The sequence below is a fragment of the Aotus nancymaae genome, unplaced genomic scaffold (genome assembly GCF_030222135.1).
Source record: "Aotus nancymaae isolate 86718 unplaced genomic scaffold, 86718_ANA_hifiasm-v0.15.2.pri h1tg000051l, whole genome shotgun sequence".
Classification (NCBI taxonomy): Eukaryota; Metazoa; Chordata; class Mammalia; order Primates; family Aotidae; genus Aotus; species Aotus nancymaae.
The window spans coordinates 3,949,945-4,094,123 of NW_026988465.1; the positions used below are offsets into that span (position 1 = coordinate 3,949,945).

Here is a 144,179-nt window from a genome sequence, read left to right on the forward strand (position 1 = left end):
GAGTGTCTGGAATGTCAGTGACTGCGATCAGTCACACAGGCACTATGGCCTACATGCCCAATCCTTATGAAAACCCTCAACTCCAGGTCTCAGGTGAGCTTCCCTGACAGGCAACACTTCACACATGCTGTTGCAGCTCGTTGCTGGAGGAACTCAGAACAAGCTGTTTGATTCCACTGAGAGGTGACTCAAACACCTGCACTTTGTGTCTCCCAGACTTCGTCCAGCGTGCCTTTCCCATTGCTGACCCCCCCCGTATCCTTGCACTGTAATAAATCTCAGTCATGCATAAGACAACATGCTGGACCCTGGGAGTCCTCCTAGTGAATCACTGGACCTGGTGGTCGTCTTGGGGACCCCCAGCACATGCAGTGAAACCATCTGGGTCTAGACATTGCTTTCTCAGAGTGATCTGAATTACAAATTCAATTAGAAGTTGTTAATGGTTATAGGGATATTCAGATTATTTAGAGTATTTCCTTTTTATATCTGTGGGGGAGATGTTCCAAGCCCCCCAGTGGATGCCTGAAACCTAGGATAGTACTGAACCCTGTCTACACTATGCACGAATTGCTTTTTCATTCTTCACCATTTCAAGGATAGAAGATTCATTTTTACTGTAGCAGCCTCAGTATATTATTTTTTCCTTTCTTTATTAAGTTAAGAACTTTCCTTTTCTTCACTTAAAGGAAGCACTTTATGGCTTCTCGTTGGTGGATTCAAATCACCAGCATCACCACTGTTGCACTTTGGGGCCATTATTAAGTAAAATCAGGTAACTTGAACACAAGCACTATAATAACATGCCAGTCCATCTGAGAAAACAGCTACTAAATGACCAACAGGTGGTGGTGTACAACTCGTCGAGACACTGGACAAAGGGAGGATTCACATCCTGGGCAGGGAGCAAGAGGGTGAGAGATTTCATCACGCTGCTCAGAATGAGACGCATTCTAAATCTTATAAATTGTGTACTCCTGCAGTTTTCCATTTAATTTTTTTTTCTTTTTTTCTTTTTTATTTTTATTGCATTTTAGGTTTTGGGGTACATGTGAAGAACATGCAAGATTGTTGCATAGGTGCATACATGGCAGTGTGATTTGCTGCCTTCCTCCCCTTCACCTGTATCTGGCATTTCTCCCCATGCTATCTCTCCCCAACTCCCCACCCCCTGCTGTCCCTCCCCTGTTTCCCCCCAACAGACCCCAGTGATTTTTGAGCCACAGTTGACTGAAACAGCAAAAAGCAAAACCACAGATAAGGAGTGATGACTATATTTTAGCTTGGTTGAGTTTTGGTAGTTGTCATTTTCAAGGAAATGATCATTTCTTCCAAGTTTTCAAACTGATGGGTATATAATTATCAATAGTATTCCCTTGTTATCTTTTCAGTGTCTGCAAGATCTGTTGTGATATCCTCGATTTCATTCCAAATTTGGTAATTGGTGCCTTCATTTTTTTTATTTTTTTCAACCTTCATAGAGATTTTTCTTCAAAGAACCAGATCTTTATTTCATAAATTTCCCATTATTATCCTATTTTCCATTTCATTGATTTCTGCTCTTATCTTTATTTCCTTTGTTATGCTTGTGTTGGGTGTATTTTGCTAGTCTTTTTCTAATTTCTTAAAGTAGGAATGCAGGTTATTAATTTGAGAACTTGTCTCATTTATAATATAAACATTTAGGGCTATAATTTCTCACTTAGCCCTGCTTTTAGCTGTATATCAGGTTTTCTTGATATCTGTGTTTTCATTTTCCTTCAGTTCTATAGGTTTTTGTTAATTTCTTTTGAGACACTGTCTTTGACCTTAGGATTATTTAGAAGTATGTTGTTTAGACCAGGCATGATGGTTCACACCTGTAATCCCAGCACTTTGGGAGGCCAAGGTGAGAGGATCACCTGAGGTTGGGAGTTCGAGACCAGCCTGACCAACATGGAGAAACCCATCTCTACTAAGAATACAAAATTAGCCAGGTGTGGTGGCACATGCCTGTAATCCCAGCTACTCAGGAGGCTGAGGCTGGAGAATCATGTGAACCTGGAAGGCAGAGGTTGCAGTGAGCTGAGATCACACCATTGTGCTCCAGCCTGGGCAACCAGAGCAAAACTCCATCTCAAAAAGGAAGTATGTTGTTTAATTTTCATGTATTTAGAGATCTTCCTATTATCACTCTGTTACTGATCTCTACCTTGATTCCATTATGGTCAGAGAATACGCGCTGTATAATTTCAAGTCTTTTAAATTTTATGTTTATTTAGGTTTACTTTATGACCCAGGATAAGCTCTGGATTAGTCCATTTTCACACTGCTATAAAAAACTACCTGAGCCTGGGTAATTTATGAAGAAGAGAGGTTTAATTGACTCACAGTTCCACAGGCTTAACAGAAAGCATGGCTGGGAGGCCTCAGGAAACTTACAATTATAGCAAAAGGTGAAGAGGAAGCAAGGACCTTCTTCACATGGTGGCAGGATGGAGACAGAGCAAAAGCGGACATGCCACATACTTTCGAACAACCAGATCTTGCAATAACTCACTCACTATCAAGAGAACAACAAGGAGGAAATCCACCCTTATGGTTCAGTCACATCCCACCAGGCTCCTCCCCTGTTATGTGGGGATTACAATTTGAGATGCGATTTGGGTGGGAACATAGAGCCAGACCATGTCATTCCACCCCTGGCCCCTCCCAAATCTCATGTCCTTCCCACATTTCAAAACCAGTCATGCCTTCCCAACAGTCCCCCAAAGTCTGAACACATCCTAGCATTAACTCAGAAGTCCACAGTCCAAAGTCTTATCTGAGACAAGGTAAGTCTCTTCCACATATGAGCCTGTAAAATAAAATACAGGTTATTACTTCCAAGATACAATAAAAGTTCAGGCATTGGGTAAATGCTCACATTGCAAAGGGAGAAATGAGCCAGAACAAACTGGCCACAGGCCCCATGCAAGACCCAAACCCAGCAGGGCAGTCATTAAATATTAAAGCTCCAAAATAATCACCTTTGACTCCATGTCTCACATCCAGAACATGCTGATGCAAGGGTGGGCTACCAAGGCCTTGGGCAGCTCCACCTCTGTGGCTCTGCAAGGTACAGCCACTGTGGATGCTTTCATGGGCTAGCATTGAGTGCCTGAATCTTTTCCAGGTGCACAGTGCAAGCTGTCAGTGGATCTACTATGCTGGCATCTGGAGGACAGTGGCCCCTTCTCATGGCTCCACTAGGCAGTACCCCGGTAGGGTTTGTGTGTGCGGGCTGCAAACCCACATTTCCCCTCTGCACTGCCCTAGTAGAGGGTCCCCATGAGGGCTCTGCCCCTGCAGCAAACTGGTGTCTGGACATCCAGGTGTTTCCATACATCCTCTGAGGCAGGTCTGGGCTTTGAAGCCATGTCTTCCAGTCTCTAAAATCCACACCTCTTCTACTGCAGTTTCCACTGCCTATGAATAGGTCCAGATTCCTGTCTTTAAAATCAGAGGGCAGAGGTTCCCAAAGCTCAACTCTTGCCTTCTGAGCACTCACAAGCCCAACACTACATGGAAGCCACCAAGGCTTGGGGCTTGTACCTTCTGAAGCAACAGCTTAAACTGCACCTTGGTCCCTTTTAGCCGTGGCTGGAGCTGGAGTGGCTGGGTCACAGGGCTGGGTCACAAAGTCACAGGGCTTTGGCCATGTCCCAAAGCTGCACAGAGCAGAGGGGCCCTGAGCTTGGCCCAGGAAACCATTTTTCCCACCGAGGTCTCCAGTCCTGCAATGGGAGGGGCTGCTGCTAAGGTCCCAGACATGGCCTGGAGACATTTTCCCCATTGTCTTGGCTACTAACATTTGGCTCCTCTTTACTTACGCAAATTTCTGCAGCTGGCTTGAATTCTCCCCAGATATATTGTTTTCTCTTTTCTACCACATGGTCAGGCTACAAAGTTTCCAAACTTTTATATTCTGCTTTCCTTCTAAATGTAAGTTCCAATTTCAGACCATCTCTTTGTGAACACACATGACTGTGTTCTGTTAGAAGCAGCCGGATGACTTCTTGAACACTTTGCTGCCTAGAAATTTCTTTCTGCAGATCCCTAGAGCAGGGCACAATGCTACCAGTCTCTTTGCTAAAGCATAGCAAGAGTGACCTTTGCTACAGTTCGCAATAAGTTTGACATCTCCATCTGAGACCACCTCAGCCTGGACTTCACTGTTCATCACTATCAACATTTTGGTGACATCCATTCAACAAGTCTCTAGGAAGTTCCAAATTTTCTCTCATCTTCCTGTCTTCTTCTGAGCCCTCCAAATTGTTCTAACCTCTGCCCATTACCCAATTCCAAAGTTGCTCCTACATTTTCAGGTATTTTTATAGGAATGCCCCACTTTTCTGGTACCAATTTCCTGTATTAGTCCATTTTAACACTGCTATAAAGAACTACCTGACACTGGGTGATATATGAAGAAAAGAGGTTTGATTGACTCACAGTTTCACAGGCTTAACAGGAAGCATGGCTGCGGGGGCCTCAGGAAACTTACAATCATGGTAGAAGGTGAAGAGGAAGCAAACAGCTTCTTCACACAGTGACAGGAGAGACAGAGAGCCAAGGGGGACATGCCACACACTTGCAAACACCCAGATTTCATGAGCACTCACTATCATAAGAAGAGCAAGGGGGAAATCCACCCCCATGATTCAATCACATCCCACCAGGCCCCTCCCCCAATATGTGGGGATTACAATTTGAATTGAGATTTGGGTGGGGACACAGAGCCAAGTCATATCAGGCTCCATCTTGGTAAACATTCTATGGGAGTTTTCAAAGGCGTGTGCTCTGCGGTTGTTGGGTGGGTGTTCTATATATGTCAATCAGATGCGGTTGGTTGATAGTGCCATTCAGATGCTCTATATCCTCACTGATCTTCTGCCTAGTAGTCCTGTCAGTTGCTGAGAAGGGGATGTTCAGAGTTACGAACTTCAATAACTATTATTATACCAGCATTTACAAATGGGGAGACTGAGGGTTAGGTAGGTCAGTTAAAGCCTATAAGAGGCAAGGCTGGGCTTTGAAGTCAGGTCTTCCTGTCCCTAAAATCTACACCTCTTCTACTGCAGTTCCCACTGCCTATGAATGGGTCCGGATTCCTGTCTTTGAAATCAGGGGCGCACTTTATAGAAATGCAGCTAAATTGGCTCCTTGCTCAGATTTGAGCATCAGGGAAACCCCTGGGCTAAAACCCAGGTGGGCACTGACCGAGGTCCCCAAGCATGAGCAAACCCTAAACTTTCCTGCCAAGACCAGAGGCGAGGAGACCTACCTGAAGAGTATGATCAGGGGTCCCCTTCTGGTCCTGCCTGTCACAGCCTCATCTCTTTGGAGTCTCATACTGGGCACAGCCTGGGCATAGCCTGGGATTCTCCTTCCTGCCCCCAGCCAGCTTTCTCCACCTGTAGTCCTTACCTGTATTCCTACACTTTCGGTGCAAGCAAATTACAGGTTAATAAATGTAGCTGGAATTGGAAGACAGCCGAGTGGGATGAGATTGTCATGAAGATATGGCTTGATTAGTGTAAATACAGCCTAGTGGGGGGCGAGGAAGGAGGAGCCTCACACTGTTCCTTATCGTTAGATGCTGAGAAAGGCTGGAATACACGAGAAATATTCCCCTATGGTCTCATCATCACTAAGCACAACCTGAGACATTTGTTAAAACCGAATTTTAAAATTTATATCTCTGTCTTCCTGGAGGGAAAAAATTGTGCACAGCCAGTACACCCTATAATCATGGCTATGATGAGTAAGCGAAACACCTCTTGTACACTGGAGCCGTGGCTGCTAGTTGGTCTTTTCACCTTGGGCTTCAGGCCAAAGACTGCAGGCATGAGAAGTGCTGACACAGCATAAAACCCAAGGCCACCTGTCATCAGCTCCTCTGCTGTATGCTTATCTACCCTGTCCTGTGGGTGTCAATTTTGGGGGGAACTGCTACATTTTTAAAATCAACTCTACCAAGGCTGGCTACAAATCTCATGGAAATTTAAAGATGAAAAACATATTTCTTCTTCATTGGTCTCATTTGTCTAATAAACGCCTTAGGGACTCACCACTTAATCAATGTTTCCAATCTCCTGAAATTAAATTATCTTCCTATTGTGAGTTAGATAAAAATGATATAAGTAGGTGGAATAATTTGGCTCTTATCTTGATGTTATTGAGTGAATGGCACAATCATCAGTGTTTTTCCCTGCCTGTGTTATTTATTTCAAGAACAACCTGGGGTTTCTGAAAGACAGAGAGATTATTTTGCCAAAGAGTATGTTTCCCAAATAGTCATAGTGGATAATATTTTCTACCCTTTGGAGCAAAAGGTATAAACTCGAGTCAGTGGTCTTCATCAAGTGCAAGTGGACTTAGTCTCCCCCAAACCAGAACATCGATAATAAGGGCATTACATAACACAAGATAAATATAAGAATTAAAATTACTGAAGAAAGGAAAACTTATGCATCCTTTGATAATATATCTTGATATATTTCATTTGCTGTTTGTGACACAAACATACACATAATGTATCTTGATATATTTCATTTAAGTGTTTGTGGCACAAACATATTTAACAAACGTTACGTATTAGATCCAAGGCTGGGCTTTGCAGGTCTTAAGATGAACATCCCAGGGTCCTGTAACTCCCACAGTTTATATTTGGCGAGGTCCACATATAAATAGATAATGTTGATTAAGTGGGATCATGCCACAGTTGATGATATAGCTGATTATATGCTATATAATGCTAGCCATATAACTAGCCATAGAGGGAAGGAGCTTGGGATAGAAGCACACCTGGATGGTACGTATTCTAAACAGTCCTGTCCAACAGAGCTTCTGTGATAACAGAAATGCTCAATGTCTAAGTGTGCACTATGATAGTCACTAGCCACATGTGGTTACTGAGCACTAGAAATTATTTATTTCATTTTAATCAACTTTGATAGCCATATATGGTGAGTGGCTGTCATATTGGATAATATAATTCTAAAGTATTGATCCTCTCATCTTTAGTATTCATCAGAATCACCTAAAGACCTCAGTTCTGATCCAGTAGATCTAGGATAGGGCCAAGAATCTGCATTCTTATAAGCTCAGGTGACTCTGACACGGCTGGTCCATGGCTCTCACTCCGAGAAGCACCATTCTGAAGGACTCCAGTCCCTCCAGTCCACGGCAATAAGCCCAGGGCTGACTTCTGTCCTTTGCCACAGGCAGACTTACTGTGAAGTGGATGAAGTCAACTGCCCAGCCCTCACTCCCATGGCCCCTTCCAGGACTTATCTGGTGGTGTGAAGTGACTGAGGGCATTTTGGGGATGATGCTAAAGGGAGATTGGTATTGGGCATCCATTTGATTGCTCAAGAGGGGTATATTTTGTGATTCCCAGTCACTTTTATGTAGAGTCACGCTGCTGGGGGTTCTGGTGCAGGAGTTGCTTTTGGAATGGTCCTACCACCCACTCTGCTGACGCACCAACACTGACCAGACAGCTCATGCCTTTACAGTCTCTCCACAGCTCCAACCCTTGGAGTGGGTGGGGTGAGGAGAAACAAGGTTTGAAATGGAATCCGGGGGAAATGTTTCCAATCAACAGACTTTTATTATTGCAAGAGGAGGTTTCGGTCCTTACAGGCACCTAGGCAAAATGGAAGTTCTCTGCTATTAGAACTATAGGTTGTGATTCAGCTATTATAAACAAAACGTCTTCTTTTTTCCCTTTTTGTAAAGAGAATGAATTATTTTAAAAAATAATTTCAACTTTTATTGTAGATTCAGAGGCTGTACATGCAGGTTTGTTACATGGGTATATCGTATGATGCTGAGGTTTGGGGTACAAATGACCCCACCGCCCAGGTAGTGAGCATAGCACCCACGAGGGAGTTTTACAGCCCTGTCTCTCTCCCCCTCTCCCTACTCTGGGAGTCTCCAGTGTCTATTGTTTTCATCTTTATGTCCACAGTACCCTGTGTTTAGCTCCCACTTATAAGTAAGAACATGTGGTATTCGGTTTTTGGCTCCAACTTGAAGATTTTTTGTTTGTTTGTTTGAGATGGAGTCTCACTCTGTCACCAGGCTGGAGTGCAGTGGCACAATCTCAGCCCACTGCCAGGTTCCACCTCCCAGATTCAAGCCATTCTTCTGCATCAGCTCCCCGCCACAAGTAGCTGGGACTACAGGCACACGCCACCATGCCCAGCTAATTTTTGTATTTTTAATAGAGACAAGGTTTCATCATGTTGCCCAGGATGGTCTCTATCTCTTGGCTTCATGATCTGCCCACCTTGGCCTCCCAAAGTGCTGGTATTACAGGCATGAGCCATCGCACCCAGCCAACCTGAAGATTTTTAGAGATTAGTATATAAGAAAACACAGAAAGCTCTTGAATCTTACAATTACTGTATAAAGGAAACTCAGTACACATTTGCCCAAATTTGATGTTAATCCTGAAAATTTACCTATAACTAATTGAGACACTAAATATTATTTTTTGTAAACTATCAGTAATAAATTCAATCAACCACACTAGAGGGAAGACTTAATCATCTTTCTAGTCTCGTTCTAGGAAAATATTACAAAACTTTTCATCTGAAGAGAGGGAAGCCAAAAATATCTAAAAGAAACAAGTACTTAGAGAGGAAAACTATGTAGATAACCAGCTAAAATGCTATTTTATGTATTTTTCAATGTTTATGGTATGGGTCAGTGTTTTAAATTTAATGAATTTAGTAATATTTAGTAATATTTTATGTCTTTTATCATTTTAAATATTGAATCTAAATATTCATTTGTATTTGAACTTTCACATTTTTTTTAAGGGGGCCATCAATTATAAATGTGCTCGGCTCCACAAAACCTGGATTCATCCCTACCCTTCTCCAAGTAATTTTGAAATGAAGGTTCTATAAGCAGAAAGGAATTAGGAAATGCTTTCTTCACTATTGCGCTGCCAGTGCCTAACACACAGCAGGTGCTTAATAAAAACGTGTTAAAGAATAAATGAACAGTAAAGCCCATATTCAAATAGCAGCGAACAGTTATCCAAGACAGGGCTCCAAGCATCAGGAAAGGTCATGGGCAGATCAGGGGAATACCTAGCCCATTCTGTTCCTCTTCATTAACCTGGATGTGTGGCCCCTCTGAGGCAATGCTAGGTTCTGAAGTTCTAAAGCTGTATATGCCAATCCCTCGAGGAGCTCTACGCCAGACAGGGCACAGAACTTATACAAAACAGAATGTGATGGCTAACAAATTCCAAGCCATTCTGCAGGTACGATAGAGGTAAGAGAAGAGAGACTCTGCAGGGTGTAGCTGGGAAGAGCCCATGGAAAATAGCTGTGAAGCAGAAGAAAGGCGAGGAAGTCAAGGAACAGCTGCACAGACTAAGGAGGAAGTGGGAGCCCTGCGACTTGCTTATAAAGGGAAGAGAAGACAACCCTTTATCCTCCCTGTGAACAGGGAGGCCCAAGGAGCAAGGCATAAAGACCACCTTTGGGAAAATTAACTCTGAAAGCCAATTCCAGACTGAGGACTTTGGTCGCCAACCTAAAAGTAGAAAGAACATGCACAGGGTTCTGTGCATACAAAGACCAGTATCGGGTACGGGTCAGAGCACCTTGTTCCCGTGACCCAGAGGAGGGCCCGGAAGGAGAGACTCCAGGCAGGACCAGACCAAGGCTATTCCATAGCTTAGGCTCCAGGTTGCACAAGCCAGGGCTGGGGAGGCGGTGAGAATGCAAAGGAGGGATGGAGCTGAGAAACGACGCAATAAGGGAAGCATTGGTTTCTGTGTGCATTTGTTTTTTACATGTACTGAATGCCTACTTTGCAACAGCTGCTTTTTCATAGACTGCTTCGCTGAATCCTCGAACAGCCATGGGAAAACAGAAGTTGCCATCCTTGTGCACTTGCACTTCCTAGGATCGGGGACTGTGTGCACAGACTCCCCTCCAGGCACGGGATTCAAGCTTGAACTTCACAAACATAGTCTTTTCTGGTTTCTCCTCTTCCCGCACACCACACTGATGATGTGAGGAATGAGAGGTGGAGTCAAGAACAGCTTCTAAGTTTGCAGCACGGAAGGTGATGTTGAGTGGAAATCGAAGAGGTCTGCCAGAGAGCTGGCTGGGGATGAAGAAGAGGAATGGCCTGTTTTAAAGGGAATCTTTTGGAGGCAACAATTTCTGTTTGAACAGCTGGAGTACTGCCTCTTTCTCCTTGTTCTCCCAGCCTGACAAGTATTTTGAGCCCTGGGACTTTGAAAGAATCACTCCCCAGCTGTCCCTGACATTTTAAAATCTGTTCCCAGTTTGAATTAAGTGGAGTCTTTAGTCTTGGATATGAAGGCAATTGCAGAAAGTTTGTAGAAAGCAGTTTATTTCCTCTCTTTTTCCGTGCTGCAACTGACCTTCTAGACAAAAATATTCAATACAAACAGGCTTTCCTTTTCTCTAGGGAGAGAAAGTCTAGGAGATATGATTCAAAGCCATCAGACATTTGATGACCTCATATCTGAACTCCCAGGAAGGGTTCAGCTCTGCCATTCACCCCAAAGGCCTAAGCCGCTGGCACACCTGAGGTTAAGCTAATGAAACACAGCGATTGCTTCGTGTATGTGTCCTCCATTTTTGCCATCTGTCTCCAGCTTTGTCCTTGGAGAAAATTCAAACATTTGGGTATGCTCAGAAATGTGCTTGTCCTGTTTAATAAAGGAGGAAATATTTACGTATGTCCACAATTCACATTTTAACAGACATGTTGATTTGTTTTAATATTTCTTGATGTATCAGTTTTAACATCTTATATTAGTCTGTCAAAGACAACTCACCACAGCAGAAAAACAGCTCCCTTTTACAAAAGTCAAAAAAGCTGATCACTTTCAAATGTCCTCTTGTCATGGCAGTGTAAAAATTAAGGAAAAATAATAATGATGATAGTATACCAGGAAGGTGACTTTGAAGATCCTGCAGATTTTTTTGTAAAGTTTGAGAAAATGACATTAAAAATGAAAGAAACAACCCCTACCTGGCTCCAACTAATTCAACACTATTTTTAAATTTTCTTCATAAATTGCACAAGTGCTATATGGTTATTATTTTTAAAGATGCAAATGTTATAGAAGTAAGCTACTAGAGCACCCTTTCTTCCCTGCATATCTCAGAATATTGAGCTGTTAAGAATATTACATGTAAAATTTTCAGCATAAAATGTGTAGTATATATCCCAGGAATCATATAAAGAGTTTAGACTGTGTTGTATAGGATCTCTCAGGGCTCTCTGCCACTATAAAATGTCCCTGTTATCCTGGGCTCAGCTCCAAGTAGTTCTGAAATGCTTGCCCACAGATACAAGAAACGTTTTTACTAGGCCCAGGCAAAATAAATGAAATAAAATAATAGAAATGTCAGTGTGGGGCTACCAACTGTCTTGATCGTGAAGAACACTCCTTTAGTTTGAGATTATATCTTTCTTCCCCCTTTTTTTGGTGTTAAATTATTCTTTCTTTTAAAATAATTATAGCAATAGTAGATGGAATTTCTTTTCTAATGGCATTTCTTGCAAACTAAAAAGTTAGCAATCCTAATTTAGCCCAATTTTTAGAAACCATTTTAACCATTTTTAACTGTACGATTTAGTGGCTTTAAGTATATTCAGTGTTGGGCAACCATGTCCACCCTTTCCAAAATTTTGTTATCACTTCAAACAGAAACTCTATAACCATCAAACAGTAATTTCCCATTTTCCCTCCCTCAAGTTCCTCATAACCACCATCCTACTTTCTGTCTCTATGAATTTGTCTATTCTAAGTGCCTCATATAAGTAGAATCACATGACATTTGTCCTTCTGTGTCTAGCTTGTTTCACTGAACATATTGTTTTCAAGGTTCATCTATGTTGTAGTATATCATAATTTCACTCATGATTAAGGCTAAATAATTTCCAATCATATGTGTAGACTGCATTTTGTTGATCCATTTATCTGTTGATGGGCATTCACAGTTCCTGTGAATAACGTTATAAGCATTGGTGCACAGTACCAGTTTAAGTCCTTGCTTTCAATTCATTTGGGTATATACCTAGCAGTGAAATGCTGAATCATATGGTAATTCTATGTTTAACTTTTTAGAGGACCACCAAACTGTTCTCTGCATGGCTGCACCTTTTACATCTCAACAGCATTTGAGAGAGTTCAAATCCACATCCTTTCCAACACTTGTTATTTTCCAGTTTTTTAAAATTAGCCATCCTAATGGATGTAAAGTAGTACCTCATAGTTTTAATCTACATCTCCCTAATGACTTAATAATGCAGAGCATTTTTTCATGTGTTGTAGATCTTCTTTGAAGAAATACCTATTCACATCTTTTGCCTGTTTTTGAGTTGGATTGTTTGTTTTGTTTTTTAGTTGTAAGAGTTCTTTATATATTAAGGATATAAATCCCTTAAGGTTAAATCCTAAGGTTTAAGAAAATGACAATAAAAATGAAAGAAGAGACATACGATTTGTAAATGTTTTATCCCACTCTGTGAGTTGTCTCTTCACTTTGTTGATAGGGTCCTTTGAAAAGAAATTAAAAACTTTTATGAAAGGTTATGAAAAAATTAAATACTTTTTTCATAAAAACGTTTTTAATTTTTATGAAGTCCAGTTTGTCCAATTTGTCTATTTTTTCGTTTCTTGCCTATATGTGCTTTTGGTATCATTTCCAAGAAATAATTGCCAAATGCAATGTCCTGAAGATTTCTCCCTATGTTTTCTTCTAAGAGTTTTTATAGTTGTACCTTAAATTTGGATCTTCAATACACTTTGAGTTAATTTTTGTATATGTATAATGTAAATGTCCAGCTTCTTCTTTTGCATATGAATATCCAGTTTTCACAGCACTATTTTCAAAGGAAAAAAAAAACCCTAAAACAACTGTCTTTCCCCATTGAATGGCCTTAGCAGCACTCCCGTTGAAATTTACCATGTATTTGGAGGGTTATTTCTGGGTTCTTTATTCTGTTTAATTGGTCTATATGTCTTTATGCCAATAACTTATTTTGATTACTGTAGCTTTGTTGTAATTTTGAAATCAGGCAGGATGGGTCATTCAACTTTGTTCTTTTTCTTCAAGATTGTTTTGATTTTTTGGGGGTCTCTTGAGATTTCATATAAGTTTTACATTGAGTTCTCTATTTTTGCAATATACGTCATCAGGATTTTGATAGAGATTACAGTGAATCTGTAGATTGCTTTGGGTATTATTAACATCTTAACTATATTAACTCTTTCAATCCAAAAACACAGATGTCTTTCCATTTATTTATATGTTCTTTAATTTTCTTCAGAAACTATTATGTGCTTTTCAGTGTATAAGGCTTTTGTCTCCTTATAATTACTCCCAAAGTATTATATTCTTTTAGATGCTGTTGTAAATGAAATTGATTTCTTCATTTTCTTTTTAGATTGTATGTTGCTAATGAATAGAAATACAGCTGATTTTTGTGTGCTTATTTGTATTCTGTAACTTTACCAAATTCATTAATTAACAGTTTGTGTGTGTGTATTTGTGTATGTGTGTGTAATACTTAGGGTTTTCAACATGTAAGAATGTCATCTACTAAGAGGGATAATTTTATTTCTTCCTTTCCAATTTGAATGCCTTTTACTATTTGTATTGCCTAATTTCTCTGGCTAGAACTTCCAGTACTATGTTGAATAGAAATGATAAAAGTGGAAATCCATATCTTGTTCCTGATATTAGGCAGAAAGCTTTCAGTCTTTCACAGTTGAGTGTGATGTTACCTGTGAGTTTCTCATATATTGACCAAAATTTGTTAATTTTATTTAGTTGTGAAATCTGCCAGTTACTGGTATAGGGGCAAGTATATCAACTTGGGAACTGGGCAGACAAGTTAAAATGAAATAACCTTCTAAGATTTCTAGGGGCTTTTTGTCATAAGTAAGTAATGAGCATCAAACTTACCTACCACCCTAAGCAACTGTGAAACTGGATAAAATATATAAAGCAATGATTTTTAAGAATTAGACTACAGGCAGCATAGGGCTATAATACTTGAAATAAGAGAAACACAAAGTGATATCCTCATGATTCTGACTTTCTGCCTGGCACAGGGAAGTAGCACCCAAAACATAGCAGCAGTATAACTGGAGTGAGAAAACAGAGATTGGAGTTTGGGGATACATAGATAGCTGGATTTTCATGAGCCCTCTGGACTCTTTGGCTAAATACTAAGTTATACACTATCCAGGGCAAAATTCTGCAAAGCCTCACAAAGAACTAAAGAAAGGCTGGGAACTGACAGAGATCCTGGAGGTCACTCATTGTCGAGAGACATTTGAGTCTGATCAGCCAGAGTAAAGAGGCGCTGGGAATTCAACTGAACCCCAAGAAAAGACACATCTCAGAGACAGAGCCCCTCTTGCCCTACAGGGAGGATTATGCTAGGCCTATACTAACAAAGCCTAAACCAAACTTCAACATAAGCAAAATGAGCTTCAGTGAGTTAACTGCTCAAGAATTTTTGCTTACAAGACTATCTTAACAGCATTCAATATTCTTTGAGGCCAGTCAACATAATTCCAACTCTTGACATAATTCAAACTCTCACAATGCTCAGCATAGAATGAAAGAAATCACTAGACAATGTAAAGAAGCAGGAAAATGGAACCCATAATATATTAGTTAACAGAAACATCAAGAGATGTCTCATATATTGAGTTTAGCTAACAAAGACTTTAAGGCACCTACTATAAATATAATTAAGGACTTTAAGAAAAAGATAAACATAATGAGTAGACAGATTAGCGGTCTCAGCAGAGAAATTGACATTAGCAAATTAAGCCACATGGAAATTTTGGAACTGAAAACATATTATTTAAAATAAAAATATTATATTTTGAATTTAAAATAGAAATTATTCAAACTGAAACACAGAGATAAATAATATGAAAAAAAACCCTGAACCTAAGTATTTGTGTGATAGCAAACAGTCTAACATACAAGTAATTAAGAGTCCCAGAAAAAGAGGAGATAAATAATATAGCAAAAAATACTTAAAGAAATAATAGCCTTAAATATTCCAAACTATAAGTAATTAAACTCATAGCTCCAGGAGATTCGAAGAACTCTAAGTAGTATAAACACAGATAAAATCACAGCAAGGCACATCAGAGACAAATTTTTGAAAACCAAAAATAAACAGGCAATTTTAAGAGCACTCAAAGAAAAAAGAAACATTAGATAAAGAGAAACAAAAGTAAAAAGAATTCTTAACTTCTCATGAGATTTAATGTAAACCTGAAAGTAAAACAAAATCTTTAAAGTTCTGGAAGAAAAACTGTTACCAAAATTCTATATACAGTTAAAGGATTCTTCAAAAATGAAAGTGAAAGAAAGACATTTTCAGGTAAATAAAAGCTGAGAGAATTCATTACCAGCAGATCTACACTTCAGAAAACATTAAAAGAAGTTCTTCAGTTTGAAGGGAAATAACAATATATGGAAATTAGGATTCTCACAACAGAATAATGAGCACCAAAAATGGTAAACTTGTGGGTAAATATGAAATCATTTTTTTCTCATTTGTTGACTTTTTTAAAAAGGCAATTGATTTTGTTGAGAGAGGTAGTCTGCCATGGACCATGAGCATCTGTGCAAGTTCTTGCAGCATGTGCTAGACTAGAAAATTCATCTGTCTCCTAATAAGGAGTGATTTCTGCAGCTAATCACAAAGGTGACTAAGTAGCAAGGTGATAACAGTGTAAATACTCCTTTTCTAGTGGTAGGAATACTGGCCTGCTAGCTGCTTTCTGCAATGTTTACTGCTTGCTCAAAACATGCTAGGCACCTGACCCTGAGTGCCTTAGCTTCATCACAAACCCTCTGCTTGTATAGTATCTATCTGGGCCCATCACATCGCCCATGTGGAAGTTAGAGGAAAGAAGAACCAATGCAAATATACTGATGCTCATGCTGCTCGATGTTATTTGAGTAATAAAGTCCTTTATCTCTGACCCAGGAGTCTCATGTCTTCTGTCAACATCCATCAAACACCAACAGAATGCCTATGAGCTTGCAAGTGGAATGAAGTCTCTGAAACTTCACAGTTCTTAATAACTAGTTAAGCAAAAAATAGTTACAATGTATTGTGAGATTTACAACACATGTAGAATTTAAAAACATGTAATAGAATAAGAAATGGGTGTGGTTAAGCAGAAATGTATTATTGCAAGCTTCTTGTATTATTCTATTCTAATTATTCTAATATAACATATTTTATTATTAATCTATTATAATATAATTATTACACTAATTAATTAATTATATAATTATTGATAATTATGTAATTAATAATTAATATAATAGTTGTACAATAATTATTATATGGTTTTAATACAATATATCCTATATTCTATTATTAATATAATCCTTGGAGAGCACTACTGTCCAGAATTATAATATAAACCACAAATACAAGCCACGTATATACCTTTAAATTTTCTAGAAGCCACATTAAGAGCATAAAAGAAATACAGGAAATTAATTTTAGTATTATATTTAACCTAGGATCTTCAAAATATTATAACTTCAATATGTAATCAACATAAAAAATTGCTAGTGAGCTATTTATTTTACACTTTTTACATTAATCCTTCAGTATGTATGTTAAACCATCCACACATCTCAAATCATTTCAGCCATATTTCCCATGCTAATGTAGGCAATGGCTAGCCTACTGGACAATGCACTAGAGCAACCACTAAAAATATAAAACAAGGAGGTATAGCTAAAAAGCTGCTAGAAGAGATAAAATGGAATACCAAAGGGATACTATATTAATCCAGAAGGAGGTGGGAATGAAAAAAAGCAAAGCATAGGTAGGACAAATAACGTTTCTGGGCATGACAGATTAATCTCTTATCTTCTCCAGATAAGGAATAGGGAATAGGGAACAGCAAAGGAAGGCGAGGTAAATGGAGTAATGCAAACAGAGGTTTAGTTACAACCCACCAATGGTAAGTTTTGCGAATATGGACAAGAAACCTAATCTTTCTTATACTGCATTTATTCCTTTACCGCATAGCTTGTTTACCTGCTGATTTATTCACGTGGAGCAGTAGAGTGTTACAGTTAAGAAAACGGATTTGGATGTTAGCTTTGGATTTAAATCTTGGCTCTGCCATTTTGAGACCTTAGACAAACTGTTTAATTGTCCTAAACTTCAGTTTCTTCATTTGTATAATGGGGTATTATACAATACCTGTCTCAAATCCCTGTAAAACACAGTGCCTAGCATCTTGGAAGCTCTGAAAAAGGTAAGTTAGTTGTTTCTTATTATTGTTGCTGAGTAAAATAACTCTTCAGTCTATGAACTGTAGTCCAGACATCATTCAAGGCAGAAAGGATTCAAGGGGGAATGACAAAGTCCTTTTCCTTAACAGAGAAGCCAAACATATAATATCTGACTGCCTATTTAAATGGCTGTTATGAGGCAGAAATAAGAAGGCAGACAGAAGCACTATGGTAAAATACAAATGTTGCGATATAAGTGTCTGTGTTATGATGTGTGATCTTTTTCCTTGGCAAAACACAGCAACCAAGCAGACTGGAAAAATTATGGATATAGTTCTGATCCAGCCATTCTCTCCAAAAATTAGTAGGTTTTAGTCTACCAATGAGTGGGAAGTAAATTATTCTCATTTAACTTTCAAGAGTAGTTTTCTACTTGTTCACCAAGAAGCTCCAATCTGCTGAATCATATTCAACACTGCTAGAAACTACTATTTTGTTGATATTTTCTTCACTAGCATTTTTTTCAAGTATTGTGTTTATTCACATATATGACCCAGCCCCTAATTCTAATTTAGACTGAGAATTATTTCCTAATGAGGGCTACCAGGTGTGGGTGTGTGTGTGTAAGTTGTGTGTGTGTGTGTACTCAGGTCAGGAATTAGTTTTATTCTTATTTACATGTTGCAAGCACTGCATACTTTATTAATAGTTGGCATCATCCTCAGAATAAACTTAAGTCTCTCCCTCTGTGTGTGTGTGTGTGTGTGTGTGTGTGTGTATAAAACACTCTGATACATGTTCCATCTTTATCTTGTTTTGTTTTCAAATCTGAAACATGAATTTAATAAGCTTCATTTTACCAGTGAGAGGCTGTGATTGCCAAAGTCATAGAGTGGTCATTGGTGAGACCAGAATGTAGACACAGGTCTCTCCATCTGACTCCACCCACCTCACACAACCCCTCCCTTATAAACTGTCCTCTGCTGATGAGTGCTTGGGAGAGAGCAATTGTTGAGCAATACTATTTCATATTTGTTCAAAATATAAGAAATTGATTTTTTTATATGGTGTCTCATGCCTGTGATCACAACACTTTTTGGGGCTGAAATGGGAGGGTCACTTGGGCTCAGGAGTTTAAGGCTACAGTGAGCCATAATCACACCACTACACTCCAGCCTGGGTGACAGAGTGACACTATGTCTTTAAAAATAAAAATTTGAAAAACATATAAAGAATTGGTCACACAACTTCAATTGCCTTTACCAAACATTCAGAAGCTTCCCCAAAAGACCATGTACTCTAATTTGCAGCTGAAATTGCAGCAGCAGTCTACAATCGTGTGCTCGCCTTTAAGAGTCACAGCTAAAACAACGTACCTGAAGTCACCTTTTCCCATGTGACTTCCAAGTTAGTCATCTACAAATATAGACAGATTACCCAAGAAAATGCAATACCTTAGGTCAAGAATTATTTTTCTTTTTATTTACATATTATAAGCACTGTATATTTTATTAATAGCTGGTATCATCCATAGAGTAAATTTAAGTCTCAAACAAATCTCATTGTAGGCTTTTCTTCACCTACACCAGGTCATAACAATGTTTATCCAAGAATAAAAGTGCTGTACGAAAAGGAGGTAACAATAAATGTGGGCTAAATTGAATTCTTATGAAGGTCTAAATTCAGCATTCTCCTACCTTTTGTTTCTTTCTTTAAATTTGATTTAATAATAGAAAGTAGGCAATAGCCCTGGACAGAAATTTACTAAGGAAGAAACACAAATGTCCAGTAATAATAATGTCAAAAAAATGTTCAGCTCTATTAGTGCTGAAAAAAAACCCGGTGAACATAAGGAGGACTAATGTTTATGTAACATTTATCTGACAATATTTGACTAACAAAAAATACTGTAAAATGATAATGCCTAGCTGCTGATGGGATGGTTAACTTTTTTGATGTAACTGGAAAACAACCTAAGAGCATGTATCAAACTCCTGAAAAATCTAATTCTTTCACCAAGCATTTCACTTTCAGGTGTTTACCACAGAGAAAATAATCACGGTTGCACAAAAATATAGCAATAAAGTAACTCTGTAGCATTATCTCCTATTAATTATCTTGTTATTAAGTATCCGTGTGTGAAGTGTTTAAATAAATTGTGGTCAACCCATACAGTAGAATACTATATAGTTATTAAAAGTCAAGTAATGGAAGAATTCTAAATGACCAATGGAAGTACTATAGTATCTTATAGCATATACAGTTGGTACACTATGATTGTGTGTGTGTGTGTGTGTGTGTGTGTGTGTGTGTGTACTGGAAGGATATTTCACAATATACAAATAACAGTGATTTCTAGGCATTGAGATTATGGGTGATTATTTTTCCTATCTCTCCAGTTTCCCTGCGCCACAGAGGAGGGTTAACCTGTATATCCCCAAATCCTTCAATTAGAATATACTACTTTGAGAATGAGAAGCAAAAAGAGAAAAAAAAAGGAACTGTGATCTACTTTCAGGGGAAGATGACACCCACACTCTGTTAACTTCCTGGGGCCAGACACCCTGGGAGGGAAGCCCCTCGCCCCTCCTTACTTTGCCCTGCCAGCTAAATCCAAAGGTCCAGTGGCCCAACCAGAAAAGTAAGTTTGTGGGGCTGTCCTCATCCTCTGAGTTTTGGCCATTCAGCCTAAAATACCTTGCTGAGTACCTATTGTGTGCTAGGCATGGGGCACGCAATAGTGAAGGGGGAAAGAGAGAAAGGAAGAGAAGGAAGGAAGGTGGGAAGAAGTTGGAGAGGAAGAAAACTTCCCTGGTATATTTGCAGGAGTCTGATGTTAATCAAATGACTGATTCTGAGACATACTGGGCAGAGGCAGGGTCATAGGGCTGTAGGAGCTGAGTTTAGGGGGAGCTGCCCAGCCCGGGCAGAGCATCTTTCTTCAGGAAGCAAGCACTGAGTTGAACTCTGAAGGATGTACAGGCATTATGGCAAGGAAGGGGTAAGGAAGAGCATTCCAGGACAGACACTAGAGATGCCAGGGCAGGGAAGCGCGGGCAGCGAGGCTGGAGCACCCACAGCCAGGGAGGCTGGACGGGGAAAGACCAAAGCATGAGAGGCCTCACAGACACATGCAGGGGCACCAAGAGGCATTGGCAGGGCATCCCTTAGCAGATGCACCTTCAGACAGGATAGCTCTGGGTGTAGACTGGAGAATGGATTTGAAAGTGGGCCATGGTGGATCCCAGGAGACCATGAAGAGTCACATTCAGGGTGGTGACACATGGGGTGAAATGAAGTAGTGTATTAGTCTGTTTCACCTGCAAATAAAGACATACCTGAGACTAGGTAATTTATACAGGAAAAAGCTTTAATGGACTCACAGTTACACATGGCTGGGGAAGCCTCACAGTCATGGCAGAAGGCAAGGAGGAGCAAGTCACGTCTTACATGGATGGGAGCAGACAAAGAGAAAGCTTGTGCAAGAAAAACTTCCCCTTATAAAACCACTTCTAGTGAGACTTATTTACTACCATGAGATTCGTATTATGAAATTTTCACTGTCACGAGAACAACACGGGAAAGACCTGCCCCATAATTCAATTACCTCCCACAACACGTGAAAATTTAAGATGAGACTTGGGTGGGGACACGGTCAAGACTTATCAAGTGGAAATACTATTTTTCAGTGACTTCACCTTTGACTCTTCGATGGGGAGTTTCCAATCTTACACTTCCAAATGGTAACAAAGATCAGGTGCAGTGACTGTGACTCACCCCTATAGTCCCAGCTACTTGAGAGGTTGAGCCAGGGTGTGGGGGGATTGCTTGAAGCCAGGAATTCAAGACCAACCTGGGCAAGACAGCAAGACCTTGTCTCTTGAAAATAAACAATTAGCCATGCATGGTGGTTTGTGCCTTTAGTGCCATACTTGGGAGGCTGAGGCAGGAGGATCACTTGAGCCCAGGAGTCCCAAGTTACAATGAGCTATGATCGCACCACTGCACTCCAGCCTGGACTACAGAGTCAGACTCCATCTCTAAAATGAACAAACAAACAATAACAAAAAAACAAAACAAAACAAAACAAAAAAACAGTAACAAAAGAGAGACCAGCTTTTTGGGTAAGAAGTGACAGCTCAGGACCAGGGACTTCATGATATAAATTCCAGGTGAGCAGAGGTCACAGCCAATGAAGCACCGTTTTGTCTGGAAAGTACAAAGTGCTTCCCCTCCCACCCTCTGAACCCCTGCTTTGTTCATTAATAACCTTACAATTGAAGCCCACATATCCAAGTTTCAAAGGAAAAGCAGAGAGTTCAATTTGTGACTATGAAGCAGCGTGCTGTGAAATCATCTGACCCTTTGTTTCATCTGTGTGCAGTGGAGACGAGAAAGGCACCACTCATCAGGTTCCTCCAGGAGCCATCTGCCAAGCCCCTCTCTTCTGAACGGAGTCGTGTTTTCCATGGCTATTTTACATTTCTAAAGAGAAGCTATTATGTATCACACAGGTTCATCCACTGTGGAGGATCTGGCCCCGGCTGAGTCTGCACACTAGATCACAAAGAAGTTTTGAGCTTTAAGGCACCTCCAGATATCTAGTTTCCTCTAAAAATAAAAACATTAATAAAAAAGTTTCCATTTATTGATTATTACTGACTTTTCTGTAAGTAAAATAACCTACATTAAGGGAATATAACTTATGTGACCTACCAGTACCACAGAGTAGAAACGAGATTCAGCCCAGGCCTATCTGACCACAAAGCCCGTTCCCTTTGAGCTCCCTCCCCTCGGCCTTTCCCCTCTCTCTCCATCTGACAGAGACAGAAACTTGGATCAGACCTGCTTCTTGAAGCTACGTGGTCCAAGTCCCATCAGTTTCCAAGTGCTTGGGGGTCATTTGTGGGATACCACTACAGTGGAAGATAAGAAAACCATCAGACGTAGTAGGAAAGAGGCCATTTTCTCAGAGGCCAAGAATTTAAGACAGGAGCTTCACTGTCTGAACTTCAGTGGCCCTACTGTGTGTGTGATCCTGGATGCATCACTAACTATGCCTTAGTTTCCTCATCAGGAGAATGAGAGTCATCACACAACAGGCCCAGAATTCCTGCCCTGAAATCCTTGGGTACAGGTGTGTTTTATAAATCAGAATTTCTTTATTTCAGAAAGGTAATAGAGTTTGCATTTTATAACACCCCTAACGGAGTCTGGTACAATGCCCATTAACCACAAGTCAATCACATTAATAGTATGCAGTGAAACGAAGTAAAATACGCCCAGGTGAGATACATTAAAACTATAAATAGTCTCAGCCAGGCGCGGTGGCTCAAGCCTGTAATCCCAGCACTTTGGGAGGCCGAGGCGGGTGGATCACGAGGTCAAGAGATCGAGACCATCCTGGTCAATATGGTGAAACCCCGTCTCTACCAAAAATACAAAAAATTAGCTGGGCACGGTGGCGCGTGCCCGTAATCCCAGCTACTCAGGAGGCTGAGGCAGGAGAATTGCCTGAACCCAGGAGGCGGAGGTTGCGGTGAGCCGAGATCGCGCCACTGCACTCCAGCCTGGGTAACAAGAGCGAAACTCTGTCTCAAAAAAAAAAAAAAAAAAAAAAAAAAAAACTATAAATAGTCTCATCAGTTTAGATAAAATTTTTCCACCAGAATAACTACTTTAATAAAAAAAACTTCCCCATCTGTTGACTTCGAAGACTTTCGGATTTACTTCAGAGTTGCAGAGCCAGGGGATGGGTAGGGAGGTTGGACAAGGAGTGGAGACAGAGCTGTGTTTGCCTTGTAAGGCTGCTGTGAGGATGAAATGAATCAGGGAATACACGGAAAGCACTTTGAAGAATGCCTGAGACATAACAGAACATCAGTGCATTTCAGATATTCTTATTCATTCCAAAAAAGGAAAGAAAACACAGGCTACTTCAAAGGCTATTATTTGTATGTCAAAATTACTGCTGGGGATGTTTACTACTTAAGGGAATTAGAAGACCAATTCAGAAGAATTCTGAAATAGACCTCATCAGACCTCTTCAGAAGAATTCTGGGTGGATCTGTGAGCCACTGCCAAGAGAGAGAACTCAAGAAAATCCCTGAGGGTCTGATCCAGAGAATAAGTAAGTTATTTTATTCCAAATACTACCTGCCAGTCCAGAAAAACAGGCTCTCCAATAATTTGGTTTAAATGTGACAAGTGCAAATCCCATAATGGCAGCTGGAAGTTCTGGAATTCGACAGAACTGGAGTGACACACTGAAGCCAGAGCCTGGGGTCTTTTCTAAAACAGCAAATGAGGACCCCTTCTTGATAGCATGTAAAAAAAACTCTTTGCATTCTTCATCCCATTTTTGGCTCCCTCCCCAGTGTCTTTCCTTCAGCTTACTGAAATAACTTCAATCTTATCAAGATGAGATCTTGAGAGCATTCTCAATTTGAAGAGCAGAGTCGTAGCTACCGGTTGCTAATTCGTCCCATGCTGCAGAGGATTTTCATACAATGGACATCAGTCCTTTCATGCTAGAGCTCCCCTCTCTGCAGCTCAGAGCAATTTCTTCTACCTTAATCAGATGCTGCAATGCGTTGCTCTTTTCATCACTGGAAAATTGATCAAACTGATCTATAAGTGCTCACCTCTTTCCTGGCCCGGCGTACGTGTTCCTCACACCAACAAAAATCATTTCTGTTTGTAGTTTGCCACAGTCTATGCAGACTTATTTGAAAACCAACTACTTTGCATAGTATGTCCTCAGAATAATGAAATATTAATAATATTAATAATGGGACAACAAGGAAATGAGGAACGGATAGTGTCCCAGAGAGGCCTGCCACACTTTGCCCATTGGAGCAAACAGTTATTGGTAACCCTGATGAGTTACCAGTCTGGAGCAAATTAAAGAAAAACAGTTTATTGTTGTATACACAATGAGCAGCCAGCTGAAAATATTTCAGAGAGCTTACTCCAATTTTCCATGTGAAACCCAAGAAGCTTTTCAAAAAGCAAAGTCTCTCCTCTTTTGTTAAACAATTGTACTAAAAATGTTATTGTCTGTCTTTTCCCACTAGAAGGTAATCTCCATGAGAACAGGAACTTTGTTTTGCTGTATTCTTGGTGCTGGGAACTGTAGCTGGCATTTTGGAGGTGCTTAATAAATATTTGTTGGATAAATGAGTGGGAGAATCTGAAGCAAGTAGACAGATGAATTTTTCCTAGTTGTGTAGAAAGCATACAGTTGGTTTCTATATGTTTCTATCAAATATATACACAGAATATATGACATCAGGAGCCCAAGGGACTTTGAAAGCACCTCACACTTTCTGTGGGGTGAGTCTTCCAGAAATCTGAGAGGTCATGAGAAAGACTCTACTGAAAAGCTTAGTACCAATTCTACAAAATATTTGTGTAGACTGTATAACAAAGGGTTTGAAACTCGCTAAAGAGTAAAACCTCAGCAGTCAGCCAAGGGGTCTGTGAAACAGTGTTACACAGGAAGTACCATGGTTTCCTGACTTCTACACAGGAGGGGAGCAGTTTTCAGGTTGCACTCAGTCTAGAACAGCAGTCCCCAACCTTTTTGGCACCAGAGATTAGTTTCGTAGAAGACAACTTTTCCACGGATAGGAGGGTGGATGGTGGGTGGTTTCAGGATGATTCAAGTGCATTACATTTATTGTACAATTTATTTCTATTATTATTACATTATAATATATAATGAAATAATTATACAACTCACCATAATACAGAATGAATGGGAGGCCTGAGCTTGTTTTCCTGCAACTAGACGGTCCCATCTAGGGGTGATGGGAGACAGTGACAGATCATCAGGCGTTAGATTCTCATAAGGAGTGTGCAACCTAGATCTCTCGCATGTGCAGTTCACAATAGGGTTTGCTTTCTCATGAGAATCTAATGCTGCTGCTGATCTGACAGGAGGAGTGACAGGAGGCAGAGCTCAGGTGGTAATGTGAGCAATGGGGAGAGGCTATAAATACAGATGAATCTTCACTCACCCGCCACTCACTCCCTGCTGTGCCACCCAGTTCCTAAGAGGCCATGGACTGGTATTGGTCTGTGGCCCAGGGGTTGGGGACCCCTAATCTAGAAGAAAAAAGCAGGATGTGATCAAGCCTGCCTCTTCCCACTGCAGTGTGGCAGAAGCTGAGACAGGACACAGAGGAGAAAGCAAAGAGACAGTGCTATGCAAAGTGAAATTTTTGCCGAATATAATAAATATCTGAGGGAAGTTAGAAGAGAGAAGCCGTAGTCGAATACAAATGATGAGGAAGGCACATTTGCCACTGGAGACAGAGTGCTACATCATCACTGTGTAGCATCAAAGAATAGTTAGGACTATCTGCCATCTACTGGCACGTGTAATGTAGATTATATTGGTCCTAATCCCCTTCCGTGTCCAAGGGAAGTGGGATGCCCACCCAGATATTGAATCACTTTCCCAAGGGGGACGTATTCCCACAGCCCTCACCTCCATTACACACCACACTGATGCAAGCATGAAGCTCTGGCCTTTTCTCCTGTGTGTGTGCACACACACACATATAGAGCATTTCTGGCCATGTAAGTCTCCTCAAAACTTTTGTGGGTCACAGAGTGGAGAGGGTCATCACATTGCACACTGCACAGTAAGCAAGGCAGAATCTGTTCCTAAGGGACCTTTGCTTGTCCCACCTGCTGGAAGGCTGCTTCCCTCCATTCCACACCAGCCATTGACCTGCTTACCCCTCCTCTCCCCTCCTCTCCTCCTCTTCTTCCTCTTTTCCCTCCACTCCTTTCTTTTTTCTCCCCTCACTCCCTGGAGTGTTGTATTTTCTCTTGTGGTCCAGCCTCACCCTTACTTACTTACATACATAGCTGGTTTCCTGCCCCCAGAGTCTCATTTTTGATTCTTTAAGTCTCTCCTCAAGCATACATTTTCTCCTTAAGAACAGCTTTAGAGATGGTCATCTTGATAAAAGTATTTTTACTCTGCAAGAAAAGAAAGGCATCATGCCCAAGAAGACTTCTATAAAAGGAAAGCGAGGCAGAGTACAATGGCTCACGTCTGTAATCCCAGCACTTTTGGAGGCCAAGGATCAGTAGATCACCTGAGGTCAGGAGTTTAAGACTAGCCTGGCCAACATGACAAAACCCTGTCTCTACTAAAAATACAAAAATTACTCGGACATGGTGGTACATGCCTGTAATCCCAGCTACTTGGGAGACTGAGTCAGGAGAATCACTTGAACCCAGGAGGCGGAGGTTGCAGTGAGCCCAAATCATGCTACTGCACTGTAGCCTGGGCAGCAGAGCAAGACTTCATCTCATAAAATAAAATAAAAATAAAAATGTAGATATGCAGGAGAGCAGCATGAGGCATGGAAGAAGAGCAGGATTGTCCAGAAACTAGAAATCTGAATGTGACCAGAGCACAGCTTCTTCAGCTACAGCTTGCTAAGAGATTAGAAGTCAGCATCAAAGCCTGGCAGTATATTTGGTTACCATTACATAGACATAACCATATTTTAAATAACTATCATAAACCGATTCTAACTTTATTCTATAGTTAGGGAACAGGACATTCTCAAAGAACACTTTGATGTCTTTATAAAGGTTCTAATTAAAGAACTCTTCAAGACATCTTTATAGGTTGATTTCTGAACTAGATAGGCCATAACTAACGATTTCAGTCGAATCCCATTTTCAGTAGGCAGAACGAGTAAGTAGAATTCCTTCGAGAAAGTGGCTTACTCTTTTATCTTATATGGGTGTGTTATATATGTGTTATACAAAATGCCATCTGCCATAAAAACAAAACATTTCATTAGGAAGATTTTTTTAATTGTACATTCTGCAAAAGGCCAAATTCTGTAAGCTAAACCAGAGGTCCTCAGAGTGTGGCCCCAGATCAGCAGCTCCGGTATCACCTGGGAACATGTTAGAAACACAGGTTCTCAGGCCTCACCAGATACACAGAAGCAGAAACTCTGGGGTGGGGCTCAGCAATCTGTGTATTAACAAGCCCCTCAGCCCTGAAGACCACTCTAGCCTGAAGACCACTGTCCTAGGGTCACCATGCCCACGAGGTTCCTGATTTGTCCGTATTGAATATTTCTTACCTTTTTTTTTTTTTTAACATAGTCTGGAGTGCAGCGGTGCAATCTCTGCTTACTGCAACCTCCCCCTCCCAGGTTCAAGTGACTCTCCTGCCTCAGCCTCCCGAATAGCTGGGACTACAGGCACACGCCACCACACCCAGATAATTTTTGTATTTTTAGTAGGGATGATGTTTCACCATGTTGGTCAGGATGGTCTCAATCTCCTGACCTCTTGATCCACCCACCTTGGCCTCTTAAAGTGCTGAGATTACAGGCGTGAGCCACTGCACCCAGTCCATACTGAATATTTCTAAATGCTAGTGCAATCCCTGAATTATGATTCCTTTCATTTCTAGGTCTTTTGATTCTCAAAAATCTGTAGCCCTGTTTTCAGATAACACGGTTTCTGCGATAAAGCCAACGTTTGTGTCCACACCCAAATTCATATATTGAAATCCTAAGCCTCAAGGTGATGGTATTAGGAGGACCTCATTTTGGGAGCTGCAGATATGGTCTCTGGAGATACAGGGAAGAAGGAGAACAGAAGTCTTAGCTTTGAAGAGAAAGTGCGATGACCCCACTAACAACCAAAACCATTAAACCAACCTCATTAAGGGTGGCTCCACCTCCCCAACCTTCCTGCTTTTTCTACCAAGCCAAACCCAGAAATAGAACACAGCTCACTCCTCAGGGCTATTGCCTCTGCCTCATCTCCAGAGACCACATCTGCAGCTCCCAAAACGAGATCTGTTCTGCAGGGAGACAGTTCACTGCTGGAATCCCAACCCTAACAAACAGCAGAGCCAAAGCCAGAGGAGAGGAAAGTGAGAATAAGGCCAAAGCGTCACTCCAGATTCCAAATGTCATTCTGCAGCCCTCATGCTATCAACCGCTGCCTGCTGGCTCCCGCCCGGTCCCTGGTCCATACACAGCCTGCATCAGGAGCCTACAGAGACACGGGGGCTGGAGATGGGAAACAGATGGTGGCCTGTGCTTCGTCTTTCCCAAGTTTACAACTTCACCTGGGGGTGGAGGCTGTTCTGAGGGTCCCCGAGAGGTAAGTTCATGCATCGTTACTGACCCTTTCCCTGTGAAAGCGGGAAGTCAACACGCACGCTACCCCAGACCAGAACAGCCTCATCTGTAGATTCAAGGTCCTGGGGGAACAGTATTCAAATGCCTCTGCTCACTGCCTTTTACGTCTGATTGTGGTTCCCAGGGAGCTTAAAATTTGAGAAGTGAAACTGAACATGCCACTGCCTTCGTGAGGGTAAAGGAAGAACCTTTACGGCCTTTTTATTGGCCGGTTATTTTCCTGTGTGGTTCATACCAGCCCTTACCATGAAGGGTTTCACAGCCGCTCTCCTCCTCTGGACTCTGATTTCTCCCAGCTGCCGTGGAGGCGGCGGAGGGGGAGCCTGGCCCACACACACGGCCTGCAGTGACAGCGGCTTGGAAGTGCTCTACCAGAGTTGCGGTAAGACCTCGCAGTACAGCCACGTGTGTGAGGGGAAAGTAAGGTCCACAGATGCCAGCCGCTAGTGCTCGGTTGGGGTGGGTGAGGGGAGAGGGGACGAGCAGCTGAACACTTTCTCCACCTGCAGCAGGTCTGGGAGGGCCACGGGGAGCCTTTGGGAGAAGAGGGGTGGGGCCAGGAGCAGAAGAGAGAATGGCAGAGCGACAAAGACTACAAGAAAGAGAAACTGAATCTAAATATAGCAATTTACTAACACCAGAGAACCCAAAAAAGAACAAAATGATCAGTGAGTCTACCAAATCATCTAATCTCACCAGCTGAAAATTAGGAAAAGAAGCTTCCAGTAGGCCCTTCACCAACACTGTGCACCTGGGCTGTCTTTCCACGTGATGTCCTTTGCAAGTGGAGTGAAAAGGTGACTTCTGCCCAAAGAGAAGTTCCCGTCCCTCTCCGGATACTCTCGGAGCTTCTGGGACAGCAGCAGCTCTCATGAATTCAGCAAACACTTCACGTGCACCTACCGGTGCCAGGGTTTCTCAGTGCTAGAGACAATAAAAGTGCATAAGCCAGGCCTGTCACCTCAGCGGACCAACCCAAATGCCAACAGATAAACTGCAATTCAGTAAAGAGAATGCAGTGAACTGCGGTAAGAAGTGTCAGAACCAACCAATCAGGCTGTGTCTAAGTCAGCTAGGGCTGCCATAGCAAAGTACCACAGACTGGGGACTTAAATAACACAGATTTATTTCCTCACAGCTCTGGAAGCTGGACTGGTTTCTCCCGAGGCATCTCTCCTTTGCTTGTAGGTGGCATCTTCTCTATGTCTCCTCACGTGGTCTTCCCTCTGTGCACATCTGTGTCCTCATCTCTTCTTTTTATACAGACACAGTGATATGAGATTAGGGCCTAGCTTCATGGCCTCAGTTTAGCTTAATCAGCTCTTTAAAGATCCTATCTCCAGCAAGGCACGGTGGCTCACACCTGTAATCCCAGCACTTTGGGAGGCTGAGGCAGGTGGATCACTTGAGGTCAGGAGTTCGAGACCAGCCTGACCAGCATGGTGAAACCCCATCTCTACTAAAAATACAAAATTAGACGGATGTGTTGGCGCACACCTATAATCCCAACAACTTGAGAGGCTGAGGCAGGAGAATCGCTTGAACCCGGGAGGCGGAGGTTGCAGTGAGCCAGGAACGTGACATTTCACTCCAGCCTGGGTAACAAGAGTGAAACTCCGTCTCAAAAAAAAAAAAAAAAAAAAGACTCTACTTTCACATACAGTCTCATTCTAAGGTACTGCAGTCCCCCTAGTCTGCTAGGAATATGTTCCAAGACTCCCAGTGGGTACCTGAAATCATAGATCATTCTGGATCCTACATAGCCTATGTTTTTTTGAATCCAATAAATGAGACAGCTACTAAGTGATGGACAGGCAGGCGGTAGAGACAACGTGGATTCTCTAGAAAATTCACGTTCCTGGCGGGTTGGAGCTGGACAGCACAAGACTTCATCATGCTATTCAGAAGGATGCTCAATGTAAACTTATGAATTATTTCTGGAATTTTCTATTTAATATTTTTGGCCTGAAGTTGGCTGAGAGTAACTGAAACCTTGGAAAGTGAAATCTAGGATAAGGGGGCACTACTGTACTGGGGGTTGGGACATCAACACATAAATTTGAGGGGATGCAATTCATCCCAGACAGGGCTCCCAAGTGGGGAGCAACTCAGGAGCCCAGCCTCAGGATCACATCTGCTGTTAGAGGGACTGGCTTGTGCAAACACATGGCATTGTGATATCTGTCACTTTGGAGGGAGGTGGGGGCAAAATGATATTTGAACTGCAGGAAGTGGGAAAGAGAAGTTGATTAAGCATCTGAATTGGCCCCACTCTAAGCTGGGGAGTGACAAGGATGCAGTGCTTGAGCAAGTAGCTGATCCTACAACTGCCACCCAAAGAGCTGCCCAGAGAGGTCCAGATGGTCACTCTGGTCAGCAGGACCATTTGCTCAATTTGGCCTTACTCTTTTAAAAAGAAGGGACATTGAAGTGCACAAAAAAAAATTAAAAATAAGTAAAAGAGAATGAATGGCTGGATGCTGGAAGTGCTGATCTTGTCACTGTCAGTTTTCCCATGAGGTCAGGACCACTAGTATCCCATTCATTTTAGTGTAGGATGAGAAGCAGGATGTGATATGAGGACTGGTCAAGATTGGTTTTTCCAGTTCATCCTTGCATAAAAGGTTGCCATGGCTGATCTGTCTCCCAGACTCACCCTCTGCCTGCAGCCAGGCTGGCGCATCCTTTCAAGTTACTGGCAAGAGGACTGGGCACGTCAGGGAAAGAGCAAGGACACATCACCTGCCCGTCTGAGGATGATTCTTTCCTCTGTAGGTAAAGTTGCTCCATGGAGTCAGTGAACGTCCTAGCCAAGCCCTGCTCCAGGCACTCAGAATAAGGGATAGAAGAGAGGTAGTTTCACCCAAGTGTAGTGGGAGGCTCAGACAATTAAGAAACAAGGTAAATGCTTTGTGTGAAGGGCTGTAGTGAAGGCGGGTATTGTGTACCAGGGGATATGGTAGTCAGAAGATGGTGAGGTTGGCATCTGAATCTGCTGGGGAAGGAGTCACCAAGCCTAAGTTGAAGCTTAAAGACTGATGAAAATAGTAATGATAACACCTCATGTTGGTGGAGGCCACCATGCTAAGTGGTTTGCACACATCATTCTTATCTTGCTGATGTGCAAACTGAGGGATAGAGATGTTATTAATAGGTAACTTTTCCAAGACCACACAGCTAATAATGGCAGAATTACATCCCCAGGGTCGCAGAGAAGGTAAGGCATCGAGGAACTATTTTTAGAATTAAAACAAATTGATCCTCAGCCTGCCTGACTCCAGATCCCATGGTCGGGAACTCCCTGAAGTCTAGAGTTTCATCAGCAGGCAAAGCGGAGTAAAGGAGGGGTGAGGGGAGAAGAAGTTTGGCAGAGAGAACGACATGCGTGAAGGCCGGGAGATGGGACCAGGCTTAGGGTTCAGGGAACTGCAGAAGAGCTGAAGACACAAAGGGCTGAAAGAGGAAGCGGGAGATACGAGCAGGACCCCAGATAAGGGTGGGCCGTGTCCCTTTGGCCAGGAGGAAACTGCATTTTGTAAAGATCCTTGGGCAGTAAACAGGAGTGTAGATTTTGAATTGGAAGCTATTTGAGGCTAAAAATATGGTTTTCTACAGGCAGAGCAATAATTCAGAAAGAAACACTAAGGCCTGAGTTGGCACCATTTCCGCAGTCTTGATAACCTTGAGGAGAAAGGAAACTTCACCAGCAGTTACTGGGCTTTGAATACAAACTAGGAAGTAAGCATAATTTTCTGAAAAAGCGGAAGTCCTGGCCTGGCCAACCACCAGTGACACAGGAAAGAAAAGAGCCACTGTCTTTACTAGAGCAAAAGGAGAATGAACACCGTCAGGGGCCTTGGGTTTGCTAAATCACAAGTCTCAAGGTTACAGAAGCCCAGGGACCCCACCCCATGCACACGCCACAAACACCCACCAATGTATTTATTTATGTGCTACCTCTAGCATATTCACAAAGATGTGAGGAGATGACAGAAATACTTGTGATTGGAAGGAGAAACAGGCAGCAGTGGGAGAAGCAGGGTGAGGGGAAGCATGAGGGAAAGTGCTATGGACTGAATGTGTGTGTCCCCTGAAGATTCATGTTAAACTCTAATCCCAATATGACGGTATTAGGAGGTGGGGGCTTTAGGAGGTGATTAGGTCATGAGGGTGGAGTCTTCATAAATGCCATTAGTGCCCTTAAAAGAAGAAGCCAGAGATCACCCTCTCTTTTCACCACATGACACAATGAGAAGGTGGCTGTCTGTAAACCAGGAAGCAAGCCCTCACCTAGAACTTGCCCCTGGTGGCTCTCTGATCTCAAACTTCCAGCCTCCAGGACTCCAAGAAATCAACGTTGGCTGTTTAAGTCCCTCAGTCTATATAATTTGTTAAACCTACCTGAGCTGGCTAAGGGGAAATCATAAAAGACGGGACAGGTTAGGACACATGTAACAGATGAGGCAGCAAGACATGTAAGCGCTTAGGATCTGGAGTCAGCAAAGCTCATTCGAATCTTGGGGCAACGTTCTAGATCTCACGTTGTTGTTGGTAAGGAGGGTGTATTAGTTTCCTGTTGCTGCTGTAACAAGTTTCTACTTGGTAGCTGAAAACAACACATGTATTCACTCATAGTTCTGTGGTCAGAGTCCAAAATCAATTTCACTGGGTGAAAGTTTTGGCAGGGCCTGGGCCTTGCTCCCTTAGAAGCTTTGGGGGAGAATCCATTTCTTTTCTTTTCCAGCTTGTATAGCTGCATTTCTCGGCCTGGGGCTTCTTCCTCCATCTTCAAAGCTGGCAGTGTAGCATCTTGCTTCCTTCTGTCATCACATGGCCTTCCTGTTCTGTTTCAAAGCTTCCTCTGCCTCCTTCCTCTAAGAACCCTCGTGATTAGGATCATCTCCCGAAGTTAAGATCCTTAATCACATCTGCAAAGTCTCTTTTGCCACGTAAGATAACATTCACAGGTTCCAGGGGTTAAGATGAAGACATCTTTGGGGACCATTATTTAGCCTAATATCATGGTGAGAATATATTACCTGCCCCACAGGGCTGTGCGAGGATTATGTGAGAAGGACTACATGAAAAGTGCTTACCACATACTATGACCTCAATACATCTGTGCTGCTGATGACTTTGTAAGGTGTTTTACAACTGATGGAGGTATAATAGACTCTGATCTTCCTTGAAGCCAAATCAAACAAGGAAATGACATTGTTTCTGAAATAAAATTAGTTTTTAAGATGCTCAGCTTTTCCTGATATAGGGATGAGTGATGAGGGGAATTTCTCCCCAGAGTAGATGACATCCTGGACAGTATCTCTACTGAGATGCCATGGTGACTCACACCTGCTGTTTCTTATGATGCCCCTTGGTCCAGATCAAGAGTCCAGAATACATTCTGCAAAGGGCCAAGGCAGAATCCTCCATGAATACAGCAATCACAAGTCAGGCTTCTTTGAGGGAGAAGGTTAGATTGTGTATAGGAATGGATAAGCTGCATGTCCTGTGGCCAATCCTCCATAAATATCATTGTTGCTGTTGTTTTTGTTACTGGATTTTTGTAAGAGTCAGATAGCAGAGTTCTGGGTTGTATGTTTTTGGCAAGAGCCCAGTGTTGTAATTTCACATGCTTTGACATCAACCAGGTAGAGGAGAACCTGTGACACATGCTTAAAGGACTTATGTGCCCCTTTGGTTTCCCTGATACTCACAGGCTACCTGAACATAGGAGTGGTTCCTAGAAGTCGTGTAAGGCAGACGCTTGAGAACGGGAGCCAGACCCCACTCAGCGCCTGTTTGTGTATGGCTTGTGAGTTAGGGATGGTCTTTACATTTTTAATGTTAAAGAATTCAAAAGAAGAATAATATTCATGACACATGGAAATCTGAATTCAGATTTCTGTGTCCATAATAAAGTTTTATTTGACACAACTGCACCCATTTTTTTAGGTGTTGTTTATGCTACTCTTGTGTTACAGTGGCAAGGTAGTGCAACAGTGACCACATGGCAAGAGTCCACAGAGCCTGACATATTAATCATCTGGAACTTTATAGAAAGGCTTGCCAATCCCTGGTCAAAAGTAGGAAGGAATCTCTTAAGTGAGTCACCAGACCAGAACCTCAAGTTCCAGGCCTTCCAGATGATTCTGGCCATAGAGAGCCTGCATGGACAAGTGAACTCAATGGCAAACCCACCACGATTGCAAGGAATTTATAAGATCTCTTTCAGAGACTCGCCATTGTCATAATAACCTCTCCTTTCTGTATGCCATTTTAAAATTTATGAAGTCTTTCCATTGACAGAGCTTCATTAAATCCTTACAGAGGCAGATAGCATGTTTATCTCCATTTTCTCAATATAGAAACTGAAGCGTACACACATTAAGCATTTTAATAAAATCGTATACCTGAGCAATGATGCAAAGCTGTATGTCCTTACTGCATGCTCAGTGACATAGAGCTATGTTATAAAATTCTAGTAGGGAGTAAGCCATGCCATCATATCCCAGAAATACAGGGTGAGCCCAGGGAGAAGGTACAGCTCAAAAGATAAGTCTTCAGGTCAAAAAGTGAAAAACCCAAGCAGTCTGTGGACTGGTGAAAAAAAAAAAAAAAAAGGAGGATGGGGAGGAAGAGGAGATCAGGAAGAAAGGGAGGAGGTGAGGGAGAAGGAAAGAGAAGGAGGAGAGAAAGAGGGGAAGGAGGAGAAAGAAGAGGAAGGGAAAAGGCAGTGGGAGGAGGGAGGAGAAGGAGAAGGAGGGAAGGGGAGGAGGAGGAGTAAGAAGAGGTGGGGAAGGAAAGAGGAGAAAAAGAGGGAGGTGGAAGAGAAAGAGGAGGAGAGGAAGGAGAAGGATGAGAGGAGAAGGAAGACGAGAGGGGAGAAGAGAAGGAGGAAAAGAAGATAAAGGGGAGAAGGAAGAGGAGGGGAGAAGGGGGACGTGGAAAAAGAAGAGAGGGAGAGGAGAGGAGGGAGAGATGCCTCTGCTGATGGAAGAATTGTTTCCCTCCTGCCCCACCCCACCCCAGCCCCCTCCTCTCTACACACATCCAGAGCTGGGCCAATTTGGCTCTTCCCAAGTATCCCTCAGGAACATATGCCGCCTCATAGGAGAAGGAGCCCCACTACATCTCCATTTTTCAGCCATGGGTACCAAGTTCTTGTCTGTTTCAAGGTGGTGTCTAGAAATGACATCTTCCAAACTAAAAGAAGTAAATGCAGGGCCATTCTCTTATCGTTAAGAACAGCATATTTTATAGTCAGAGCCCTACCACTCAGTAGGAATGGTAATTTCCTGGGGAAGTCCTAATTCCCCCCACCCAACCGTTCCTCTGTAGGGTAGATGGTGAGCGGGGAGGGGAGGGAGTCCTATTCAGTAGTGTGTGGAGGGCTGTGGGTGGTCCCTGTGGGACCTGGCAGCCCCCTGGAAGTTTCCGGGGTCAGGTTACCATGGCATCTGGTCCCCAGGCTTCACACTTGCAATCAGCACCTGCTCTCCTTCCCTTAAAGGCCATCAGCCTTTAAGTCCATCTCTGCCTAAATAGGCCTCCCATGTTGCTGATGTTTGCTACAGGGCAGGTGCTTTAGCTGACCTCCAAAAAGCCTCTTCATAACAAAGTCTAAATCAAGTCACATGTGCCTGAATCATCCATCAAATTGGCCAAACAGGACAATTATCAGAATTCAAGAATGTAAAACATCTCCATACAGAATAGAGGGTAAGATGCAAACAGCCTCGGCATGTAGCAGAAACAACAGGGTGTATTGATAAAATGTTCACAGAAAACATTTTAAAAGCTTCCCTGGGAGAAAATGGATGGAGGTAATTCTACTTTCCTCAGAAGCTAATAATTCTGAAGGAAATGGAGCATAAAACAAGCAAGCACGAATCAACAGCATCAAAAAAAGAAACGAAAAAGTCACAGTCCATTTAGCCACTTAGCAGTACTTTCAAATACCGTACACAGACAGCAGTTTCTCTCTTTATTTATTTTCCCAGATTAACAGGAATATAAAATCATAATTAAGGAAAAATAGACAAATAGAGAGACAAAGATGCAATTTCAAAGGGATGACTCTGGGTGCGCAGGATCGAACAGCTAGCTGCCTTGAGCAGGGCAAGGCCTTTTGGCCCAAATTTAAAGACAGGAAGTTGATAAAGAAACACAAGAATATCCACATTGCGGTGCAGATTTTTTAAATGCTAGATGAAAGTGAACAGTGCCAGAAGGGAAGCAAACCACGTAGGTGTGTTCCTGCGACCACGCCACTGGGATCCTCCGGGTTTCCATTGGTGGGAACTTTTCACAACCCAACCTCCAAGCCGGAGTTAATTCTCCCAAGGACTTTCTAAACAAGATGCTAAGTAACTTAGTGAATAGGGACCTAGAGAGGGAAAAAAGCCAAGAGTCTGTGGTTCTAAAGAGACCTCTTCTGCAGTCAGGAAACGTTTTCCCAAACACTGTTCACCGCTATTTTCATCCTCAGGCAAAATCTCAATGGGCAGCCCTGCTCATGCTTTGGGAGGAGGATCTTTGGAGAGGTAGAGATGGGAAGCGCTGTCCTCCAGCCCAGCAGCTATTTTTGTAGAAACTACAGCGTAGCCAACACATTCCTAAAGCAGCAGCGATTGTGCGGGAGGGGGAGTGTGAAGACCAGAGCAGTTTCTTTTTTCTCCAGAGCAAGAGGAAAGCGAAGGTGGAAGAGACCATTCCCAGCTCAAGTAGTGCAGTCAGAGCTCCTGGCAGATCCGACGGCACCAGGTGCCCCACGAGGCAGGAGCTCCAGGTGGACAAAAGTCGTCGATCCTAATTAGAGCAGTCAGAAGGCACAGAATGGGAGCTGGGCTGAGGATGGCGTATATAGAGAGAGGCAGGTGCTCCCTCCAAAACCGAAACAAGAAGGCCGGGCTTTCACTGAAATAAAAGGGTGACCCATCTGCCACCTGTGTACCATTTAGGCTGGTGTTCCTTCCTTTTCTGGGATGCCATGTTAGGTAATATCCTATGCCCCTGATCCACTAGCTTTGACTGGGGTTCTAGAGTCACCAAATGGGCAGCAGCAGAAGTCTGCTGGATTCTGTCGGGAAACCAGCATTTGATCTCCAGCTGTGAGATAAGTGCACAGTGGGTAGTGTGCAGGTCAGCATCCACTAGCCCCCGCATGGGACCCAGGAAGGCATCACTGTGTGTCCCTTCTTAAAATTCCAAGACAGCTCCTCCTCCAGTGCTCCCTGCCCTCAGAGTGGAAGTGAGTGGTAACCAACCCAGTGGCCAAGAAGAAGGAGAAAATCCCCTGCCCAGAAATCTCCACTGACCTTTCCAAGCACAATTTACAGCCTAACGTTCACACAGGCTGCCTGATCAGCCAGAATGTCCTTCCAAGGGCTCTCGTATTTGAAACCTGACATCTTCCCTTCTGGCCAGTGGAGGCTACACCAGCCTCAGTAGGAAATCAAAATAGAATTATCAGGATTTTTTTTTTTTTTTTTGCCTCCTAACCATTAGAATCCTTCCCCATAGCAGGGATCTTTCTAATTCAGAGGGCTTCTCTGTATGTTTTAGTGCTCAATTTAGTCTTCTTATATTGTAATTTTAAAATATCCTTCAAACAATTCAACACTACTTACACAACTAATAAGTCAAAAATTTGTAAATTTAACAAATTAATTTTTGCAGACATATGTACACCGGCCACAAATTTGTCTTAAACATCTAATCGAATATAGCAGATTTTTTTTAAATTTGCTTTATAAATTTCAAAAGCAGAAAAAGCACACACAAATTATCACAAGCTTATTCAACTCATTATTCTTTTTCTTAATCTCATTTCAAAATATTGATACTCTGAGTTTACATTGATCTCTTTGTTATCTTTGGACTGACGTTTATTTTTACCTATCCTGTTATACTTTCCCAAGATTACAGTAATATTTATCTCAGTATTTTTCTGGATGTCTAATATAATCCGGACCGGAAATAAAGACTATCACTTCAGACGATCTAAGGATGCAGGTTTTGACTTACCAACCAATTGATTCTGGTGGCCAGTCTACAAGTTGAGCTCTCTTTCCGTAAACTTTACCTATTGCATGCTTAAGACCATTTATGCCTCTTCTGCCCTGCTGTTTTTCTCGTGACATGCTCTTTAGGTTGTGCGGGGTCAGTGTCTTGTAACTCATTGTACACTTATTGTATATTGATCTCGTCTGCAGATGTCATTGGAAACTTACGCCTGCCCTGGAGGCCTCCACATATCATTAGAGAGGTGATTTATAGTAGATTATGGTCTTTGTCTGCATGGCCGAGGTTAATCCTTACAATACTCAGCTAGTTCATCGTCTTAGAACATGACACTGAACTGTCTTTCCATTTGTATATTCTGTGTGATCACTGGTGCTGATTTGACTGTTGCCTGATATTCTGCCTAATTTTTATATGGGACCACTTGAGCTGATCAGTCCTGTTCCATTTTTCCCAAGACTATCTGGCTCATTCACAACTCTTTGTCCTTACTCCTACTTGCTTACAAAGATAGAAGAAACTGCATAGTTGTCTCTGATCTATCCATATGGATGGAAATGCTTGGAATCTCCAAATAACTAAGAATGAGGCTCCTTGCTCATCTAGTGCTTGGGACGTGACCCAATTTCCTTCTCATCTTTGTTATCACCCAGACCTGCCTGCTACGTAATTCTTAAAGACAGAATCACGAGAGATGAGGTCTTCAGAAGCTCAAAACAGCAGGCGCTGTTTTCCTATTTCTAGCAACTGCCTGGTATTGTTAATGGTGTTGGCCCCAACCAGGATAGAATAGGACACTTGATCACCTTCCCTTAACCTACCCTCTACCATGCCATCAGTATAGTCACAGAGGACTTTGGTCTTTTTGGTCAGTTCTTAGTGGTTACAGATAAGAGGGAAGCATACCCCAGTGTGAGGTGAGACACTGGAGTGTTCATCAATCTGAATGTCAGCTTGATGTTTCCTGTGAGGCTGAGTGATTGGTTTGTAACAGTCTGCCTTGGGACGGCTCATAAAACATTGGGTTGCAGGAAGCTGTCACACGACGACCTATTTCTCCACAAGCCTGGTGTTCTGCAGGCACAGAGAGAGGTCAGCATTCTGCCAGTCCCTGCCCACAGGCAGACGGGGTTCCCTTATAGGACTGGAAAATGTTCAGGCAAGATAGAGCTTCAGTGCTTCAAGCCAAGTGCCTCCTTGTTTAGAAAAGGAACATCTGAGCCAGAAAAGCAACATGTCCTAACCATGGTCACAAAGCCAGCCAGCCAGCAGCAGAGCCCAAGAACACAGCACCGTCCCAGGCAAGCTCTGCTTCTTATTCAAGCATAAAAACCATCACGTGAAGCAAACTTACCCAATGTCAGGTGAAAGATGCCACATAAACCAAGACCAGACCCCTCCTGCACACCCATATCCCCAAAGCACAAAGGACCCTCTCTCTAGGCAGCCTTCCTCTTAGGGCAATCTCCCCACATCCTGTTTTGCCTAAGACCCTACAAAATAAGGACTTTTGAATATGCAAGAGACCACCGGGGGCTCCTTTATAATATTGAGAGGATAAGCAATTCCATAAATGTGCTATTATTGTAAACTTTACATAGAAATGACATTTTTATAGGGCAGCGAAAGTGAGAGCTTGTTTAGAGTGTGCTAGGAGCCTCATTAAGGACTCCAGCAACCTTTAGTAAACACATAACCATGACAGGGGATGCCTGATGAAAATACAGCAGGTCGACTGGGCACGGTGGCTCAGGCCCGTAATCCCAGCACTTTGGGAAGCCAAGGCAGGCAGTTCACTTGAGGTCAGGAGTTCGAGATCAGCCTGGCCAATATGGTGAAACCCTGTCTTTACTAAAAATACAAAAAATTATCCAGGCATGATGGTGGATGCCTGTAATCCCAGCTACTCAGGAGGCTGAGGCAGGGGAATCACTTGAACCTGGGAGGTAGAGGTTGCAGTGAGTGAGATTACACCATTGCACTACAGCTTGGGAGACAGAGCAAGACTCCATCTAAAAAAAAAAAGGAAAAAGAAAAGAAAATATAGCCAGTCACTTGGGGCCCTAACACCCAGAGCTTGATGCCAGAGCCTGCTTCTTCTGGTCTTTTCTCCATATGTAGAAAAGCTTGCTGCATACAACCAACTTTGTCCATCAGATAAACAAAATCCTTCCACTTCTCTCCACTGGGATCATCTGCCATGGGTCTGGATCAGCGGATGGAGGATATTCCTAGAGGGAAGTATTAGAAGCCTCAAGTCTCCAGAGAATAAATTCTAGAGGGCATGACAGATAGCTGTCACTGTTTAATGACATTACAGCCTAATCTTAGAAGCAACATCCCAATGTTTTTGCATCGTTCTACTGCTTAGAAGCAAGTCACTGGGCTACTCCAGGAGAGGGGATTGCACAGGGCACTAGGAGGGGATCTCTGGCGCCGTATTGGAGGCTGCCTAATGCAGAATGGCAGATAACAATAACACACGGAGGAGGGGCTGGTGACTGTACGTATAGCATCTCACGTCCTTGACCTGGTCTTTTTCAGGGAAGAGAGTAAAGACAATGTTTATTTATGCAAGATGGAAAAGTTCTAGAAATATGGGGCCCAACAATGTGAATATACTAGAGACTTCCAAACTGTACACTTGAAAATGGTTATGATGGTAAATTCAATGTCACATGTGTTTTGCCACAATAAAAACAAACAAACAAATAAATACATAACATACTTTAAATGCCACGGTTTTTAAAATAGGTAGAAAAAAACCAAAGTTTATTTTTAAGATTTATTAAGATATTAAAATTCATGTTAAAATTTCAAAGGTAAATACTACAAGACTAGAAATATAGTATATAATTTCCAAACTATAAATAAAACAAAACAAAAGAAAAAATAAAACATTCCAATTAATCCAAACTAATGCTGGAAAGAAGGGAGGAAAGGCATAAAGAAAGAAAACCCAAAACAGGATAAAATAATTATTAAAATATCAGATGCTTGGCTGGGCACAGTGGCTCACACCTGTAGTTCCAGCACTTTGAGAGACCGAGGCAGGTGGATCACCTGAGGTCAGGAGTTCAAGACCAGCCTGGCCAACATGGCAAAACCTCATCTCTACCAAAAATGCAAAAATTAGCCTGGCATGGTGGTGCATGCCTGCAATCGCAGCTACTTAAGAGACTGAGGCAGGAGAATCACTTGAACCTGCCAGGCAGAGGTTGCAGTAAGCCAAGATAGTGCCACTGCACTCCAGCTACCAAAGCGAGACTCCAACTCAAAAAAAAAAAAAAAAATCAGAAGCCTTAATAAATATGAATGGACTATATTAACCTGATTTTAAAAAACAAAGAATGACAGATTGCATTTTAAAAGTTGACTATCTACTCTTTAAAGAGATACACCTAAAACATAGACCTACAGTGAACAATTCATTTAATGGTGAAACGTTGGAAACATTTCCTTTAAAATCAAGAGTAAGACAATATGCCCATCACCACCACTTGTATTCAACATTGTACTGAAGGACCTCACCAGTGTAGTAAGACAAGAAAAAGAAAATGTTTAAGGATTTGAAAGAAGGAAACAAAAGTGTTACTATGTGTATACAATATGACTGTCTACACAGAAAAACCTAATCTACAAATTACCGGAACTAATGAAAATTGAATTAGCAATTCATTTGGGGATTAATTTACTACACTATTCCAAGAAATAGCTAGCATGCATCGCTTTAATTAATTCATTTTCACGAAGGTAGAGTATATCATTATATGTATCGACTACTATTGTGTCCCTTCTCCTTTTGATAAAAATGCACGTTGTTTCCACTTTTTTGCAATTACAAACTATTGTGAACATCTGTTATTTATGTCTTCTGTGTCAGAAAATGTTTATCAGCCCAGAGCTTTTTTTCTTTCTCCATTTCTCAGCAGCTTAAGCCTGGGCAAAGGTATTTAGACTAATTGCTCTAGTTTTATCAGTTTTGTCTAGTAATGTTTCCATGCACACTAACAGTTTTTAAATGTTATGTTCTGAAGGCACACGAACAGATGGCAAAAAAAATGACTGAACAATATCCAAATGGTTACAGCAATGGCGTTACAGAGAAGGGCATAGTGTTCAGCCAGGCCTTCTTTAAACTTTGCTGTGAAGCGGAAGAAACTCACATGTTGTGTTTAACTTGTGTGCAGGTCTGCGGGGGCAGGATGGCTGTGATTGTTCAAGAGGTGCACTCTTCTCCTTTATGAAGAGTGCAATTTCCTGTCTTATTTTTCGTGGCAGCTTGCTATCGTTCAATGTAATTCTTTTTATATCTTTAGCAAAAGCATTTTTTATTCCTCTAATCAGAAAGGGAATGCTAGAGTGCGTTGATTCTGGAGGCAGAGAAATGAGTCCTTTCCTTGCGTAGGAATTTATTTTGCTAGCAGAGGGACCAAGCCAATAGCAGCTCTGCTTTTCCCCTCCAGCATCCACCTGTAAGAGCTTGTAATCTTATATTATTCATGGCCCTGGGATCCTATTCTCAGAAGGTCTATGTTTCATGAAGATAAAATACAAGCAAGTTCAGAGTTTCCCGTAGAAACACGTCCCTCCTTCCTGACCAGGAGAGCTCTATTGCAGAGTTGGGGCATCCAGTGGATCCATTCTGGCTTCATCTCACTGACCTTAGAGATGCAGAAATAAATGGTAAATTGGCTTTGGGAATGAAGAATATGACTTCCCTGATTCCAGTTCAAGACATCCGGGTGGGAACTCCCACTGGGTATCCACTCTGCCTTCCTGGGGAAGCTCCATAGTATCGTCAGGAAGGAAGCCTGGGATTCCACACCCTGGAGATACTGGGTCTCTTATTCTCTGTGGAAGCCGGAGTTTATGCACTTCCTTATACACTTCTTCTTCCTTCAAGGGCTTCCCAATTGAGGCACTCCTCCACCTTAAATTCAGATGGCCACATTCAGAAGCAGTGTCACGCTGGCCCCTCAGCAACATGTTAACATAGAAAAGGAAGGTCTCTACGAGTCAACTCTGCCAGCAGGATTGCTTCCTAGGAAAAGTGCAAATTGATGTTTTCCTCCTGGGGGATTGGAGGTAGCCATGGACAATTCATTACCACATCCAGGGAGAGAAGGGAGAAAAATAAGCTAAGTTGTTCTCATACTAGAAAGCATTTAGGAAGCAAACCCATAAATATGGACAATTATTGTGTGTCCATTAAAAGTTAATTAAAAAAAAAGAATTCGTGCTTGTTCTGTAGGGCTCTGTGTATGGCCAAGATTCGCTCCAGGGCCCTGAACATTGCAAGAAACATTTGCACTGGCAAGGAAAGGTGTTGGCCTCTATTTTTGTAGAAACAGGGTCTCCCTATGTTGCTCAGGCTGATCTTGGCCTCCTGGGCTCCAGTGATCCTCCTGCCTAGGCCTCTCCAAGTGTTGGGATTATATGCATGAGCCACTGCACCCAGCCAGGATGTGTATCTTGATTGTGGTGGTGCTTACATGTGGTAAAACTGCATAGAACTACATAAGCAAACGTGTGCATGCACGTGAAAACTGCTGAAACCTGAATACAGTCTGTCCAGTGTACTAGTGTCAATGACGAGGTTTTGCTATTCAGTCATGAAAGATGGTACCATGAAGGGAAGTGGGTGAAGGTACACAGGATGCTTCTGTACTCTTTGGGTAGCTTCCTGTGTCTACCATTATTTCAAGACAAAAAGGTTTTTTTAAAAAATGGCCTGACGCTCTTGAGCCTGAGGCTGTGCATCTCCCTCTGCCTGTACGACCCACAGTGCAGCTGTGAGTCCCCAGAATCTGGGCTCCACTTCCCTGGCCTCTTGGGCATCTGAGAAGCCTGGCATAGGAAGGAAGCATGAATCCTAATACAGTGCTCAGTTCCTCCTTTTACAAGTGAGGAAACAGAAGCTCAGTGGGGCGAGGAGAGTGCTAGCTGACACCCCGATTTACTGTCTGAGTTACATGAGAGCATCTATTCTTAGGAACACACTAAGACAGAGTGCCCTAAAATTGTCAGGCTAGAAGGCCAAAGCAAGGCAGGGCTGGGTTTTGTTTTGTAGAGTGTGTGTGTCTGTGTGTGTGTCTGTGTGTGTGCATGCTCATGTGTATATTTAAGGGCTGCAAAGCACATACTGGTTCGATGTCGCACTATGGGCATGGATGGTGTAGAAATTCAGTTGCACATCATGGGCAGATGTTCAATAAAGTCAGCAAGATGGTGAGCATGTCTGAGCTTACCCGCAAGATGAAGGCTTGTGATGATGGTGGAAATTCTTTCTGACCCCAGCAGTCGCAGAAACTTGTATTTTGCCAAGGAAGCCTCCTTCTTTGGAAATACGTAGGAAGAAGGCAGAAATCTACCTTTCAGGTACCACTTTAAGCAACAGAGGAAAGAAAATTATCTTGCTTTTCCACTATCCTTCCAGGGGTAATTCTAGGACCTTTAAGGTTCGTCCATGTCTGAGCAAACACCACCTACCTCCGACCTCCAGCTTTAAAGAAAGAAGCTGGACTGACTGCATTTACATGAATCAAGATGAAGGTCACAAAACCACAGCTGGCTTGATTTCACAAGGAGCTTTTGTTGGCGAATGTGAAGTTCCCAGAATACACAGTCTTTAGGACTTGAGTTTTTTTGTATATATTGTTCTCTGTGCCTGAGTTGGTAGACGAGAGTCTACGTACCAAGGGTCCTACTCTAGCCCTATACAAGATTTGCAACCTGCACACTTTCCATAAATCCTCTCTGCCTCAGTTTCCTCCACTCTAAAACACAGATAATAACAGCATCTTTCTTAAGGCTTTTGTGAGGATTTGAGCTGATACACACGTAGGGCTTAGAGCAGCACCTGCGGTGGGTCGGGGCAGGGGAAGAGCTATAGAAGTGACCACCGTTATTACACCCATCTGTAATTACTGGAAATATTTGGAAATATATAGGAATATACTTAAGATGAATGTCACAAAAGTGCCTCCACAGCTTCCAAGGCAAAGCACTGGCACCTGTCCAGCAGGTGGCCGTCCCTGTCACCCACACGGGGTTAGACGTGCCTCCTGTTCTCTCACGGTGCCTTGTGGCTAGGCTGCGTGACGGTTGTCTGTTTACCCCCTCTTCCTCCTGAATGTCAGGGGCTGTGTCTAAGACTAAATCATCTTTATATCCCGCATCTGGCACGGTGCCTAGCAAACATCAAAAACCTTTACAATTGGACCAAGAAACAAATATCAGGCCTTCTGTCTCTTCTGTTGAATTAGCATCCCTCCTTCCATTTTCTCTGCACCTACCAAAAATAAGAAAAATCAAATTGCTGCTGTGTTCTGCCAGCTGCTCTGACTTCAGGCACGTGTCCTGAACAATCTAACTGGAGGAATATTTACCCCCCAGCTCTGAGTGCTGAGCACTACGAGGATGAAAGTCATCTTTATGGCCTCTTGTATTAGAAGAGGGCACACTGAAGTTAAGATTTATTACAAGGGCAATGTGTTAGCAAAACATTTGAGGAGATCAAGGAGCAAGCTGATTGTTTCCAAAATCAGTTGAACAACTGCTAAGGTGATGCGGCCCCTTACTTTCCGGGCCTGATGGTTTATCCGCCTTCCTCCATTCACTCCTCCGACACTTAAGCAGCTCCCATGGTGCAGTGCAATGAGCCAAGCAAGGTGTTGCTAGAGTGGGGAATTCAGAAATACTGAAGGGACTTTTTTTGCTCATTCTCAAATTCTTACGGAGATATTTTTCATAGAGTTTATTTCTTAGAACCTTCTACTTCTCTCCCCTAAAACCGGGTTCAAGCGATTCTCCTGCCTTGGCCTCCCGAGTAGGTGGGATTATGGGTACCCACCACCACGCCTGGCTAATTTTTGGATTTTTTAGGAGAGACAGGGTTTCACTATGTTGGCCTGGCTGGTCTCGAACTCGACCTCATGATCCGCCCACCTCCGCCTCCCAAAGTGTTGGGATTACAGGCATGAGCCACTACGCCCAGCCGAATAAGTTGTTCTTTATAGCCTGTATTTGTGCCTGTATTCAGGACACAGGCAGCCTTTCCAGAAGAAAATCAGTGTATAGGAAACAAAGAAAATGGACGAGTTGACTTTCCATCTCCAGAAGTCATGACGGCTTATGGAGAGACAAGGAACACACACACAACACAACACAATCTGCCCAAGTCACAGCCACGGAAGAACCACACCCAAAACTCCTGAGACTGTGAAACTTGACTGTCTTACAGACCGAGAAGGGAGGCAAAGCTTATTAGGCTACAAAAGATGCTGCCGGTCTCTTAAGTGGTTCCTTCATTGACGCCAAATGTCTTTTATTTATAATCATGTCTTTTTTACTTTTTTAAATTTGATGCATGTTTGCATTCCCACCTTCAAATCATTGCTCTCCGCCCAAGCGCAGACCTCCCGCGAGCCTGCAGGCAGCCCAGGAGTCCTGCGCACACCGGGCTCTGTGGTCTTGGCTCCCCCAGCCCCACGCCGCCCACTCACATCTGCCAAGCTCTGCTGTTCTTCCATGTTCTTCTCCACATTGGGAGTTGTTTGCAGGCGTGTCCTGTCTCATGCTCCCCATCCTCCGCTAGCTCTCCTTGCTCATCTTTTCAGCTTTGATCTCTTCATCCCTGAACTCCCACCTCAGATCTTTTCATACCTAAGATCGTGTTTGGCAGAGAGTCGATGCTCAGGAAATGAAAGAGAAAAAAAATGCTTTTAGGGGCTGTTGCAGGAATCCCACCTAAGCAGAGCCGTGCCTTTCTTGAAAGAATTCTTGAGAGTTGCTTGGGTAACTGCCAAGGTTCCAACTCCTCAGGACTGAGCGAGGGGGAAACACCGTGTCTCTTTTGTAGAAACAGGAGCCAGAGACATGAAAAGAGAGAAAGGGGCCAGGAGCATCTCACCAGGTCATAAAGGGCTGGGCAGAGGGGGCTGCCTCCTAACTCTTCATAAATTCTGTACACCTTGTGAAATGGTTTATGAGGAGTTTTCTTAGGACATCTATGAAGGGGTTAAACTTTGAGCCTGAGTAATACCCGGTAGATGTGGGATCTCACATTTAAGATCATATATCAGGAAATTAGCAAAAAAAAAAAAAAAAACTTCATGTGGCTTTTAACAGTGGGTTTCAAACTAGGCAGGGCAATAGAATCATCTGGGGAGTGTTTACAAACCAGGCAGCAGCCAGACTTGTTAAATCAGACTGTCTGGGTGGAGCTCAGGCATGGGTATATTCAGGGCACTCTCCTAGTGACTCCAACAGGTGGCCACATTAAGAACCAGCAGCAAAGAGCATCCCAACCATTAGATGGTGTTCCACCAATCCTGTTTATATCTCAAGGGCTGGGAGGCCCCAGCTGACATCTAGGTTTCATCTCAGAACTATCTCTTTAACTTAAAGCTGGGCTGAAGGCCGGGTGGGGTGGCTCAGGCCTATAATCACAGCACTTTGGGAGACTGAAACGGGTGTATCATTTGAGGTCAGGAGTTCAAGGCCAGCCTGACCAACATGGTGAAACCCCATCTCTAATAAAAATACAAAAATTAACCCAGTGTGGTGGCACACATCTGTAATCCCAGCTACTGAGGAGGCTAAGGCACGAGAATCCCTTGAGCCTAGGAGGCAGAGGTTGCAGTAATCCAAGGTCATGCCATTGCTCTCCAGCCTGGATGACAAAGCGAGATTCTGTCTCAAAAAGAAAAAAAACCTGGGCACAGTGGGTCACATCTGTAGTCCCAGAACTTTGGGAGGCCGAGGTAGGAGGATCGCTTAAACCCAGGAGTTTAATACCAGCCTGCAGCAGGACCAGACCCCATCTCAAAAAAATACAAAAAGATGTATGAACTTAATGAAATCATTTTAAACCTGGGGTGTTCTTACATTAAAAAGAAAAATGATTTTTAAAAGTTGATTTCATTTCCTGCAACTGTGATGAGAATAGTCAATATTACAATATCTTCTTTTTACTGACTCCATTCTCCTTTTGCCCAATTATTAACTGTCTATTATGTACCTAGCACTGGTCAACATGCTTTATATACATTATTTCCCTTAATTCCTAACAAAAAAACTTCTAATGCTTTTTCCTCTATTCCAGTTTCCTTTGGGTTGAGAAAATCAGCACCTGTGCAGAGACAGTGACATGTGCCATCACAGTGAAGAATTTTAGCAAAATTGGGAAGCTTGTTGGATCTTGTCGCTCTCTGTAAGCAACTTGACTCCTAGGAGGACCAGGTCCCAGCACACATGTCTGGACTCGTTTCCCCTCCATCTAAAGTTCTGCTTCTGTCTTTTGTCTGCCTCGCTCACCTGCTCCAGGGTGAGAGCCGCACAGCAACCAGGGTGCAGTGCTCAGGGCTCTGGAGGCTGAGTCTGGAGATGTGAGGAATTCTCTTCCCCGCCTGAGATCTCAGCCTCTTCCTTAGCAAACAGGGATGTTAGAACTAACACCTCATGCCCTGGCCACTCTCAAGACTAATGAGAGAATCAATCATTCAAATAACATTTGAGGACCTCCTGGTACATTTGGTTCAAATCCAGCACCATCAATGAGCAAAGACTAAGGCGGCCTCAGCTGTTACCTCCCAGCCGGTTTGCCAGTTCCTGCTCACTCATCCATCATACTCCACGGCATCAGATGCCAAGGACAACAAACACCTTAGCTTTTTCTTTTAAACTATATCTAGTTCATGACTTCTGGAAGCAGGAGGAAATTCTCTTTCAGAATTTGCAGCATGTCAAGAAAAGTCCCAGAGCCATCTTTGCATCTTTACAGTCAAGTAAACCACCCTGTGCATCCTGGCCCTGTTTCTGTTCCCTGTCAAGAGACAGACAAATTTGTAAGAAATGCAGACATGAAATACAACAGGTGTATCCTGGTTGTGTGGGAGTTACCAATACCATGGTTCCCACTGTCCCTAAGCCAGACTCTCCCTTAGAAGGAGTCTGCCTGCTGGTGAAATCCACATTGGCAGTGGAGAAGCATGTGCTAAAGTCTAATCTTCCATTATAAACAGGGAACAGACTGGCATTTATCCTTTTCTATCCCACATGGACTGACTCCAGATTAGTAACAGAAAGTTAAACAATTACCAACACCAAGCCAAAGAGGCAAGTTCCCGTAATGCTTCTAGACTTGGGGGAGCTCTGGTTGCTACTTAACCAACAGTAGGAGTCTGGGTGAACTGGCCTGGTCAAAATACTCCTTTTTTACCTCAATTCCACCACAGCTAGCACAGTGTCCAGCGCATATTAGACAGTTAATAAACATATTGTAAGAAAGAATAGTGACACCATTATTAAGACGGTGTTTAAAATGAAGAGGGGCCAGGCAAGGTAGTATAAAGTGAATTCATGAGAAACCTACCTTGCCCACAGAAGACTATACAATGTTGATTTGTGTTGACTATAAATGACAGACTTAGAGTATGCATAGAGTGTACATGCATCTTTTGTTGAGTGTATCATTCAGTGGTGTGCTATCATAATCAGATGGTGGAAGTACTATAATTCTGATGACAGTAGAAGCATTTCTGATTTGTCTTTCTATCCCCAAGACCTAATCCCCTTCCTACCACAGGTTAGTGAATGATGAGCCAAGTTGCTCTTCTTCTTGCATCTTCCAGCCACCAAGACACACTGTCTGTCACCCATAAGACAGGTTCCAGTTCCCTCTCACCTTCAGGTTAGGATCCTACGCTATGGGGTGCCATGGCATCCTCTTGGTAACACACAATAAAATTGCGCACTTAGTGCATTGGTCTTATTTTGCTTTGTTTTGTTTTTTGATGGAATCTCACTCTGTTGCCCAGGCTGAAGTGCAGTGGCACAATCTTGGCTCACTGTACCCTCTGCCTCCCAGGTTCAAGAGATTCTCATGCCTCAGCTTCCCGAGTAGCTGGGACTACAGTTATGTGCCACCACACCTGACTAATTTTTGTATTTTTAGTAGAGATGGGGTTTCACCATGTTGGTCAGGCTGGTCTTGAACTCCTGACCTCAGGTGATCCACCTGCCTTGGCCTCCCAAAGTGCTGGGATTACAGGTGTGAGTCACCGTGCCCGGCCAGTGCACTGTTGATCTATTCCTAAGACGCAAAGATCAGACATCACCGCCTCAAATAGGTCACTATTTTCCTCAAGACATTTGGCAAGATATTTTGGGCAGAAGCCTGTCTTCAATTCCACACATCTCTTACGGTTTCTAATGTTTATATCATGACTTAAAAAAAAAAAAGCCATCTCCTCCTATGTTGATGGAAGCCAAACAGGTTATTCTGGGAAAGTGGAACTTAGAGGCCAGAGAGGCATGCAAGATACCTACTCCTTTTCTGTCAATAAAAAGGCCTATTACGAATTCAATTTTTTGTGTGTGCAATTAAAAGCAGACAAGATAGGAATCCAGAATTTTGAGTTTAGCAGCCCAAACGTACCTTCTCACTCAAAAACACACTCACCAAGTTTGCCAGGCAGCCAACAGGACGTTGCAGCTTTTACCATCTCATATCACAAATAGAAGATACTCCATTGTGACAGTGTTAATTTTACGTTTGTTGCATTTGATAGCAATAAACATGTGTAAGTAGTTTGAACACACTATCTACATATCTGAGATGAAGAAACAAGAAGCCAGTTCATACGTATGACTTGAATGTGTGAGTCAATTACTGAGGAAATGCCGGCCAAAGAGAACTACTATTATGAGATAATGACCTCTTGGGGAGCCTTGCTGTGCTACTCCATGGTAATAAGATTTGACAGGTAGAAAAAAGAAGAGATCAGGACATAATAGAAAAACACAGCTAGAATACATTTATTACATTGTAGGTTATTTCTTTTCCACAAAGGCAGCGAGGGAGTATGAGGGGACAAGGCAGAGGGAACACAGTGGCATTAAGGACAGAAAAGAAGAAAGTTAATTTTGCATCGTGCTCGTGATGAATTTCCAGCAATGGGATTTTACTGAAGCCTTATGCATCATCTTCTTGTAAGGGTCTACAGTGACCCTTGAATGTCATCCTATGAATTTGCCAAGAAAATTAAGACACTCTAGTAAAAGTGCAGCCGTGAAGGAAGACAGACTTCTAGCTCCATGCCCAGCTAGGCCTGTATGATAGACAGAATACAAGCTGGCAGAATTGGTCACCAGCCAACCTAAAAGAAGAGATCAAAAGCAAGGTCTGTTTGTTATTTTGTTACATTTGGGAAAGAATTCTGGAAGATGCCGAGGAATATCCACTACCATTTGGCCCAGGACCAGCAGTTCAAGCACACTCAGACACTCTGTCCCCAATGCCAAGTGGTTCTGTTTCTCTAGAGAACCCTAACACACACCCCTTTATTAAATGGCCATCCAGTACTATTTTGTTGAGCAGCCAGAAGCAGACTAGCTTTACTCACATTCTGTTAACTCAATTTTTCCTTCCCTCCATAAGCTGTTTGCTAGTGGCAGTCTTGCCAGTGCAGCTAAGCTGCGTGTGAATGGTAAGGTCTCCTGGGCCCTCTACGCCCTCTCCCCCTCCCCAGGTCATGCCTCTATCGGAAGCATGCTTGTAATAGCTAATATCCTCCTGGGGCCAGGGTGTGTTCTACCAACAGCACATGCAGGAAGCAGTACCAGCTTTTAGAGAAATGCAGGTCGCAGGGAATGAACCGTGAAAGTTAAGGTGTGTTTGAAGAAAAGTCAGTGTTCTGGATCTCAGAATGGTAGTTAGATCTAAGTATTGGTATGAGGAGAAAAAGAGAGAGGGAGAGAAAGGCAGGGCGAGAAGGAGAGAGAGAGAGAATGAGAGGCAGGAAGAGAGAAGGGGAGAGGAAAGGGTAGGAGAAAGGAAGGGGAAGAGAGACTACCTTTACAAAGCAGGAAGGACACTGGAAGCTTGAGGTTGCACTTGGCCATGAGTATGGGGAAGGCTGGTGGAGGTGAGGTTGGAGGGGGTCAGCTCCTTTTCACAGGGACTCTGCTGAATTCTACCCTCCCCTAATAAGAGGAAGACTAATTTCTAACCATTTTTAAACCCAAGCAATAGTACTGTAAGAAACAGACACAGGCACATGTACACACACACACACACACACACACACACAAGTGATTGTGAAACTGGTGACATCTGAATAAACTCTGTGGGTTGTACCAATGTCAATGCCCCAGTTTTGGTATTGTCCTACCTGTAAGATCTTACTGTGGGGGAAGATGAGGAAAGGCATATGAGACCTCTCTATCTTTTTGCAACTTCCTGTGAAAATACAATTATTTCAAAATATAAAGCTAAAGAAAAACCTCAAGTAGAGCTAGAATATGGAAAATGGGACTAGCCGCATAAGAGTCGGGCCCTCCCCTATGCCTCAAACCAGCCAGCCAGCAACCCAGAGGGTGTGGAGCTGCATCCATGAACTCCAGGACTTGGGGACATACATCCAAGCTTTCGGGCTGCCTGAAAGCAAATCAAGGATTGGTCCAGTGGAGTGCACCTGGACCCCCACCATCCTCTGCTGAGGAATTTCACTTCTAGAGACTCTGCCATTGGATTTTGTCTTCTTCCTACTGATTCCAGTTGAAAGCCCACTAGTAGCTATTAATAGAAGCCACTCTGGCAAGGTTGTCCTCCCCTCAACAACTGCCCAGGTCTAGCCCAGCCTAGGCCACTAACAGAGAGCAGAAGGCACAAAAATACCTTTAGAGCTGAGATTTGTTCAAACCCTGCTCACTCTAAACCTGGCTTGTTTATCCAATTCTATTTTACTTTAGGAATGTCCAAGAAAATCTTTCTAGGAGAAATTTGATTGTTGCTGCCCTTAGTATGCAAAACAGGTGCTGCTGGCTGCTCTCCTGGAGCTCTTCCTCACCTCTGGCAGGGTTCACATGCTGCTGGTTTGGAGAAGCCTGCCTTCCAGGGCCCATGTGGCTGGGGGAGAAGGGAGCAGGGGCAGTTTGGGGTGTGCTGGGTTCATCCACTATAATGCTGTCCTCCCTTGGGCTGAAGCTGTAGAAGTCAGCAGGACAGACAGCAAGGGAGTGTCACATAGAGGCCAAGGAAGAAATAGTGAAACTGAACAGTCTTCTATTTCATGATGAAGCTTTGACTTCTTTCCTCGGCTCATTTGCTGAAACACAGTGAAGTATCTGGAGGAAACACTTATCTCTGCCCTTGAATTCCCAGAACACCAACTCTGATTAACTTTCCGATGTTATTGTTTCACAAAGTCCAAAGCCAGATGATCCGTCTTACATGTATTAAAAGTTACTGAGGCAAGGCTCCAAGGGAAAGTCTCTCCACTCTCAGCCCGCCCATCACTGTTCACACTGTAGAAGGAGAATGACTTTAAAATGCAACCTACCATCTTTTATTTTGGTAGGTGGTTCTGAGGCATTTGCAGCATAGATAAAACCTGGAAATTGATAAAGCGATAGTTTAAAGCAGTGATAGCCACCAGGGGTGAGTTTGTCCCCCATGGATACTTTGGCAATGTCTAGAGATATTTTTGGTTGTCACAGCTAGAGGGAATGGGGGTGCTGCTGGCATCTGGTGGGGAGAAAGCAGGGATGCTGCTAGACATCCCACGATGTGCAGGACAACAGCCACCACAAAGGATGCCCAAAACAAAATGTCAATAGTGACAACATTGAGGAATCCTGCCTTAAGGTTCTCAGCAAATTTACTACAAATAACCACTATTATTTATCCAGCAAACTATCACTGGAGATCTAAAGTAATCTTAAGACATTATGCATAGCCCTGGCACCGGGGAGTCAGCTTTGCAGCGTCTAGTGGAAGAATGACAGAGGTATACAAACAAATAAAATGTAATATAGAGCATTCAAAGTGCCTGAGTGGAAATGCAAATAAATGCAGAGAAGGATATGAGTTTGAGAGGATGGGTTTGGGGGAGGAGGAGAAACCAATGTCACTTTCCCCAAGAGGACCACAGACTGCATGTTTACACTCAAAGATATCACTCTTGCATATAAATTTGAAATAACTGCTAGGAAAGCTCACCAAACCCCTAAGCACTTTTTAAGCAATCTGTCTTTCTGCTTTTATATACAGATCCTCAGAGAGATGCAGCCTACAGCTTTCTTTGTGACTTTGTTCCTTATTAAGATTATTTTCCTAACAACAATGTGTTTCTAGCACCAAGAAAATGCTTTGCTTCCTTCTCCCACCCTTAGTTGATTCTTTCTATCCATTCCTTTAAAATATTGATAGACAGTGTAATTCTGTAGCTGCTAATTAACAACGTAATACATACTTAGCCTCTTTTATTTTGCCTGGATAGCAACTTAAATTTATCCACAATTTTGAGGATGCACCTTCCTAAGCATCTGTTCATTGGCGCCTATCTTTTTCAATACAGAGTGCCAAGGATATAGCAGGAACTATCGTCTCCAACCCCCTGCTCCTATTTTCCAGGCTGAAGGAAGCCCTGGGACACCATAGAGATACTTAGGAAGGAGTCCAATGAGCATAAGACAAAAGGGCTCTTCCCTACCCTTAGGAAAACTAGTGACTGGACCAAAGGGGTTTTGATCAAACAAAAGTGTACTTACATTAGATTTGCAAGGCTGAAATTGCCTAGTGATCATTTCCATTGCAGATATCATAGACAATGATGCATCTTCCAGGTCAGCAATGTGGATGATAAAACTGTCTGGAACACTATCATTGGCAAATGTGAGCTCATAGCTAAGCTGAAATGGAAATCAGTTATGAAACAGAACTACCAGATGCCATATGACTGCACACAAAATATTCTGGGCAATCTTACAAATCAAATAAGTAACATATGTAGTTGAGGTTCTACTCTGTGAGTTTCACTGCACAATACCAGGGAGCAATTTGTCTGTTTGTTTGTCTTTAACTCCGGCTTTGAATCTTGACTCTGACACTCTCTAATGTGGGAATCCGGGTAAGTTAATACAATGTCTCTGAGTCTATATTTTCATAACAGTAAAGTGAGGTACATTATACCTATCTCTTCAGATTATTGTTTATTCTGCAAGTCCTGTCAGGAAAACGAAGACCATATCAGTTATTTTAACAGAGAGAATTTGATATAGGGAGTTGGTTAGAGAACCAGTTGCTGGAGAACCAAAAGAGCAAAGAAAGGACCTCTGAGGGCTGAGAGAGCAAAGGCAGAGATTGTGGGGATTAGAAACTGGTGCTTGGGCCAGGTGCCATGGCTCAAGCCTGTAATCCCAGAACTTTGGGAGGCCGGCTTGGGCAGATCACGAGGTCAAGAGATCGAGACCATCCTGGCCAACATGGTGAAACCCCATCTCTACTAAAAACACAAAAATTAGCTGCATGGAGGCTGAGGCAGGAGAATTGCTTGAACCCAGGAGGTGGAGGTTGCAGTGAGCCGAGATTGTGCCACTGCACTCCAGCCTGGTGCCTGGTGACAGAGTGAGACTCTGTCTCAAAAAAAAAAAAAAGAAACTGGATGCCTGACAGAAGGACCCGTGGAGCTGAGACACAGACTGCTAAGGAAGGGGTGGCAGCTTCTGATGTGCTGTTATTGCAGTAGCTTAGGGCCCCACAGAGCTGAGCCTTGGCTGATGCTAGGAAAGTGCAAAAGAGAGGAGGAAACTGGAACCAACTGCCACTGCCAGGGTGATGGGCCATCGCCACTGACACTCTCACCAAGCACTCAAGAAGGAGCAAGTCCCTTCTTCAAGTCCAGCCTCCGTCTCCCTGGTACCTTGACTGGTAGACAGCAAAAGAGAAACATGATTGCCGAGAGCCCAGTTAAAAAGCAGAGGAGAGAAGGCTGGATTTGGAGCTGAGAAACAGCTCCACTATACGGCCAACCCATTCACTCATCATGTACACTTATGGAGTGCTTACTGTGTGTCAGACTGTGCGGTTCTCTGGTAGATGCTGGGGAACCTGGAGAATTAAATGGAAAAAAGCTAGTAAAGTGCAAAGCTCAGCTATTAGTACAAGGTAAACCCTCTGTTAAAATAGCTCTCCTGACTCCAGCCCAGTGGGAAACATAAAGGAAAAGGAAACGGAAAACAAAACAAACAGAACAAAACAAGAAACTCGCTCTGACCTTCAAGGAATCTCATGTTTAGATTAAGTGTTGTGGGATAAGCCCCGTAGCAAAGTACAGAGTGAAACATGTTTGTACACTTTACCGAGAATGCCAGACATCATTGTTTTAAGAATTCAAGGAAGCAAGAGAGTACTTAGGGGCAGGGAAGCCTTCACAAAGAAGATGGGAATGATCAAGGCCCAAGATCTGGACAATGGCCAAAAAGGCTAAGACCACTGCGAATGGGAGAAAGCACACGGGCAAATCAAACATGGTGGAAATGTGCTGGTGTGTAGGTTGCCACCCTGGTCTCAAGGAATGGAGGATGGATTCTTGATGTGGAGCATGGATAGTGGAGCCAGTGGATCATTTCTGGACCTATTCCGACACATAGCTAAGCCATTGGAGCTTTGTGAATGAGCAGAAGTTACATATGGAAAATATTATCCTTATAGCCCCTATCATATCTAACTCAATACCTTGTACATAGTGGAATATTTGGGAGTGAGAAATATAACATTAAATGGGGTGAGATGGGATGGGATGGGATAAAATGGAATTACAAAGGCAGGTCTTAACTTTGAAAATCTTTTGAGAAAATATTTTGAGCCTAATTATTTTTTTTCTTTTACTTGAAATGGAATTTCCCTCTTGTTGCCCAAGCTGGAGTGCGATGGTGCGATCTCGGCTCACTGCAACCTCTGTCTCCCAGGTTCAAGTGAATCTCCTGCCTCAGCCTCCCGAGTAGCTAGGATTACAGGCGCATGCCACCACGCCCACCTAATTTTTTGTATTTTTAGTAGAAACAGAGTTTTGCCATGTTGGCCAGGCTGGTCTCGAACTCCTGACCTCAGGTGATCCACCCATATCAGTGTCCCAAAGTGCTGGGATTACAGGCATGAGCCACCACACGCAGTCTGAGCCTAAATATTAATGTCTACTCAAGCTCTCCTAACTTTTGTATCTCCCTCTGTTTTAATAATACTAATAGATACTTTATTAAATGCTTTGTGCAATCCATGAGCAATTTTAAGACCAAACATTCAGGAACTAAAGTAACTCAGGCAATGATAAAAATTTTCTATGATAAAAACGTCAACAAGTAAAAATATAACCCAACTAGCAAGACACTGTTCATCCCATGGATGGAAACCCTGTCATCAGAGTGAACCTGACATTAGCTTTGAAGACGCTGCGGGGAGCTGATGAAAATATCATGGGCTTAATTTTAAAAGTGTTGGGCAATATGCTTTTGAATAAATGTATTAATTCATGTGAAAACAATCTTGGTGCAGATTTTGAACATGTTTGAAGAATATACAATGTACTCACAACTAATCTATTGTTTTCTTCTTTGCAGATCCATTACAAGATTTTGGCTTTTCTATCGAAAAGTGTTCCAAGGAATTAAAATCAAATGTCAACATTAGATTTGGAATTATCCTGAGTAAGTTTTAAAAAATGATTAGCATGAAATAAAGCATTTCACAGCCTCTTCCGACTCCACACACCCAATGACTTGTGATAACTATAATGACTGGCTAAACTACTGTATTTTCACCACTCTCTGGAATTAACTCTATTTACATCTTCATTTTCGAATCTCTCTCTGGGTAAAATCCAGGTAGGGTAGAACTCTCATTTAATGGTGTACTTTTGTGTTTAAAAGACTCCAGGCACTCATTTGGACGATATAAGCACCTGAAATCAGTACGCCCAGCAAAAAATGAAAATATTTTGAGATTAAGTATCAATGTCTACTCAGCCTCTCCTAACTTTTGGTTAGTTAGCAACAAATAAATCTACTACCAGCAGTATGGTTTGTCATTTGTGTTCTTTTGTATCCCAAATAGTTCATACAAGTTCTTAAACCTGGACAAAGGCAAGGAGGGGAGGTAATAATTTCTCCCCAACCCTAATCAATCAGCTAGAGTACTTTCTGACTGTTTAATTTTCATGTGATCGTGCAATTATGGTTAGTTAATATATTTGCTATAGCTACTAGACTATCTCCTTTTCCAAAACAGTTATATCAAAATCGAAGTAGAGAGGTTTTAAAAACAGCATGTGGAATCATTCGAGAGAAATGGAGGGAATGTTCGCAGAAATCAATAACTCTCACGCATCTGTGTATTTCTAGAATCTCACACGGTATCTGGGCTCTAGCGGCAGCTCGAGAAATGTTATAGGGAGAGGAAAAGAGAGAAAAGAGACATGGAAGAGTGGGTGGAACATAAAAGGGAGGAATGGAGAAAAAGACAGAATTGGAAGCCACACCATGGAACCCGCTGCCGCTTCCTGTGTACCTGCGCTGCAATACCTCCCGGGCGACAGCAGCAGGTGTATGCAGGCGTGACCACACCCCATCGCCGCCATGGGGAACAAATGATACTATGCAGCTGGGAAGTTCCAGAAGCCAGACCTGCAGACATAACTTTAAAAGGCCACAGCATCAGGGTGGGGAGCTCAGCTGATTAGCTACCTTGATCCAAGCAGGTATTTTGAGAAACGGCCACCTTTCACACCCAGGGTCCCATCGTAATCCCCTGTAGCACTGACTAAGTGCTGTTTTACCAAGGAAAGAAAACTGCTCCCCACAGAGAGCAGAGTAATGGAAACAAAAGTTTCTTTAGCTCATACTGCCGTACATGGTGAATGCCTTTGATACACAGTGAAACACACAGTAAGAGTAAAGCTGTTCTTCTCTTTCCTCCAGGAGAGGACATCAAAGAGCTATTTCTTGATCTAGCTCTCATGTCTAAAGGCTCATCTGTTTTGAATTTCTCCTATCCCATCTGTGAGGAGGCTCTGCCCAAGTTTTCTTTCTGTGGAAGAAGGAAAGGAGGTAAGTCATCTGTCTTGCTCACTGCTGGCAGGGGCCTGCAAAGAGATCAACACAAACTTGCATCCGAGGCCGGGACACCTGGATCAGAGCCCGGGCTCTGCCCCTCACCTTTGGACGAGCTTATCCTCACTTATCAGCATGTGCTACATAAAAATAACATTCCATAGGCCCATTCCGTAAGGCCTACCTTACAGGTTTGTTGTGAAAATCAAAATGAAATGACACATATGAGATGCTTGAAAACAGAACATTGCTACTGTGAGTAGCAACATCTTACAAAAAGGGCTGGCAGCAGAAAGAGCCAAGAACTTCCAAAAACCCACTGAGGTTCAGAGTGCTTCCAGGTTTTCCCTCCACAACTTCCATAGTGGGAGGCTGTCCTTAATATAGTAATGGACTTCAAAAAAGAGAAAAAAATGAAACTTACATCACTGCCTTTCCCACATGGGTCATTGACTAACAGGGGCATTAGGTAGTTACACTCCAAGTACAGAGGCAGAAACTCCATTATATTAGCTGCCTTTTCTCCAGTGCACCAACTCTCTACCCCCGCCATACAGCCTCAAAGAAAGAGCAGGTAACCTTCGCCCACCTGTCCCTGTCTCTCCTTTCCTCCATCTCTTCCCAAGGCTCCACCAAGGCTCTGAGACTCTTCTGTGGTGTGGTTAAAACCTGGCTCTATTCTCTGACTGTCCTTCCCCAAGAGTGGTTCTCCCCCAGCTGCTCTCCCCTCCCAGGGTCTCCTTCCTACTCCCACTGGCTAAGGCAGGGCATACCCCCAACACACCCCTCACCCCACAGCTCAGAAATACCCCTTTATCGAATTCCCCATTCAAGAGAGCTAGAATTTTAAACAGTCAAGTTCCTTGTGAAATGGCGCAATTACTCCTTTTAAATGAAAGATCTAGAAGAAATCGGAATCTCCTTCCTACACTGAGGCATGCAGACAAAAAGAAAACAAGGAACTTCAGGGAGGGTTGACCAGATGGAAGCCGGGGGAACTCTGCTGGGATCTGCAGAGGACAGACTCAGCCTGGCTCCCTCACCACCCTCGCCATCCTCCCGAGCGTGCGGCACACCACTCTATTCTAGCGTTTGCCACGCTGAACTGTCCTGGTTTACTCCCACATATGCTCCACGTTGGACACGAGCTGCTTGAGGGTACGGTCATATCACCTTTGTCTTTTTACCCCCAGTAATTCCAATGTGGCTGATACACAGAGAGCACGAATACAGACACACACAGAGCAAAATGGCTAACATGACTGAGCATCCATACCAGGCCCTGTTAAAGGAGCTTTAGATCCAGTCAGTCATTTACTTCCCACCCCAGCCTTACAAGTTAATAGGGTATTAATATTCCAACTTTATAAATGTGGAAACTGAAGCACAGAGTTTAGGAACTTGCACCAAGTCACAGAGCCTGAGGGATCCATAGCTTGAACCCAGGCAGGCTGACTCCAATCTTAGCTTTAATGAATGAATGAATAAAAGAACCAACAATACAATAAATAAAGATGTCTTGCCTTTGGACAGGGGTTTATTTAAAAATATCATTTAAGAAATCTTTCTGCCCAGTGATCTGACTTTGTTTCATATTGGGACCTTTTTTATTCTTAGCTCACCCACCTTAAAATGATAAGTCCACTTTCCTCTCTCAACTTACTGGAGAGATTTCTGATTAATCAAGTATGTTCATGCATTTCTCAGAATGCTGAACTCGTCATTAGTCCATCCCTATTTAACCTTTTCCACCTGCCCTCAGCTGGGCCGACCCTGAACTCCTCACCCACAGTCAGTCCTTTCTCCCTCCTCCCCTCCCTCCCTCCCCTTCCTCCCTCCCTCCCCTTCCTCCCTCCCTCCCCTTCCTCTCTCCCTCCCTTCTCTCCCTCCTTCCCTGTCTTCCCTTCCTCCTTCCCTCTTTCCCTCCCTCCTTCCCTCTTTCCCTCCCTCCTTCCCTCTTTCCCTCCCTCCCGTCTCTCTCTCCCTCCCTTCTCTCCCTCCTTCCCTGTCTTCCATTCCTCCTTCCCTCTTTCCCTCCCTCCTTCCCTCTTTCCCTCCCTCCCTTCTCTCCCTCCCTCCCATCTCCCCCTCCTTCCCTCCCTCCCTTCCTCTCTTCTTCAGCCACATCTTGCTCCACTCTCCAGCCATACACAGCTTAGGCAGTTGCCTTAAGGACTTGTTTGCCACTTTCTCTTCAGAGCCTGCATTTTAACATATGCAACATCGTTTGGATGGTACCCTTAGCATGTATGGCCCACTTGCCATTTGCTTTTTATCCAGATCTAGCTCAAGTATCTCTCTCTCTCTGTCTCTAGCTTCCTCCAGCCCCAGCAGATAAAGCGCTCCCTCTGGGTGCTCTGGGAGCATCGTGTTCCTACTTCTGCTGCAGCCCTTACCTCAGCTGGAATCGAATTTTATGGTTAGCGTGTGTGTCCCTCCCAATTAAACTTCAAACTCCTTGAAGGAGGGCATATTTCTTGCTCCTATCTGTCTCTGCAGACATGGCAAAGAGAGCTGGCACAAAGTAAAGATACAATAGATACTTGTTTTATTGCATTTGCATGTGAACATATGGTGGATTGAACACAGGTATAAGGTGAACAGAGTTCACCTTAAAAATGACACTTCAGGCTGCTTGCGTGTGGCATAAAGACACGACATGCATCAAACCTTAGCACAGAGTACATTTTCCTGGTCCTCCAAGTGTAAGAAAACCTTGCTATGTTTTCAATAGGATTGAGAAAACAGAAGAGAGATGGATCCCTAAATCAGTTTGAGGTGTTCAGTTCAGTTTAGCAGCTCAGAAGGCTGACGTTTTTCTTACCTGAATGCCGGGCAGCTCTGCAGCCATGTATTTGCTTTATTTCAGTGGGAGCGATTACTGCATAGGCAAGCTGAGAAGCTGGCATCAGGGAAATTGCCAGGAAACTTCATATAGTGTCAAACGATCAGAAAAGTGATACACAAATGCTGTGTGAACAAATAATTATATGAATTACATAAGCCAGAGAAACTAAAATCTTAAATTCAGAGGCTTCTTGGATTATTAAACTTTTTAACCCACCCACAAACCTCCTGCAGGAGTGATTCTATTCCAAAGAAGTGATTAATACTAAGACCAGAGCGGGGAGAATGGCACTTGGGAGAACTAAAGTGAATCCAAATCCAAGCTCAAGCTGCTGTCAGCATGTTACGCATAAGAAGGAGTCTCTCTGGGGCTTGCAGGTCCGTCTTAGCAGAGCAGTGAGGAAACTGAATGTCCACCGTGGGTGGCACATTACGGTGTCACTGGCAGTTGAGCTGTTTGGCGTCATTGCCATGGCCTTACTATGCATTCTTCTACAAACTGCATCTCGCCAGCTTTTCTCCAAGCCAGATAAAACTACAAAATGGGTCAGGCTTAGTGAGATGGAAATGTTGCCTCCTTTTCCCTCTGCGTTGTCCTCAGCTCACTTTAAGGCAAGCATCACATTGGATTCAAAGACCAACTGATGCTCCTTCAGTATCATTACTGAAGCTGTGATTGACGATTTGGGGGAAATAGCACATATGACCAATGATCGGACACGGACTAAGTAGGTCATTATTCAGCCAAACAAAGGTACAATATGCTATGATTTTCAAATGATGCTGTAGGTTGCTAAATTACATGAAAATATACTTGTAAGAATATTACATGACAAAGAAGCACGCTATAACAGCATAGTCACTATTGAATCCTGTTGTATAAAATGCGTGTAAGTGTATACACCAAACAAAACTTTGAAAGGCTGAGACTGCTTATCTCTGCAGATCTTTATTTTCGTCTTTTTTGAAAATCTCACTTGCTCTTACGATAAATTTGCAAGGTTACTCTTTTAAATGTTAGTTTATCACTGTAGGAAAGAATAGAGAGAATAAATTCTGTTCCCCTAGGAATAAATCTAAGAGTTTTCAAAGAGAATTACAGCCTGTGTACTATTCAATGATATTTGGAGTTGAATAGAAAGTTCTGAATCAAAGAGTTGCGTAGAATATCAAGGGATCGTCTAACAGACATCCTCTTGCCTGGACACCCACAGCCCCGTTTATTGAGGCTGTGGGCTCCCTGAGAAGGAGACACAATCAGCCAGTTTTACTTTCTGCTCTGTTAATGCTGCCTTAGTCCTTCTGTCTCCTCTGATAGCATCGAGTCATTTAGATTTATTTGCTTTAGTTGATCTCCATGCTTTCAAGCAGGTTCCATAAGCTAGACATCCAATTCTAAGACTAAATTGAGCTTCACTAAGTGCCCTTAATGACCACACCTAATTCCTAGCCTGAAGGAGGGAAGCTGCAGCCAACTCCCTCAATCCTCAAGAACAATAATGCCGATAGAACCCCTGTGTGGTTATGGAGCTTTGGTCTGGTCTGCAAACCCCAAGCGTGCCCTTACCCCAGTGGGCCTCCATCTTGGTTGCACATTAACTACTCCTGTGTTTTCCCAAGCAGTGACCACAAGCCACAGGTCACTGCTGAGCCCCTGAAATGTAGCCAGCCTGAACTGAGATGTGCTGTAAGGGTAAAGTACAGACTCAGTTTCAAAGCTTTAGTCCGAGAAAAAGAATGTAAACTGTCTCTATCGTTGTTCCACTGATTGTTGAAAGGTTAATATTTGGAGTCTACTGAGTCAAGTAGAATTTATCATTAATATGTCACTTTAATTATTTATCAATAAGATAATAATATTATATAAAATTAATTTCACCTTTTAAAATGTGGCTACTAGAAAACATAAGATTATATGTGTGACTCTCTTTATATTTTTATTGGACAGTGCTGCATTATCATCTCCCTTTATAATTTTGAGAGTCCCAACATCTAGGCCATACCCTAGACCAATGCAATCAGAATCTCTAGGAGTGAGAATCCAGCCAGGTGGTGACCAGAAGCACTCTGTGTTGAGAATATAGGAGGAAAAAAGTTGTTTTTCCTATATACAGCCTCATTTTAACAGATGAGGAAACTGAGTCTCAGAGAAGTTAAGTAACTTACCCAAGGTAACAAAGCCAGCAGGCGGTAGAACTGGGTTTCTGTCCAGCTCCAAACCCCTCTGCTGTGTATCTTCCTTAAACATAAAGAAAGTTTTGCTAGAGAAGAAGTAAATTTATTTCAGCCCTCCACTAAGATGGAAAAAGATTTAAAGGGCATAACAAAATTATAGGAATCCAAGGATCATCTTTGGACATAACCAGCCATTATTATAAGGCAGTGGTTCTCAAAGTGTGGCCCTCAGATCAGCAACATCAGCATCATCTAGAAAATTATTAGAAATGGCAAGTTTTTGGTCCCTACCCAGATTTACTGAATCAGAAACTCTGGGGTTAGGGCTTAGTGATCTGTATTTTAACAAGCCCTTTGGGCCGCATGTTGGCAAACTTTTTTCTGGAATGGGCATGACAGTAAACATTTTAGGCTTCGCAGGCCATATGGTCTCTGTGGCAACTGCTCAACTCTGCCCTTGCAGAGTGAAAGTCACCATAGATAATATGAGAATGAATGAACATGGCTGTGTGCCCAGATGACATGAAGTGAGGTGTGTCTATATCTGCTGCATGTATTTTATAATTGATTTTGCTTTGTTTAATTTATTAATGGACACTGAAATTTAAATTTCATTTAACGCTTACATATGGTGAAATAGTATTCTTCTTTTGACTGCTCAATCCTGCAGTAGGTGGTTCTATGGTGGGGTAACTGTTGTGAACCACTGTTAGAAGGTAAGTCAGAATCCAGAGCTCTTAGCCAGAGTTACTGAGCACAGGTACGCTGACGCAGTCACTGGGTGGACACTTGACCTGAACTGCAGCATAAATTCAGATCCAGGACACCGAGGAAAATGCCACACCTGTGCTCTGACTCTGCTTTATAAGACCAGTGCCAACAAATCAGATTTGGGACAAAGGGGACTTAACAGAAAGCCTGGTCAGAGCGGCAGCTGGTAGGAGGAAGAGCACCTTATGAAAAAGCCAGAGAGTGGACCTGGAGGTCTCCTTCCCTCCCCATAGCTGCCATGGACAGTCTGGAGGGCCATTTAATTTCTCTGTGTCTCAGTTACTGCATCTATCAAATGAGAGTGACCATGATTCATTATTGGGTAACTGTGGAGACTAAATAAGATATGTGACGTGTCTGATCCGTCAGGAATCACAGCACTGAGTCCCTCTGGGCTTCCTCCCCTACCTGAGGGACCTTGAGGCGGAGGGTAGGAGCAGTTTGTGAAAACTGCACGGCTGATTTCTAAATTCTGGTGAGTCTGTCATAGAAACAGGCCAGAAGTGAGGCTTCAGACCCAAACTGACTCACCCAAGAGCCAGAGAAACAGCCAGTCCATGACATTTCACAATGCCAACCTGCTCGGGATCCCAGAGTTTCCTGACCAGTAACTGAACAAGTCTTTGGTGGCTATGTTATTCTGTTCTGTTTTGTTTTCATCCTTTGATCTAAGGTCAACCTCTAAAATGTTTATTTTCTGCCACTGGCTTGACTTACACCCAGAATGCATAATCTTAGAAATGTCTGCTCCCTTCAAGGGAACCTGATATCTATCGAAGTATGGCCTGTCACCCTAGCCCACAATTGCCTGACATAGGGACTTTTCCCAAAGTCTGCGTTTGTCAGCACTCACCAACACCACACGTGAGAACTCACAGCCCTGTCTAGCTTGGAACAGAGTCAAGTTCACTTTAGTTTCTTTCAGTCTCTGATTTATCAAGCATTCGGTGCATCTTGATGTCCACTCTCAGTGAGGTTCATTTTGTTCAAGCAGTTTCCTAGAATATCCCACGTCAGGAAGATGAGAGTGAAATGTTAAATAGAGCCAAAATTTGGTTGTAAGATGTACTGTGGAGCCTGAAACTCAGGTGTCTCCCTGGGGAGCAGGAGGAAGACTTCATGCTTGCTCCGCAAGCTCCACCGCAATAAAAACTGGGGAGAAATTACCTAAAGGTGGCTCATGTTTGGGCTGTCAAGAATATATTGTGTAGGACCATGGAGACGTGAGATTCTCAACTGGAAGTGAACCTGGAGATTTGGGTAAAGACTCAGATTAAAGCCATAAAGTAAATAGAATGAACACATGATTTTCTTTCTTTTTCAAAATTGTTTTTTTTTAAATTTCAAATTTCTATTTTAAGTTCAGGGGTACATGTGCAGGATGTGCAAGTTTGTTACATAGTTAAACATGTGCCATAATGAATAACTGCACAGATCATCCCGTGATAATCTGTGATACCAACCCATGATATCACCTAGGTATTAAGCCCAACATCTATTAGCTATCTTTCCTAATGCTCTCCCTTCTCCCATTCCCCACCCTCCAACAGGCCCCAGTGTGTGTTGTTTGCCCCAGTGTGTCCAGGGAATGCATGATTTTCACACTTGATAATAAGAGACACGTCAACTGTCAAACCTGGTTCTGGCCAAACCTCTATGAGTTCTGACCAGGGTAGGTCAACCCAGGCAGTGTGGCCTTGGTTCCACAGCACCAAGTGAGTAATATGCTTTCAAAAATAATTTGTACATTGATTCACAGATTGACTTGCAGATATCAATTGTACACAACCTACTGCCAAAATCAACCGAAATTAAACTAAAGTTTTAGGGGAGTTAAATACATCAATTGTGTGTGTGTGCATGTGTGTATACACTGGGTATGTATGGTTATAAATTAGAGGATCTGTAGCTTAAGGAATCTTTGAGACCTTGAAAGCTGTGATTGACGTAGTCCAACACAATGAAAAGCTGAGAGGACTTGATGATACCATATTCATGTCAGGATCCCAGAGAGCTGCAGAAGACAATGGTGCCCACAAGAATTACTGATTCATGGCGAATCCATGCCTGCGTGAGCCACTTCTTAGTATGAGCAAAATCCATTATGAAACACATTCAACAGATAAACATGCCTCCCTGTGTGCAATATGCAAGCTAGAGAAAATCATTAGGTTTAAACTTGATTTTAAATGCATTAATTTTTAAAGCTTGCAATAAAAAGAAATATTATGATGACACCTTTTGCAATCTGAAGAATCCTCTCATCAAGAAAATAACTGGTCCCTGGTTTATTGTTTGTGTAAGTATGAACTTTCCTACTCTGTTTGACCAAAGTGAGAAATACATCATAATTAGATGAATTTCAATACACAATAGAGTAGATCCCCTGAGAACTGTGTTTAAAGTCTGACATAATATTGCCCGGAAGGCAGATACTTTTCTGACAGCAGCTAAGGGTTTCTATTATAATACTCAGTGATTTTACATATGCAAATAAGTCAAAAGTCTAACCGCAGTGGGTGCTCACGGTAACCCATCCCCCCTTTCTTTTCACTACTTTCCTTAATTAGATGTTTCTCTTCAGGTCCTAGTTCATGCTGAACAGTTGGAACTGCTGATCCTCCCAGCATCATTCATTGCAGAGCCTTCTCAATCTCACTGTCTGCACCAATTCAAAATTCTGTCTTCACAATAATATCTAGATCAGCAATCAGATTCCATCAGTTAGATTTCTATGGCCTCCTCTATTTCTGTTTCAATGTGCTTCTTTCCACAGATCTAGGAAATGAAGGGAATTTGGGAGGAGTGCTGGGAATGCAATCTGTTTACTGCCTAGATTTGGAAAAAATCCACAAGTGCTTTCTGCAAAATGCCTTACCCCCTGCACGGCTGGAGTAGAAGACAGGGCCGAACCTCCTTCCCAGCAGGTGCTACCTTGAAGAAATTAATCTATGCTGACGACCTGACAACCTCTCTAAAGTATGCCCCCAGCCATGGCCCCACTACCATGGGCTCAATGATTTAGTTGCTTCGTATTCACTACACATACATTAACAAATGCAAGCCCCAGGAATTCAGGCATTGATTTAGACTATAAGAGAAGGGGAATAAACAGCTTAACAGAAGCCTAAATTTTAAAATACAGTAGACCCCACTTATCTGATAGGGACATGTTCCAAAACCCACTCAGTGCATGCCTAAAGCCATGAATAGTACCAGATCTTATATTTACTATTTTCCCCATACATACATATGCCTGTGATAAAATTCAATTTATAAATTAGCCAAAGTTAGAAATTAACAATAACAACTAATAAAATAGAACAATTACAACAATTTACTATTCTCGCTCTCTCTCTCTTTCTCGCTCTCTCAAATACTGTAATATTTTCAGGCCACAACTGACCACAGGTAATTGAAACTGCAGATAAGGGGGACTACTGGCTACTGCATGTCTTTTCTTGGGTACCACCTATGTTATATTCGTTTGCTCCCCTTTGATTTCTGGACCATTTTAGACTTCCTGCTCCTTCACAAGCTGCAGGCTTTCAATGCCCGCACTTTATTCCCAACGTCCTCCAATCCTAGCTTTGGGTCCTGTCCTTCGACTGCTGCCAATAGCCCCAGTGACAAAGTGGCTGAGATAGGAACTCATGTGTCTTGGCTCCTCTTCTCGTGGATGGATCTATAGACCCGTGGAGGGAGTGCTGGCTTTCTGTGACCAGGAAAATTGCACTGTTTCTCCTGCCATTATTATCCCCACTGACATTTTGTAGCTGCAGGCAGCATGCTACCAAAACCAATAGTATTCTGGAAGCATTTCCTATCCCCTGACTCATCAGACTGCAGTGCTGCCTCTGGAGAGTAGGGACCTTAGCCCAGTCCAGTGGTTTTCAGCCTTGAGCAGGCATCAGCATCACCTGGAGCACAAGCTCAACCACAGTTGCTGGACCCACCCCCAGGGTTTCCAGTTCCATACATCAGGTGAGGAGTCTGAGAATTTGCATTTCTTACAAGTCCTCAGGTGAGGTTGATGATGCCAGTTCAGGAACCACATGGTTAAGCACAAGATTTTGAAGCCAGACCTGCATAGCTGAACCTTTACAGCCACTTACCATTTATGTGACCTCTGACAAGTTACTTAACCTCTCCGACCCTCAGTTTCCTCATCTGTACAATAAAGAAAACACAAGTGACCTCATGGGATAGTCATAAGGATAAAATGGGATAACACAGATAAAGCCCATAGACTGGTGTTCTGCACACAGCAAGCATCCAATAAGTGATCCATGGCAGCTACTTTGTGCAGCTGATGACAGACTTCTCAAGCAACGGCTCTGAGCCCCTTGAGTCATCGTGCATCTCAGAGTGGAAGTCTGCATCTTAACAAGGCACATGAAGAAGCAATGGAGTCATTGAGGCTTAGAGGTTTAAGACCTTTTCCCTTACAGGTGGCAGGAAGATGCCTTTGGTCCAAGCCTGCATATTTTCTGATGGTTGAACAAGGTGAAGTTTCCCTGGCCCTCTTGTCCCTGTGGGGAGAGAGCACCATTTATATCTCTCATAGAACTGGAAATTTCAAACACCATCGTCTTCCCTTCATCCCTTTCTTCCTTTCAGGAGATTATTCCTTGTCTCCAGACTTCAGTGGTAGATTTCCTGCTTGTGATTACCAGCAGCTGCTGCTGCAGCAAATTCATGGAGAATCACCAAAAACAGTGGTTTACTTATTGCATTAGCAGAACTCCTGCCCTTGAACTGCAAAAAAACAGAACTAAAAGCAGTAGCCACCCTACAGAGGGTACGAGCAATGACTAAGCAAAAGAGCACTTTTTCTTGCTAAACAAAATGAAAGGAAGCATATTGATTTTTTTGTTTCTTTTTTTCTTTTTTTCTTTTTTTTTGAGACAGAGTCTTGCTCTGTCACCAGGCACCAGTCTGGAGTGCAGTGGTGCAATCTCAGCTCACTGCAACCTCTGCCTCCCGGGTTCAAGCAATTCTCCTGCCTCAGCCTCCCAAGTGGCTGGGACTACAGGCACGCGCCACCATGCCCAGCTAATTTTTGTATTTTTTAGTAGAGACAGTGTTTCACCATGATGGCCAGGATGGTCTCAATCTCTTGACATTGTGATCCACCCGCCCTGGCCTCCCAAAGTGCTGGGATTACAGGCGTAAGCCACTGCCCCCAGCCGAATATTGGTTTTTAAGGAATTCTAGAGCCCTGGGTGCTTTCTCCCCATCCTCAAATTCAAGCACGTTTGTAAATGAGCCAACCATGCTGCAGCTGTACTTTGACATCAGTCAATTTTTTTATGTTCCTTGAGCCCAGTACACTAAGACTAAGGATGACCTAGGACCAGAAATAATTTTGATTTTTTAAGACAAGCTTCTTTACAAATCCTTGACTATTATGGAATTGCATAAATCCAACTCAGTAATTCATACACTTTGATGTAATAATCGTTTAGGAAGTTAATTAAGAAAGCCAACTCACTGCTCCCCCATACCTCCCAATCAGATCCCAGAGCTGCTGGTATTTGCATTTTAACAAACTAAACATCCCGAAAGCCCTGATGTGCATGAGCCCAGAGCTCCCCACCCCCCACCCGCCCCAGTCTGAGAAATGCAGCCCTCTGCGATGTCTGTTCAGCTTGCCAGTCGCATTACTCTTTCCCAGGGCTGTCCAGGTTTCTGAGGATAAAGTCAATTTCTTCTCTTTGCTTCCTTAATCATCTACTTCACCAAGAGTGGAGCTCCTGTCTGATTACTTTGGTTTTCCCAGTGAAGGTCACAGACAGGAAGGGGCCAGTGGATAGTAAGGGCCTGTGTTGTGTTGAGTAGCAAAAAGAGGTATACAATATTCATGGACAGTGGGGAAGAAATTTACTTGAGAAATATAGTAAGATTTCTAGACAGTGTTGAGTGCTTTTTTTTAGGTTTGTCCCCATAAATTTAAAGATATTCCAGCCATCCCAGATGTATATTTTCTTAGAGACATTCAGTAACTCCAATGCTAGTGAAGGTTGATGATTGGGTTGCAGTTTCACTGCACAAGAATGAAACGGAGAGAAAGTCAAGGCTGTTGGGTTAGAAGCAAGGAAAAGATTATAATAATAGACCATAGAACTAAGGAGGGTAAGGAAGAAAGTGAAGGCAGGAGGGAGTTGTTGATAGTAACAGTGAGGGAGTGAGTTGAATAGAATTTCTATTATTGCAGTCAGGGTGCTAGAATTGGTGAGCTGGCAGGATATGAGGAAGCCACATGGCAGAAGGCTTGACATTTAGATTTCAGAAGTGGTGCATTTTTGTAGGCTGTGAAATATCCAGGGTTGACATGAGAGATGGTGGTTGAGGTGTAAAGATGGAAATGATTCTTGGAGATAAGGGAGTGAAAGAACTGAGACATCATGGTACTTAGTGGACCATCCATGTCAGTATTGAGATCAGCAAGAAGGATGATGCCTTGCCCAGTCCCTCAGTGATTACTGCCTCCCCTGTGATTCCCCAGCACTGAAACCTGCATATTCTAAGCATCATGGTTAAGAGCACACATATAGGGGTCAGACTATCTGGGCTTGAATCTGAGCTTTTCTTCCTATTCATTGGGCAAGTAACTTAACCTGCCTGAGCAATACAGGTTGGCAGTGTAACTAGTATGTGCAGAGGGTTCAGAGGGACAGCCTCCTGGCATTCATTTGTCATGCTGGTGCTTTGCCCAGCCTGAGGACTCACCCCTTACATTGCAACTTATGCTAATGGTGCCCCTAACAGATATACACTGCAGTGGTTCAGCTATTGGAACATGATTTCTTTTTTGGAAGGTATCCTTTTTTCTTAGTAGATGCTCTCTGACCCAAGCCAAGACAATCAGAGCAGAGAGACAAAAATACACCTTCCCAATCTGTTCTGGCAAGAGAGAGGTTCATTGCAACTCACCAGTCTCTAGAGCTGTCCACTTTCTGTCTGGTATTCCAGCCTTCTTGCTGATTCTGTGACTCCTAAATGTCCTTTTAAGAAATTACCTTTGCTTCTGTTGGCTGGATTGGGTGTCTTCAGCTTGCAACTCAAGGATGTTGCTACTACGAGCATGAACAACCCAAGAGCACTCCTGCTGGCTGTCAGGATTTGGACACAGTCTGGCTCAGGAGCACAGTCCAAGAACAAGGACTGGTATGCCATCCCTGTCTGGTCTGGCTGGGTTCCCTTGGGCATGTTTTATACCTACTCTTTGATTCTACAAATTGCTGTGTGGTGGCACAGTACAAATGACTTGACCTTGGAAGCAGACAGACTTGGGTTCGAGACCCAGTTCTCCTCCTCACTAGCTAAGTGATGTTGAACAATTTGCCCATCCATCTTGCAACTCAGCTTTTGCACTTGCAAAACAGAAATACCAATGCCTCCCCATAGGGCATTAGGAGGACTGGAGAACTTGTATGTAAAGCTGCTAAGCAGAATGCAGTCCCCAGGAAGGGTAGAAATGGCAATTAGTTATTAACTGTATTATTGTTCACCCAGATGTGAAAAAGAGTAACAGAATGGACATTCACTTGGTGGATACTGAAATATGCAATGAGACTAGGTTTTGGAGCTTCTAAGTTCTGTCTGTGCCTTTTTTTTTTTAACTTTCATTTTAAAAAATGGATGAGTACGACTCTTTGAGGAGCAGCATTCCAATGACACCTAAAGCTTTGTTATGCTCATTTAACGCTCCCAGGTTTGCTCATTTGTATTCCTCACCGTTAAGGGGTCCTTCGCTGGGCTGAGAGGTTTTTTATTAAATTGGTCTCTTACAGTTTACAGCTTCAATTGGGGCTTTTTGGGGGGCTTGTGAAGTTCTTGAGATAACTGCAAGTAACTCATGAAACTGTCTTTTTTTTAACCTGATAAAATAACACCTAAAATTACATTTTCACTCCATCCTTTCTCAGATCCTCTCCAATTCTGAGATTCCTTTAATTAACATTCTCACACTCCAGGTCTATAAAAAGAGCCCCAGTATATTTACACCATTTCTTCCCTTCCTTTCATGTGCAATCTTTATCAGTTTTTAATGTGCAGTGGATTAAAGAAATTCACCAATTCACCTCCGCGGTTCTGAACACTTGAAGTCATTTCTGAGTATCAGCTTTTTTTTGGACCCAGATCTTTGGGTGATTGTCATTGAGTGTCTTTTTGAAGATAAAATTGGTTTTTAAATTGTGGAAATGAAAGGTCCCAAGGGTTTTGGGTGACATCAACTTGATATGAGGGCCTGTGTCTTTTACTGTTTTTTTTTTAAACAGGGGCTGGCTCTGTCACCCAGGTGGTGCAATCTTGGTTCATTGCAACCTCCGCCTTCCAGGTTCAAGCACTCTTCCCAACTCAGCCTCCTGAGTAACTGGGACTACAAGTGCATGCCACCATATCTGCCTCATTTTTTGTAGAGATGGGGTTTCGCCATGTTGCCCAGGCTGGCCTCCAACTCCCAAGCTCATGCAATTCACTCACCTCGGCTTCCCAAAGTGCTGGGATTACAGGCGTGAGCCTCCACTCCCGGCTCATCTTCTAACTGCAAGTTTGCACCCTTTGACCATCATCTCATCCTTTCCGGTACTCCTTAGGCCCTGCCAACCACCCATCTACTCTGTTACTATGAGTCTGACTTATTTTTGGATTCCACATCTAAGTGAGATCATGCCATGTTTGCCTGCCTTGTTTCATTTAGCATAATGTGCTTTAGGTTTATCCACGTTGCTGCAAATGGCAGGATTTCTTTCTTTTTAAAGGCTGAATCATATTCCACTGGGTGTATAGACCACATTTTCTTTACCCATTCATCTGTCACTGTTGTTTTCACATCTTGGCTACTGTGAATAATCCTGCGAGAAATTCCCACTGTCGGTGGGATTGTAAATTAGTACAGCCACTGTGGAAAACAGTGTGGAGATTCCTCAAAAAATTAAAAATGGAACTTCCATATGATCCAGCAATCCCACTTCTGGGTGTGTGTATATATATATATATCCAAAGGAGATGAAATCAGTATCTGGAAAGGATATCGGCACGCAGGGAGGTGTCGACCTGGGAGGATGTAGCCCTCATCTGCCCTCCAGGTGAGACCAAGAGCAACGTGGGAGGGAGCTCAGAGTCTGTGATGGCATCTGGTGCATGGAGGACCAAGGTCAGGGGCTAGAGGATGGAGAGGAAGGTGGGAGTATGTTCCAGACCCACCAAGAGCATTGTGTCAGGAGGAGGAGGGAGGGAGTGCAGGGCTTTATTCTAGTAAGCTCTCTTTACAGTCTTTATTCCTCTCCCTGTCTCTGGGTATTTCCCAAGAGACCCAAATCTGGAAGATGGGGAAGGCCCAGGCACTGCTCCTCATCCCATCCCCTCTGCTCTGTAGCTTTGCTTTCTTTAGCTTTGCTTCCTGTTCCCTTAAGACTTGGAGCTGGTAGGTGAGGGCTCTCATTTTAGGTAATAACAAACTTGCCTGGGGTAAAGACTGATAAGAGTGTCCACGGCCTTCAGGGCAAATGTCACCGTAGCTAGATCCCAATGGGCCCTAAAGGCTGGAGGTTTCTTCAAGGTTTCCATGGATGCCAGGCAGTATGGGTAGGTAAGCTCCAGGCTAAGCTAGGCCTAATTGTAATTTTTTAGTATTATTTTTCAGTGTCTCTTAATTTGGCAGCTCTTCTAGTTCCTGGGCCATTCAACTGTTATCCTCCGAACCTCTGAGTTCTTTGTGTCTCTCCTGAAGGGGTCCTCCCGGGACTCAGTGTTGCAGGCTCGGCTGCTCCATTTCAGAGGGAGTTCTGCAGGTCCTCACCATACAGTTGCACAGAGTGTGCCTGGCTCAGGGTTGAGTGGGAGCAGAAATCCAGCTTGTGTCCCATTGAGTCAGGGCCAGCATCCCAGGACTGGGCTGGGTTCCGCCAGCAAATGCTTTGAGTGGTCTGTACCACATCCTCTCAGTCCCTGGTGAAAGCTGGCTGCTGGAGTGGGCATCAGCAGGGCCTCTGAAGTTACTCATGTCAGGGGGCTGCCCCTCTGCACACTTTCCTGCTTCAGAGCAGGGCAACTGAGAAATGCAGGGATGTGAACTCCTGAAGCCTCCTGACCTTGAGAAGGACAATTCTGAGGCACCCGCTGCAGTTCCCCAGGGGTCGCTGAGGGATGTGGCTCTAGCTCCCTGTGCTGATAATCAGTTCCCTGGTGCATCTCTTACAGCCTCTAGAAAGCAAGCTTTCCCCATCACCCTTGCTTCCTGGCATCATGGCCTAGTGTCCTACCTACCAAGTCCGTGATCCTGGCTTTACTTGGGGGTACCCCAAACTAGGAACGTTTCCTCACTTTCTGGTGCCCCTTTTTCTAATATATTATACCAAGGCCATAGATGAGCTAGTGGTGGCCTAGCCACCTTGCTGTGGATACATTTGCACCTGTTCCGTGTGATGAAATGGTACCCAAACGCCCTGGAGCCTGTATCTTGACTTTTATTCCAAAGACCAGGAAGGAGAATTTTCATGCCCTGGATTATCTCTTTGGATTCTCTGAATCTCACACTCTGGGAGAAGACAGGAGCTGAGTGACAAGGACAGGGGGTGAAGACCATAGCTGTGCTCCGAGGGGAGGGGCAGGGCATGCGAGAAAGCCTGTGAGTTTTAGAAAAGAGGGACTGGAGGAAGGGGGAGCGGGGCACAGTCAACCTCTGTCTTTGTTTTCTTCATTCAGTTGGATGGAGAGTTACTGTCCCTGAATAGTGCACAAGTGTGAAATAACCTACAATAAATCAAGTTAATTCACATAAAGCAGATTTGAAAACTTTGGGACTCTTTGGCAAGTCAAATGGCCCTTTTATTGGAGGATTATTTTGGTTGCTCCATAGTTAGAACTTGCTCAACTTTATTTCTAAATGTTTCTTGGGGATGCTCAGCATTCGGTCTCACCCCGTTGGCTGTGCAAAGGGTCAGCGTGGTCCGGGAATAGTTCCGGTGGTATTTTTGGAGTCACAACTGTATTTTAGAACTCATAACTGTATAATTTGAGTTTGGATGGCTTTTTCTATACATGAGTTAGCTTAGTTTTGCTTCCAGCTAACTCTACTTTGATATCTTTCCCTGTCCCTTCAATGAGGCTTGTGAGATTTTATTTTATGGCCTTTCACGACCTAAAGAAATTTAATGTTATTTGCAACTTGAAAACATTCACTGTGTACTTGTAATGAATCGTTTATGAAACTAGAATTTTTCCTGGGTTTCTTCACTCCTGATCCTTTCCTTAGGCCGCTACAGTGATTCAAAGATGTGCTCGTTATCTCTGCCCTCCTTTTCTCTTTTTTTTTAGAGAAGGCTCACTCTGTTGCCCAGGCTGGAGTGTGATGGCATGATCATAGCTCACCGCAGCCTTAAACTCCTGGGCTCAAGTCATCCTCCTGCCTCAGCCTTCCAAGTACTGGGGATTACAGATGTACACTGCCATGCCCAGCTAATTTTTAAACTTTTTGTAGAGACAGGGGTCTTCCTATGTCACTCAGGCTGGTCTCAAACTCCCAGCTTCAAGGAATCCTCCTTGCCTCATCCTCTGTAGCAGCTGGGATTACAGGCATAGCCACTGCACCCGGCTATCCCTGCTCACTCCTACCTTTTTTTTTTCTTCAGAGACAGGATTTCTCTTTGTTGTTCAGGCTGGTCTGGAATTCCTGAGCTCAAGCAATCTGTCCCCCTCAGCAACCCAAAGTGCTGGGATTACAGGTGTGAGCCACCACACCTGGCCTCTCCCTACCCTTTTAATTTCTGATAGAAGCTGGTTTTCTCTTCATGACAAACACGATGAAGGACTCCTTGCCATCTTACCATCTTTCTCTGCAAGCACATGGGCTGTCATTGACTTCTAGCCAAATCATTTTTTGTCTCGTTAGAGGGCATGCAGGTGGTGGTTTTGTGGGGGAAAGGTGACAATAAGGGCCCAATAAGGCAAGCACTTGGGAGCAATGATACAATCTCCTAACAGAAAGACTTTTCTCTTGCCTCACATGTGTGAGCAAGTGCATTATCTGTAAAGTTCTCAGAGTTGTTGGACTTCTATGAAAGCATTTTAATTAAAAACCTGTGGAGTTCGAGTTTTCCCCATATTATACACAGTTTTGGGACTTTTCACATGAGGTCAGACAAGGCATGCTGGTTTTCCAGTTGGGGGTTGTGCAACCTAGTAATGGCCCCCCAAAAGTCCAAGTCACAATCCCCAGGAACTGTGACTATGTTACCTTATATGGCAACGTATGAGGTAACTCTGCAGATGCGAGTAAATTAAGAACTTTGAGATGGGGAGATTATCCTGTGTAGCCCAGGGGGGCCCAGTGTAATCACAGAGGTTCTTATAAGAGGGAGGTAGGAGGTCAGAAAAACGAGAAGGGCAGGTAGAGATGGAAGCAGACAGTGGAGTGATGCCACTATGGGTCGACGAATGCCGCAGCCTCTAGAAACTGAAAAAGGCAAAGAAGCAGGCTCTCCCTGGGCCTCCAGAAGGAACACAACTCTATGATATTTTGATGCTCATTTTCTGATATCCAGACTGTTAAGAGAATAAACTGATGGTGTTGTCAATTGCTATGTTTGTGGTAATTTGTTATAGCAGCTATAGAAAGCTAATACAGTGGTCTTGGATTAAGAAAGGAGGGCCCAGGTGGTGAGCCTGAGAAGGGCCAAGGATGGTGACTTTTTGTATTTGTGCTCTCCACAAAGGGCCTTTCAGAAACACGACACAGATGTAACCTAGAATTTAAGCAGAAGAGAAAGCACTTGGGTTTAGGGCTGAGCCAGAGAGTAGAATTTCTAACATAAACTCACAAATGAGCTCAGGATGGACTGTTCAAAATACTTTAGAGCAGTATAGATGCTACTAGGTCAGATCTGTGCAACAGAACATTCCACAAAGATGGGAATGATCTGCATCTATACCATCAAATACGGTAGCCACCAGGCATGTGTGGCTATTTGGAGCTTGAAGTATGGCTGGTAGGACTGGTGCACTGAATTTTTAATTTAACTTAAGTGTAAATTCTTTAAATAGCCACATGTGACTTGTGACTGTCACATTGGACAGTGCAATTCTAGATCAGCACTGACTAAGAGAAATGTAATGTGAAACACATATACAACATTAAATTTTCTGATAGCTACATAAAACAAAAAGGAAAAGGAAATAAGTGAAATTAGTTTAGTAATATATTTTGTTTAACCCAGTTATTAAAAATATTACCATTTCAGCATGAACCAATTTAAAAAGTCTTCATGAGATATTTACTTTTTTTTCATACTTTGCACCAAGGCTTCAAAATCCGGTGTGTATTCAGTACATTTTACTTTGGACTGGCCATGCTCCTAGTAATTAATGGTTGCAGGGGCCAGTAGCTACTGTCTGGATGGTGCCAACTATTTAGTCATTGACGAGGAAGCCAGGCCTAGCAGGGGAAATGACTTGCTTTCAGCGGCATTCCTTCTGCAAGGCCTGTTTGTCTGCTGTCCAGGCTCCAGCTCTGAGAGATACATTACTTCCAGCAGCAAAGCCAAAAGAATCTAAGTTTTTTTTGTTCCACTTACCAACCAATTCCTAAATTTTGTGGACAAACACTTAATGCAACACTCAAAATACAACTTATAAATTGGTGGGCTGATTAGATTCCTAGAAATCCAATTGGCCCCACTATTGGTCTGCTGGCCCCTCTACAAACTTACCTACACCTGAACTCATTCTGCTCTGCTTTCTCTCCTACAATCGTGGGAGTAATTCTCATGCTTCTCTCAAAGGCAGGAGGGGGTGTTAATGGCCTGCCTTTCCACTTTCTTCAACCCTTCATGTCTTCAGTTATTCCCTCTTCTGCATCTTCAATCTCTCTTTCTACCAGATTATTCCCTTGGAACAACAATGGTACAGTATCTCCCACCCTGAACAAAGAAACAAACGACTCTTAATGCCACACTCTCCTTCAGTTATCTTTTTTTTTTTCTTTTGCTTCCTCTTATAGCAAAACTCTTACTTTCTCACCTCCTTATCTCTCTTCAGTCCGCCCCTTCCGGGCATCAGTATTCACCTCTTCAGTATTCTTATCAAGGTCACCAAGTGAACTCCATGTTGCCAAATCCACTGCACAGTTCTGTTCTCATCTTAGACTCTCAGCAGCAGCATTTAGCATGGTTGGCGATATCCTCCTGTTTTTAAAACATTGATCTCCTGGCTTCCTCCATCTCTCACTCTCTGGCTACCCTCCACTCCACTGACCATTTCTTCTTAGTTTCCTTGGCTGGCTTCTCCTCAACCCAACCTCTGAATGTTGGAGGCCCTCAGGAGGTCCTGTCCTCTCCTCTTTTGAAGAATTCTATCTCCTTGGGATGAGGAGGGCATCTCATCCTGTCCCATGGCTTAATCTCCACATGTTAATGACTCCGATATTCATAGCTCCATTCCTACCTTTTCCCTAAAATTCCCGACTTGTATAGCCAACTGCTCCCAAAGATTCTTATTAACCATTCCCCAGAAGTAGAACTCTTTAATCATCTCACACACACACACACACACACACACACACACACACACACACACTCTCTCTCTCTCTCTCTCTCTCTCTCTCTTCCTCACCATATTCCCCTAATCTCAATAAATGGCACCCCCATCTACCCAGATGCTCAAACCAAAACCCTTCCTGGCCCCACTCTCTATATTCACTCATTAGTGGGTGCTGTCTCCCAGCACAGCCGTGATCTCATTCATGTTCTCCACCTCCACCACCACCACCCTTCACCAATTCATCATTTACCTCGGCCACAGAAGAGCCTTCATACTTGGCCTCTTCTCTGCATTCTCTACACAGCAGAATGTCTCTCCAAAACATAAGTTAGCTATTTTCATATGACTTTTAACAACTTCTCCATTGCCTGTGGAATGAAATCTGAACTCTCTACCATTTCCTGCAGGTCCTGAAATATCTATCACCCCTCCAATCTTTCCAAGCCCTTCTCAACACAGTACCTCTTGTTCACTGTGCTTCAGCACTCAACACAGTACTTCTTGTTCACTGTGCTTCAGCACTCAACACAGTACCTCTTGTTCACTGTGCTTCAGCAGACCCACCTCCCTCTGTTCTTCCAGTTTCCTAAACTCTTTTCCACATCAAGTCCTCTGTCCTTATTTTGTTATTCTGAGATGACCTTCCCTCAGCTCTTTGAATGCTTGGCTCATTCTGCTCCTTCAGGACTGGGCTCAAATACTATCTCCTTAGAGACACCTCCATGACCTGCCACCCTGTGGAACACGGCACCTCCCAGTTCCTGGCATTAGCAAATATTCATAGAGTGCTTCTCAGGCATTGTTATTAGTGCTTTTTATTGATTACCTCTTTAAATTCCCCACCATCCTAGGAGGTAGGTACTGTTATTGTCATTATCTTACCCATCTTCAAAAAAAAAAAAGGAAACTGAGCCCAGAGATAATGACTGTCCAGGGTCAACTAATCTCGGGACTGAACCCTGCGTAACCTGGCTCCAGGCTGGCCCCTTCCCCACCACACCTTCCTGCCTCTCTCATATTACTTGTATCTCCTTCTAGCACTTGTTACAAGCTGGATATTGTCCTGTTTAGTTATTTCTGTATCATCATTCTCCTCGTTAGAATATGCATTAATCTATTTTCATACTGCTATGAAGAAATACCCAAGTCTGGGTAATTTATAAAGAAAAAGAGGTTTCTTTACCTACATGGCTGAAGGCCTCACAATTATGGTGGAAGGCAAAGGAGAAGCAAAGGCATATCTTACACAGCAGCAGGCAAAGGAGTGTGTGCAAGGAAACTGCCCTTTATAAAACCATCAGATCTCATGAGACTTATTCACTATCACAAGAACAGCACAGGAAAAATCCACCCCCATGATTCAATTACCTCCCACTGGGTCCCTCCCATGACACGTGGGAATTATGAGAACTACAATTCAAGATGAGATTTGGGTGGGGACATAGCCAACCCGTAACAGAATATAAGCGACATGTGGACAGAGATTTCCCAGGATCCCCAGGGCCTGCCACGTGGTAGGTGCCCAACCAATATTTGTGGCATGAATGAATGGTAGGTGTAGGCCAGGAAATGAAAACATTTCTAGCAATAGCTGCTCTTATTTTGGTGCCAACAACTGTCACACATCTATGTGACCACAGACCCTATGAATTAATAATTCTTTTAAATGATTGAATAACATTATCCATGCTTTATGTATTTTTTCAGAGCAGATTTACTATGCTGGCCCTGTCAATAATCCTGGAATTGAAATTCCTCAGGTAAGATATTACTTAATTCTTGTATAAAATACTTTGTTTCTTGAAGAAGGAGAGAAGGAGGAGGGGAAGGAAGAGAAATTGAGAAAGGAAGAGAAGAAAAGAATTAAACAGTTTAAAACTTATAGGTCATCCCTGCAAAAACTCTATCTTAATAAAACTTCTACTTCACAGTAGGCACTCGAAATTTCTCGACACATTGGCTTTGTCATTTTGGCATTTAACATTGTACATGTCAGTGAACCTCAGGGAATCCTCCAAGTACAAACCTCCCACTGAGAGGGATGCCGGCGTTTTGTCCAGCAGGATTGCAGCATCTGTGGGGTTCCATATGGCAGTGATGCTGCGCTGTGTGGGCGGCACCGGGCAGGCACTGGGACTGTGCTCAGGAGGCTGGCGCTTCCGAGAAAGGAAGATGCACAGTCATGAAGGCGTGAAGGTCCCCCAGTTACTGTCCTCGCAGTAACTGTTACTCATGAGCTGCCACTAAGTCAATAAATCCCACATCTTTAGCATTTGCTGGCAAAGCTCACAGCTAAGAGTAGAATTTTCCACTAATTCCTTTCTTTTCAAGATAATGTGACGTTATTAAATGGCTCAATTTACATCACTCTGCCATAAGCAATGTATGTCCAATATGCTACCCCTCAGAGAATTTTATGGAAGAACGTGAAAAGGACCACAAAAATGTGATCTTTTAAAAATCATGCTGATGTATTCAGTACATGTGAGATTTGGTTACGTCTATAAAATACGTAGTGATCAAGTCAGGGTATTGAGGACGTCCCTCACTGAATACATTTTGTTAACTCTAGTCACCCTAGTCTGCTATCAGACACTCAATTTATGCCTTCTATTAACTGTGTGTGTACCCTTCAACCCACTTCCCTTCATCCTCTCCCTCCCCTCCCTCTCCACTCTGGTATCTATCTTTCCACTCTCTGTCTCCATGTGATCATATGTTTTAGCTCCCACAGATAATTGAGAATAAGCAATATCTGTATTTGTGCCTGGTTTATTTCACTTAAGATAATGACCCCCAGTTCCATCCATGTTGCCATAAATGACAAGGTTTTATTCTTTTTTATGGCCATATAGTATTCCATTGTGTGCATATACCACATCTTCCTTATCCATTCATCTGTAGATGGACGCTTACGTTGATTCCGTATCTTTGCGGTTGTGAATAGGGCTGCAATAAGCATGGGGCTGCAGGTACAAAAATGAAACCATTTTCAGCAGTTTTGTTTACAGCCTCACGCTTTCAGTTCTCCAAAACCTGTATATGGCTGAAGAAAACGGTCTTTTTCTCCATAAAGAATCTCTGACTTAGTTTCACTGCTGGGTTTTGTTTCCTTTCTGTCCTAGCCTCCAGGTTCCTATGTCAGGGTGCCATCTTGCTACCATGTCGGATTTCCACTAGCATTGCTCTTGCAGCTGGGAAGTCTCCAGCCTCCTCCCTCTGGAAATCTCTAGAGTGTTCCCCTCAGGACTTTCAGTAAAATATGAAAGCTTTGCAAGAAGAAAAACTACCCCTCTTTACTTCTAGTATGAGGGGGCTAAACTCTCCCAAAGAGCTCCTTTTTTCTTTAACTCTTTGCTATTTGAATTCTTTTTCTTTCCTCATTTTCCTTCTGACCCTCCTCCCCACTAGAGACTGTCTTAATTAAATTTACTAACAATTGACTTTCATTTTTGCATTGCTGGCTTAATTTTAAACCAGTTACTCAGCAACTGTTATAAAATAGAGGGGAAAAGAACTTCTTAAAGTCAGAAAACCCCTTTGAAAGTAAGTTGAGAGTCCAGGCCCAGTGGCTCACGCCTGTAATCTCAGCACTTTCAGAGGCCAAGGCAGGTGGATCACTTGAGGTTGGGAGGTCAAGACCAGCCTGGCCAACATGGTGAAACCCCGTCTCTACTAAAAATACAAAAATTAACCAGGGGTGGTGGCCCACACCTGTAATCCCGGCTACTCAGGAGGTTGAGGCAGGAGAATTCCTTGAATCCAGGAGGCAGATGTTGCAGTGAGCCGAGATGGTACCACTGCACTCCAGCCTGGGTGACAGAGCAAGACTCCATCTCAGGAAGAAGGAGAGAAGAAAGGGAGGAAGGAAGGCAGGGAGGGAGGGAGGGAGGAAGGAAGGAAGGAAGGAAGGAAGGAAGGAAGGAGAGAAAGAGAAAGAAAGAGAGAAAGAAAGTTAACCAGATATGTAAAAAGCTTTATTTGAATCACCTGTGGCACGTGAAGAAAGTGCAGAACTTACGTTCTTCAACCGATAACGATACTGAAGCAGATATTTCCCAGTGTAAGGTCATCGCATGTGCGGCAAAGGCAGCTGGAGACCTTAATCCCGATATGGGCTCCTACACTGGCTGCAGATCAGCCATGGTCGGCCCACAATGCACAGAGGCTTCGCTTTCTTAATATGGGACAGACACAGTCCAAAGCCTTTTGGTTGTAAAATACCTGCCCCATATCCCCTTCTCTAACCAAATCCTGCAGAGATGGACTCTGGGCTAATGGCAATTCCCACGTGGCCAAAAACACTCCCACTCAGCGCTCAATTTCCAGTGCCTTGGTATTATTTTCTTCCGAAGTCATCCAACCCTTTGGCCTGGATTGAAGCCCTGCCTGGTGTCCTCTGTCTATGCCTGCTATTTTCTGAATGAGAATTTAGGGGATCCTTTGAGCTCCCAAAGCATGTGGACAACTCGTAGGCACAGCCTGACCCATGTATTGCCAAAGGTGCACCTACAAATTCCTAACTTGCAAGCTCCGTGCCCTCCTCTACAGCAGAAATGCCGCTGCACTCAGTTCTTCCCTGTCCTGGCCCCCTGGCCTCCCAGCGCACACCTCCACCTGGCTCTAGCCTGACACAGTTGCCTAAATACTCTTATCTCTTATATCAGAGTCTGTGTTATCCATAATTCATAATCTTGAACCCCTTCCTTCAAGTACAACAGCTTCTCTTGACTCATAACGTAGTAATGAAAAATTCATGTGGTATTCAATAAATTTGTAGGTGTGTGTTTAAATGCACATAAAGACTTCAAAGAAAAGTACATGAGGAGGAGGAGGAGGAGGATGAAACCCAATGAGATATGAACTTGAGCTGGTCTTTACTCATAATTAATTCTCTAACATTTAGACTACTTTGGTTACATTCCTAACACTGTTTCTAAAATCACAGCTGCTCAATATTTGAAGAGTATGACTCATGGGAGCCTCTAGAATCATGGGATCACACCCAAGGTGCCACCCAGAGCACAGCCTGGCTCTCTTGAATAGAGTTTCAGTGCTGGGGACTCCACTCTCTTTGGAAGCTTTGTTAATTGCTAGAAAGTTGCTCTCTTAACAAAAGCCACCTCTCGTGCTGCTTCTATCAGTGGGCTCACCCACGCCTTCCCTCTTGCTTTGTACAGATTAAACTCTTTCCTCCTTTGGGTGACAGGCAGTTCAAAGATGTGCCAGCAGTCTCCTGGCGTCCTCTGCCATAGTTCCTCTGCCCTGCTTGCAACTCTCCCGCCACCCCAGAACCTTTTCCTCTCTAGATTGATGTCTACAAACCCACGAGCGTTCTGTGGCTGCTGGGGTGTGGGGCAAGAGCGCTGGCAGCAAACAAAACAGGCATGGCTCTTCTACAGTCCTCATGGGACCTGGCTGTCAGACAGCTTCCACCAAGCTGACTGCAAAGGAAGGGAGACTTCCACACGGTGTTGCTGCCAGAAGGAACCCCAAAAGCAGCCATCCTTTCTGTGACGGGCCATTTTGGTTCTGTGCTGCTGAACTGCGCTCCCCACGGTCTTCTCTGTCTCAGCATACAAACCTTTCTCCTTCCAGTCGCTCAGGCTGGGAGCCTTGGAGTCACCTTTGACCTATCTCTTTCTCTCCCACCCACTTGCGTTTCCTCAGCAGATCCCATCAGCTGTTCTTTCAAAATCTCTCTGGCACCCAAACCCTTCCCACACCTCCACCTCTCCTCCAAGTCATCTTCACCTCTCACCTGGATTCCTGCAGTCGCCTCCTACCTGGGCTTTTCAGCAAGACAGCCAGAGGGATCCTACTGACACAGGCGCCAGCTCAGGCCACCCTCTCCTGACCCCGGTCCCTTTCTGGGTGGAAGCTGATGTCCCCACCATGGCCTTTGAGGCCCTGAAAGTCTGACCTGCTATGTCTCCCTGACCTCAACCCCCTCCATCCGCCTCTCCCGGCAGCCCCGCTGGCCTCCTTCTGCCCCTCTAAGGTGGGGGCCCCAGCCCATAGCAGGACTGCACCTTCTCGCATCTGCTTCAGGTCTTTGCCTAAAGATCGTCTTCTCAGCAGGGCCTCCCTTTCACCACTCTGCTCAAAATTGCAGACCAGCATTCGCCTTGACCCACCTAGTGCTCCTGTCCACTCCCTTCCTGCATGAGTTCTGTCCATGACATGAGCATCTGACACACTACACACAGTCACATATCATAAGGATGGTCTGTCTCTCCCAGAGATGCTGTAAGCTCCACGGGGCAGGGGTTGGCTTGTCTTGTTCTCACTTTATCTGCAGTGTCCAGAACAGCACCCAGCACATAGAAGTTTCTCTGTAAATATTTGTTAAATGGTTCATTACACTGTGGGTCACACGTCTAATACCTGACCTGTCCCCCTTGCAGGGAGAATACCAGATTTTGCTGGAACTGTATACTGAAAAACGGTCCACCGTGGCCTGTGCCAATGCTACCATCATTTGCTCCTGACCACGGCCTGTAGCAAAAATCACAACCAGCTCCATCTTATGGGACCCCCAAGCCTCTCCGACTGAACGTACTGCATAAGGAGAAGCAGCTGATGACGGAGAGAGGCTCTACAAAGAAGCCCCCTAAAAGAGTGAAGTTGCTAATTTTAGTCCCAGGACCAGACATCCCCAGACTCCACAGATGTAATGAAGCCCTTAAATGAATCTCTTTCTAAGGAGCCTCTTGACAGTCCGTAAGCAGTTTCAAGCGTCCATCCTTTTTCTCTAACTTGTCACCTCACACCAGACTCACCTGCTTTTCAGCTCCTTAGGAGTGCTTCCTCCCAGTTACCAAGAATAAAGAAAGCTGGCCACCATTGTTCATTGTGGTCTGTTCAAAGAATCTTAGTACAATGCTGTAGTTAAAAAGTCATTTCCTGCCGGGTGAGGTGGCTCACACCTGCAATCCCAGAACTTTGGGAGGCTGAGGCAGGCGGATCATGAGGTCAAGAGATCAAGACCTTCCTGGCCAACATGGTGAAGCCCCGTCTCTACTAAAAACTACAAAAATTAGCTGGGCGTGGTGGCGTGTGCCTGCAGTCCCAGCTACTCAGGAGGCTGAGGCAAGAGAATTTCTTGAACCCGGGAGGCAGAGTTTGCAGTGAGCTGAGATAGCAGCACTGCACTCCAGCTTGGTGACAGAGAGAGACTCCGTCCCAAAAAAAGAAAAAAAAGAAGAAAAAAGAAAGTCGTTTCCTCCAGATACAGTGCTGGGTGCTGGTGCAGCATAAGCAGTTCCAAGAAATTCAGGAGGATGACAGCCTGCCTAAAATTAGAGCACTGGGAAAACGTGCCATTGCTTCCCCTGGGCAGGCCCCCACCCTTGAACCAGGAGGGCCGAGAAGCTGATGCAACCTCACGAATAGGGACATCCAAATCTCACTTATCCAAACACTCATTTCACTTTCATCCCCCAAAGCATGATTATACCTGACCTCAGCACACAATGGCTCTCATTACTGCATTCACTAATTAATGCAAGGAATAACTACTGAACCCTTTTTTTTTTTTTGAGATGGAGTTTTGCTCTTGTTGCTCAGACTGGAGTGCAGTGGCGTGATCTTGGCTCATCACAACCTCCACCTCCTGGGTTCAAGCAATCCTCCTGCCTCAGCCTCCCCAGTTGCTAGGATTACAGGCATGTGCCACCACACCCAGCTAATTTTGTATTTTTAGTAGAGATGAGGTTTCTCCACGTTGGTCAGGCTGGTCTTGAACTCCCGACCTCAGGTGATCCACCCACCTGGGCCTCTCAAAGTGCTGGGATTACAGGCATGAGCCACTGCACCCGGCCAAGAACACTTCATGTGTATCAAGCACTGTGTTCATAGGATGTCTTTTTCAATGCTCTCCATAAGTGAGCATGTTGCCCATCATACCGCCAGAGCCATTTCTGCAGCCCTGTCTTCTCTCCTGGGATGCACTGATTGCATGCGGGCTCCATAGCCCCTTCACCGTCCAATGCCCCTCTCCTTCCAGTGTCCTTGCTGGCCCTCTTGCTCCTGCTAAGGGGCTGGAGTAAGATGGGTGAATTGACACTATCATTCCTTAAAGTGTCACTATATTAGGGATTAAAAGAGGAAAAATTCCATAGTTTAAAAACCAGCAGTTGCTGTTAATCACTATTTGTACATAATTAAACCACCTAGAACAGCAGTTCATAAATGCCTGGTGAATGAGAACTTTAAAACCAGCATCTGGGGTTTTCTGGGTTATGAAGAGAAAAAATTACAGCAATATCCTCCCCTAGGCCCATAGTGCTTGAGAGAAAAGACATGTGTGGCCATGCCAGGATCAGGAGCAAATCTCTGAATGGACACAGGGGTGACAGTTATCCACAAGAACAGCAACCTCCGCCTCCCGGGTTCAAACGATTCTCCTGCCTCAGCCTCCCGAGCAGCTGGGATTATAGGCACATGCCACCACATCCAGCTAACTTTGTATTTTTTGTAGAGATGAGGTTTCTCCATGTTGGTCAGGCTGGTCTCGAACTCTGCCCACCTCCAGCCTCTTAAAGTGCTGAGATTACAAGTGTGAACCACCGCGCCCGGCCAAGAACATTTAATGTGTAAAGGTCCCCTGGCCATTCCCTCTAGCTTGAGACATTCACCCCACTCCCTTTTCAGTAACCATCACTACGAGTAGGAAAGGCCCTGGCTAGACTCTGTGCACGCACATGTTCTAACAGTACCAGACAGCTGTCACAGCCTCCCAAAGACACAAGCGGAACTCAGCCAGTCCCTTCCCCATCCCTTTGCCCTCTTCTTCAAATTGACTGTGTGGGTATGTGTGCATGAGAGAGAGAGGGAGGGAGAGAGAAAGTTTCAGATGCTAGAGGTTTGTATTAAACTGGAATTTCCATATATGGAGCCGATCCTAGTCATAGCTGAATATACAAGTACACAGCAGTTTCACTAAGGACATGATTTGAGAGAAAATTTTTTTAAAAGTTTATTTGTCCTAGAATACATCTTTTCTTAGTGTCCTGTCATGGGCTTAAATTTCACCATTAGATTTATTCCAGCAAGTTGAGAACATTTTTCAGTATCCAGGAGTCTCCTCTTGGAATACGAACAGCCCTGGTAGAGAAACGTTGGAGTCTTTGTCACTATTTAACACTCTGGCAGGATGGAGTAACTAAGATGACTTTGAAAGTGCCAGCCCAGGAAGCAGGGGTGTCGGGGGAGGTGAGTGACCCAAGCCGACCTCCCTCGGGCTAGCCATTGTGGGGTGCCTGGGCGGGATCAAAGTGGCCAATCTACCAAAGAAACTAAATTGACTTCTCCTGTAAAGAGAATTGCTACTGTTTCAAAAGCCACTGTCAAGAACTCCAAAAATTTGTCCTCAATAAAGTTTTCTGAAGAAGAAAAAAACACAGTTTGGTTCAGGATGATCCAGCGCCATCACAATTAAGGAACTGCTGTGCAAATCAGCCAGCTTCAGACGTTTGAGCACCCACCGACCCTTCTTTATATTTTGAGGGCAATTTCAACTGTTGTGTATAGAATGTTTTTAAAAATATTTTTCAGGGACATTCCAGTGCCCAAGGGAAGCTTTGTCAGGCTAGAGTCTAGGCAGAATGCTGAAAAGCCCCTCTGGACAGTGTGATCGCATCTCTTAGAATGTTTTGGCTATGAGGAACAGAGAACTCAGCTGAACTGGCTAATGCCTAGGGGGACTCGGTTGTCTCCCGTGACTGCTAGGTCCCAAAGTGGTTTAGCTGTCGACCGAAGTTTGCTGCTGAGGTTCATGCATCATCAGCCTTTCACCTCCATTTCTCCACAGTTCATCCACCTGGGGTCTCCCAGAATACTGGCTTTAACCTCAGGCAGTCTGTCCCACAATAACAAATCATTTCAATAGCTGAAGACCTCACATCCACACTGTCCACAGTACAACAGGCAAGAGAGACCTTTTTCCTAAAACCCTGTCATTCATTCTGATTAGAATGGCTTGGGTCACATGACCTCTCCTTGTAACCACATCAGACCAATCTAGTTTCACTTTTATGTAATCAAGTTGTGAGTTGTTTTTCCATTGCCGTGGACCCCCAGGTTGAAGGTTATGTAACCTGAGCATGCCCAAATGTGCGACCACAGGGGAAATCTAAGTGTAAGACTAAGGAGTGGGAACACAGCATGTCAGGATCCAAGATCCAATTATATCAGGTTGCAGCATCACCCTATGGCAGGATCCAATCAGATCCTGCCTCCCAGCATCCTCTCATTGCAAATCCAATCAGATCATGTCTCCCAGCATCCCCTCATTGCAAATCCAATCAGATCATGCCTCCCAGCATCCCCTCACTGCAAATCCAATCAGATCATGCCTTATGACCCCATGCTTATAAAACTTGACCTAAACTCCTACTTGCAGAGACAGGTTGGAGTGTTTCCTCCTGTCTCCTTTCCGGTTGACTTGCAGTAAACCTTTTCTTTTCTTAAAAGGCAGTGCCGTGGTATTGACTGCCATGCACATTAGGCAGCAAGCCCATTGCTTGCTCAGTAACATCCTGACGAACCACTTTGACCCTGCCCTGACTGGCTTAACCTATGTCACATGCCTCACCCCAAGAGCTGGATCAGAGTTATTCCCACTGGAACCACACATGTTTCTAAGTGGAAACGGGGGAGTTGCAAATCGGTGAAGGGAGAGGAAGGGAGCATGGAGTCCAGAGCGTGTCTCAAATTAGGCCAGTTTTAAGTTCTAATTCTCCCCTAGTGTTCACTGGGCAAGTGACTTATTTTCTAAGCCCCAGTTTCCTCATCTGTAAGTGCTGACTATAGTAATAGGACCTATCTTGTAGAGACATTGTGAGAATTAATGAGAGAATGCATGTAAAATGCCGAGAAGAGGACCTGACATATCACTCAATAAAAATGAGTCATTATTATGTTAAGGTGGGTGTTCACCTGAAAGCCTCCTTTCCTAATTTATCTCTCTCATCCTCCTATATCATCAGGGCAAACAATCTTAGAAGCCCAGCCCTCACCCATAAGCCCACATTCCCTTCTGGGTCCTCAGATGCTCTCTTGGCATCTTGATTTCTTCTAAGTGTAGCTAGTTTTGTTAGACCTGGAGTCGGGGCATGTTTCCTGAGCCACAAACTCTGAAAAGAATTTAAAAGGGAAACATTTGGGTACACATATCCCTCCCCCCAAACAGAAACAATATAACCAGGCCAAAAGGACCTATGAAAGAAAATGTGAGCCAAGCGTGGTTGCTCACACCTGTAATCCCAGCACTTTGGAAGACCAAGGCAGGTAAATCACCTGAGGTCAGGAGTTCAAGACCAGCCTGGCCAAGATGGTGAAACCCCATCTCTACTAAAAATACAAAAATCAGCTTGGCGTGGTGGTACGTGCTTATTAATCCCAGCTACTCTGGAGGCTGAGGCAGGAGAATCACTTCAACACTGGAGGCAGAGGCTGCAGTGAGCCAAGTTCATGCCATTACACTCTAGCCTGGGCAACAGAGCAAGACTCTGTCTCAAAAAGAAAAGAAAAGAAAATATGTGTATTTTTAAATTAAACTTGTTTCCTGCACACGAAGACACCCACCCAAGACGTGAAGAACTAAATGTGACATCTGCAAATGTAACAATTACATCTGCCTTCAGGAAAAATAACCCAAAATAGCTAGCGCGAGAACAGAAAGGGCCACATCCTGATTATAACCCAGACTTGTTAAGGTGGGGGAGTTTATTATCTCAACAGTTCAACTGTAGGTTTGAATTGGCTGTATTTTTCTCAATCAGCAAAACAAGTTAGTCCATCTAATCGTCCAATCATTTTATCAGGCAAGCAGGGGTCCTGAATGGGTTATAAAAGAGTTATTTTCATCTAGTTTGTAAATGTCTTCAGTTACTTAGTTTGGAACAGAAGACTTCAGCGGCATTCAAATGCTCTGGCCTGAAATATTCTTCTCCCCTTGCGCTCAGCTTTCTTTTCACATGTGACACAAAACCACATTTTTCCCCCGGTGGTTCGGCCTCCTCACTTCTGTGGAAAAGAGTATGTATCGATGTTCTTTTAGCCAAAAACAATGATATCTTCTGCCAGCTGATATTTTTCTGGATTTCCCTGAAACCCAACCAAGGATGGAAAGACAGAAAATACCCCTGCCACTGAAGCCTTTATCTTCACTGTAGCTTTCTTTCCTTTTCTCCGCTCAGAAGGGGTAGAAGACAATTCAAGAAAGAGCCAGAGAACGTCCCTGACATAATCAAGGGGATGCAATAAGGTTTCCACATAAAGATAAACTACGAAGATTAAAATACTTGAGTGCAGAAGGATAACATCCGGGAAGGCAGAACAACAAGCAGGATGATAATAGTTGTGTAAAAGCTAACCATGATTGGTGCATGATCTCTGTAATGCCAGCATTGTGCTCGGCCTGCTTCTCAATACTTAATCTGCAGAACAGCCGCTGGATGCGTAACACAATGGTCCACATTATAGAAGAGGAAGTCAGGGTTTAGAGAAGTTGAGGAAGTGGCCTAAGGTTCCCCAGGCCTGTGAGCGCCATCAGGGAGCCGGGATTCAAATCTGTCTCACTCCAAATCCAGGCTCTTCCTATCTAAGGTTGCTTGGCTGTTTGGAGAAACACCATGTAATGAAGAAACACTTCACGGTTTTAGGTGCAGGCTTGCAGAATGTGGTAACTCAAGCAGCAAATAAGCTGAAAACAAAGGTAGGCTAATGACAGTTTAGATTAACTCAGTGATGACAGTGCAGAATTTTTAAAAAATCATGAGAACTAGTCAGTTTCATGATTTGTTAACGTTCTTCCACAAAAGCTTTTGGTCACTCACTGTCAAATCCACCTGGATGAATGCGCCATAAGCACAGTCTGGCTTTTTCAGTTTCCTTCTTTCCCTTCATAAATCTTTATTCGGCACCTATGTTTTTCGGAGCACTGCATTAAGCAAAATACAGAGACTACAAAAACTAAGTAATATATAATATAATCCCAATTCAAACTCAACTTGTCTTTTAGGAAAAGGGAAGAAGAAAGTCAAAAATCTCTTATGATGGCGAAACCGTGGTAAGCAGCACAGACAAGAACAAAGCACTGTGGATGGCTTTGAGGCGGGAAGGACGCATGGCTGGCCTCACGTGGAAGGCGCGAACGTGCTCGCCCTTGAAGGTTGGCCGGGACACTGGAGGTCCCGGTGCCCACACGTTGTGGACAAGCTCCTGGGGGCAGAGGCAGAGTGGGAAGGATGGTCTGGGGTCCCGTCTCCCTCCCCAGCTCCTTGGTTTTGTGGCAGAGCCTTCTGCAGAGAGAAGCAATAGCTAGGAGCTAACTTTATGAGGAATTCGGAGAAACGCCAGGGCACCCGCAGCATTTCATAGGGTCCCAGTGCCAAAGTGGCATAAGGGCAGGAGGGCAGGAGGGCAGGGCACACCATAGCTTGTTCCATGAACCTGGGGGGTCCCAGAACACAGGAGGGAAGGCCAGCAAGGCCTAGACACAGGGCCCCCACTGCCCCAGTGCACACCATAGCAGAGAGACTCTGTCTTCATGTACCTTAAGCAGGAAGGTATATCCATGTACCTTGGATGGCAGGAGGGAGCTGAAGGGTGAAATAGGAAAGAGCTGCTCTTGAGCTGACATGGGGCTTCCAGAAATAAGCAGGATAGGGGGCGAGCAGAAACTGAAGATTCTGTAACATGGAAGTAGGGTTATAAGTAAGTGATATTTAATTATGTTATTATTGCTGAAATGTCTTCATATGAACCCACAGACTGTTGACACAGAAGAAATTCCTATTTCCCTGGTGAACAGGCTTTTCCTCCCTTGGAGCCACCCCAGAATGGGGATCCTATTTCCTTACCAAGCACCGCACCACAGCTCCTTCTGCTTCCCCCACTGCCGTCTGGAAGCCCATGCGAATTTACTTGTAATGCCCGCACTGTCCCTGTATGTTGTTTTCCCCACTGCTCTCAGAGAGACCGGCTGCATTGCTTGCGATCCTCCAGACAATAAGAAGAACTTGTTGCCTGTTTGTATTCTGGGCTAGAGCGCACTCCCCAGCCCCCACAGCACATCCATCAACCTCACTCCCAGAGCAAATTGGAGGGAGGGGGGTCTAGAGGAGAAGAAGCTTGAAGCTCAAAGTAATTTACAAAGTATTACATATTTAAATATATGATAAAATAGAATTTGTAGAGGATGGTCCTAGCAACCCAGACAATACATGTAACTAACATTCATTAGTCAGTTACTTAGAGCTTTATTGCATCCCTAACTTTCTGGCTCCATAAAAACCACACGTGGTCTTGACTACAGGTGCATGAGCTGAAAGCCATAGAGTAAGAGTTCAGGCTAGCAAGTTTCCTGGGTGGTGGCAATTTAGCTAAAGCCATGGGAGTACACACTAGGGTTGCCGGAAAACCAGGCTCTAATTGTGTAACAAGGACGCCTTGGCAGACTGTCAACTGGTGGAATAGCCTTTGTTTCAAAAGAAACCAACGCTTCCTCACGCACCCAGACCCAAAACCCATGCTTGAGATTACCTCTTGCCTAGATGGCATCTTGTAGGAATTAGAAAAAAGGTGCCCCTTCTGGGTGGAACCTGAGTCAGTGGCAGATGACTGAGCAAGCAGATGGTATGTTTATGCAAAAAAAGAGGTATCCCAAGATAGCCTGGGCAAGGGTGTGTGTGCTAGATTTCAGTCCCCATTCCCTCCTTGGTCAAGGGTCCTTGTGCAGTCCACAACCTACACAACCTTACCCAGCAGCTAGGGCTTTGGAATCTTTTCTTGCCACGTGGCACATGTTGATAAAAGAGGGCTAAATAAAGGGAGTATTCTGCCTGAAGGAGACATCAGTCACTCCTGTCGATAGATGTCCCCCGATCTCATCATCACCCCACCTTACCCAACCTTGACTTGTCACTACCAACCACCCCCCAACCTTAATCAAGAAACATCTCAGCTAAAAGCGATTCTGGAGGCAGAACTGCTAAGTGAAACAAACACATCGGCTTCCCTTCTAATCTTGCTTGTTCCTGTCATTTTTTATATATACTTGGAACTGTCCTTGTTCTATTATAACAACAAAAAGTCATTAACACCCTTGCACCATAACAGGCTTGTTCTTTTCCAAATAAAATGGCTACTCCATCATTTTTGGGATATCACTCCCTCGACGCAGCTGTGCTTCTCTGATGCCCACACTAATTTAAGAGTCCCTCTTTGGGGTCCCCAAAGCACCCTGCTCTTCCTTGCCCATGGCAAGACACCAGCCACATTCTACTATCATTTCTTGTTTAGCTGTTTGTGCCCTGAACTAGAACAACAGTCAACTGAGAGCAGAAACAGGATCCGTTCACCTCCGAACAAATCCCCAGCACTTGGTTTAAAATATTTGTTGAATGAATAGTCTAAGGAAGAACAAGAACACTGGGTCATGTGCTGTATTGTTTGCCAGAGCTGCTGCAACCAAGTACCACAGGAGATGTAGCTTTAAACAAGAGAAGTGTATTGTCTCGTCGCTCTGGAGGCCAGAAGCCTGACATCGAGATGGCAGGCAAGCCAGGCTCTCTCTGAAGCTTCGAGAGTAGGGCCTGCTCCTGCCTCTCTCCTGCTTCTGGGAGCCCCGGGCATTCCTTGGCTTGTGGATGTATTTCTCCAATCCTTCACTTCATATTGCCCTCTCCCTGTGTCTCTTCACTTCATCTTCCTTCTATGCATGTCTGTCTGGGTGTCCAAATTTCCCCTTTTAGCAAGGACATCAATCATACTGGACTTGGGCCCACCTTCGGGGCTTCATTTTAATTTGATTACCTCTTAAAGACTCTATTTCCAAATGCAGTCACATTCTAAGGCACTAGGGCTTAAGACATCAACATATCTTTTGGAGAGGCACACAACTCAAGCTGTAACATTCTCCTGTGATCTGGCCAAGATTTTCAGGTGGGTAATTTTACTAAATCTTCATGGCAATCCCACAAAGTTGGTACTAGAACCTTCATTATTCGTACTATTAGGAAGCTAAGACTCAATGAGAGATGACAAGCTATTCATTGGTGAAGCCGGGTTTAGTATCCATGTAGATGACTTCAACACTAGACACCCAGCTGGTTCAGACCAGCTGGGGCTTCAATACAGATGGACCTCAGTTCAAGTCCTGCTTCTGCCACCTATGGGCCATGAGACATCTGTTTCCTTGTCTGTTAAATAGAAATGATGACAAGACAATGGCCATATAATGTGCAGCGCAGAGATTGACAAAAATCGGCTCATATTGTATCACGATATCACTCTAACTAGGTCTTCCCAAGAAGTGGCCCTGGTGACAGTAGCAGAATTCAGTTAGAAATGGGCCAGGCATGGTGGCTCATGCCTATAATCCCAGCACTTTGGGAGGCCGAGGCGGGCGGATCACCTGACTTCGGGAGTTTGAGACCAGCCTGACCAACATTGCAAAACCCTGTCTCTACTAAAAATACAAAATTAGCCAGGCATGGTGGTGCATGCCTGTAATCCCAGCTACTCGGGAGGCTGAGGCTAGAGAATCACTTAAACCCCAGAGGCAGAGGTTGCAGTGAGCCGAGATCGCGCCATTGTACTTCAGCCTGGGAGGCAAGAGCAAAAGTCTGTCTCAAAAAAAAAAAAAAAAAGAAATGAAGCCGCAGCCTCCAGCCTATCTCTGTGGAGGGTGAGACTTACAGAGCCCAGCTGTCCTTTTGTGCATGCAGAGGCCATCTGTTTCCATTCCCGCCCTCCCTCCTCCAGCGCTCTGTGCTCAGATATGATCTCAGGAGAGCAGGAGTGGCAGCAGCAGCTGCCCAGCCCGGATCCCTCCCTGCTGCCGTAGCATTCCACGCGCTCTTTATACCTGCCCTTTTCTTTCCTTAGTCCCTATTGTCACTGTTTCATAAAGACAAGTAACAATAGGATGACTTTCATGCAACCACAAATCACAGAAGCCCTCTAGAGGTCCTTTCATTCAAAGAATACCTTAAGTAGGAGAACTAACCACCGAGACCTCTAAAATTCCCAAGAAAGCAAAACGCACACTTTCTTTGGAGATATCTTTCAGTAATACCAGCTGTACAGTCCTAAAATTGCACGTAACCCGTGACCTTATGCCTTTTTTTCCTTTCTTTCCCCACTTTTCTTAAAGTGGTATAAACCTGAAAGCATGTTGTCATGAAAGACAGAGAGGGGCTGAGTCTCGGCTCCATCATATCCTGGCTGTGTGACTTTAGGCAAAGCTACTTAATTTTTTTTTTGTTGAGACAGAGTTTCACTCTTGTTGCCCAGGCTGGAGTGCAATGGTGTGATCTCGGCTCGCCACAACCCTCCACCTCCCAGTTCAAGTGATTCTTCTGCCTCAGCCTCCCAAGTAGCTGGGGTTACAGGCATGCACCACCACGCCTGGATAATTTTTTTTTTTTTTTTTTGGTAGAGACAGCTTCTCCATGTTGGTCAGGCTGGTCTTAAACGCCCGGCCTCGAGTAATCCACCTGCCTGAGCCTCCCAAAGTGCTGGCATTGCAGGTGTGAGCCACCACGCCCTGCCACTACTTATTTTTTTAATGTGTCAGCTTCCTCATCTGTAAAATGAGCCAATAATTTCTGCCTCCCAGATTGCTGTGTGGAACATGTGACATGCCAAGCTTGGTGGGGACTCAGTGGATATTATTCCCTCTTCCTTTCACTTAAGTCATTTTTAACTGCATGCATTAAAACAGGCACGTGGTAATTATACACAACATTAGAACAATTGTAAATATAGTCAAGAAGAATGTGAACTCTGAATTCACTGATGCAGCTTGTATCTTTAAAAAATAGAAATATCAGCTTGGGAAGATGAAAAAGTTCTGGGGATAGTGGTGATGGTTACACAATGTGAATGTGCCTGATGCCAGAGAACACTAAGAAATGCTTAAAAAGGGTAAATTTATGTTCTATGTATTTTACCAAAATGTAAAGTACTGAAAATTAAAATATTTAAGTTAAAATTGCTAACTAAAGTTAAAAAAAAAAGTTCATTCTGAGTTTATTTTCCTTACTGGGCAAGGAAAAGAAAACGGATCCATGACTGTTTAATACTTGATGCCTTTTCCAATAATTTAACGTTTTTACAAGGTATTCACTGTTGTATAAGCCTATTCAACTTTCTTTGATTCTGAAATGTTGGCAGACATTGACACTATAATGAAAACTTATTCAAAAGCATTCTTTAAATGCTTTTTTTCTTTTTTATTTTGAGACGAAGTCTCACTCAGTCACCCAAGCTGGAGTGTAGTGGTGCCATCTCAGCTCACTGTAACCACCGTCTCCCAGGTTCAAGTGATTCTCCTGTCTCAGCCTCCCTAGTAGCTTGGATTACACACATTCATCTTCATGCCCGGCTAATTTTTGTATTTTAGTAGAGACGGGGTTTCACCATGTTGGTCAGGCTGGTCTTGAACTCCTGACCTCTGGTGGTCCGCCCACCTCAGCCTCCCAAATTGCTAGGATTACAGATGTGAGCCACCGCCCCCGGCCCTGCTTTGTTCTTTAAAAGGGTAACAGTCCCTTTAACTGAGGCTGGGATCAGAGTCAAACTCCCTTCAGGGAACAGGAAAGTATCTCTTATCAGAGGAATACGGAGAGTGAAGGTCTTAGCCCTCTTGGGCTTCATAACACTGAGAAAGTTTCTCTCTCTCTCTCTCTCTCTCTCTCTCTCTCTCTCTCTCTCTCTCTCTCTCTGCCTGTCTCCCTCTCCACCTTCTGAGGAAGAGAAAGGAAGGAAGTGGATGGAGAAGCTTTGATGCAATTCAAGCAAACAAATTGGTTCAAATACCCCAGAAAGAGTGAAAACAAGAGATGATAGCATTTCACTGAGAATCAGTGGCCTGGAGCACTGACCTGTTTCTTCAGCCTCTAAATGCTTACTGTGAGCTTGCTTTCTGGGCACTGTGCTAGGGACTTTCCCAGGAATTAGATTAATAGGAGTCATCAATATCCTGTGAAGTAACCTCCATTGAAAAGATTTTTTTTATTTTTAGTGAGATTCAAAGAGGTTACATAAACTGTCCACTTGCCATGATGGAAGCTAATAATCTGCTCAGAGTAATTTAAGTGGAGCTGTTCTTAACACAACTATGTCTTTGATGAAGAATGGAGACCAGGTGTGTGTATGTCAGGCTAAGCACCAGTCCCTCTTTGTGCCCCCCAGGGCTCATGTCCAGGCTCCCCAAGATAGAGCCTCACTGGCTTCTGTTGAGGGTTTCAGGGGCAGTATTGGTCCCCTACCCAGACTTGCCCTTTCTCCCCTTTGTGCGGACCCACAGTGCAACTCAGTCACTTGGGATTCCTCAGTGAGCATTCATGAAGCCTCTACCACGAGGCACTGGGGGGAGACCAGTGGTCCGGTGTGAACAAGGCCTGGGTGCGGCGTGAGCACAGCATCTGCTCTTAGGGCCCCTCCAGTATGATGGGAATAACAACAAGTAAAGTGCAAAATGGGAGCACAGGACACTACAGTACCCAACTGCGTGAGTTACCCGTGGCTGCTGTAAATAATTTACCACGAACCTGATGGCTTGCACTACTTACATTTATCACCTTTCAGTTCTAGAGGTCAGAGGTCCAGAGTGGGTCTCGCAGGCTAACAGCAAGGTGTGAGCAAGACTGCCTTCCTTCTGGAGGCTCAAGGAGAAAACGCATTTCCTGGCCCTTTCCAGCCTCTAGTGGCCACCCATATTCCTTGGCTTATGGCCCTTTCTTTCATCTTCACAATGTTGCATCTCTCTGCCTCCCACAGTCATATGTTCCTGTGAGTCTCTCCTGCCTCCCTTGTTCACATTTAAGGATCCTTGAGATGACATTGGTTCCCCTGGATAATCCAGGATTACCTTTCCATCTGGAGGTTGTCAATCTCATTACATCTGCAAAGTCTCTTTACTGTGTATGGTAACAGGTTCAGGGATTAGGATGTGGACAACTTTGGGAACCATTATTCTGTCTTCCTCACCAATCTAGATTGAGGGACATAGGCCAGGCTCTTAGAGGAGAGGTTAAACTCAGCTGAGATGCTTCCTAACTTTTTTTTTGAGATGGTGTCTCACTCTGTCACCCAGGCTGGAGTGCAGTGGCACCGTGTCAACTCACTGCAACCTCCATCTCCTGGGTTCAAGCAATTCTCCTGCCTCAGCCTCCCAAGTAGCTGGGATTACAGATGCCCACCACCACGCCCAGCTAATTTTTGTATTTTTAGTAGAGATGAGGTTTCACCATGTTGGCCAGGCTGGTCTCAAACTCCTGACCTCAGGTGATCTGCCCGCCTCACCTCCCAAATTGCTGGTGTAACAGGCATGACCCGCTGTGCCCAGCTCCACTTCCTAACTTTTTAAAAAGTGAAATCAGTCCCTTGTTAGGTTAAAAACACTCAAGCCTGGTGCTACCAAGTAACAGCAAATCCCAGATAATCTTGAATTGTACATGGTTGGTTATAAAGAGATAATGTCTGAGCTAACAGAGTCAGCATAAAAGTCTTTGTGTGTGGTCTGACAGTTTCTAAATAAACAAATAAATAAATATTGAATTACCACACGATCAAGCAATTCTACTTCTGGGAATATACCCAAAATAATTGGAATCATGAATGTGGACAGATTTTCTTTACCAATGTTCATAGCAGCATTATTCACAATAACCAAAAGGTGGAAGCAACTCAAATGTTCATCAACAAATGAATGAATGAACAAAATATGGTCGATCCACACCATGGAATGTTATTCAGTCTTAAAAAGGAAGGAAATTCTGCCACATACTACAACATGGATGAATCTTGAAGACACTCGTTCAGTCACAAAAACCAGACATGAAAGGACAAACACTGTAAAATTCCTCTTATATGAGATACCCAAATAGTTCAATTTATAGAGACAGAAGTAGAATGGTGTGGAATACTACTCAGCCATAAAAAGGAACAAAATAATGTCTTTTGAAACAACTTGGATGGAGCTGGAGGCTATTGTTCTAAGTGAAGTAACTGAGGAATGGAAAACCAAATATCGTATTTCTCACTCATAAGTGGGAGCTAAGATAAGCTATGATGCAAAGGCATAAGAATGATATAATGGGCACTTTGGGAGGCCGAGGCAGGTGGATCACGAGGTCAAGAGATCGAGACCATCCTGGCCAACATGGTGAAACCCCGTCTCTACTAAAAATACAAAAAATTAGCTGGGCATGGTGGCACATGCCTGTAATCCCAGCTACTCAGAAGGCTGAGGCAGGAGAATTGCCTGAACCCAGGAGGAGGAGGTTGCGGTGAGTCGAGATTGTGCCATTGCACTCCAGCCTGGGTAACAAGAGAGAAACTCCGTCTCCAAAAAGAAAAAAAAAAGAATGATATAATGGGCTTTGCGTACTCAGGGGAGAAGGGTGGGAGGAGGGTGAGGGATAAAAGACTAACACTCTGGTTACAGTGTATATCGCTCAGGTGGTTGCCAGGGGTTGAGGGTGGAAGAAAGAGTTATTTAATGGGTTCAGAGTGTCAGATTTGCAAGATGATAAAGGTTTAGAGGTGGATGGTGGTGATGGTTGCACAGCAATGTGAATGTACTTAATACCACTGAACTGTACATTTAAAATGGTTAAGATGGTAAATTTTATGTTACGTGTATTTTACCACATTTTAAAAAGTCTTTGTGGATTTTTTATTTCAATCATTGATTAAGAAATGAAAACAGAAATTCTGAAAAGAGAAGCTTTGGTGAAGTAAGTGTGAAGTGTTTCAGTCAATTCTGGGATACTTTTAATCAGATCTTCTGCTCTTAGTGATCAGACTAGGCAAGGAAGGCCAAAAGGCCAGCCTGTCTTAATTCACCTTTCTCTGTCTTGGGATCCAAGCCGGGTTTTCTGTCTTTCTTTCTTTATCACTTGCCCCTGTAAGTCTCCCTTTTCAGTCAGTTTCCCAGTAGCTCTTTGACAGCTCAGCTGCCCCGCGAGCATCTGCTGCAGTAGCTTTTCTACACGATTTATCTGCCTCCCTCACAGCTCCTGGGCAGCAAAAGGTGATTTGCCTGCCATCCACTCTTATGAAGGGGCCCGCAGGGCTACAAGTCTTCAGGTTTAGACAATAAATCCAAATTGCTTACACACAGTATTATGTTTATATCCCTGGAAGATTAGATTTCTCTTAAACGTTTCCAATTTTTAGTCAGTGCCTCTATACTGCCCTTCTCCTGTAGAAAACAGGTTACCAGATGGACTCCCAAGCCAACACAGAGGCTGAAATCCATGTAAGAGGGTAAATAGGAACTAGGCTGTGCCAGGCTCAGTCCCATGTGCTCCCAGGGCCCTCTGAGCTCTCCAAAATCACAAGTATGGGGATCCTGGGGGCTGAAAGAGAAGATGTGGGATTTCTAGGCAGCCTCATGGCTCTGCACAGACAGAGGGTCACAGACAAGGGGAAAAGACCGTGTTAAGAGGTGGAAACCAACAGTCCTTCAGAGACGGCTTGCAAGACTGTGGATAAAGACATAGAGTATGCAAAGCACTCAGCACAACACGTCATACATCTACAGCAAATAAATACTCAGCAATGGGAACTATCACATGACCTGGAACGTACTTATGTCCCATCAGCAATGTGTGTTGGGCTCAGCATTTAATGCAAAAATAGCATACCTTAATTAAGCATTTTATGACCCAAGTGCAGACCCAGTGGTCTTTCTTCACAGAGTTTAGAAAAGGAGAATCAGGCCAGGTGCAGTGGCTCATGCCTGTAATCCCAGCACTTAGGGAGGCCGAGGCGGGCGGATCACAAGGTCAGGAGTTCAAGACCACCAGCCTGGCTAACATGGCGAAGCCCCATCTCTACTAAAAATATAAAAATTAGCCGGGCGTGGTGGCAAGCACCTGTAGCCTCAGCTACTCAGGAGGCTGAGGCAGGAGAATTGCTTGAACCTGGGAAGTGGAGGTTGCGTGAGCCAAAATCACACCATTGCACTCCAGCCTGAGTGACAGAATGAGACTCCAACTCAAAAAAAAAAAGAAAGAAAGAAAAGGAGAATCAGAGAAGTCGGAATTAGTGTATCTGAAAGATGGGCCCACAGGAGAATCCCCATCTGTTCACCAAGTGGAATTAAGTTCTTGCTTTAATTCCGTGATCACTAAGCAGCCTTCCAGTTGTGACTTGGTTTCTCACATGAACTTCCATCAAGGAGGAGGGCAGGCATAGTGTCAAATCCTGGAGTCTTTCTATAAAATGGGGGGTGGGTTCAAGGTTGGAGTTCCAATCCTGCCATAGATAAGCTGCCTAACTCTGAGTGTGTATTTTTATCTCTCTAGGTTGTTTCTTGGACTAAATTATCTCAGAATGCCTCTTTTGGCCCTAACGTCCTGTAACGTTGACATCCCAGTCCACTATTAGTTACATCTTTCACAGAAACTGTGAACTCAGTATTCTCCCTTTACCAGTTGGCCTGTCCTGAATTTGACTTAAATGAGCCACTTCTCTGATTCTGGTTATTCTAGGGAGAAATGATAAAAATTCAGTTTGTGGACTCATTAGCCTGAGGCGAAAGCCCCACCTCCTGGAAGGGCACCCAAAATTGAGGTATTTTGTCTTTAAATTCCTCAAATACAAAAACCTCAGCCTCTTTTCCAACTGAAAAATAAAAGTGAAGCCAAACTTCAGTTTGTAAAGAATGATTGAGTATTCAAAAAATAACCTCATGAATTATACATCTGAGTAAGCACAAGTTATACTATTCGTTTACTTTACACGTGTCACTGGGTTCCAAATTTATACTACCAGTCAGCTAGGAAGAAGAAAATGTCGCTTCTTTAATTTTGGTCTATTACCAGCCTGGTCTTCCTCCTGAGCTCCCACCTATCGGGGCAGAGGAAAGGTAGTTAATATAGAGACTGGTTTCCAATCTCAGATGCAGTAATTTCAACAGTCTTCTTGGTACTCATTTTTAGGAGAACGCTATGTCCGTGTCGTTTTGCCAAGCCCATGCCTTCCAAAGTGGTGTCTGGTATATATGGGGGAGGAGAGCTCTCGTGACCTCATGATGGCGGGATGATGGGGCTTGGGGACCAAGGACTACCCTCAGCTCCTTGCCTGCTTGTCTTGGCCAACCTGGTAGTAGCAGAGTTGACTTGATCTTCTCTGTTGAATCTACACTCTGCTGATGATGTCTGTGACTCATAAACCTGTGCCCATTCTCTCCCAGTAGGGTCCCTATTGACTTGTTCTTCTCTCAGCTCTCCCTGGTCAACAGACCACTGAGGCTGAGTGCCCTGGCCCAGACTCTATACCACTGTTGGCCCTATGGCAGACTCACTGACTTTCCCTCAGCGTTTATGCCATGTGATAATCAACATAGGGTTGAGAGTGTTAAGTAGACTCATTCTCTATTCAACCATTTCACACCATCATGCTGGATCACCCCACACTGGCCTAAGTCCCTGCATAGCCTTTTCCCCAGTGTTCTAAATGGTAAACAGAGAATGCAAACCCAACCCTTCTACCCATTCCTGTGTTCTCCTTGGTTTGTCTGTCACAGTGGTATGTTGGTAGTCTAACAACAGGCTCTCCAGAAATGTATAGTGTTTTCCAGTTACCATGGTATAAATATTCCTACCATGTCCATCTCAAGACGCTATTTAACAATTAGCTTGCAAAATTCCTGAAGTTTTAACTATCAGCTCTCAAGAGCTGGTACAAGTCAATTCCAACACACCACTGTCTGGTATTCTTCAGCATAAGATTGCAACAAATTTCCAACCAGCTACCTCTTCTGCCTCTTTCTCTCTATTTTTTTTTTTTCTGTCATTATCTCACAGGATGAGAAGTGATGAAATTTCCCTCTTGTTTTCTACCCAGAGCAGCAAGCCACTTAGGCAAGAGAGGCATCTTCTCTACATTAAGGCATGAACTCTAAGATCTGAGCCCCTTCCCTGTAAGATTTGGTTCTAGAGATGCTAAGTAGAAGCTAGAAATATTGGAAAATGCTTTCCTTTACCGAGTCCTCTTACCAGACTGTTACAATCAGTTCTGAGTGTCAGAAACTGAAGGTGCTTTCTATCGCTCACATTGGATTATTTCTATCTATCTATCTTCAAGTTCATTAGTGCTTGCTTTTGTCATTTAAATGCAGACAATTCGGTTAGCTTTTTAAATTTTTGTTATTATATTTTTTGCTTCTGAAATTCCTACTTGGTTCTTTTTTCCATTTAATATCTTTATGTGTATGCTGAGATTTTGTAGCTTTCCATTCATTTCAAGAGAGTTTGCCCTTACTGCTTTGAGCATTTTTGTAATCACTGCTTTAAAGTCTTTGTCAGATAATTTAAACATATATGACATCCTGCCTTTGGCATTTTTCATTTTTTGTTTTCCTTTGTAAGTTGAAATTTTTCTTGGATCTTTGTATGCTAACTAATTTTGAATGGTTTCCTGGATATTTTGGATATTATGTTATAAGACTCTAGGTCTGATTCAAACCCTATCAGAAATGTTGATATTTTCATTTAGGCCAAACTGCTTTGTTTAGCAAATTCTGTTAAATTCAGGCTGCAAGTTCTGGTTATTCTAGAGAAGAATGGTAAAATTTAGTTTGTGGACTTGTTAGTCTGAGAGGAACCAACTTTCTGTTTATGCGCTTTCAAGGTTAGCACCATTTTCAGATACATCCCACACGTGTGCCATCCAGTGGTGACTCTGGGTTCTGGGGTATAGTCTATCCCATAGTGGTATTCTGCTTAGAGTCAGATCCACGCATGTGGATGAGCTCAGGGGTAAGCTCAGGAGTTCACAAACAACTTTATAAGATTGCTTTTCTTAGCTCCTCCCTCTCTACAATCTCCTCAACAGTTTCCAGTTTCCTTTAGTTTCCAGCCAGAAAGCTGGGGCTTTATTTGCCCTACTCTGCCACACATTTTCTGCAACTGAACACTTATCTGGGGCCAAACAATGGAAGAAAGAATTTTAAAAACAATAAGGGTTCAGCCCACACTCTTGGGACCGGAGCTTCTTCAACTGGAGATGAGATTTCCACCCCCGCCCTCCAGTTTTAGGCTCCTCTGTGTCTCCATTGCTGCCGTTATCTCTGCTGCCACCTCAGGCTTCCTTGGGGACTGGGATGCAAAAGATTGGAGAAAATAAGTAAAAATGAAAACTTCTCCAACTTTTTCTTAGCATTAGGTGACACATTTCCCACTCCTCAAACCTAAACCAGCTGGCTTGCCCTGAATCCTTCTGTATGGAAGTGCCTCTTTTCAGGCTTCAGGCTGTGTTGAGTTCCAGGAAATGTGGGAGAGGGGGAAATGTAAACTCACTACTAGTCCAGGATTCTTCAAACTCTAGTCTTTTTCTCCAAACCACTTGCTGCTACTTACTTTTCAGTCTTCAAATAGCTGCCCCATGCAGTCTGTCTAGGTTTTATAGTTGATTTTGATGGGACAGACAGGATGGAGTGCATTTAATCCATCTTACCTGGAACCAGAACTCCTACAATGTGATCAGATATATCTTCTTAAAGCACAAATCTAAGCATTTCACCCTCCTGCTTAAAGTATTTAAATCCCTCTCCCCCATGCCTTCAACTGCCGCCAACTGTGACTCCATCTCCTCTGTAATCTGGCCTCTCTGCTCTCCAGCTTCCAGCCATTTCTACCTTTCACCCCACTCAGCAGCAGCACTGAGTCACGTGCAGCTCCTGGAACGTGCCATTCTCTCCTGACCTCCTAACCTTGGCACATATGTTTTTCTTCTTAGAATGTGTGTCTACCTTCTTTCCCCAGCTACTTTTCCATAGGCCTTAATAAGAAACTTTCTTTGCCCACGAGAATGGAGTAGCTTTCCTTACCATGAGAATCCATTGCATCCTATTACAGAACTTGATCAGCTGTACTAAAGTTGTCTGTTTATCTAGCTGTCTTCCCCACTATATGGTGAGTACCTTGAAGGCAGGCACTGTGTCTTCACCAGTTTCTAACAGAGGTTCTGGAACATAGTAGGTTCTCAATCAAGGTCTGTGGAATTGAATTTGGGTACTAGCAGTGCCTCTGGAAGGAGATTTTCTACCCCGCTCCTTCTGCCTCCTTTCTCGAGGTCCCCGATAGCAACGTGCCATTGGTTTTTCGTCAACAATACGCTCCATCCTGGATCTTAAACTCCACCTTGGATCCAGGTTAATGGCACTTGTACTGCTCTAAACTTCCATTGTGTGAACCGTCAGATTTCCAGTCACTCATGTGACTGAGTGCTCCTCCCTGACATGACCACCCTTTGATCTCAGTCAGCATCTGTGGAATTGAATTATTTCAGGATCCACAATGCCCTGGGGAAGCTGATTTCCTCCCCTGAACTTCTCCCTCCTTCTTCAGATCCCCTAATAACCATCAGACCCTGATAAAGTGAACCATGATTTCCTAGTTCACTTCACCACCCCTGCCCCATCTGTCTGCCTAGACCTTGTCCCAAAAATACCTTACGTGAAAGCCACAGAGGAAATTATTAACTTTCTAATAGTCACATTAAAAAAAAGAAATAGGTGAAATTAATTGTAATAGTACATTTTATTTTAATTATCTAAAACGTTATCATTTCAATATGTAATAGTTTTTTAAATTATTAGTAAGATATTTTACATTCTTGTTTTCCTCTAAGACTTCAAAATCCAGTTGCAATCCATATTGTATTGAATAGCACATGACCAGAAATTAGGTATTAGTAGTGATAAAAACAATAATAGCTAACACTTACTGTGTACTTACAACATACCCAGCATGTGCCTGAACCCTGGAGACTTTCCACGCATTCCAAAACTTAATTCTTACAGCAAGCTCATAAGCTGGGGACTGTTATTAATCCCACATTGTAAACGAAGAAATAGCCTCACAGATTATGCACTTTCCCAAGGTGACACAAACTGTTGAGTGGCAGAGCCAAAGCTAGCAGGCTGGTGTGTTCCCAGGCTCAGGCGTTTATCACTCCTGCGATGCTGCTTCCTAACCTACAGAACGGTTACTAAGCTTATGAAATTTCCACATATTGAAAATACATGCGAAGGCTAAAAATGTTAGGGATAAAATAGCTGAAATGTTTTGATGGCTAAATTCTAGTGTGTGTGTGTGTGTGTGTGCACGCGTGTGTGTGTGTGTGTGTGTTTTGAGTCTCGCTCTGTCTCCCAGGCTGGAGTATAATGGCACAATCTCAGCTCACTGCAACCTCCACCTCCCGGGTTCAGGTGATTCTCCTGCCTCAGTCTCCCGAGTAGCTGAGATTATAGGCGCCCACCATCATGCCCAGCTAATTTTTGTATTTTTAGTAGAGATGGGGTTTCACCATGTTCGCCAGGCTGATCTCAAACTTCTCACCTCAGGTGAGCCACCCACCTCGGCCTCCCAAAGTGCTTGGATTACAGGCATGAGCCACCATGCCCAGCCTAAAATCAAGTTTTGAAAGTCATCAGAGAAGATAACCATATCTTTCCAGAAAATAGCCCCCTGTGCCATGGCCAAAGAGCAAACCCAACAAAGGGTAATATTTATTATGTTCTCAAGCTTTGAAAACTTCAAAAAGCATTCATTTATAGTAAGTTAATTTCCAACGGACTTGACAGACAATTAAAATCAAGCTGGTTTCCTCCTTGGTCCCTTCATTCAATAAACCCTGTTAGCCTCTGGAGCCAATGCTACTAGCGTGGCATGCAGTGGGGGGCTCTTAGCTGCTGTCTCACGCGGTGTTTTCAAAGACTTCTCCATGACAAACATCAATGATTTCCTTCTCCTGCCCTTGCTAACTAAATGGAACACCCTCTTAGCAATAAAAAGGGGAGTGCAGCAAATATCATCTCACAGTAATAGTCCTAGGTAATTAAACTTTTATTTTTGCCACAACTTATCCTCTGGGAAATACTTAACTCTGTTAACCTTCAGCCTTCACATATAAAATGTATATATTTTTTTCAGTTTGGATAAAGTTCTTTTATAAGTAACAGAAAATCAAGCAGAGATATACACGTTAGAAGTTTATTTCTCTCTCCAGTGAACCTAGGAAGTTCATGGTGGCCCCATGATCATTGGGACTTGGATTTCTTTTGTTTTGTAACTCCATCATCCTCCACCTGTGGCTTCTGCCTCATAGTCCAAAATGGCTGCTTCAGATCCAGTGATCTCATCACATTCCAGCCAGCAAGAGAGAAGAGGAGGCAAGAAAGTGATAGTCCTCTTCTTTTAAGGACCCTTTCTGGGTCTTTAAATATTGACTGGAAGGCCACCTGAAAGGACTGAGGGCCTCAGTCCTTTCCCAGCTGTTGGCTGGAGGTGACACACAGTTTCTCGTTATGTGGCCCTTTCAATATGGAGGCTTGCTTTACGAAAACAATATTCAGCAAGACCCAAGCTTCAAGGGAGGATGAGAAAGGTAGTATTTGCTCTCAGTGTGTGTGTGTGGTAGCCATGAAATTATGCCTCTCAGATCTCTAACTGCAGGGTATGTAATTGTCTGAAGGCCCCTGCTGCTAAGCTCTGAAATCTGTCATAGTGAGATGAGGCCACAATTCCTGCAAGCTGCTGCCAGCTAATGACAGAGTACATCAGGGATACTAAGGCAGGCTTGTTTCTGGGCCTCATAAAATTTCCCTCATCAGCAATGTTGGTTCAGGGACTACATTCATTATCTGCTGCTGCACAACAAACTACACCTAAACTTAGTGACTTAACGTCACACATTAATTATCTCACAGTTTCTGTGGGTCTGGAATCCAGGTACAAGTTAGCTGAGTCCTCTGCTCCTGGGTATCTCACAAGGGGGCAACCAAGGTTTGCCTTGGTTGGGGCTGTGGTCTCATCTGAGGCCTCAGTGGGGAAAAATTTGCTTCCAGGCTCATTTAGTGGTTGCTTGAGGATTCAGCCTCCCCCCGACCGGACTGTTGGATGGAAAGTCTCAATTCTTTCTTGGCTGTTGGCTGAAGATTGGTTCCTTGTTACGTGGAATTCTCCACCATGGCAGTTTGCTTCATCAAAATAAGATTCAGCAAGACAGAGAGTCCAGCAAGATGGTATCATGGAAGTGATCAGATTCTATTCAGTAGAAGCCACCCATTAGGTCTATCCAATCCTGTAAGGGAAAAGGTTACACCAAGGGCATGGCCGCCAGAAACAGGGATCATTGGAGGTCATCTCTAATAGCTGCCTATCCAGCCTGACTTTATTCCCTCCCTTCCCTCCTTTCTTCCCTCTCCCCTGTACTTGGGCTCAGAGGTGCACTCTGGTCTGGTTAGTCTCCCAGCCTTCCTCTAACTTCCTCCTCATCTTCTCTAACAGACATTCTCCCCCAATAAATTCCTTGTATAGTTCATCTCTTCTTAGAATCCACTTCTCAGAGGAGCCAGACTAACACAAAGGCCAAGGGGCCAGCTAGAATCTGGGGTGTCTGTTACTGAGAAGGAAGAGAAGAAAAGATTCTGAGAAGTCTTCCAAAGTATCCTTAATATAGTTCTGATGCTGTCCCACTTTGGATCTGAGCATTTTTGGTTTCAAAAATAAAATATGGCCTAGCATGGCAGCTCATACCTGTAATCCCAGTGCTTTTGGGGGCTGAGGTGGGAAGATTGCTTGAGATCAGAAATTCAAGACTAGCCTGGACAACATAATGAGACCCTGTTTCTATAAAAAAAATTTTTAAATTAGCTGGCCATGGTGACTTGTGCTTGTAGTCCTAGCTACTGGAGAGGCTGAGAGGGGAAGATTGCTTGACTTAGGAGGTCAAGCCTGCAGTGAGCTATGATCACACCACTACACTCCAGCCTGCTTGACAGGGCAAGACCCCATCTCTAAATGAATTTTTTTAAAAATGTAATCAGTTGGACACAGTGGCTCACACCTATAATCCCAACACTTTGGGAGGTTGACTCAGGCAGATTATGACATCAGGAGATAGAGAACATCCTGGCCCACATGATGAAACCCCGTCTCTACTATAATTACAAAAATTAGCTAGGCATGGTGGTGCATGCCTATAGTCCCAGCTACTCAGGAGGCTGAGGCAGGAGAATTGCTTGAACCCAGGAGGCGGAAGTTGCAGTGAGCAGAGATCGCGCCACTGCACCCCAGCTTGATGACAGAGTGAGACTCTATCTAAAAAAAAAATACAATTTAAATAACAGAAAAAGCCTGTTTTTCAATTTCTGTCAATGTATGTGTACTGCATGTATGTTACAAATAATCCATTTCCTAACTTAGAACTTACATTTCTACAGGGTGAGGGCTTATATATAAAACCAACATAAAATAATGAATAGGAGAGATACCAAATCTTACAGCTTTTCATTGTACAATCTAAAGACATGGCTCAGACCCAATAATTTTTTATATTACAATTTTCATTTTAATTCCTTAATTTTGTACTGATTTTTCAAAATGATTGGCAAATTTCCCTCAATATGCTAAGAAGTCAGCTTTAGAGAGTGGGCAGTGGGTCTTGAAAACTCAGATAAGGGCTTGACACTTACTTTAGGCAAAGCTAATACTGAGTCAGAGGACATGATCAGTCATCCCGATGAATTATTTTCCCCATTGGCTCAGATAAGTTCACTCTGATTTTCTTTCTCATTCTTGTATCTGCTTTATCATCACAGTTAATATTAAAACATGCCAATAAATACTCTATCTAAACAATAAGTCTTCTCCTTTCTCTTTTGCGCCACAGAAAACTTGCAGAAAATGGGGAAAGAGGGCTACGGTCAGTTTTCTTAAAGCAGTTTGCCCAGGATTCCCATGCCGTGTAGTTCACAAGTTCAGCCAGGAGGTGACGGTAGTAACCAATGACAAAATCCCGAGGCGCTGCCTCTATCAGCTTCTCATTGTCCTGCGGATGCTTCCTGGAGTTAATCTGATGCTTATGAAAGTGATTTCCTCCATTCAAAAACACCAGGCCCAAACAGAAACTAACTTCATCCTGCAGATAAAAACTGTTTGTGCCTTACTAGTTGTCAGACTCTCCCAGACCTTCAGTAAATATTTTTCCAGCAGCAAAATGCAGCTGCACATTTTAGGAAGCAGAGCAGGCAAATTCCTTCTGCAGAAGCCCATGCACCATCAGGCCTCCCCCCTCAGGGTGGCAGGAAGGTGTGGAAAGGGGGACGAACCCAGCCAAGCTGCTAGACAATCCCAGCTCCAGGGAGGCAGAGCGTTCCCTCAGTTTCTGCAGGAAACAGCAGGGAACTGAATGGGTTCTGTTGAGGTGAGAGTGATATTCCCAACACTGGAGTCTTCAGACCGAATCACTTTCTGGCAGCAACTCCTGTCTTTAGCATGTAAACATCGGTCTCATGGAGTCTTCCTGAGAGATGTTTAATTAACATGGCATTACTGCCACCTTTTCAACTGCAGAACATGCACGTGCCTGCTGAGACAATGAAGAGTTCTGAAGGATTTGGGGAGCCACAAGGAGTCCAGACCTTAACCTGAGGACAACAGCACCGTTAACAGGTTCTAAGCCAAGGAGGAACATGGCTCCATGAATTTAGAAATGGTCAAAAAAATAAGCTAGCAGGAAGGTAGGAAGTTGAGTCAGTTTTCTATCCATGAATCTCAGCATCAGGCTGTTTTTATTGAACTTCTGATAGTACATCTTGAAGAATGCTAAGGAAAAGTCTAGAAAGGTGCTCATAGTCTCCTTTCTCTGCTGTCAAAACCCTTTGCGATATGCGGGGAAGCAGCCCCTATTTCCATACGGTCCCAGGGAGACGAACTACAGCAGAGCATTTCATGTGCTGTGGAGGGACTTAGCTTCAGGATGTGAAAAAGCAGCCATAGCTCTCAGACCTCCATTTCCTCATGTGTTAAACAGGGATAATAGTTCTCACATCAGGGTTGTTGGGAGAATGAAATGAGAACACGGGTGTGAGTCATGGACCTACAGTAAGTGCTCGGTAAACAGTAGTTATCACGGGTGGAGGCTTGACCTGGGAAATGGTCAGGAGGCACAGCAAACTCACCAGCAGATGCTAAGTGAGCCCCAAGGCTCATCATACTCTCCACATGTACACACACACACACACACACACACACACTCATGCACACACACACAAGAAGGCACAGAGCGTCCCTCCTTCATCTCACACACACCCAGTCTGCTGGGAGTCACTTCTGTGCTTCAGCCAAGATGCCCTGGAAATTTTTCATCTGCACGAAAATGATTTTGAGGCCCCACCACCCGGGGTTCAGCCCCCTCAGACTCTGCACCCCTGGTGGTGGCTCTGCCTCTGGCCCACCATTGCAGGGCTCCCATTACTGTTTATATGGCAATAGAAAGCTTGAGATCAAGCTGAGACTGTGGCGCATATTTGAACTACAGGGAAGGGAAAGTGTCCTGCTGAGGTTAGAAGGAAGGTGGGAGCTCACAGACGCTACACAATGAAAAGTCACTGATGATAAATGCCGATTTCACACCCGTTAACCACGGAGAATGCGCTTGCACCAGCCCCAGGTGTCTCTTGAAGGGAACGAGGCGTGCCTCTCCCTACGGTGTGCAGCCTGCCCTGTTCTCACCCTGCAGTCTCTTGGGAACTTGCGCTCTTTACCAGAGCCAAGTCGGACTTTATCAGCGTTCACCCAGACCTATTCCAAGTGACTTCTCATGCCCAACCAGGCAGGGACAGAATGGCTCAGCCCTCTGCGTGGAAGCTTCCAAATTTCTAAAAGAGTCTTACAGCAGAAAGGAGTGGCCAGGCCGAAACTGATTTCTTTAACAAAACCTGTGCAGGCTCTGGCTTACACTCAGTTCCAAGGGTTGGCTTGCCATGTCATTTCCATCAAAACAATGACTCTTACAGTGGATGCGTTTCCAGGATTCCCTCTAAAGTCAGTTGAGCCAACTCACATCCTCCCACAGAGTTGGGAAGCCAGGGAAAGTCTGGCACATTGGGGAGACTGAGTCAGGTTCAGAGTGGCTGGAGAATTGATGAGGAGGGCCAGGAATGGAGAGAGAAGAGAAAGAAAGTACACAGAGGCCCATCAGAGGATGAAGGACTTTGGAAGCCACTTTAGGAATCTGAACATTACCCTGAGATAATGGGGTGCCAGGGAAGGGTTATAAGTAGAAGCCCCATTGATCAAAAAGGCTGAAAATCTTCTCCCTCAAGGTATTGTGACAGTAGAAGTAAACACCATGGCTGGCCCCAGGCCTGCAGCTGCAGGGTTTCTCGGACAGCAGAAGAGAGAGGGAGTACAATGAAGGCCCTAGGCTCCCTGGCACGGCGGGCAGGGAGGAGAGCCCCGAAGCTCTTGGTTTCAGCATCGGGAGTGGGAGGGGCCAGAGCGAGAGGCCAACAAGACACTAAATCCCACTAAATCCCAGCTCAGGGAGCTCTTTTTAGGTGGGAGGCTATGTTTAATGCAGGCGTTCTTAAGTTAGGGGATATCTGCATCCTGCTTTCTTGAAAATGCACTCTCCAGGCCTAGAAACTCTCATCAGTCCAGACAGGTGGAAAGAATGGATCTATTTTACGTGGGGCATGTGTTATCTGTAAATGTTTGACAAAAACCAAAGTCTGGTGCCCCTCAGGTCACAGTATATTGATTTCTCTTTATGCCCAGATAGGAACTGCAGAAAACTTGAAGCCTATGGGAAGTAATTTAAAGTTAAAATATTTTTATGATAGAATAGTGTTTTTCTAAAGGCAAAGATAGTATAAATAAATACACCTGCACACCAACGATAAGACTAAAATTGTATATTTAAATATACTAATAAATCAAGCCATGGGGCAAACCAAGAGAACTAAAGGCAGCAGAGATCCCTAATCATGAGTCAGTCAGCACTGGAGCAAACAGGCAAGGCACTCCAACTGAAATGTTTTCATAAAAGCCATACCAACTTTGCACAAACGAGTTTTTATTCTCTAGATGGCACATGTTATAATACAAGCCTTTTAATTTTCCTCACCTTTCATTTATTTTGCTTTTTCTCTAGACAAATGCCAGGATTCCCAAAAAAACAAAAATATATTCAGAAACATAGACATACAATATTGGAAGTGCCCCTCTCAAAAAGCAAGACAGCTTCTTAGCTAAATTGCAAAAACATTGGCAGGCTTCCATGAGATTTCAAAAATAGTTAAATATCAAGATGGCCCACATATTTTTCCACGAATACATTAGAAACAGATTGATGACTATTGAAACATAAAACCTAACTACTACCATATTTCATGGAATCCAAAACTGCCTTGGTGTAAGACACACTGTTATTTAATGAAGGGCTGAGAAAAGATAAACACTGACAGAACTCTATCTGTCAAAATGCGTTCTTATCACTTAGACTTTTTAAAGAGTATTACAAGAGCTCTTTTAGGCCTAATTGAACTTATTAATCATATATTACTCTTCTGCATATGCAGAAAAGGAAAGATCTCTGGGTTATGGTATGCCTAAAACTTCACATTGAGACTCTCTTTGGAATCACTCTTTGATTCAGGATCTTTTATATTCATGTCTTCCCAGAGACTGCTGAACCATGAGCCATCAAGAGCTTCCAGGAGGGTTTGGCGAGGCCATGTTGCTTCTAAAAGTGCCCCACAATTGTCTTCGGGATTTTCATCTAAGTCTCTGGCACTCATCCTCTGAGCTTTGATGTTCACACAGAGGCCACGGCAACCATGTCACACAGCTGCCATGGAGTATAGGACCCGGGGATTTCAGAGTGGTTGGAGCATGATAAAGTGCTCCTCTTAGAATCAGTGAAATACAGTCACTCAAATTTAATGTGTACTTTGGTGTCTTCCACTTTTCCCCCACCTCCAACCAGATAAATTTATATACATCGAAATCCAAAGATAACTCTTAGGGAAGGAGAAAATTTTGATATCTGTAATAAAAAGTAGGAAAAAACACATTTTAAAAAAAACACGGCAAGCCTATGATTGGGGATTCTTGCGTCTGTCTACACTCCAGAATGTCTCCAGCTGGTACATGGTGTAAATTAGCGCTGCTGGAAGCTGGGAGTGTGTGTGGGTTAAGAAGCCTGGGGAAGCTCTGGGCAACAGAAAAACACAGGTGCCGGGGTCAGCCCCAGCTGGGAATGGGTGGCGGCTTTCTCATTTAACTTGCCTGATGATGTCCATCCTACTTAACCTCTCTAAGCTCCAGGCTGCTCATCTATCAAAAGGATGATAATAGTACGTGTCTCACTGGGTTGTGATAAGGAGTAAATCAAGTCACAAATGTAAAACACCATCAACAAATGCCAAATGTATTTTGGTCTCCCCCGCTCCCATTTATCCTATCCTCAATAAACAGCCCCAGATATCACCCAAAGGCTGAAAGCGAATCAGAACCACTCAAAACCAATGAAACAAAATTGAAGCATCCTTTGGTCTGTATGTCACTGAGATTCATGAGTGGTGACAAATTCTGTCATACTTTTTCCCACCAACACAGAAAAAAATTACAGCTCAACATAGGTGGCAACATTTTTGGTTTTTTGGCACTCTAGTACAAACGGTGATCTTTTAAAGAGTAGTATATGAAAATGACCCAAGTCTGTTGAGAAGGGAGTTCAGCCACACCCTTTGGCATTCTTGGATGGAGTCGCTCTTCCATGGCAGTGGCAAGTTCATGCCTGGGCAGACAGTTGGCGATGACACAGCCTGATCCCAAGCCCAGCTCACTCCCAGTGGCTTCTCTCCCTGCTTTTCTGCGGGCACACCAGCTGCAGCATTCTTCTGCCCGCCCTCAAATACAATGCCTCTGTGCAGGGCGTGCAGACGCAAACCTCTGCCTTCCAGGAAACCCAGCAAACCTTCCTCCTTGGAGTTGGTTCCAGTAAAAGGTGGAGCTCACCCACAGTGGGAAGGAAACCGAAAACACAATCCCAAACTCAGCAGCGACTTTCTTTTGAGGCACTGGTAGCTCAGTTAATCATTTCACCTTGGTTTACATCTTTCTTATGGGAGTAATAGACTTCCCTCCTCTACAAGTGTACTTTGAGGATTAAGTATTTGGGGAATGTGCCTGTTTTGTATGCCCTAAACGGGGGAACATCAAGAGAATACCAAACACTACTGTGGCATATTTGTGATGAACTTTCAGCCTGACCCTTTAGTAAATCATATTCCTAGAATCACTTCCATCACTACTCAAGGCTTAAAAAAAAAAATCATGGCTAGGCACAGTGGCTCACACCTGTAATCCCAGCACTTGGGGAGGCCAAGGCGGGCAGATCGCCTGAGGTCAAGAGTTTGAGACCAGCCTGGCCAACATGGTGAACCCCTATCTATACCAAAAATACAAAAATTAACCAGGCATGGTAGTGGGCACCTGTAATCCCAGCTGCTTGGGAGGCTGAAGCAGGAGAATCTTTTGAACCTGGGAGGCGGAGGTTAGAAACAGACACTGGGTAATGCCGCAGGAAAGCTTCCATAGAAAGTATCAGGTTAGCAAATTTCCTTCAAATACTTTTAGCACAATTGATTCAAGGAGGAGGATCAGGAATGCCATTTATCAGAAGAGTAAAGCCTGATCACACAGAAACAACCTGACACCATCAACAAGAACGTCTATATATTGAAGGTCAAGAATAATGGAAAAACTTAGTGACAATATATGCCCTGTTGGTGAGGGACTCCTCACATTATGGAACATTCAGGCAGTCCTCACCTCGCGTAGTTCCCAAACGCACGGATTTTCATTGCCCCGTGGCAACTGAAGTTAAATAACACCAGTCCCCTAGCAACATGGTTCCAATTTCTGTCACCATGGTACATTAACTGTGAGAGATTGCATGGGGACAACCTCTGCTACTTGCTCTGCAGTCCACAGACGAGCACGTAATCACAGATGTGCATCAAGATCCATGATGAACCTCATCACATCCTTTGATCCTTCCGTGTTATCAGTTCACACAGGCAGCAAAGCATGTGGTCTTGTTACCTCCTTGGCCCTCAGTGACAAACCCATGTGACATTTTACAGAAATGAATACTCAAGAGAGGGAGTTAGCCAAGAAAGATGAAAGTATAGCAAAGAAACAAAAAGAATGTAGGAGGTGAAAGTTGAATCAGACACAAGTGAGTTTAGAGAAGAAAGAGCTGACAGTGGGAATGCTGATGCTGTTGTCTTTTGAGAGATTCTGGATGTGCGGCCAGAGGAACTTAGGATGAAGATGTTGGCAAAAACTTCATATTAAAGAAAATCCTGGAGGTATTTCACAGCACTGAAAGTGTACAGGACAAAACGTAGGAAGCCTATCCAAATATAGACAGGAATGTGACAATTTGCCAAGACATTGAAAAGATGCTTGGTCCTTACTGTAAGTTTTACAACGAGAAGGTGGCAAAGCCCTGTTCAATTTACTCTCCATAAGTTTTTTACAAAGAAATAAAGCACTGTTTCTCCATGTTTCTAATGTTTTAACTACAATACACCAAATAAATAATCGTTTTGCAATTTTTAAATGTTCTTATACATTCACAACCAGTAGTAAAACAGTTCTTAACATTTTAAAATTTTTTTGAAGATCATGAAACAATCATAATTTTTCCTTGTTGCTTCTTCCTTTTTTTTTTTTTTTGCCCTCTCAACCCAAATTTTCCTGACTCCAGGAAGGACCAGGAAGAGAAGGCCCCTCGTTGCTTCTTAAAATTGCTTCACACAGTTTCAACTTACACAATCATTTCTGTAGTTCCACACTGCTGTGCAAAGTGAAGACTTTGCAATGCTGTGATGTTGTAAAGAAAATTCCTGTTGTCCTACTCTGAATCATTTGACAAATGTAACTGAACCCACCACGACGGAGTTGTGTAATACCAAGGTTACATTAATCTTTCTCTCACATAGCTTGCAGTTGAGGGAGGGATGGCAAGTCTGCGAACATAATGGTTAAGGCTGACATTGATTGACAGCTTTCTGTGTGCTGGGCACTGTGCTGGTCCTTTTTGTACAGTGCATTGCCTGCAAGGTGGAGCTTTAGGAGGAGGAAGATAATGAAAACTTCAGAGACCATGAAGACTCCACCCTTTAGAGCTTGGGGCCACGTGCTTGTGTGTCAAGATAGGCCCAGCCAGGAAGGCAGCATTCCTCTTTTCTGTCCATACCCACAGTCTCCCAAGGTAGGGCCAAGGAGGATGTGAGGCATGAGATGGGCACTCAACACAGCAGTCCTGTGTCATGAGGACAAAACTGGAAGTTGGCCGAGGTTTGCCAGCTACTACTGCTTTCTCACCATCTCCTAAGATGCAAAAGCCCAGGGATTCTGCTAAAGTGGTATTAGGCAGATGTACTCTGTATCTTCTCCCTGTTCATCTAATTCCATGAAGGCACATTTCAGGAGAGTGAGCTGCTGCAAAGGGTATACAGTGGGCCTTGGAAAACTCCTTGGGCATGAAAACTATCAACGAGCCATCCAAATTATCTTCATATTCGGGAAATCATCACTGCTGATACGACATGTCTTTGTTGGATCGCTGTACCTTGGCAGTCTCTTCTAGCCTGTGCTTTTCAGCCTTCTCTCCAACCACACTTTTAGGCATTGTTTACTTTGTTATAGGCAAAAATGTTACATATATGCACACGTGTGAGGCTACATGTGAGTAAATTGTATGTATCAGTAGGGATACTGTATTAGTTCCTGGGGCTGCCATAATAAGATACCACAGATGGGGCAACTTACACAATGGAGATTTATTTCCTCACAGTACTGGGCGCTGGAAGCCCCACATCCAGGTGTGGGCGGGGTTGGTTTCTCCTGAGGCCTCTCTCCTGGGCTGGCAGATGGTGTCTTCCCTCTGTGGGTGTCTGTGTCCTCATCTCCTCTTCCTATAAGGACTCCCGACATATTGAATTAGAGCCATTCTAATGCCTTCGTTTTACCTTAATTATCTTTCTAAAGGCCCCATCTCCAAATACAGTCACAGTCTGAGGCATGAGGAGGAACACATTTCAGATTATAACAGATACATATATATGTAGATCCCATAAATGAAAATGTCAGGATGGATTTTAGAGATAGAATTTTTTACTTAATTGTGATCCTCCACGGATCTCACTTCCTTTTAGTCTCAATTTTTCTTGTCTAAGGGAGGATGCTCCTACCCACATCTTCAGTCCAAATCCCTCTCCTGAAGGTCGGACCTGCATTTGCAGTGACAGTGACCGGACATTTTCTCCCAGGTATTCTTCAACACTTTCAACCCTACATGTCTGAAACAAAACTGATCCTCCCCCAGTGAAGCTCTTCCTCCTGGCCTTTCTGCTTCCTCTTTAACTTCCATCCTCCTCCAGGCCTTCCACTACTGTCTGAGAGCCCCGCCCCCTCCTGTCCTCCCCTTCCTGGCCGGGAGCCCCGTCCCCTCCAATCCTTCCCTTCCTGGCTGGGAACCCCGCCCCCTCCAGTCCCCTTCCTGGCTGGGAGCCCCACCCACTCCAGGCCTCACTTTCCTGGCTGGGAGCCCTACCCCCTTCAGTCCTCCCCTTCCTGGCTGGGATCCCCGCCCCCTCCAGTCCCCTTCCTGGCTGGGAGCCCTGCCCACTCCAGGCCTCACCCTCCAAGCTGGAAGACCTGTCTCTCCCAGGCCTCCGGATCCTGGCCGGGAGCCATCTTTGCCTCTTCCCCCTTCCTGGACTCCTGATCGGGTCAGTGGTGAGCCACAGACCTCTGAAATGTCCTTCCTGACAGTCAGCTCTGTGGCATTCCTACAGCCCCTGCCACAGTTTCGCCCACCGAAGGGCTCCAACAGCAGCCCAGTGCACTTCCCCAGCCCCAGGCTTCCTCCACTCTAGTCAGCCTGTACCTGGTGCTCCCTGGCACACATATTTTCCATTGCTCTTCACTGCCAACTAAATGCAAATTTCTCCTCATGCGGCTCCAAGTTCTCTATATTTGGTCCCCTTATCCTGACACCTCTACCCTCCCCAGAGGGCCAGTACAATCTGGCCGAGAGCCTCACTAGCCTATTCCACCAAACCACTGCTTTCTTTATTTTAGATTCAGGGGTATTTGTTACATAGGTATACTGTGTTACATACATAGGTATGTTTGTTACATAGGTATATTGTGTTATGATAAGGTTTGTGCTTCTAAAGATCCAGTCGCCCAAGTAGTGAACATAGTACAGGATGGGTAGGTTTTCTTCCATTGCCTCCATCTCCCTCCTCCCTTTTGGAGTCCCCCATGTCTATTGTTCCCATGCTTATGTCCTTATATAACCAGTGTTTAGATCCCACTTGTGAGAGCATGTGGCATTTGGTTTTCTGTTTCAGCATTAGTTTGCTTAGAATAATGGTTGCCAGCTGCATCCACGTTGCTGTAAAGAACAGGATTTCCATCTTTTTTACGACTGCATAGTATTCCATGGCCAAAAAAATGTGGTATAAAAATACATACCACATGCTGCGATGAACATATGTGTGCAGGTGTCTTTCTGGTAGAACAACTTATATTCCTTTGGGTATATACCTAGTAATGGGATTCCTGGGTCTGATATTAATTCTATTTTTAGATCTTTAAGAAATCTACAAACTGCTTTTCACACAAGCCGAATTAATTTGCATTCCCACCAACAGTGTATAAGTAGTCCCTTCTCTCCTCAACCTCTCCAGCATCTGTTGTTTTTTGACTTTTTAATAATAGCCATTCTGACTGCTGTGAAATAGTACTTTCTTGAAACCACTGCTTTAGAAAGTGAAAGTTCTTTTCAGGTTTTTTCATTCACTGGCAGAAGTTTCTGGCCCAGCAAGGGTTGTGCAAGCTGTGTCTTTATTCCCCTGTATTTGCCTTCCTCTCCCTTTTTCCTTCCTTTTCCTTTGTCAACACACACACACACACACACACACACACACACACACACACACCCCGCAAATACAGAAGGGCTCTTATCTGAAATAATCAACAAAAATCAAGGATGTGAAGATGTCATACAAGGAACAAAGGGGGAAAGTAAACATAAGGAAAAGGTACAAATCCCAATCTTTAACCATGTAACCAGCATGGACTTTATAGTCTACACAGGACAGACTACGACAAGCTTCTGCCCCTGCAGAAACTGGATACATCCTGGAGAATGACTATAGTCTCCATGACACAAATTCTTCCTCAGAAGGAAGGATCAAGACTTCTGCATAAAAGGTCTAGGAAAAGTAATTTTCCTGAGGCTCTCAAAGACAGGTAGGATTCTTTTTCAAGGTCAACAGGCATTAGAGACAGAAGACATACACAGCATGAGAGAAAATTACAAGATTTGCCTCTCTGTAACACCAAAGAGTTAAATGAAGAAATGTGCATGTGGACGGTTATTAGGGGAAAGAAGAAAGGGAAGAGAAGGTGGCCCGTTTCCTCCCTTGGCCAAAAAGAAAAGAAACAACTTAAATAAAACAATAAGATGCTGTCATCATGAAACATTGTGTATGTGTTGGCTGGTAGGCTATTGATACACAGCACAGCCTGGAGCTTTGCTGAACATGGAAATGCTTCCAGCCTCTTTGCAACACTGCTTGTATGAACACTGCTGAAAATATTGGTGGGACATATGTGTGTACATGTGTGCTTGTGTGTACATGTGCGTGCTTGTGCATGGATGTGTGTGCATGCAAGAGGATGTATGTGTTGCATGTGTTTGTGAGCATGTCTCCGTAGACCCCAACACAGACTGCTTTGAGGAGAATTTATTTTCATTCCATCTAGTGTTGTTCACGACAAGTCCTATTAGCTGGGACAGTAAAAGAGAAAGGAGCAGACAGAAATCTATCCCCCTTTTCCCTTTATCTTTGGGACTCAGAGAAGTGTGTGCCTTCACTCTCACCCCACGGAGCAACACACCCTTCAGAACCCACTCCCACAACCACACCCACTCCATTCTACACAGGCATATCCAACTGTCCTCCCGGCTGTCTTCACCATGGTGACCAGAGCCTCCACCCTCTACTTCCCTAAAGCAAAAATTGGCAGGGAACCCAAGGAAATGAATGTCTTTCCAATGAACCAAAGTTTTGTTATGCACTGTTTGGATAACAGTGTCCTAACAGAATACCTGGAAGTTACAGAATATATTCATTAAACCTAGCTGCTGTTAAGAAGCCCTTGAAATGCCTTAGGCCTCTATCAAAGAGTTTTCTGGGGACAGAGGGCCAGGCCAGTATCTAAGTCCTGCTTGAGAATAAGATTTCATTTCATAGACCACTTGCCACACTGTACTGAGAATGTTTCAGGGGCTGAATCAGTCCCTCTGGGGGAAAAATCCTATCTGAATGTGTGTCTTGGGTGTGGAAAGGGGAGTGACTCAGATTCGACATCCTCAATATACAGCGTACTCAGGCATAGTCTCAGGAATCCTCCTGGCTTCCTGTACAGCAAGAATTAATCCACATTTCACTCTTTCATAAAGACTTCAGTCATACTGGAGTGGGATCCACCCTAATGACCTCATCTTCATGTGGTTAAAACTACAAAAACTCTTTTTCCAAATAAGGTCACGTTCTGAGGTACGGGGGTGAGGACTTCATCAGAACTTTTTGGAGGGGACACAACTCAACCCACAAAAGTCGTCCTTACCCAAAGGGACCTATGGACATTTTACCCAGGTGGCTAATCACTGGGGAAAAGGGAAGACTCAGACAGACCAAGGACTATTGGACACAGTTCTGAGTTGACATGGGCACTTGGGTACCCACGGTGTCATCACAGTCCCCTGTTAGAGTGGGGCCCCCAGGGACAGGCACTAAGTGGAGTCCTGGCTAATGTCCACTCCTAGTGGTCCTACTGGGTCCACCAACATGCTGTGGACATTGCCCTATTTCCTGAGTGCACAGATGGAACTGATCTACTTGATACTTGGATTAGCCTTAACATTGGGGGCTCTGGCCCGTGGGCTAAGACCTGTCATAGAGGAGAGCGCCAAATGGAAACTGAAAATATCACTGTCAGCTGAGGTTGTCAGTCAAAAATAATATTGCATTCTGAAGTGGATGGCAGAAATTTGTATCACCATTAAAAACCTCAAGGGTACAAGGCAGTGGTATCAACCATATCTCCATTTAATTCACCAGCCTGGCCCCTGAAGAAACTGGATAAACCCTGGAGAATGACTGTAGTCTACATCAGGATTAAACAAATAGTAATCCTGATGTATCTTTGGTAGAACTAATTAGTGAGGCCTTTGGTATAACCACTGACCAGGGAAATGCATTCTTTTCCATTCCAATCAAGAAAGAGGATCAGAAATGGTTTGTATTTAGGTAGGATAGAAAACAATATTAAACTGAAGTTTTGCCTCAGGGCTAAATGAGTTCTACTGCCTTCTGTCCTAAGATAGCCTGAGGATATGTGGACCACCAGAATGTCCCACAGAACATCATGACACATTGATGACGGAGCAGAGCCAACAACAGGTGGCTATCTCACCAGAGACCTTGGTAAGATTCATGCACTAGAGAGGATGGGAAATAAACCCTATGAAGATTCAGAGATACACATGTCAATAAAGTCCTTAAGGGTCTAGTGGTCAGGACCATTCCTGAATATCCTCTCTAAATGCAGATAAAATCACTGCATCTTGCATTCCCTACCACAAAGAAGAAAGCACGGTGCCTGGTGTACCTCATTTGCTTTTGGAGGCAACACATTTCATACCTAGGAATGCTGCTTCAGCCCATGTACCGGATGACACAAAAGGCTGCTAGCTCTGAGTGGAGCCTAGGGTAGGAAAGATCCCTGCAACAGGCCCCAGTTGTAGTGCAAGCACAGCTCCCACTGCAGCCACGTTAACTAGCTGGACCTCGTGAAGGTGGAGGTGTCAGCAGTGGGACAAGGTGCCTTATAGAATGGAAATTGTATGTCTAAGATGAAACCTAGGCAGGACCAGAGGACACGCATGAGTAATCCACATAAGCTGGTAGCCCAGACCCCCATGTCACCCACCACGGCTATACCAGGGCTCCTCCCCCACCTCATATGTATGGCCATATTGGAGTGCTGACACACTGATCTGGAGTGACTCGCTCACAACAGGCAATGGTTCAGTACGGTGTTCTGGGCTAATGATGACCTATCCCAGATCCTCATCTTCAGCAACATCAGTGGCCCTCACAGCAGCTCTCCCTCCTCTGTATCCCTACTTAGTGCCAGCTCTGGTCTTCAGCACCCAAAAACAGTGAGGTAGAGGGAATGGCAAGCACCCTTTACCCTGTGCCCATCAACGGCACTGTCACCCCCTCTGTAGGCTCTGTGCCATGTGTCAGGCAGTACCTAGGGGCTTGTGAGACATCACTCCAAGTTTCCAACCAGGTATGCTCTTGATTCCAGTAGATGTGATGACATTGTGCTCTCTCAGGTCTTAGGCTGTGCCAGAGGAGGGATGAACATTCCTTGCCAAATGGGACCCTTCTAGTTCTCCACCCAGGGCCTCTGTCCTGTCCTTCCCATGGGTGATGGAGTGTAGAAAGCAGGCATGGAGTTAACACAGAAAAAACTAACTTTCTGTGTTAGGCAGGCATGGAGTCAACCCTGCAAAAATGCAGGATGGCAGTCTAAAGAGTGAAGAGAAATTGTGATTGGAAGATGCATTCTTCTACCCTTACCTCATACATTTCAAAACAGTGCGTTTCATGACCAGAGTATGAGCTACTGTTCACATTTCTCTGCATGCTCTGGATAAGATTTGCAATTGTGAACATCACCAATGGAAGCACAGTAACAACTTTCAGAGGGTCAGTGGAAACCACTATGCAAGACACATGCCGGACGAGGCAGCCTCTTGAGTGATGATGTAACTATCATTAAATGCATGGTTATCAGGGAATTACAGAGGTAGGATCTGTGTTGCTTCAATACAGAAAAGTCCAGAAGAGCCATGGCACTGCCAGTAATAATCATTCCATGATATAATAATTCATGAGCAATATGCAAGTAGCCAGAATTCTGGCCACTAAGAAGAACCTTCACACTGAAAGGACAATAGATAAATATGTCAATGCATCTTGCCTACCTATAACTCTAAATCAATTTATCAGTCTATACATCACCATGCCTCATGAATTTTGTCATAAATTTAAAAAAAAGAAGAAAAAAAGAAAATTCTGGGAAAGTCAGTGAACAAATAGTGAAAAAAGGAAAAAAAAGAATTTTGTCATAAATTTTGAATCAAATTGTTTAGACAGAGGATTCACAAAAAAATATATAGAGAGAGAGAATCTGCCCTGGATTAATCAATGACATTTACCCAGCTCTAATAAGAAGAATTGTGCTAGATACCGTGGCTACAATAAAGAACAATGCACAAATACACTAAACGTAACTCGCTGTCTAAACTTGTAGCAACGCACATAGACAGACGCAGGGTGCCCTGAGCGGGGACACAGGAAGGAGAGATGGAATGAACACCTGCAATGGTTCTGTGCTCATGTTCCCAGTTGAAGTCATCAGAAAGATGGCCACTCCACAGGAGCTCCACTGGAGGGTCTTGTTCAATGGGACTTTTCAGCCATCCTTCAAATCCAAGTATTTTCTTCTCTTATTAAACTTGTCTTTTGATTAGCTCTCCATCGGTCGAAGATTCTGTGAGTACCATGGAAAGACGGAAGTGACGCTAAGGTCTGCCTATGCCAGCAGCCTAGTCTGAATTCACCAAAGTGAGACAAGAGGAAAGGGCTTTTAGTCAGCCCTTTTCCTGTGTGCCTGTTCTAGCTGAAGAATCTGGGTTTAGTAAACCCAGAATTCTCTATAAAAAAATTCTCACAACCACACCTCACAGATCACAGTTCAAGAACTGCTACAAAAGAAGGTCTTTCTGAAGAAGGTATGAAGAGGAAAGATAAAGGTGCTGGGTTTTATCTCTGGCTGGTCAGAATCGACTCCGAGTCTTTACCAACAGGGATTGTCCCATCTGCCATCCTTGGTTACACAAGCCCCATCAAGCGGAATGAGGGAAGTACCGAGCTCTGGGCCTGGTGAGCACCATTGAGAGCCCCTCTGCTACTTTAGGAATGGCCTATCAGGCTGGTGGGTGGGGTAGGAGTAAAATAATCAGCGCTAGTTTTGGGGCCCAGTCTGGAGGTGGCATTTGACCCAGATCTCCCCACAGCTCCTGAAAGGTCTTTTCTGAGGACCTCCACTGCAGTCTGTGCAAAAGACTCACTCACAGGCCTCAGTGACTTCCAGTCCTTCAGAGCCATACAGTGTGGTCCTTTTACTCATTCTCTGGGCTTTCTTTAGTTATTCATGCAATGACAGGCGTGGCCTTGTGTATCTGTAGCAAGGCCCCAAGGCCTTGGATCAGAACAGCAATGTCAGGGAAAACAAAATCCAAGGGACTGCCCGGTCCAAGGGCAAATTGGGAGTCTAGTCCTCAGCTTCTAACCATGATCTCTACCTTGCGATGCTGCAGGGGCACCTCTTCTGCCTTTCACCGAGGCTTCCGGCAAAGGCCTTGCAAAGCATGATGCAGGGCACTGTGTGAGGCCAGACCCATACACAGAGATGAACTGAGTGCAGTGAGAGGAAGGGGGAGCTTGAGCTTGTGGTGAAACAGGGAAAGTTCCCTGATCCCCCTTGCAGGCTTGCCATGGGGGTGTGACTCGCTTCTTCGGTGTTCAAAGCTCTAGGAGGAGCATGCAGATGGGCAGGCTGTGGGGCTCCAACCTACGACCTACGGCATTGTCTAAGGGTGAATGTTTACAGCTCCTGAGGCCCCAGTGGGCCTGTGTTACAGGGTGCTCTTTTAGTTTAACCATTCCTAGTCAGCTCAATTAGATCCCCTCCTTATCACAAGAACAGAGGCTTTCTATATCCCAGGGGTTTTTGCCTTGGTGTACCAAAAGAATCAGATCACACATGGGCTTGGAGAATGAGTACAAGGTTTTCTTGAGTGAAAGTAGCTCTCAGCAGATGGGGGAGCTAGAAGGGAGATGGAGTGGGAAGGTGGTCTTCTGCGTTGTTCTGCCATTTTGATGATATACTGTCAATTTCTCCTTATAATTCTGTAAATTTTTGCTTTATATATTTTAAGGTTATGTTATATAGGCATACAGATTTTGACTTTTTATATCTTCTTGGAACATTAGACCTTTTAACCAAACATTAAATATCTTCATTATCACTAGCAATAAAAAAAAAAATGGATGGCCTGCCAGCCTGCCAAGGGCCTCTATTGGTGTGCTCTTACACCGGTGTGTTCCTCTTGATGTTCAGTGGCTGGTGTGCATGCCCACTAGGGTCTCCGGTTTTTTATAGGCACAGGATGGGGATGTGGCTGGAGGGGTGGTCTTGGGAAATGCACATTTAGGCAGGAAAATAGAAATACCTGTCCTCACCTAGGTCTGTGGGCACAGGGCTGGGAGTGGAGCCCTAGCCAGTGACTACACCCTTCCCTTCCCAGCACTTCCCTGCCCCCTCTTCCATATCAGTAGCTTGAGGGGGAAGCCGAATTACTTCTCAGTTAGATGTTTTGGTTTTTAGGGAGGAGAAGACAAAACGTGCAACTTGTAAAACAAAACAAGTCCATTGTTGAGGGAAACACTGGCTGTGCAGAGGGAGGGCTAGAAAGGCAGGGTGCCAGGGAGACAGCAAGGAGGAGCCCGGACCCACGGGGGAGGCAGCCTGGGAAGATGTTTGTTTTCTAAGAGAAGAGGAAGGACTGGGAAACAGGGAGAAGTTTTGAGGGTGGAGGATGGGAAACTTGGGAAGCACAGAGCAGATGGCCTTAATCTTCTGAGTGAGAAAGGAGACAGTGCCAAACCCAGCTGGGGTGACAGTGGGAGTCGGGGCTGAGGGACGGCGGGCACGTCCCCTGCTGGCCACTGAGGGTCTGGGATGGGCGTTGGGGCCTCAGTGGTGCCCCCAGGGCTTGCCTCCCAGGAGGAGTCCTGCAGGGAGTGTCCAGATGCAGAGCCCCAGCTCCTCCCCCAGACACTCAGATTCAGTAGAACTGGGATGGAGCCCAAAATCTATATCATTAGGACAGTCTCAGAATATACTTGTCATCAGGCAAAGCCTGGAGAAATAGTGAGCGAAAGAACCGTTAGCCCCGGGGAGAGTCCACTGGAGGCTGGAAACGGGAAGTATGGGGGAATCATTTAGTATCCTTTTCACAGAGACACTCTGCTGCCCAGAACCCTGGGGGAGGGGGGTGTAGCCACGTGAGGCTACACTGGAGGGGAATGTATCTCCAGGAGGGTGGAGTCCGTCTAGGAGTATGAGGTCTAGCTGGAGGAATGGGGTCCACCCAGGAGGGTGAGTTTTAGTTGGGGAGATAGGATCTACCTGAGAAGGTGAGGTCTAGCTAGGGAGATGGGGTCTGTCTAGGAGAGTGAGGTCTACCTGGGTGGACAGGGTCTATCCAGAGAGTGAGGTCTAGCTGGGGAGATGGGGTTTGTCTAGGAGGATGAGGTCTAGCTAGAGGGAGAGGGTCCGTCCAGGAGGGTGAGGTCTCTCCTCCATAGGATGCTTTGGGAGGTCTGGGGTCTGGGGTTCCTGTGATCACAGTCCATATGTGTGACTTGGACCCATACTTGGCAGAGACCAAGGTGAAGACAAGAGAGGACTGATGGACTCTGAGGAAGGGAAGAGTGGCAGGAGAGGGTCAAGAGGGAGAGGACAGAGAGAGCGAGGAAGTGGGAGGGTCTGAGGAGGTGGGATCCCAGAGCAGGACCTGGGGAGCCGGAGTGCTGGCAACGCCTCTCACGCTGGAGAGGCCAATCCTAGGGCTCGGTTAGACTAGGTACATTTAGCTGGGGCAGCAGTTTTACACATAAAACTCCTCCTTTACAGGAGGAGATGATATTATCATAAACACATTCCACTGATGCACGTGAAATCATTTTCAAAAATTAAGGCCAAGGCTTTTCTCCTGGCTGCTTAGGCTACATGGCCAGGACTCCTGTCCCTCTGTGCTGAGGGGACTTTGGGTGGAAGAGTTTGAGAAGCTCTACTGCGGAATCCTCTCCTTTTTAAATAAAGAGGAACGCTCCAAGCCTGGCACGGAAAGGCAGACCTCTCGGTGGGGGCAGGTGTTCAGGCTTTGATTCCTTAATGATTGGAAGCTTATGAAATTGCCAACATTGGACCATGTTTGACTTTTGTAAATAGCTTCTTCCTGTGATTCAACCTAAATCTTTGACTACAGGCCTCATCGCCACCTCCACCACATGGCCTCACGGGGGCGCTGCTCTGCTTCCTAACTCCCCAAGGGCAAACACACTTCCCTGGCTTCTGGAAGCCCTGGGAAGTCGTTGGTGGAATAAAGACGACTGCTGTATTTTAAAAGGAAGTAAGTACAGAGAGAAAAATGAATCCAATTAGAACAGTTCCTTGCCCCCTACAATGTGGTCCCCAGACCAGCAGCATCAGCACCCCCTGGGAGCCTTGTAGAATTCCTGGACACCAACCCAGATCTGCTGAACCAGAATCCACATCTTAGCAGGAGTGTCCAGGTTCTCCTATGTGTGTGCGCACAAGAGAAGCACCAGTCTAGCCGGCAGGAGTCCGCCAATTTGTCACCTGTCCCTCCAGCCCCACAATCTGGGCCCTGCCTAACACTTCCCCTGGGGACACACTCTTAGACCCTCCATTCTTCAAAATCAACATAAGGTCTGGCCCTCCCAGGAACATATTCCTGCCTAAGAAGCCACCTCTTCTTTCAGAAACTGTATTCGTTATCTTTGCTGTGTAATAAATGACTCCAAAGCAAAGAAGTTTAAAACAATAAACACTTATTTTTGCCATATGCTGTTGGTTAGAAGTAAGTCACTAATCCAGCCCAGGCTTAAAGGGGAGGGGATCACACCAGGGCCTGAATACCAGGAGGCAGTGATGGCTGAGGATCATAGCCCAGGCTGCCTACTGCAGGGAGTGGTCTCCAATCTAAGGGGTACACCTCAACAGGGCAGCCACATTAGAACACAAGAAAACAACCTGCACAGTCATACGGTAAGGATAACATGCACTCAGCAACAGGATGCTTGAATCAACCTTTCAACTGTGGCTCGCAGAGTGGCCGCATTAGCATCACTTGGGAAACCTTAAAAAAAAACAATGTCCAGGCCCTACCCGAGACCAATTAGATCACAGTCTTAGGCATGGGTTTTGTCTAATTTTTAAATTCCCCAGATAATGCTATTGCACAACTGGAGTTAAGAGTTATGGCTTCAGGCTGGGTGCGGTGGCTCACACCTTTAATCGCAGCATTTTGGGAGGCCAAGCGGGGCGGATCACCTGAGGTCAGGAGTTCCAGACCAGCCTGGCCAACATGGTGAAACCCCATGTCTACTAAAAATATAAAAAAATTTGTCTAGGTGTGGTGGCACACCTGTAATCCCAGCTACTCAGGAGCCTGAGGCAAGAGAATCACTTGAACGCAGGAGGTGGAGGTTGCAGTGAGCCCAAAAGAAGAAAAAGAAGAAGAAGGAGAAGGAGAAGGAGTACTATAACTTCATATGGAAAGTCTCAAATGCTACAATGCTGTAGTGAAGATTACTAGGGCAAAAGAAGATGTGAGGTTCAGCAGCTTGGACTTCTGCTGGGGAATCTGTGGATCAGAAAAGTGAGCCTTAAGGAGTGTTGGGGCCGTCTTGGAGGTGAGCAGATAAGGCTGACAAAAGATTTGTGACTTTTTATGATTGCTTACCTTAGCAAAAGTCCCATCAAGTCATGATGCTGGAAAATACTTCCAAGAGTTAGGAATGCAGAAAGGAGAGAAGGAAGGATAGTGGGAGGACAAAGGAAGGAAGGAAAATAAACCATACGAGGCCAATCCAGAAAGGCTTCATGATGTATGATTTCAACTACATGACATTCTGAAGACCGCAAAGCTATCGAGGTGGTAAAAAGATCAGTTGTTGCCTGGAGTTAGGGCGAAGGGAGGGACAAACAGGTGGAGCACAGAGGATCTTTAGGGCAGTGAGACTACTCTGTATGATCCTGCAGTGGTGGATAATGTCATTAGATATCCGTTCAAGCCCATGGAACGTACACCACCAAGAGTGAACCCTAACGTAAACTATGGACTTTGGGTGATGATGATGTGTCAGTATAGGGTCATTGACTGTAACAAAGGTAGCATTAGAGTGAGGACATTGCTAATGGAAGAGGCTGTGCATGTACGGGGGCAGGGAACATATGACATATCTCTGTACTGTCCTCCTAATTTTGCTGTGAACCTAAAACTATTCTTAACAAATAGTCTTTTTGTAACAGACAGGGTATTGCTCTGTTGCCCAGACTACAGTTCAGTAGCACAATCATAGCTCACTGTGGCCTCAACCTCCCAGGTTCAAGTGATCTTCCTGCCTTAGCCTCCAGAGTAGCTAGGACTACAGGCGCACATCACCATGGTTGGCTAATTTTTTTAAAATTTTTTTTATAGACAGGGTCTCACTACATTGCCCAGGCTGGTCTCAAACTCAAAAGCAGTCCTCCCTCCTTGGCCTCCCAAAGGGCTGGGATTACAGGTATGAGCCACCACGCTCACCCTTTATTTTTTTATATATAAATTTTTTTTTAAAGAGAAAAAGAAAAGAAAAGAAACCTATCCATTATTAAAACTTGTCTTCGGCCGGACGTGGTGGCTCACTCTTATAATCCCAGCACTTTGGGAGGCTGAGGCAGGCAGATCACTCGAGCTCAGCAGTTCAAGAACAGCCTGGCCAACATGGTGAAACTCCATCTCCACTAAAAAACAAGAATTAGGCAGGAGTGGTGGCACGTGCCGGTAGTCACAGCTACTCGGGAGGCTGAAGCAGGAGAATCTCTTGAACCCAGGAGGCGGAGGTTGCACTGAGCTAAGATCACACCATTGCACTCCAGCCTGGTCAACAGAGTAAGACTCAATCTCAAAAAAAAAAAAAAAAAAAAAAGTCCTCAGTTCCAGCTGATGGCTTTAAAGAAATGGAAATAGAAAAGGAAGAAGACTCAACTAATAAAAGTGCCTCACAATCTTCTACTCTCCAGTCTGTACAGACACAGAAGGTGAGAACTGGAGAGGCCTTGGAGGTCACGTCACCAATGCCCTTGTTTTGTGGATAAGGAAATCACTCGGGGGCAACGGCCTTGCTGGGATTAGAACTCACATCTTCAAACTTGAGCCCAGTGCTCTACTCAAAGACTTTCCACATACAGAGCATCTCTGTCAATGGGGCATGTGGGACTCTTTCCTGTACACCAGTGTGTGAAAATGAGGCTTACTGAAGAGTTAGTCAAGGGAGATAACATGCACCCTCTTACGGGAACACCATGGCCTTTCACAGAAATGTTTCAACGAGGGCTGGTTCACAGGAGGTTAGTGGTACGTGGCCAGCACTGCCGCAGTTAATTTACTCTGTCTGATGGAACAAATCAATAGGTTGATTGTAGTCGCTGAGTCTAACGTGCTCCCAGCTTGAGCTGTACCGGCTCTGTAAACAGCCCCTGACCGTAGCAGCAACGAACCACAACAATAAAAAGTCTCCATCTTCAGGCAAGTCCAACCTTTACCTCTCCTCCCTACCCCTCGCCCGACTGATTTTAGCCGCTGTTCTCATTCCCAAGGACCCAGTTGCTCCCAACCCGTTGCCATGGCCACAGGCCTCACCCAAAGCATACCAACGCTGTAGTGCTCACAGATCTTGGCAGACATCCAGGCAGATGCAGAGCAGTTGGGGTGAATAACGTTCTCCTCTGAAAGCCGGGCCAAGGCTGTCGGTTGCACTCGCTCCGCTGTCGGCTTGAGTCTTATAGAGCTGTCCATTTGGCTGCCCGGCTGTGAATGAGCCATGCTTGTTAATTTCTTTCCCCTGCACCAGCTTCTTGGGAGCCTCTAACCCAAAACTTAAACAAAGAGCTAAATCAGGCTGTTCCCAGAGCTCCAGACCCTGGCTGTTTACCAAACACTGAAAATGTTACCAGTTGCTACCAGTCCCAAATCTCTCATCTCTTCTGAGAGTCATGAGGAATGTCGCTCCCAGAGGTCCAGGCCTGGCCCATCTGTGATGCTCTTGGGTGTCCGTTTCAACATCCCAGTCCTGTGAGTTGAAATATCTTTTCCAGAGAAAAAGAAATGAAAGGCGGGGGTTGGTGAAGGAGCACATGGCCAGAGAATAGAGATGGAATCCCTTCAAAAACAGACAAAGAGGAGCCATCCGTGTGCGGCGTGTTCATCCTTGGATGATTTATGTTGGCCCAGTGCTCAAGTTCACGGCAATTACACAAAAGGAGGGAGTGTCAGGAGGAATCTTCCATGAAAACCAACAGTACCAGCCAACATCTGTCCCTTGGGGTGGGCAATCTGCTCCAGCCTGTTCAGGAGTCTACTTAGAATGGGACAGGACACACAGAAGCACACTGTAGATTAGAAAGCGGCGCATACAGGGAGAATGTTTCATCAGGCATTCCCTTCACTCCTACATCGAAGTGAGCAGGTCCCTCGGGCGCCCCCTCCCCGGAGTATGTGCCCACATTGTCATAGAACCTACCTGGTAGGGAGGGTGCTCACAGACCTTCTCCCACGTGAGAAGGGATTGAGATGGGGTGGGTGGGGCCGCTTCTGCTGGTGAGAACACAGCTGTTCCAACCTCCCTGGAACTGGCCCCCAAGCCCCCTCTCCAGCTGCATTTTTGCATTGATCTCCTATCCAGAGATACTTTGCCCACAGTTACGACGTCTTTGTTAAGGAGTTGCTTTAAAAAGGAACATAATATTTAGATTTAGCTGCCTGGAAGAGGAAGGTGTTTCATTCTTCTTTAAAGGTAATCTGGAAATTACCACCTTTTAGTGGAGGATAATATACTCTTCAATTAATAACACGCGTGTAATCCCAGCTACTTGGGAGGCTGAGGCAGGAGAATTGCTTGAGCCTGGGAGATAGAGGTTGTAGTGGGCTGAGATCACGTCATTATACTCTAGTCTGGCCAATAGATCAAGACTCTGTCTCAAGAAAAAAACAATGTGGCCAGGTGCACTGGCTCACACCTGTAGTCCCAGCACTTTGGGAGGCTGAGGTGGGAAGATTGCTTGAGCCCAGGAGTTCAAGACAAGCCTGGCCATCATAAGGAGACCTCATCTCTACAAAAAAAAAAAAACTTAAAATTAAAAATAAATAGAACCATTACTACCACTAACTTTTAACAACACACTCTAAGAGCAAGGGAACAAAATCCTGGGTACTAATGCTGAAAATGCCAAGGAATGGTAACCATCATATTTCCCAGTATGAAGGAGCGATTGAACTAGATCCTAACAGCTTGCCTCAAATCCCTGGCAAGAGTTGCCATAAATCCTGAACTTCCCTTCATGTTGTCTTTCCATAATTCCTTCCCCTCTCAGCACCCACATCAGTCTGATTTCTAATATTTAAATGACCAGAAGCTGGGCAGAGCCTACCCAGGAAGAACTCTAAAATGGGATTAACAAATACGGCCTGAAATGGCTTCAGAAGTTGCTGACACTCTGTTGAGACACAGCATCTTTTGAAAGACAAGGACAGTTGAAAACATCTTGCACCACTGAAGGCTGGCACCCTCGTGCACATTAACAGTTTCTCCCTCCGCCACAGTTTGCTATCTCTCCATCACTGGCATTCATACGGCCTCACCCATCTCCCCGAGGGACAGCTGCTCCCAGACCCACCCTGCAGCTGAGCAGCAAGATGAGCAGAATTTTCCTTGTGAGCAGGAGATGAGGCTGAAGTTGCATATGTGTCATTCATGAAAGCCCAAATCAAGAGACGGATTAAGACTCTAAGGCAGTTCCACTTTCCAAAGACCATCTCCCCAGGAGAACAGGCACTGAGAGGCCCCCCATTTTCCAAACAGATAAAGGGAAACTCATATTTATTTTTTTAAACTGAGTTTCAAGTCTTTGGAAAACTCAAGCTCATATGCAACTGACAGGCACTGACTTCTGGAGACATTTTTTTAAAAATTAAATGCATATTAGGATGTGACGTGCACAGCAGATTTGTAGTTAAGAGGGTGTCAGTTCAGAGGTGGCTCTGCCACTGATAAGCCAGCTGCATAAGCCTGAGAGCCTTCGGCTCTGGAGTATGCGATAGCTTCCCCTGCAGCCTTGTTGCGAGGCTTACAGGAAAAGAGTGCTTACGATAGGCAGGGCAGTATCTGCTACGCGGGAGATGCTCCACGAACCTGCTCTGAGTGAGTGAATGGATTTTCCATGTCTGTTACACCGCAGTCACTCGGTAAGTATAGATTTTGTCCCTTTCTTTTCCCGATGAGCAACCACCATAGAGTTAGTTTCTGTAGTTCAACCTCTCAATCAAGCCAAAAACACAGATTCTTGGAGAGACCAGGCCATCTCTGCAAGGTATCAAGGGGGCATCTGCAAAGAGTTTCCAGCCTGTCACTAGATCACTGCTGTGCACGCAGTGATCTAGTCCCTCTTCCCTCATTCCCTCACTATGAGCCTCGTTTTCTCGGTGAAAATGAAAGAGCCGGACTAGATTCGTAACTGTCAATCATGCTCTATCATCCAAACCCTTTGTTTATAAGAAATCTGATACAGCACCGCTATTAAATAAAATATCTCAAGAAAAGGGGCCAAGGCCTGGGTCTGAGTCAGCTCAGCTCCCTAGCCCACCTGTTCTTAGAGGTCAAACCGAAGGCACCTCCCCACCCCACACAGGAGTCCCTAGGGTTCCTTGGATCACAGTTAGAGAACCATAAGACCAGGCTGTCTCTAAATCTCCTTCCAGACCTGACACTGCATGATTCTAAGTATTTACCGAGTAACAGTAGCACATTATTGAACCTGACCAAATTAACTCAAGCCTGATGTGTAATACAGATCAGAAAGAATACAGCCAGGTCTCTCCTTCATCCCCAGCTCCTCAGCCCTGCTGCCTGGGCAAAAGTCACTCAGCAGGAAGTCCTTTTTGACTGAGCAGCTGTGACCCTACAGCACTGGGGACAAGGGGAAGTAATACAAAAAAAAAATCCTGCAATCTTATCCCCAAGAGAGTGTCCCGTGAACACAAACCAATTAAAGGAGACTGCAGTAAATTAGTATGAACAATACATGTGGGAGGCGGGGAAAGGGCACCGGGCAGGAAACGCCTAATCCCAGGTCGGCATGACCTTGGGCAAGATGCCCGTGTCTCAGTGACCTTGATGGCAGGGCTGAATCAGGTCACGTCTTTGAGAATTCTCTAACCATAAACTTCTGTGACTCTAAGAATTGCATGGCCAGGCGCAGTGGTTCATGCCTGTAATCCCAACACTTTGAGAGGCTGAGGCAGGCAGATCACCTGAGGTCAGGAGTTTGAGAACACCAGCCTGGCCAACGTGGTGAAACTCCATCTCCACTAAAAATACAAAAATTAGCCAGGCTCTGTGGTGCATGCCTGTAATCCCAGCTACTCGGGAAGCTGAGGCAGGAGAATCGCTTGAACCCGGAAGGCAGAGGTTGTAGTGAGCTGAGATCATGCCAGTGCACTCCAGTCTGGGTGACAGAGTGAGACTCTGTCTCCAAAGAAAAGACTTGCAAGTACTTAAGAATGTTGGTAACAATGTTGTCAGAATTGGCATTTTCCAGCTACTTATGTTCATTACTCCTAGATATTCCTCAACCGTGACATCAGTAACCATCTCACGGTATTGGCAGGGAGTGAGCCGACTGCTCCCAGGGTCTCAGGGAAGGAAAAGATAATGGCTTTCAGTTTGTCAGGTCAGCCTGAACAACGTCTGCCAGAGGCCTTTGAACTATGATTGTAGCCACCTTGGCATAAGTGAGCGCTTATCAAATCCAGAAGAGGAAAACAGACATCTGCAGGCTGGCAGAACTGTCGGCAAGGCTTTGCTTGACACACCTCTCTGGCTGAGCTCATGCTATCGGAGGTTCCCAGGCTTATTAATTTTTTTTTTAACGATCATTTTTTTCACCACCTAAACAGAAGGACCCTTTAGTTGAAAGCATGAGGAGCTAACACAGAGACGCAGTGAGACTCAAAAGGCTGTTAAGCTTGGGTGTGACTGGGCTAACGCTTTTTCAGGTCACAGGTCACTCTTACAAGGTAATCCATTTGCCTAAAGAGGCAGTGCCTGTAAACGCAGCATCCTGAAGGGAAGTCTCCTGGCTAGGTGATTGCCTGGAATGGCACTCCCTCTGGAATCTGATTGCAGAGCCTGATTTCCAGCTTGGTCCCCTGCTCTTCTTTAGCTTTTGACTTCCAGAGTCTTATCAGCACTAGCTAGGTGTCCCTTAGAGTTATGTATCCACCTTTGTCAAAAGCAGGCTGCACAGATGCAACCTGGTAAGGAAAAAGGAGGTAAAGAAGTATGGCATTCACTCATTGTGGACAAGATGTCCCCTGTGTACCTAGAAAGCTTTCACCTGCGAGTAGCAGACACTCAGCTCAAACCACCTTTACAAACAAGGATATTTTCATCTCAGATAAGAAGAAGTCCCAAAAGTTCCGAGGAGATTACAACCAGTGGTTCTGCGTTGTTATCAGGAACATAAATTCCTTCCAGCTCTTGGCTATACCATCTCCAAGCATTGCTTTTGGCCTTAGGCAGCTCATCTCCTGTTTCAGGACCCCTCAGCCCTCCTGGTTTCACATCCAGACCGGCATATGGTGACCAACCTGTCACGCTGCACAGAGCCTTGTGTTTAGTAGGGCCCACACTTGGCTTAATGCTCTGCCTTCACCATCTAAATTCTTAATCTTATCTGTGAACTTGTGTTTGGTGAGTGACGTCCTACGGGACAGTGGCGATGCACACAAGCAGAGATCTACACAGAGTGTGTCCTCCTTCCCCGCTGCCCCACGCACAGGTCGTGTCGGGGATGTCCCGTGAACACAGAATTCCGGGGACCCATGATGCATGGGAGTCAGCGAGACTCAAAGCCAGCACAGTAAACACGTTAAGCCCACAACCGAGTAAAAAAAAAGCAAGAGGCCATGCTTTTTGTCCAAATCAGAACTTGCTCCAACACAGAATGAAGACAATAGAGTTCTAAGAAAACACAGAAGATCAAGCAAGCCTACTCTATTCTTTTGAACTCGTGTTACTTCCCCATATTAGACAATGACTTACACTGAAAATGATGACATAGGTTGGGTGTGGTGGCTCACGCCTGTAATCCCAGCACTTTGGGAGGCCAAAGTGGGTGTCACCTGAGGTCAGGAGTTCGAGACCAGCCTGGCCAACGTGATGAAATCCTGTCTCTACCAAAAAATACAAAAGTTAGCTGGGCCTGGTGGTGGTGCATGCCTATAATCCCAGCTACTTGGGAGGCTGAGGCAAGAGAATCTCTTGAACCCAGGAGGCAGAGGTCACAGTGAGCTAAGATCCCACCACTGCACTCCAGCCTGGGCAACAAGAGCAAAATTCTGTTGAAAGAGGAAGAAAGAAAGGAAGAAAGAGAGAAAGGGAGAAAGAGAGAGAGAAAGGAAGGAAGGGAGGGAGGGAGGGAAAGAGAGAGAAAGAGAGAGAGAGAAAGAAAGAGAGAGAGGGAGGGAGGGAGGGGAGGTCGAGGGCGAGGGGAAGAAAGATGACATAGAAGGAAAGACATAAGTGGTAAGTGGTTGGCAAATACATCTTAATGAACTATTTCAGAAGAAAATTCAGCACAGTGCCAGCCTGTAACTCTAAAAGCCTCCATTTCTTGCCTTGTTCCCATCCCTTGATTTTTGTCCCCTCTTCCTTCATCGACAGAGCAGCAGGGCAATTCCCTCGGGTGTGTGCAGTCATTTATTGCCCTGGAAATGTGCATCCAGAACAGAATATCATCCTCCCGGCAGCCGTCCCATTCAGCCTCTGCATGGCCACCCAGTTTCCTTTCCTAAGCTGTCCCAAGACCTGAGCCTTCTCAGTTTGGTGCATGCTTCACTATGGCATCAACTCTCCAATAAGAAAACAAAAATCACCTACCCCTGAGCTGAGAGAGGAAGACTTCTTTTTTCTCTGTATAGTCTTTTATATGTTTAAATTGCTTATATATAATATATATAACCTATGAAAAGATTTCACATGTATATGTTTTTAAATCACTTACTCTACTTGTTTGTGAAAACAAAAGTAAATTTTAAAAATGCCACAGACCTCTTCTTGCAAGTTAAAGAAAAAATTTGCCTTCCTGTGTAATAAGAAATATCGTTAAGTCATACCTGTACTCCAAGCTATTTGGGAGATTGTGGTGGGGGCATCACTTGAGCCCAGGAGTTCAAGGCTGCAGTGAGCTATAACAGTGCCACTGCACTCTAATCTGGGCAATGGAGCGAGGCATAATCTCTTAAAAAAATAATAAAAAATAGGCCGGGCGCGGTGGCTCACGCCTGTAATCCCAGAACTTTGGGAGGCCTAGGAGGGTGGATCACGAGGTCAAGAGATCGAGACCATCCTGGTCAACATGGTGAAACCCGTCTCTACTAGAAATACAAAAAATTAGCTCGGCATGGTGGCACATGCCTGTAATCCCAGCTACTCAGGAGGTTGAGGCAGGAGAATTGCCTGAACTCGGGAGGCAGAGGTTGCAGTGAGCCGAGATCGCGCCATTGCACTCCAGCCTGGGTAACAAGAGCAAAACTCCGTCTCAAATAATAATAATAATAATAATTTTAAATATGTTAAAAATATATTTAAAAGAAATAAAGAAATATCACAAGTGAGCTATAATTCATTCCAAAAGAGAACATGGATCTTTTCAAAGACCAACATCAGAATGTCCAAGGCTGGTCACCATTTCTTTCTTGAAAGCATTCACAAACCACTGCTCACCCTGGACTTCATTTTAAAAACAGGGGCCACAGAGCTCCCTCTGCTCAGACCATGCTCATATCACCAGGCCCCAAGCATGGACCTCACCCCTGGCCAGCCTTCCTGCAAGCCCACGTGGAAGAGGGGAAGTGGGTCACATGGGGAGCCCATGCTATGAGTGGACATGCCCTGCAGACGGAAGCGGAAGGGTAGAGCTGGAATGGCTTTTTCTTCCTTATTCCTTTATATTCTGTCAAATTTTAGCAACTCTCTCAACTGACTCATGCATGGACTTGTTCTAGAAGAAACTCTGTTAGAGGCAGCAGAGGTCTGAAGGTGCTTTAGTTCCACCCCTACAGAAGAGTGACAGTCCTGGACACCCAGCAAGTTGGCATTAGAACAAGAGCTAGAACCCAGAGCTTGCTCCCAGCCAAGTTCTCTTTCATCGGTAATATCTGATTTCCCAGAATCACCCTTCATGGTGTGCCCTGGACCAATTTTTTTGTCCAAAAACAAGACAACTATGCCATTTTATTTCTATACTATAGCTCATACAACTTAAATGGAGGACACTGCTGTAAGACCCATCCTCCATCACCAAAGCAAACTGGTTGAGTTCTTTTTATCTCTCAAATAAGATTGGAAAGGGTCATTGTCTTGATTAGCATTTCTAAGCCTTGACACTGCTGACATTTTTGGTGGGATCATTCTTTGATGTGGGAACATCCCATGCTCTGCAAGATGTATAGTGGCATCCCTGGCCTCCACCCACGAGGCACTGGAAGCATCTCCTCCCCTCCACTTGTGACAAGCAAAAGTGTCTTCTTTGGACATTGCCAATTGTCCCCTGAGGAGGCAAGACGCCCCTGGTTAAGAGCCGCTGATCTAGGGGAAACTCAGTTATTTGGTTGTTATTGAAAATATTCATCAACAACAAAAAAAATTGTTCACATTAGGGCTTTATAGACAAATAAAACGGAAAACTGAATCCAAGGCATTCCTCCTCAACACCAGAGCCCAGAATAGCATGCAAGCCATCCTAGAAAGATAGGTGAGGGCCTCAGTAAACCCCTGAGGCATGGCAGTCCATGTGTATTTTCACCTTTCCACGTGAAGGCAAAAGGATATTTGAGTCAGGGTTGAAAGCATACTGATAAAAGCAGAACATGGCCGAGCACAGTGGCTCATGCCTATAATCCCAGCACTTTGGGAGGCCAAGGCAGGTGAATTACTTGAAGTTAGGAGGTCAAGACCAGCCTGGCCAACATGGTGAAACCCGGTCTCTACTAAAAATACAAAAAAAAACTAGCCGGGCATGGTGGTGTGTGCCTGTAATCCCAGCTACTCGGGTGGCTGAGACAGGAGAATCACTTGAACCTGGGAGGTGGAGTTTGCAGAGAGCTGAGATCACAACACTGCACTCCATCCTGGGCAACAAAGCAAGACTCCATGTCAAAAAAAAGAAAAAATGGCAGAACATAAGTTGATGACTGTGAGATGAATAGTGTTGAGTGGAGAGAAGCCAGAATGGTGTGGGGTCCTTAGAGAAAGCCTGGCATTGTCTATTTGAATAATTGCTTGCAAGCTTTGGACTAGCTGGTGTCCCATTCAGCCTCTTACTGAGAGGATGCGAGTATCACAGGAATTAGACATGGGGACTAGGAGTGTCTTGGGAAAGACACCTTGAATTATAAGTTGAAGATCTTGGAGAATTCTTGTCTTAAGTATTATACAGTAATGTTGCCAGTGGCACGGAAGGTTCTGTTTCTACTTTGAGAGGTTTGGCCTTCTAGATTTGGCCTGTGTCAGTGTAGTGAGCAGCCCAAAGGCAGTTGGGTATTTTAGTTAGCATAGTTTGTACTTGAGGCTTTAAAGGGGGATCAGGGATTTGACAGAAGCAAGAAAAGTGTGACGGTCAATGAGAGCCATGAAAGGGCAAAGATGCAAGGTGGAGACCCAGGGCCCTCAAGGGTGAGGCCCTCAGGGGAGCAAAACTACTGATAGTCCAGTTGGAAAGTAACTCTCCTTGCAGGAGGTTTACTGGATACTGGAACTAAGAAGCTGTGCTGGGTAGGGAGGATCCTAGGAAGACAGAAAAAGGTTCTGATAAAGGCAGCACGTGGATGCTTATCAAGTCCTGCCACAGGCATGGCTTGTGTGCTCTTATGAGAGTGGTAAGAGGTGTTCATGGTGAGATGTGTTGCTATGGGTCCATTCGGAAGGGAGCTGGGTGCCCATTGGTGGGGAAGATTCTCTCCTCTTATGAGTCAGTGCGGACACAGGGGGAGCATCCCTCCAGAAAGTCACGAAAACATGGATATTTAAAGTCTTGCTCTCTTTCGTGTTTTAAAACCAGGCAATGCCAAGTCCAGCATTCTTTTGATTTATATCTGCATGTGTGCCTATTGAAGGGGAGGGGTTGGAATGAGCAGATTGGCCTGATCTGCTCCCTTCGGGTCAGTTAAGTTGTGCACCCGTCAGTTTTCACTGTGTTGACTTGGCCTTTTCTCTCATGGAGTCATCAGGGTGTTGGGCTAGTGTACACTTTCAGAGAGAGAAGCGTTCTGCCTACTTACACTGGGTTTTGGGGTAATATCTCTGATTTCCGATCATAAGTCATTAACACAATTAATAATAAAAGCAAAAGTGGCTCAGTCATCAAATATAAGACCAGATCATATATTTTGTTAAGCTTTAGCACCTCTCTCAACTGACTCTCTCAAAGTGTCATCCTTCCTAACATTTTCTAGTGTCCATCTACAGAGGGAGGCAAATTCATCTCTGTGTGGCCTACCATCTTTTATCTTTGACCAATCAGTTTCTCTCCCTTATAATTTTGGCCTGCATCAGGATGTTCTGATTTCTTTGCAAGTCCTCATGAAGAGTAGCCCATCTGGCTTTTTCAAACCGTAAGGTGGTGTCTCTGGTACCCATTAACAGCTGCAAAAATTGATACAGTTCAGGGAACCCAGGAAAACATGCCCCAAGGACCAGACTGAATGGATTACTAAACTCCTCCCCATTCTCACTGTCTGAAAAGCCCGTAACAATAGCATATGGACCTGAGTGAGTCCTCATCCAGTTGGGCCCTGGGGCCATGGGCCTTCCATCAAGATGGGGAAGTACCAATAAATGGGGATGAGATAGGGAAGTGGGAGCAGGGGAGCCTGGGGAGTAGGGGCTAAAGGAGAAAAAAAGTCCCTCAGACTACAGAGGAATATTGGGTGGGTGGGGGAAGCATCAGAGCAGGGCCTATAGAGGGGTGTGGGGAGGAACGGGTTGTGAGGCTTTGTTCAGGGTGGAGAAGTAGTGGGAGGAGAGGCTGGTAGTGAGAGAGACCTCCTTAAGGGACTGCTTAGTTTGAAGTAGATTGGAGACACTTTCTCATGTTTCAGCCTCCTTGTACCAAGCAAAGTTAGCTGACCTTTGAAGAAAAGAGATCTTAGAGCCCCAGGATTTGAGGGAGACTTGTAGATGGACACGATTAGGGAGATTCCAGGTGCCCCCGAGGGGTCACTGCAGTCCAAGTTGTCTTCAGGGAACTCTTGCCATTTTTTGAGATAATGAACTGAATTCTCAACACAGTGGAAAACATGTCATCGGAAGGGATTTTTAAAGGGGGTGAAAAGTGGGTTGAGAAATCCCCATTGTACCAAGGTTAAACAGAAGCCAACTACAAAACAAAGCCAGAAGAGCACTCAAGCGAAGAATCAAAATCAAATCCTTACCATG

The 144,179-nt window shown here is 44.2% G+C and overlaps 1 protein-coding gene across 1 annotated transcript; it reads left to right on the plus strand.

Annotated features, from left to right (window-relative positions):
- Positions 1-28,714: 28,714 nt before the first annotated feature.
- LY86 (lymphocyte antigen 86) lies at positions 28,715-86,626 on the plus strand. The gene is made up of 5 exons (XM_012440309.2): positions 28,715-28,910; positions 57,956-58,042; positions 59,312-59,440; positions 81,488-81,540; positions 86,188-86,626. The coding sequence occupies exons 1-5, from the start codon at positions 28,775-28,777 to the stop codon at positions 86,269-86,271; spliced, it is 489 nt and encodes a 162-aa protein (XP_012295732.2). The 5' UTR covers positions 28,715-28,774; the 3' UTR covers positions 86,272-86,626.
- The last annotated feature ends 57,553 nt before the right edge of the window (positions 86,627-144,179 follow it).

Coding starts and splice junctions, on each gene's coding strand:
- LY86 (XM_012440309.2), top strand. CDS start 28,775: ATGAAGGGTTTCACAGCCGCTCTCCTCCTCTGGACTCTGATTTCTCCC. Junction 58,043..59,311: donor TAGATTTGGAATTATCCTGA/GTAAGTTTTAAA, acceptor TCTTTCCTCCAG/GAGAGGACATCAAAGAGCTA. Junction 59,441..81,487: donor CTGTGGAAGAAGGAAAGGAG/GTAAGTCATCTG, acceptor GTATTTTTTCAG/AGCAGATTTACTATGCTGGC.